The following is a 144179-nucleotide window of genomic DNA, read 5'->3' as shown; positions in this document are numbered from 1 at the left end:
TTCCCACGCCACAGATTTCATCTTGGCACGTAACATCTGGGTATTCATTGTCTCAATTCCCCACATTTGAAAATTCGCTATGAATATTATGGCTTTACCAAAACATTGAAAATTCAAGGCGGTTTCGGATAATACTCTACGAAGAAACTTAAAATCTTAATATTTGTCTAAATAATTCCTTATGCAACGTCAAGGGGCAAGGGGTAGGAAATTAAACTGTAAGAAGATGGGAACACGATTACGGAGGTATTCATTCACGTGACCAATCATTCAACAGATTTTTTTTTCTCACGGTTCTGTGGGTTGCCTGGGTGATTCCGCCGATCTCTCCCAGCATCGTTCACGGGGCTGTGCCCATATGGCGGATCGGCTGGGGCCTGGGCTCAGCGGAGGCTGTCGGCCACGGCACATTGATCTTCACCGCAGGTAGCCTCTCCACGTTGCTTACAGTATGGTGGGCTCAAGGCAACATTCTTGGAGGGAGGATTTCAGCTATAAAATCTTTTACATGAAACTCTAAGATTTATGTCACTTCTGTCACATTTTATGGGTCAAAGCAAGTCACGAAGCCAGCCCAGATTCAAGAGGAGAGAAAATAGGCACTACCTCTTGAGGAGAGAAGTGGCAGAGTCACACTGTGAAAAGCTCGTGGGATGGGGAATATTGATGCTGTCATTCTGGGAAACCATCTACTATACATCACCTCCTAATAGTTCACGTTCCAGCCACATGCAAAACACACTAGTTGCCACTTTTCTCCATGGCTCATTCCTCAGCCATAAAAAAGAGGGAAATAATGCCATTTGCAGCCAACACGGCTGGACCTAGAGATTATCACACTAAGTGAAGTCAGAGAAAGACAAATAGCGTATGATATCACTTACAGGTGTAATCTAAAAAATGATACAAATGAACTTATTTACAAAACTGAAACAGAGTCACAGACATAGAAAACAAATTTATGGTTACCAAAGGGCGGGAGGGATAAATTAGGAGAGGAAAGGGAGGGGTGCTGCAGAGGGGGGTAAGGAGCCCCCTGGCCTGGGTCTCCCAGGGCTGCATGCCCGGTGGCCTCAGACGTCCCCACCGCCTGACTTGGGCTTGGGTGAGCAGGGCCTGGATGGCTCCACAGTAGGACACCACTAAGACCTGGGGCTCTAGAGCAGCCCAGGGGCACCACTGTCTTTTTAGGAAATCACAGAGAAGCAGAAAGGGAAAAAAATCTCCCACAGTCTACCCCATGAGCCATAATCACTTTATATTTGGCATATATACTTTTCAGATTTTCTCTATGCATAAGTATGCTTATTTACAAACTTTTAAAAAATGGATTATACTATTCATACTGTCTTATAATGTGCACTTTTCATTTAATATATTGTGCGTGACAAAAAAAAAAGCAGATATACACTACTATATATAAATGCAGTCAATGGCGTCTCATTTCCTTGTAGAGAACAGTTCTTGTGTTTTAGTTTACCTTTGGTTTATTTGTAAATCAATTGCAATTGAAAACATAAATATATCAACTGCTGAGTCATCACCTAATTGTAAACTGAATAAGCACAATAGCCTCTCAAAGATTTGAAAATCAGGGCCACTGCAATACTTCAGAGATTCCTTGATGCCCTCAAGGGGAATTGTTCTTGCCTCCTAGAGTAATTCGCGTGGAAGTAGACCTAAAAAGCATTTGTGCAGTGTTTCATTTTGATTTAGAACCACCCTTTTTAAAAATAACAAAAATAACGGGTTTCACTGTGAAGTCCATTTTCATATTTATCTAGTTGCAAGGTTATATAACTCTTTGGCGTGGGGTAGGCAGGAACACAGATGGTACGGTAACTATAGCAACACCACTTAGGCGTGTTTTCTGCCTGTCAGCTTTTTTCAGCATCATATTCCTTCTAAAGCAGAGGCTCTCTCACACATACTCTTCCTACTCTTCCCCCTTTTGCCCCTTTTCTCCTCTCCCCTGCACTCTCCCTCTCTGCCCCTACTCTCTCAGCAGCCTAAAAAAGAATGAAGACATTTCATATAACTTCCTCTTGGTTTTTCGGTCTCTAAATTATTCAAACTTTAAATACGAATCTGAATTATAATGTTTCCATCGTAAAACTGCATTTCTTATCTCTCTTTTACTTAAGGAGGAGATAGGGGAAGGAAAGCAATTATAAAGCAAGAAGCTACCAAAATGAAACCATTTTTCTTAACCCTTGAGTTCAGGCAAAATCACCTAAGTCTAAGTAAGCGAACATGTACCCTTAGGACTCTTGCAAACAGATTCTGCTCCTTCTTTAGGTAAATCTAACTTCCAGCCATCCTCACATTAAAAGTTTCCCTTGACTCTCAATCCCGTATTTAGGAATATTAATGAAAAATTAGGTATATTAATTAAAATATATTTAGGTATATTAATTTAAAATATTTAAGTATATTAATATTACAAATATATTTAGGTATATCTTTAGGTATATTAATTTAAAATATTTAGGTATGGGGACTTCCCTGGTGGTCCAGTCATTAAGAATCCACCTTCCAGTGCAGGGGACCTGGGTTCTATCCCTGGTCGGGGAACTAAGATCCCACGTGCTGCAGGGCAACTAAGCCCGTGCGCTCTGGACCCCGCATGCCACAACTAGAGAGAAGCCTGCTTGCCACAACGAAGATCCCGCGTGCCGCAGCTAAGACCTGATGCAGCCAAATAAATAAATATTTAAAAAAATAAAAATAAAAAGGTATGTTAATTAAAAATCTAGAGCCTGCCTTCCAATGTGCCTAAGCAGGATATATCCGACAATCACACTCTGAGTTTCTGCCCCTCAAAAATCCTATCTTCTGTAAGAGTACTTTAGGGCCTTTCCTCTATGCAGAAATGACATTTTTCTTCTTACTTTTTACAAAAAATTTTATTGAAGTATAGTTGATCTACAACGTTGTATTTAATTTCTGCTGCACAACAAAGTGACTCAGTTATAAATATATATATTCTTTTTCATGTTCTTTTCCATTACGGTTTATCACAGGATATTGAATATATAGTTCCTTGTGCTATACAGTAGGACCTTGTTATTTATCCATCCTATATATAACAGTTTACATCTGCTAATCCCAAACTCCCAATCCTTCCCTCCCCTACGCCCCTTCCCCCTTGGCAACCACAAGTCTGTTCTTACTTGTTTTTTAAATGTCACCCCTTCAGGGAGGACTTCCTGACTGAACCTTGGCTATTCTCAGTTCCCCGTACATGTTTTCAATTGTGATTTATTTTTATTTATTTGATTACTTGTTTATTGTCTGTGTCTCCCAATAGACTCTAAATTCTATGAGAGAAGAGACCATTTTGAAATGTTTAAAATTGTATTCCCATTATCTTCTGCAGGATTTGACTTATTGTAAGTATTAAATAAATACTTTTCAAATAAGTTAATGAATGTTTCCTTTTGGATAAACTTCCTTTAGATTTGGTTGTAAAACGAAACCAAACCGGTCTTTCTAATTCAAGTGTTGGTATGGTTTCTGTTTCCGTTTTTACTTTAGCTGCTAGAAAGCTCAAGTTGGTGCTCAATCAGTGTAGCTGTATTTGCTTCCTTTTGTGTATATTTGTTTCCTTTCTTTTGCATGGCTTTTAATTTCTTTTACTATTGTAGTTGCATTATTTTTATGTTTTATGTTTTAAGCCACCTCAGAAATCTTCTTGAAAGCAAGTACCATATAATAAATAAATAAATAAATAAATAAATAAATGTATATATGTGTGTGTATATATATATATATATAGGGTCCTTCATAGTAAAATGATTTTTCAGGAATCTCACAGAGAGAATGATGTGTAGTATGAATGGTTAGCTCTAAATACTGATGTGAACAGTGACCAAAGAAACTTTGAATGTATTTGTAGAAAATTGAAAAGGTCTTTTTACAGGCCTGTGACATAACTGTCACAGAGAATTGAGTGAGAATAAGTAAATATTTCATCAACAATGGATGACATTTATCTGTGAAATAGTTGAATTTTTAAAGACTTGCTGAAGCATGACTTTACTACAAGACATATATATATATATACACACACACACATACATATAATTTTTTTTCTTGCAGACCCACTTAAAACTCCTTCTCTCTGTGGCTTATTGGGTTCCCTGCCACCTTTTTTTAAGCAAGAAAAACCTGCCTAAAAGTCACAATTCATGGGTTTTACCACCTTAGGTGAACAGTGTTGCCAGATGATCCAAGTCTGCAGATTCAGGGCGTGAAAACCTTCAACTGACACTGAGATCTGTTTACATCTGGTGGAGGGGAGGCGTGGGTCCTTTGGACTCCTGAGATGCTTTCAGAGGAAGTTGTGATGATGGAGCAAATCAGTGACACCCGTGTCACCTGGGAAGATGGTGGGACAAGTTGAGGATCTATTAATAGAAAGGACAACTGGGAAGATATCACACTTAGAAAACAAATGATTAGTGGCAAGAGAAGCTGGGAACCCACTTCAGGTGAAAGAAAGAAGTACTTTTCTCAGCGGTAAGAAGACAGACAGCATCTACTTCTGTGCCAGAGGAGATAGGAATGGGCCAGTGTGGTTTTCTCCCTCGCCTGGGGGTGGGGGGGGGTGGTTAATGTAGGTAATGCAGGTTTTGAACCAGCTCAAGAGTGGAAGGACCAGTGGCTTCCTCTGTTCCTGTTCCTGATTCTCCAGGACAGGGCAGTGTAGCCAGAGGACAAGTAGAGAGAGAGCTGCCTTCTGCCTGCTTTTTCTTCTTCTCTATGCATAGCAAGAGAGAGAGGGGCCTTCACCCCACAGAGTCCCATCTTGAACCTTTGAAAACAGTCAACAAAGCCCCCATTTTATCTACCCTCATTAATTCTTTCTATGATTCTGGGCTCATGCTGCGCTAATAATAGGGTGCATTGCTTTTTAGGAGTTTGAGGGAGTTAGGTAATCATACCCATATTACCTGTGGGTTCTGAACCAATTGAAGAAAAGACACCGTGGTGTGTAGAGGGTATTTGTTTCATGGTGGTGGTGATGGCTGCTTTTGGCCATTCTCCTTTCCTAATAGCACCCAATTTCCATTTACAGAATGTCCCCTCTACTACTGTGGGCAGTTCCCATGGGACGATTGGTAAGGTGTCTGCCTTGTCCCAGCCAATTGAATCCATTCCCTAGTGGGTGTACATTTGGGTTGTAGCAGTCATTTGCTGTTGTGGTAGAAGCTGCTATAAACATTATTACATAGGTCTCCTGGTGTTTATATGCAAAAGAGGGGATTTGCTAGGTCATAGGATATGTAACAAGTTACTGCCGAAGTTTTTTCCGAAGTGGTGCTTCTAATTTGCATCCCATAAGCCGTGGATGAGAGTCTCATTGTTCTGTGATTGTGCTAACACTTGGCACTTTCCAATATTTGAATTTTCCCCACTTGTTTGCAATAAAATATCATTGTGGTTTTAATTTGCATCTATCTGATATTGAATGAGGTTGAGCACTTTTAAATTTTTTATAACTACTTCCTTGGGATGTAATTCACACAACTTACAATTCACTCATGTAAAGTGTACAATTCAATACTTTCTGATTTGTTCACAGAGTTATGCAACCATTACCACAAGCAATTTTAGAATATTTTCATCACCCCTAAAAGAAACCCTGTACCCCTTAGCAGTCATTTTTCATTTCCTCCCAAGACCCTAAACCCTGGTAACTTTGTGTTTCTATAGATTTGCCTACACTGGACAGTTCCTATAAATGGAATCATATAAACCGGCTTCTTCCACTAGTGTAATGTTTTTAAGGTTCATCCATATTGTAGCATGTATCAGTATCAGCACTTCATTCCTTTTTATTGTCAAATAATATTCCATTATATGGATATACAACATTTTATTTATCCATTCATCAGTTAATGTTATATAGAAATACACTATATGGGTTGTTTATACTTTTAAATATTCATGTACAAATTTTTGTGTGGATACATATTTCCATTTTTCTTGGGTATACACTTAGGAGTGGAGTTACTGGGTCATATGGTCACTCTATGTTTAGCCTTTTGTGGAACCGCCAGACTGTTTTACCATGGGGGCTGCCATTACCATTTTACATTCTCACCAGTTTGTCCATATCTTCATCAATTTATTACCTGTCTTTTGATTATATTCATCCTACTGGATGTGAAGTGGTATCTCGGTTTGATTTGATTTGCATTTCCTGATAGCTAGTGACGTTGAGCATCTTTTCATGTGGTTATAGGACATTTGTATTATACATGCAATATATATATATCTTCTTTAGAGAAATGTCTATTCAGAGGCTTTGCCTATTTTTAAAATGGGTTAACTCTCTTTTTATTATTGAGTAGTAAGAGTTTGTTATGTATTCTACATACAAGTCTCTTATCAAATATAGAATTAGCAAAAATTTTCTACCATTTAGTGGGCTGTCTTTCCACTGTCTTGCGGTGTCCTTTGAAGCACAAAGTTTTAAATTTTGATGATGTCCAATTTATCATTTTTTTTCTATTGTTGCTTGAGCTTTTAATATCATAGCTAAGAAACTATTGACTTGTTCAAGGTCATAAAGATTTATGTTTATGCTTTCTTCTAAAAGTTTTATAGTTTTAGCACTCACATTTAGATTGATCCATTTTGAATTAAATTTTGTGTATGGCATAAGGTAGGGCTCCAAATTCATTTTTTTGCTTGTGGATACCCAGTTGTCCCAGCACTGTTTCTTGAAAAGACTGCTCTTTCCCCATTGAATTGTCTTGGCACCTTGTTGACAATCAATTGACCCTGACTATGACAGTTTATTTCTGACTCTCAATTCTATTCCAGTGACCTGTATTCGAGTGCCACATGTCTTGCTTACTACAGGACTGTAGTAAGTTTTATAATTGGGAAGTGTGAGCCCTCCAACTCTGCTCTTTTTCAACATTGCTTTGGCTATTCTGGGTTCCCTGCATTTCCATATGAATTTTAGGTTCAGCTTGTCAATTTCTGCAGAGAAACCAACCATGATTCTAATAGGGATTGCATTGAATCTGTAGACCAATTTGGAGAGTACTTCCCATCATTACAATATTAAGCCTTCCAATCTGTGAGCACATAATGTCTTTCCATTTATTTTAGGTCTTCTTTAATTTCTTCCAACAACGATTTTTAATTTTCAGAGTATATTTTTTGTACCTCTGTTAAATTTGTTCTTAAATATATTATGCTTTTTGATGCTACTGTAAAATGAATTGTTTTCTTAATTTCATTTATGGTTTGTTCATTGCTACTATCTAGAAATACAATTGATTTTTGTAGTATGTAAATCTTGTGTCCTGCAACCTAGCTGAATTCATTTATTAGTTCTAATAGTTTTTTAATAGAATCCTTAGGATTTTCTGTATACAAGAAAGATCATATCATCTGCAAATAGAGATAATTTTTCTTCTTTCCAATTGGGAGACCTTTTATTGTTTTTCTTGCCTAACTGCCCTGGCTAAAACAGCTGGTACAATGTTGAATAGAAGTGGCAAGAGCAGACATTCTTTTCTTGTTCCTGATCTTAAGGAGAAAGCATCTAAGTGTTTCATCATTAAGTCTGATGGAAGCTTTTCATAGATACCCTTAATCAAATTGAGGAATTTCCTTCTATTTCTAGTTTATTGAGTGTTTTTATCATGAAGGATAAAATTTTGTCAAGTGCTTTTTCTGCATCTACTGAGATGATCATGTGGTTTTTGTCCTATATTGTTTGATGTATTACATTGATTTCAGATGTTAAGTTTGAGTATTTAAAATATGTTTACAGGCCATTTGTGTTCTATTTTTTTTTTTAATTAACTGATTTATTTATTTATTTATTTATTTATTTATTTTTGGCTGTGTTGGGTCTTCGTTTCTGTGCGAGGGATTTCTCCAGTTGCGGCGAGCGGGGGCCACTCTTCATCGCGGTGCGTGGGCCTCTCACCGTCGCGGCCTCTCTTGTTGCGGAGCACAGGCTCCAGACGCGCAGGCTCAGTAGTTGTGGCTCACGGGCTTCGTTGCTCCGCGGCATGCGGGATCTTCCCAGACCAGGGCTCGAACCCGTGTCCCCTGCATTGGCAGGCAGATTCCCAACCACTGAGCCACCAAGGAAGCCCTGTGTTCTTCTATTAAATACTATTCATAGCATCTGCCTTTTTTCTACTGGGTTGTTTGTCCTTTTCTTACTGATTTTAATACTTTTTTTATATAGCCTAAATATCTTTATCAGTTATAAGTGTAGCAAAAATTTTCACCACATTTGTCATTTGTCTTTTCTGTCTTTTTATGAAGTCTTTTGATGAACAGGAGATTCTTAACCATAAATGTTATACAATTTTAAAATCTCTATGGTTTGTACTTTTGGAGACCTGTTAAAGAAATCTGTCTCTTCAGGAAATAAGTGTACTTTCCTGAATTGTCTTCTATTGATAGTTCGATCTTGACTCCACCTAGAATTGTTTTTTTTTTTTTAGGTGTGAGGTAGGATCAGATGTCATATTTTCCCATGTGGACGTCCAATTGTTTTGGGCCAATACATGGAGCTCCTCAGATTCACTCAGCCTCGCCCTGCCCAGGGTCCTCCACTGATGGTGCTTGGGGAGCTCCTTGGCTGCTGTTGCTAATGCCTCATCTACCAGCACTGCAGCTGTCTTGACCTTACCCGTGGAGAGTGGCAGCTCCAGCATTGCCCCCATCATGTCTGTTGCTGTGGGAACATCAGTAGATCTGGAACCCGGGCTGTGTGGTCAGGCCACTCAAGATGGCTGTTCTCTTGCTCTCTGTACATCCCCTGCTGGACCAGTCCCTGCTTCACCCATACCCTGCTCACATGACTGACCTTCCCTCTTAATACATTGCCCCTGGCCCAGCTAGTGATTGTTCTGATCAAAGATCAGAACATCTCCACCACGATAGCTTATCAAAGGGATGGCGAAGGGCAAGCACCTCAGCTGGTTTCCTTGGTAATAGATGAGCCAACCTGATGTCAATTCCCCCTGTACACACCCCCGCCCCCCCACCCCATAGCAAAGACTACTGCCATGTCCTGCCTGCCGTCTGCTGCACACGGTGGGGTGTTGCTCCAGGACCTTGCTTTAGACAGGTAAGATCTCCCATCCATTAAATCATTAATGTCTGTGTTGCTGACTCTGGGCTCTTTCTTCGGTCTTGAGGCTGGGCAAGTACAGGGCTTGCAGGCCTGCAGGGTGCAGCCCAACATGGGCCCAAACCAAATGGACCCATGGGGTCTCTGGCTCCTCCTGCCTCTGCCCATTCTGGACAAAATCCAACACTACAAGGTATGAGATCTTGGAGTGAGTGTTCTAGAGGTGGCCCAAGGAGATCAAGTGATACTGCCTGGAATTGTGCTGGGGTTCATGGTTTCAGAGACAAACTTTTGACCAGTGAGGAGTAGAAGACAAGAGAGAACCAGCAGATCAATTCTCTCCCCAGTCTTCCCACTGATAGGCTACTGTGAACCATCCATGATGATCTGAACAACCTGTCTTAAAATGTCCAGCATGACTGAGAAATGAGCAAACAACCATGTCTTTATGTGAAGCTGTGGATAGCTCAGAAATATATTCGTTTCCCCTCCTTCACAGCCTCACTGCTTCCCCCCTCATCCCCCGCCAGCTTTTTTTTTTTAATCACTTTTTGCTGCCCTAGGATTAGATCTCCCAGTAAAGTAAAAGCCCTTAAGCTTTTCCCTAGGCTCTGGTTTCCAAGCATCCAGGCTAAGATAATTATCTTAGACTCTCTTTTACTCACTTACCTGCAATGCCTGTTATACCATAAATCAAGTTTCTCTAAATGTGTGTGTTTCAAATGTGTATATTTTGTTCCACTGATCTATTTATGTAGCTTTACCAATACCACTCATTTTAAATTTTATCATATAGCCCCCAAACTTAATCATCTTCAGGTGATTTGGGGTCATAATATATTATAAATCTAATACTCACCTAGTTTCAGTTCATCAATACTTTGCCAGATTTTACAGCTATGTTCATGAGCAGAAGAGTTTGTGTAAAGTTGGAATCATATGATAGAATTCACCTGTAAATTTTATGGGGCTTGGCATTTTTTTCTGGGAAAAATTTTAAATTACCATTTCAGTTTCCTTAATGTTTAGAGATTATTTCTTATACGGTTATATATGAGTCAGTTTTAGTAAATTATACTTTTCAGTTTCATGAGCTGTAGAGTATGTGTGTGTGAATATAAATATCTATAAACCAGTACCAAAAAATCAAATAGCAGCGGATATGAACAAGCACTTCACAAAATAGGAAACACAAGAAAAATACTCAGTCTCCCTAGTAGTAAAGGAAATGTAAATTTAAATAAAAATGGATGCTATCTTATACCCATAAAATTGTTAACAATGTAGGCTGAAGATACCAAACGTTAGAAAGAATTTGGAGCAGTGGGAACTTTCACTTATTTGTGAGATATATGTTGGTGTAACTGCTTTGAAGAATACATGTTACATGTATGTGCACAAGGACATCATACATGTACACAAAGATATCATCAGGTGTATTAATAAAAAAATGGAAACAACTTAATCGTCTATAAATATAAGAATGGAGAAGTAAATTTTAGTATAATCATACAGTACAAAAAGAAGAGTGAATACTACATGCAATATGGTATCTCAGATTAGAATCTGGAACAGAAAAAGGATATTAGTGGAAAAACTGATCATATCTAAATAAAGTCTGTAGTTTAGTTATTTGTAATGTATGAATGCTAATTTCTTCATTTGGACAGAGTACCGTTGTTGTGTGAGATGTTCACTGGGAAAAGTTGAGGAGGTGATGTATGGGTGGTCTCTTTACCCTCTAACTCTTCTGTAAGTCTAAAATTATTTCAAAATAAAATGTTTATTTTTTTGAAAAAGAGAATGAATAGAGCTACTTATATCATTATGAATAAATCTCACAAACGTAATGCTGAGAAAATAGCAAATTGAAGACACATGCAATATGTACCAAGTATATAAATGTAAAAGCATTCAGCATATTATGTCTTATTTAATGATACGTACATATGTAGTATAATTTTAAACATATGTATGTGAATAATAAACACCAAATTCTGAATATTACTTCTTTTTTTTTTTATAAAGTCATTTACCTTTATTTATTTATTTATTTATTTATTATTTTTTTTGTGTGTTGGGTCTTCGTTTCTGTGCGAGGGCTTTTCTCTAGTTGTGGCAAGCGGGGGCCACTCTTCATCGCGGTGCGCGGGCCTCTCACTGTCGCGGTCTCTCTTGTTGCGGAGCACAGGCTCCAGACGCGCAGGCTCAGTAGTTGTGGCTCACGGGCTTCGTTGCTCCACGGCATGTGGGATCTTCCCAGACCAGGGCTCGAACCCGTGTCCCCTGCATTGGCAGGCAGACTCTCAACCACTTCGCCGCCAGGGAAGCCCATTAATTACTTCTTGAAGGTGAGGGAGTGGCATATGATTAGAAAGGTTAATGACAGAATTTAAACTTTATTTTCAATGTTTAATTTCTTAAGTTGGATGGTGCGTACACCTACAGATTTCGTTATGAAATTCTCCCTTTAAATTATTTAGAATATTTGATAATTTTTTAAAAGCCAGTTTCTCTAAAAGGAAGGAAACAAGGAAGGGAAGGATGGAGGGAGAGAGAAAAGTGGAAAGGAAGGGAAGCAGTACTAAATACAGAAAGTTTTAAAAATACTCTTTTCTAAATGGTTTGGAAGTCTTAACGACCTCTCGTAGTAACCTTTAAGGATTGGAGTTTGAGGCACATTTAGGACAACAGCCATCTGATTTAGAAACTCAAGAAAGCTCACATAAAAGTTTGCTTCTAGGCCCAAGACCCCAAGAGATTTGAGTTCAAGTAAGACCTAGGAACTTGGACTTTTAACATACTAAGTGTTCTTATACCATTTAGAGTATGTCTACGTAATTAAACTGATTTGGTTAATTTTAGCATGAATGATTTCAAAAAACTTCTTATTTATCTATCTCTATCTCTCTCTATATATAATCTCTCTCTCTTTATCTATCTATCTGTATACTTTATGTGAGGATGAATGTATGCATATGTGAGTTATAGGTTACCTGAATTAATGAGTAGTCCCAGCTGAGAGATAACTTGACCAAGAGATTATTAGCCAGCTAGGTAGCTATCCTATATGGGGTTTTAAACTTTCTTGTACTTTGCATCCTTTGACAGTCTGGTAAAGTTGTGGATCCCTTTTCAGAATAGCGCATTTAAATGAATAAAATAATTACATAAGATTATAAAAGAAAACAATTATATTAAAATATAGTTATAAATTATTTAAAAAATTTTGTAGTATATTAATGTGTGCTTATTAAGGCATTGAATAACAAGATATACTGCAGATATAGCTATCATAATTTGAAAGTAGTGATGAACATAAATGATATTTGGTGATATTTGCAACAATCATAATGTCACATGAAGTCATCTATAATTTCTACTGGCCTCAAAGTCACAGATAATACTTATACTCTTATAGTTTGTTGCCTAAGTTTATAGTTAAAGAAAATGCTAAAAAAAAAAGAATAGAAAAAGGAAATGCTAAGTTTCAATTAGAAGTTTGTGAAAATAATAATTGTCTGTAGGTCAGGTCCAGGACCAGGATAAGGTGAGTAAAGCCAACACCTCAACTGCAAAATTTAAGAAGCACCAAAAAACTCGGTTATCAAGATATTTTTAAGAATTTTAATATACTTAATAAATCAAAATTTTACAAAAATATTTACAATATTTTAAAGTATTTTAAAAAATTAAGGCAAAACAAATCATGATGAGCAAAATATCAAGATTTTTAAATAAAGAGAGGATCAGTATGTATGTCCTGAATTCCAACTGCAGACCCAAAGAATTCTACCCAGAATGCAGAAATCCTTCATATAGGCAGGCATTCTCACTTTACCACTTTTCCACCACTTATTTGTCATTGGCTGGCAAAATCGTCCAAATCTCACTTTTGCATGAATAATTTCTACATGTGATAACAAATACAAATACGTTTTTCTGTCTAAGTGCTATATAGATTCCTCAGAGTAAAATAAGGTTTCAAAATCAAATAAGTCTGTCTGGGTTCTTTGGCGATGGTGACAAAGATTAAAAAAAAAATACAGAAAAAGGTAATTTTGACGTCTTGCGGTTTACGTTTGTAACCTATTAAAGTCATTAAAAATAATTCTGATTATTTCTCTTATAATGTGAGATTTTTTACTCTCAAAATAAGTTAGTGGTGGTGTCCCTCTAAGGAGCAAGGAGAAATGGTGAGGAGAGCAGGCTAAGAGGTTAGGGACAGTCCCTCCCGCCCAAACACTGCCTCGTAGAAACCCCTTCAGAGACAGAATACCCACAGCGGCATTAATGTGCTTGTTTTTGTTTTTGTTTTTTTAAATTGAAGTATAGTTTATTTACAGTGTTGTGTTAATTTCTACTGTACAGCAAAGTGATTCAGTTACACATACATACACTCTTTTTCATATTCTTTTCCATTACGGTTTATCACCAGATATTGAATATAGCTCCCTGTGCTCTACAGTAGGACCTTGTTTATCCATCCTATATATGATAGCTTACATCTGCTAACCCCAGAATACTGTGCTTTCATTCTTTATCAGGGAACACACTATTTTGAGAGTTATTCTTAAGCGAGACATATATTTTTCTATATTCATCTTTTTCCTATACTGGAAGCACAATATCAGCAACACACAAGTCTGGGGATAAAATGCTGTCATTCTTTGTGGCATTTTTAGAGGACTTTGATGTATGTTCTTTTTCATTTGCTCTTGCATTTGTGGCCACCAGTACCGAGGCTCCACCTAGGGCCCTTTTCTGTAATTACATTCATATTCGTGAAAGCTAATCTTTGGGACGGCAATAGGGAAAACAGTTATGCAAATTAGAGAGAGTGGTTGAATCTTTGTTTTCTTCTGTGCATCCAGCACAGACAAATTAGGTTTGGTCCCTCCTGACGCCAGGAACAGAAAGCTAAGGCTCTGATGGTCATGGGGGGTGCTGACCAGGCGAGGATGTGTACCATCGTTCCTGTGGCCTTGGGACAGTGCCCTCCAGGAATGCAGCAGTCTAACCTCTCTAACAGGTGGTCCCAGCCCAGGCGGGGCAGTGAAGCGGAGAAACAATAATCTCTTTGTGCCTCACAGGGGACACCAGCCAGGAAGGTGGGAGAGGCTTAAATCAGATGAAGGCAGAGAAAGATCAAAGGGCAGGACTGAAGAATTTGGTAAGAAGTTACAACACGTAAAACCTTGGCTGTCTCCTCTACCTTTTGTATTTGTGTCTATTGGTTGGATTTTTAGCACGTTACTCCTCGTCCACTGGGCGATGGTTTTTTGCTTCTCTCTTTCTCCAGCAGTGAGTAATGCAGAATGCTTTGAGCTAGCACCCCAGAGTGTTTTGACTCACACCTGCCATCTGTCTGCTTAGTCACCGTGGAACCATCCTTCCCCGAAGTGATGGTTCTTATTTGCTATGAGAGCTGGCAGGCGGCAGTGGTTGTGTGAGGAGATTGCTGGATTCCCAGCTTTCTTTATTCTTGTGATCATAGCAGCAGGGCGCATTAATGTTTCAGATATTCACTTGGCTTTTTCTGGCAACTACCATATGTTCCTGAAGATACGGAGTGTGGGGAGAGTTGTAAAAAAGAAGGGGATTATTTTTGAAAATGTTATTTTGAAATTGTAGGCATGTAGACCATTACCACTCAGCATAGAGCAAAGTGGACATCTCCCAAATTATTGAAATACAGAATGAATAGAAATAATCCCAGTCCCCAGTTTCATCACAACCACCCCGACTTTCTGCTTGTTCCCATGGATAGTCTTACTCTGTAGAGTTTGGATGTGAATTCTCGAGGAAGTAAGACAGAGCGAGTCCTCTTTACGTTCAGTTATTGGAACCATGCACACAAAGCAGAAATTGTGCTTAACGTGACCGCTGCAGGTACATAGCCAGACAATTTAGGCAAACAAACTCACTTTAGAATCAGGATGTAAAACAGGAGCATAGTTAGTTAGCTAAACGCCTATTACATATGGTAACAAGAAATTCATTTAATTATTTCATATATGTAAAGAATATATAATATACATAGGCACAGTATAAATAAGAAAAAGAAAATAAACACACCTCTACCCGCCACGCGGTTTAAGAATGAAAACCGTAACATATTTTTGATCCTAGCATTACCAAACATCACCAGCCTTCCAACTTACTCCACTCCTGGCTCCCTGGGTAACCATTATCTGGAATTATGGGTTGTTATTTCTTTATTTTTCTTTGTAGTTCCAAAAAACTTATGTATCACTAAATAATATGTTTGTGGGGTTTTGTATGTGTTTCTATGTCCATTTTTTATACATGGAACTGCAGTCTATGCATTCTTCTGTCACTTTCTTTTTCATCAGCCTTGTTTCATTCATCTGGCTGCATGAATCTCTAGTCCATTTGTTTTCACTGCTATAAATTAAGTATTCCACCTCATGTATCTACCACAACTTATTTATCCAGTCTCCTGTCAACGATCTTTTGAGTTGGTTCCAGTTTTCACTATTAAAACCAGTACTGCAATGAATATTTTTGTCCCTGTGTACTGTTGCATATGTATGAGAGTTTTTCTAGTCTAGGGTATTTATCTAGAGTTGGAATTGCTGGCTATTAGGTGGGTACATCTTCACCTTTACTAGATAATGTCAAATTGTTCTCAGAGGAGGTTGGACGCATTTACTCTCTCATGAGCAGTATTTAAGAATTTCTGTTTCACCAGCACATTGGTCTGTCACGCTTTAAAACTGTGGCCAATATTTTGGGTGCAAAATGATACTTCAGGCTTTTCCTGATTACAAGTGAAGTTGGACATCGTTTTGTATGTTTACTTAATATTGGCTTCTCCGCTTCTATGAAATGGGTACCCATGTTTTTTGTCCATTTTTCTATTAGTTTGCATGGCTTTTTTTTTTTTTACTGACGTTTTATAGATGTATATGATTCTAACACTTTGTTCTAACTAAAATGTGTTGGAAATATATTACCCTGGTTTATATCTTGTCTTTTTACATTTTAAAATTGGTGTCTTCCAATAAACAGAAGTTCTTATTTTAAGAGACTTGTATTTGTCTCTTTTACTTTATGGATGGTGCCTTTTTTGGTCTTAAGAAGTCCCTTTTGTGACACAAGTTTGCAAAGATAATCTATATTTTCTTCAGAAAGTTTAGAAATTTATGTGTATTTAATCATCAGGAATTTATTTTTTGGTTATGACGCGGGTCCATATAGAGAGCAAACTCTCCATGCATTATTTATTAAGTCGTCCATTCCTTCCACATTGCTCTAAAATTGCAGCTCTGACTTATTTCACATACATATGTGAAGGTCTGTCTCTGAGGTTTGGTTCCTATTTTTGTTGCATTGGTATATTTGTGTATCTCTGCACCACTAACACACTTGTGAAACTTTAAATAAGCTTCGAAATCTAGTAGGTAAATTCTCTTCATCCATGTGTGCACATTTTTTCTTCAGTAGTGTATTGGCTATTCTTTTTTCTCCTTGGCTATTCTCATTCTTTTGCTCTTTTGTGTAAAATTTCAATTCACTTATCACATTTCACAAAAGCAATTTAATAAACTTTTTCTGCAGGTGTACTTTCATTAATTATAATTTTTCTATAACATAGGATGAAAATAAGTGTTAAATACTTAAATAAGTGTTAAACACTGCACAAATAAGTGTTAAATCATTTTAAAGGAGTGCTGAGAGATTAAGGAATGAGTTAACTCAGTAACATCCATCCTAAAAAATTTAATTAGCAAGACTTTATTTTGTTTAAAAACATGAAACATCACAGCCTATAGGAAACCAGCCAAGATCAATGAATGGAGATTTTATATGTTCTATACCAGCTAGCTCATTTTGGGGAGAATCTAAGCTTTCAATAAAAATTGTGAACAAGTATTTATTCATAATCAATTGTAATGTACCTAGCCCTGTTCCAGATAATATAAAAATATGTAAATGGAGTAAAATATGATTTATGTCTTCCAAGGATTTATAATTTATTGTGAAAACAATTGATTATTAATAAAATTCCGAGCTTTGTACTTCTGACTATGAGCTATTGTGGAATAAGAGTTCAGAGAAAAGAGTTATGTAGATTAAAGTAATCAGGATAAATTTCATATTAAATAAGTAGGATTTTTTTTTTAATAAGGAAAGGAAGAGCAAGGTCTGGTACATAATAGGCGTCCAATAAATATTTGTAAAATGAGTGACATCAAGGAATAGTTGACCAAGTAGGTACAGAGCTGTATATGGTCCGATGGAAAATTCACTTGATAAGGTAGAGGGCAGAATAAATCAAGGAGAAACTGAGTCACAAGGTAGTTGATTAATCCAGTTCAAGGCAATAAAGTTCTGAAAAAAAGTGTCATGGCAATGTGGAAAGAATGTAATTGGAGAATTAAGAAAATATTAATAAAGGAGGGGACTTCCCTGGTGGCACAGTGGTTAAGAATCTGCCTGCCAATGCAGGGGACATGGGTTCGAGCCCTGGTCTGGGAAGATCCCACATGCCACGGAGCAACTAAGCCCGTGCGCCACAACTACTGAGCCCATGTGCCACAACTACTGAAGCCTGCGCACCTAGAGCCCGTGCTCCGCAACAAGAGAAGCCACCCATTGAGAAGCCCACACACTGCAACAAAGAGTAGCCCCTGCTCTCAGCAACTAGAGAAAGCCCACGCGCAGCAACGAAGACCCAATGCAGCCAAAAATAAATAAATTAATTAAAAAAAATTTTTTTTAATTTATAAAGGGATTATTGAAATTAGTGACATATTAGGTCACTAAAAAGGAATTACTAACATATAATAATTAGTATCTAATAAAAATAAGAAAGGGAAGAGTCAAAGATTACCTCAAAGTTTTTCATGAAGTATGATTATACTACTGATTCCTCTCCCCTCCTCCACAAATTTAAGAAGTTGGAAAGACTTTCTAGCAGGTTGACGGGAAAGATAATACTTCTGTTCTGGACATATTGAGTTTGGGAAAACAAAAATATAAGCACTTGGAAGCATAAGATGAGCACACAGTTAAGATTTCAACTAAGTTTTTAAAAGCTAAAATTATAGAGGAGTGTCTCAGTCTGGAAATTTAAATAGGGCTCTGTTTGGATGGGACACTTTTAGTATATCTAGAGGTCTAGCAGAGGCTGCTGCTTAATTCAGGAACTTTAATAAGTGAATTCAAGATAAATCCAAGCTCTAAATATTTGACACTGGCAATAAGCCAGGTATTGTTCCTCAAAACTCCCTGCTCTCATGGAATCCAGAATCCGGTAGGGGCTGAGATGCTCTTGGGAAGTAACTCATTCTAAGGCAGGAGAGTGTTACATACAGGTTCTGGGATGCAAGGCTAGAGCTCTCAGCTCCAACCTCCTCCCCCTGACACTTACCAAAGCATACCGTTCATCTCACTTAATACTAGGTCGACTGAAAAATAATGCACAACGTAAAAGTTGAGAGTTATGTTTTATTCGGTGGACACTCTGAGGACTTCAAGCCCGGGACACAGCATCTCAGATAACGCTGAGAAACTGCTCTGAAGAGGCAAGGGGGAGCCAGGATACATCAGAGTTTTTGCAACAAAAGACCAGGTAGTTGGAACGTTAAAAGCTTACTATTAATAAAAGAAAACCAGACATCTCAAGTTAAGGAATTTAGCACTTTTCTATGTATGGGAAGATACAAGAGTCTGGGCTCACTGAAATCATTCCTTTGATATGCACCTCAGCTATCTGGGGCCAGTATCCTGTTCTTTCTCATCCTGAGTCTCCTCAGGGTGCACCGTCGGGGTGGCTGCAGCAGCTGACTGCTAGATGGGGGGGCATCCTGCCTCCACCATGAGTTCCCTCAGGGCTCACCATCAGGGCGGATGTAATGTGATGGCTTGATGGCTGCAACATCCTTTGTTTACTGATATGGCAGGCGATATTTTAGTTCACAACTAACTGTCAGAATGTGGAGGAAACAGGCAGGTTCTGAGAAGCCAGTGGTACCAGTGTGTATCTGGAAAGAGCTGTCGCAGGAAAAAGCACCAGCAATGATGAGATGGACATCACTGCAGAAAGTTGAAGCAGGAGGAAAGAAGTTAGCTGCTGCCGTGTAGGAGAGGACAGGTCTATTCCATGAGCACAAGTGAGATGCCCCCTAGGGACTCCTATAATTCATTGGGAGAGATGTAGAGAGGAAAAAGAGAGAGTTTGGGATGTCTCAAATCTGCACTGTATCAATGAATCTCCTCAGGGACAATACGACACCTCCAAAGGGTAATTGTAAATGTGTGTGGGCATTTTTGCTTATCGCAGTGACTCTGGGGTCCTGTAGCCATTTAGAGTGTTGGGACCAGACGTGATAAACTAATGCAATGCTCAGAACAATCTCACACAGGGAATTATCTTTCTGGCCAAAATGCTACTAAATAGTGCCTCTAGTGAGAAACTGTGCATTATAACGATACCAAATAATATGATAAACTATGAGTTGTGCTCTAATTCTCTTTCTTCTACAATATTTAAGATATTTGATACATGACAAAAACAACTGCATTTGATGAGCATTAATTTTGAAATCAAACATCATGGCAAAAGTAGTAAAAGACATAATTTGCAAACTCAAGGAAAGTACAAACTAACGTTGAATTATAAAATTCTAAAAATTAAATAAAATACAGTGCAGTTTTATATTCTTGAAGTGTCTTCTGCCACACATAAAGGTCATTGTAGGAGGCTTAATTATTATTGTATTCATGTTTTTAAAAGATGGAGAATTTTCTCATTTCCAAATCCCAGGAGAACGGAGATTATGAGCAAATTCAAAGAATAAAAGACTTAAAGAAATTTATTATATGTTGCCTGATTCCAGGGAAAATAACACATAAATTGTTCCAAGAATAGAGTTCTCTGTGTGGAGGGAAAAAAAAAGGGAACAATCATCTTAACTGAATGTATTCCTCCCTTTCCAAGTAGGTTTAATATTATATTCTTCTGTTGTTGAACATCCATTTCTTCCTTGTTCTCCTGCCAGGGAAAATTCCATTTCATTAATCTAAATGGGAATTTTCCAAATTAAAAAAAAACAGAGAAAAAGCTTATCCAGAAAAAGAGGAAGAAGGTAAGCCAGAAACAGCAGGAGATATACCAGGGGAGCATTACGGGTCAGATATCAAAGAGAGTCCACCTTCAACAGCACAAGCTATCAGGGCACCGTAGTAATTTCCGCTCTATTATAATTAAAAAAGCATATTCCAGTCCTTCATACATAATGTATCATTCTATCACCCATCTTGAATATTAAAAAGATTCAGTTCTGTGAAACTCTTGTGTATTTTTTGAGAATCACTATAAATGAAAAAAATAGGATACATTTTATTTTAAGTTAAATAACTCATAAATTGGAAGGCTCTCTTGATTGATAGAATTAGGGAAACAGGGAAGAAGGAAAGAGTACTAATTTTGAATCCAGATAGCTGGAGATCAAATCCTGGCTTTGCTACGTGCTGTGTAATTGGGTAAATAGCTTTCATGACCTCGTCCGTAACCTCAGAGATTCGCTTTTTCTAATAAAGCATCATGGCAGAATTAGTAAAAGAATTTGCAAACTCATGGGAAGTACAAATTAATATTGAATAAAAAATTTTTAAATTGAATAAAATATAATGCACTTTTACTTTCTTAAAGTTTCTCCTGCTGGGCATGAAGGTCATTGTCTTCTAAATTCTATTTACAAACTGAGCAGTTCCTTCTTTAGCTCATCTCTCTCTTAACAGTAGTTTTTTTTAAAATTAATTTTATATTGGAGTATATACGTTGGATTTACAATGTTGTGTTAGTTTCTGCTGTACAGCAAAGTGAATCAGCCATACATATACATATATCCACTCTCTTCCAGACTTACAGTACCTTCTAATAGACAGCTAGCAGAAACCAGTTGGCACTGCCTGGAAATCTCCATAAAAGCTCCACAAGTTTATTAGGTATATTTGCTATCTTCCAAAGTACCACAGGTGACAGCTGTGAATTGTTGGACTACTATACTAATGGGTCACTATTTCTTCAGCCTGCTGCAGCAGTTTACTTATTCTTGTTCCAGTCTTCACTAATAGTTGGTTCAGCATTCTTTCCAGCCTTTGCTAATGGCTTTCTTGCTACTATTCCAGTCTTTGCTAACAGCCTTGGTCCACAGCTTTTCCAGCTTCCACTGGCTGCCTACCCCTAAAGCCGCTGTCACACATTTTAGATATTTGTTATAGCAACACCTCACTTATAGGAACAAATTTTTCTATCAGCTCATTTTTGCTTATTATGAATCACTCCAAAACATAGTCCCTGAAAAGGATCATCGGTTACTAGCTCACAAATCTGTAGACCAGCGATTTTGGCTGGACGTATCTGGATGGTCTCACCTGGACTCACTCATGTGATTACGTTCAGCTGGTGTGTCACTGGGGTCTGGTTGTTTGTGAATGGCCTCACTCACGTGTGTGGTGGATGGCAGGAGCCACAGGGACAATTGGGTTACATGTCTCCAACATGTAGCAGGGAAGCCGAGGCTTCTTGACATCGTTGCTGTGTACCGAAAAGAGCAAGAGAAAGTAAGTTTCAATTCACAACCCTTTTCAAGTCTTTGCTTGTGTCACATTTGTTATTCTCATTGGCCAAGCAAGTTACTTGGCCAAGCCAAAAGTCAGTGTGGGAGGTGATCATCAGGTGTAAGGAGAGAAATTTTGTAAACGACCTGTGACAGATGGGGATGCCTGAGCTTGGTTTTGGATGCACAGGATTTTACAGATAGAGAGGTAGGAGGGAAATTCATTGCAAAAAGAGGGAGCATTATATTGAAAGCCATGGAGGAGTAAACATCATAACCTACTCTGAAAATACGTGATGTTGCCTTTTCTTCATATTGCCACCATTCAACCTTGCATGTGTCAAGCTTTGAAATAGAACTTAGATTATATTTTTAAATGTCAAATTTGAATTCCAACCCATTTGCCTATGCTGATAGAAGTCTTAAAAATCATGAAGAGAACAGTAAGAAAATGCAATTTTTAGAGTTGACACACCTTGCCTTGCAGACTTCTATTGTCATCACTTTCTAAATATGATAAAATTTCAACTCACAGGCAAATAATAAGTGAATGATTAATATTATTTCCATTCAAGACAAGTCAGATTGGGAGTGGCAATGGTGGTGGGCAGTATATGAAACCAGTAAAGCATACCAGTGGAAACCCTTGAAAAAATGGACTCTGTGGCCTATGATGGATTTTACACAGCTGAGTAGAACGGGAACCAATGACTAAGTAAAGTTTATTGGTGATGGTCGGTTTTATGCAGAAAATGGTTTAGCCAGTGATAGTAGTTGACCTGTTTTGTTATGTACCCTGTTCTATGCTTAAGTGACATTATGTAACTCTCCGTATTCTGATGTTCTGAAATTGAAAGAAACATCTGTGTTTAGATGCATTTCACATTTAACTGCAGGGGCTAGAAGATTTTGCTACTAGATCTGTTTTATGCCACTGCCAAGGTGTCTGTTTTTCAGCATTTTACCTCTGTGATCTAGATGATGAAAATTGCTCAGAGCAGTTGTAACCCAGCTTTATATCTTGGCTCCCTCGTGACCTATCTGATATGACAGTTTTCAGAAGAAGAATGTCATACATTTGAAAATCAGTGAGTTACTAAGCTGTTACATATAGAGTCTTGCAAAATTATTAATATATTTTTGTGGCAAAGGTGTGGGGAGATTAATCTTAGTGTATTAGAGGTGAATTAGAGACTGGAAATATGGTTCACCCTTTCATTTTAGCACTGTCCAGAGAGCTGAAGGAACTTATCCAAAGCTATGAAGCCGGTTAATTGCAGAGTTGAGATCCTAACACAGACCACCCATCTGGACTAGTGCTGTCTACCACATCATGCTGCCTCTGGTCAAAATAAAGTTTGTGGTACAAATCAATCACCATTTCATAGCTATTTCAAAGAGTTAATTAAATATTTGATATCAGCCCAAGTTCTAGGTGCCTACGATAGGACAGTGAACAAAAGATAGTACTTGCCTTCATATAGTACCAGCTTAGTTAAAATACCACATAACTAATGGTTTTGACATTTTATAACTGTTTTCCCCTACATTCATTTGTTCAGGAAATAGTTCGTAAGCACTGAATATACGTCATTACTTTTATAGGCACTGGGAAAAAGTCAGTGAATGAATCAAAAAAAAAAAAAAAAAATCCCTGCTCTCAAGGAGCTTGTATTGAGAGTATAGTATTCATTTTTAAATGTGTTTTTTTAATAAATAAATATAATAGTGTAAATATAAACTATATAAACATAAAACATAAAATAAAATATTAACTAAATAAAATAAATATCAATATTATAAATATAAACATACACACATAAATAATATGGCATAGTGCAAAGGCAACTTTCTTGTAATCAGGAGATGTGGATTTTAATTTTGATTTTTGCCTCTGAACAACTTTATGACTTTTAAAAAGTTACATAACTTCCCTGGGTGCACATTTACTAGTCTGTGAAACAAGGGGAATAGACTACACCTATATGATTCAGTATGAAAGCATGCCAGCCCTGGAATCCATCATTCCTCTTAGAAGCCCTGGTTCCTTCCTTTCTGTAGGGAATGACATGAGAGAACAAGGTCTTGGCACTCACTATACTTGTTGTTTTGCTTCCAGGGCCCTTTCACTTGACAGAACTCTTCCTGTTTCTTTTCCTTAAAAGTGTCCATCTTCTCCCATTTATCTGAGTCATCCCTACCTACTTCTGATTCTTTCATCCTGTTTGCTTCCTTTTTGCACTTGCAGTACTCCGTTACTGTACCAATCCCAACCCTCATTCCTGATTTGCCCTTCTTCTACAGATCCAAAACAGGTTCTCTGTTATTCTTAGGAAAGTTGGTACATGTTGACTTATTTCTTTTCTTCTTTCCTTCTGGGCCCTGGAAAGTGGATCAGCCTACTTTTCTTTTTTTTTTTTTTGGTGGGTATATGGTTGGATTGTGATTTACTCTATTTCACACTTTCATCTCTCCAATTCTTAATATCAAATCGGTCTGCTAGAGTGCAATATTCTTCCAGTAGTGGTTTAGCCCTTTTTTCCTGTTACAATTTTCTGAACTAAATCCTTTTATTTTTTAATTTTTTAATTTTTTTTTGCCACACCGCATGGCTTGAGGGATCTTAGTTCCCCAACCAGGGATTGAACCCAGGCCCACAGCTGTGAAAGCTCAAAGTCCTAACCACTGGCCTGCCAGGGAATTTCCCTTTTACTTCCTTTTAGTTTAAAATTTGTTCATGAAGTCACTCATTTATAAATGTGTCATGACTATGCTTGGTATTCCAGATAATAAGGTGAAAGAGACACACCCTGCAGTGGTAATTCTAATCAAAGTCCATGCCACCAAAATATTGATCATTGTTTTCACTTGGTGATAGATACATGGAGACTCATTATACTAGTCTCTCTATTTTTCCGTATGTTTGAACATTTTCATAATAAAAAGTTAAATTAAAAAAACACCCCGGGCTTCCCTGGTGGCGCAGTGGTTGAGAATCTGCCTGCTGATGCAGGGGACCCAGGTTCGAGCCCTGGTCTGGGAAGATCCCACATGCCGCGGAGCGGCTGAGCCCATGAGCCACAACTACTGAGCCTGCGCGTCTGGAGCCTGTGCTCCGCAACAAGAGAGGCCGCGACAGTGAGAGGCCCGCGCACCGCGATGAAGAGTGGCCCCCGCTTGCCGCAACTGGAGAAAGCCCTCGCACAGAAACGAAGACCCAACACAGCCAAAAAAATAAATAAATAATAATTAAAAGGTGCTAATAATTAAAGAAAAAAAACAACAAAAACAAACAAAAAAAACACCCCAAGTGCCAAGAATGCATCTTATAAAGTCACCTCAGTTTGTTATCAGAATAGTTTGCTGAGCAATAGCCATCTCACCATTGGTCAGAAGGTCAATTAGGGATGTTTCTTATTTCACAGAGAACGTATGTAGAGTTTTAATTTTTTAATTTTTTATTTTTATTGAAATATAGTTGGTTTACAATGTTGTGTTAGTTCTGGGTGTACAGCAAAGTTATTCAGTTATGCATATATATAATCTCTATTTTTTATTTTTATTTATTTATTTTTTTAAAATCGATATTAATTTATTCCACGTCTTTATTTATTTATTTGTTTGTTTATTTATTTGGCTGTGTTGGGTCTTTGTTGCTGTGCGCAGGCTTTCTCTAGTTGTGGTGAGTGGGGGCTACTCTTCGTTGCAGTGCACGGGCTTCCCATTGTGGTGGCTTCTCTTGTTGCGGAGCATGGGCTCTAGGCTCGCGGGCTCCAGTAGTTGCAGCATGTGGGCACAGTAGTTGCGTCATGTGGGCCCTGGGGCGCGCAGGCTGCGGTAGTTGTGGTGCATGGGCTCAGTAGCTGCGGCATGTGAGCTCTAGGGCACCCGGGCTTCAGTAGTTGTGGTGTGCAGGCTTAGTTGCTCCATGGCATGTGGGATCTTCCCAGACCAGGGACTGAACCCATGTCCGCTGCATTGGCAGGCAGATTCCTAACCACTGTGCCACCAGGGAAGTCCTGATATCTCAATTCTTTTTTAGCTTCTTTTCCATTATAGGTTATTACAAGGTATTAAATATAGTTCCCTGTGCAATACAATAACACCTTGTTGTTTATCTATTTTATATATGGTAGTGTGTATCTGTTAATCCCAAACTCCTAATTTATCCTCCCCCCCCACCCTTTCCCCTTTGGTAACCATAAGTGTGTTTTCTATGTCTGTGAGCCATTTCTGTTTTGTAAATAAGTTCATTTGTATCATTTTTTTAGATTCCACATATAAGTGATATCATGTGATATTTGTCTTTCTCTGTCTGACTTACTTCACTTAGTATGATAATCTCTAGGTCCATCCATGTTGCTGCAAATGGCATTATTTCATTCTTTTTTATGGCTAATATTCCATTGTGTATATATACCACATTCAATCGTCGATGAACATTTAGGTTGCTTAGGTTGTCTTGGCTATTGTAAATAGTGCTGCTATGAACATTGGGGTGCATGTATCTTTTTTTTTTTTTTAATTTATTTATTTATTTATTTATGTCTGTGTTGGGTCTTCGTTTCTGTGCGAGGGCTTTCTCTAGTTGTGGCAAGCGGGGGCCACTCTTCATCGCGGTGCGCGGGCCTCTCACTATCGCGGCCTCTCTTGTTGCAGAGCACAGGCTCTAGACGCGCAGGCTCAGTAATTGTGGCTCACGGGCCCAGTTGCTCTGCGGCATGTGGGATCTTCCCAGACCAGGGCTCGAACCCGTGTCCCCTGCATTGGCAGGCAGATTCTCAACCACTGCGCCACCAGGGAAGCCCATGTATCTTTTTGAATTAAAGTTTTCTTCGGATATATGCCCAGAAGTAGGATTGCTGGATCTATGGTAACTCTGTTTTTAGTTTTTTTAAGGAACCTCCCTCCATACTGTTCTCCATAGTGGCTGCATCGATATACATTCTCACCAACAGTGTAGGAGAGTTCCTTTTTCATTTTTTAAAGTGAATATATGACTATATGTAGTTAACAGATTCTGTGATGTAAGTACCCTCAAATAAATTGCTTCCTCCCGTCAAAAAGGGTTCTAAAATTCACATTTATGTTATGCATTTATGCAACCATGGAAGGCTGGTCTTGACACCAGGATATAGTGCTATCCTTATATTTGCAACACCCTCAACCATTGCCTATTTGACAGTGGTGGACCCCTCTGTGTGTAGATGACCCGTGTTCAAACCACGCTGATTCTCCAGTCCACCCATGTCCAGAGCTGAGCTGTCTGCAGGAGTTAAAGCAGCAGACTCCACACACATCCTCTCATCTGCTGTTCATTCCTCAGGGCTATGCTGTCTCCTTCCTCCCAGGTGTGGCTCATTTGAGTGAAACTCATTTGACCCTCATAGCAAGTCAATGCGCTGGTGTTTAAAATTAGTTTTCTTGTTTAGGAGATTCTCATCTATGATACTCATTTGCCTTGTAAACATTTTCTCCCTTGATGGTTCCAAGGAAAACAAGAGCCCAGTCAGACTTGAATGATCATGTCTTAAATCAGTGAAGTTCAAAATAATAAACTGTAATATACATAATCGTTTGTCCATTCCAGCCTGATTAATTCCAAACTCCCCACAATCAGGGTAACTTTTCTCCTGGAAGCATTCTGGAAAAAGTTTTGCATGCCAAATGGGACACATAAATGAATAATTGTCTTGTAAAATATTAAAATTGACTTAAAAAATGTATTCTCTGGATATCTAATGTTTGCTGGCTGAAGCAAGTTGTGTCTTAGCAAGCTTATCCACTACTAATTACAATGCATTTTCCTCCAGTGCTCATTTAGTCCAAATGTAAATATTCCAAACATAATTACCCTCAGAAGGTTACTGCCTGGTAATGTTTGCTACAATCTGGGAACATTCCCAGTGGAATAGCTCCAGTTCTCTCATTTCTCTGTTAAATAGCTCCCCACATTTTTTTTTTCCATTTTACAGATGTTTTTGAAAATCTTTGCTGGATGCTTTTTGTTGCTCAATAAGAATTTTAAACCTTTTATATTTTAATAATAATTTGGAAAACTCAACATCTTCTCCATAGTCATCAATTTTAACTTTTCGTGTCACGAACCACTAAAATGATCATGAACTAAAAAGGAAAAAAATTAAATAGGTATCAGTTTTAATAAAAATTAAAATGTGACTCACATTATAATTCTGTGTATCTTCTTTTCCCAATCATCTTATTTATCATGATTTAATTTTGAAGTTATCTATAAAATATTATAAATATAAATTGCAGGTACTCTTTTATATCTGCTGATTAAAACAAACAAATCATGTTTTTTAATCAAAGTTTATTGCAATGTATATAATAGCATTCTACTTGGACACCTAGGAGTCTATAATTATGCATGTGGTCCGGGAAGAAATATAAATTGGCAATTGTTATTTTATATATTTCTCACATAGGCAGAAAAGCATGAAATGTTATAAAAACAAATATGTTACTTTCTGAGATTTCAAAAGTACTTTATCTTTTTATAATCATAAAAGTTAAACATGTTCATAATAGACAAATCAGAACATATATTTTAAAAACAAATACCAAAAATTCCAGTAGTTCCATCATCCAAAAACAGAGTTAATATTTTTGCACATTTATTATGCTTTTGTATTGAAGTTTGTTTCTTTTAAAAAATTATCATATTATTTCCTCTCCTCATTGTAAATTTTACATTTTAAATGCTTCCAAAGTTTAATCATATACCATGATATTTAATCACATTACTATTTATGGTATCTTCAATTTTCTTTTTTATATACTTTTGTGATTATTGTACATTTGCACATTATAAGTTTTGTATATAGGAATTTCTTCAAGGAGAGTAATTCTAAAAGTGGAATTATTGGGTTGAGAGATACAGTCATTTTAAGATTTTTGATGTACTACTAACAAACTGGTTTAAACCAGTTTATACTACCAGAGAGTCTGAGAGTGCCTGTTTTAATACCTCCTTACCAGCATTCAGTATTTTTATTCTTGAAATAAGAAATAAGTGGAGAGATGAAAATGGAATCTACTTGGATTTAATCATTTCATTCTGAAAAAATTTTAAAGCCTTCTAATGACGTTAGACTTTTCTATATTTCTAACATGCATTAATTTCTCTTTGGGCAACTGTCTATTCATATCTTTTGTTTATATGTTTATTGGAGACTTCTTTCACTATTTTTAATTTTAGAAAGCTTCCTCCTTGCAGAAATCTGATATTTCATTTTATGCTTGCTTTTTGTATTTTGAATTTTACATTTAATTCGTAAATTCATTTGGTATGCATTTAATGAAATAGTGTAAGGTATGGGTTATAAATAATGATCTCTAAGCCCGTGACTTTCCCTAGAGTCATTTAATGAATAACTCTTTCTTTTTTTTTGATTTGAGAAGTTTTCCTTATCATATATTTTAATTTGTGTTAGTACTGTTATAAAAATTGTGGTAGCACTCTAACATTTTAATGTTTGAACATGTTATGTTTCTCCTCATAATTATTGTTTTTCATTTTTAAACTTACTTTGCATGTTTATTCATCTAAATATGTTTTAAGGTCCTTTTGAAAAAAATTTTTAAATGGTTTTGGACTATCAGTGAGCCTATAAATCAATTTGGGATGATTTGACACCTTTAAATTATTCAGTTTTCCTTTCCAGGGACATGGTATATTTTTAGCTTTTTCTTTATGTAGGTCATGAAATGTAACTATTGTGAATGAACTATCTTGTCTTTTACATTATCTAGCCAGATATTGGTAGATATCTGATAACAATATCTGTAATAACAATATGTATCTCTATAATAATATCTATCTCTTTCATTGTCCAACTAGATATTGCCAGGTACCTAATAATAATATAATACCTATGTTCACTGAGGTTTACTTGGGGTTTACTAAACAATTATGTTATTTAATTTTCAAAAAAGTCTGAGGAAGTGGACATTTTGGTTTGCATTTTACAAGTAAGGAAGCTAAAACTTAGAGCATTTGAGTAACTTGCCCCAGTTTGCAGCTTCTGAGTGACAGAGCCAAGTCTCTCTGACCTCTGACCTCAAAGTCTGTGCTATTAACCACACCACTCTGCAGTAGGAAAGTTATTCCATTTTATATTTTTGACTTATACTCTGATGGACTGAATTTTAGGATTGAGAGGAAAGTACATTTGACTTACAGATTTCAAGTCAGCATTCTTTATTCCCTGTTGCAGACTCCTCAATAAATCCTCTATTGAATTTCAAAGAATACTCCAGAAACAAGAATTCTCAAATGACTGCCAGTAGAACTTGTCAAAAGAAGATTAGAAAGGCTCTATTAATATTTTTGCACATATTATGTCCTTAGCACAAACTTTGTGATTTAAAAATTTTGTCTCTCTCCCACCCCTGGAATTTCTTATATACAAAAAGCTTCTAGACACTTCCAGAAACTCCTATTTAATCTTTTGTTATACATTAGACAGCTATCATAATGACATAGTATTAATATACCTACTGTGGTCACAACAGGAAAAATAAGAGGGAAAGACAGGTCATTTGCCTCTTCAAAGGCCATTGAAAATTATACTCATGAGCTCAACACAGCTCAATTGACCACATAATTTAAAATGACCATTAAGAAATGGATGAGGGAGTTCCCTGGTGGTGCAGTGGTTAAGAATCTGCCTGCCAAAGCAGGGGACATGGGTTCGAGCCCTGGTCTGGGAAGATACCACATGCAGTGGAGCGACTAAGCCCACGAGCCACAACTAGTGAAGCCCGTGTGCCTAGAGCCTGTGCTCTACAACAAGAGAAGCCACCACAATGAGAAGCCTGCACACTGCAACGAAGAGTAGCCCCCGCTCGCTGCAACTAGAGAAAGCCTGCACGTGCAGCAACGAAGACCTAACGCAGCCAAAAATAAAATAAATAAATAAATCCATTTTAAAAAAAAAAAAAGAAATGGATGGTACATAATAGCTTCTGAACAATAACTGTAGCATTTCTTCAGAATGAAGAAGAGTCCTTAAAAAATGGGACCAGACCTTATAATTTTCTCAGAAACCTGTTCATTATCAAAGATACTTAATGGAAGAGGAAGGAAAATGGCTCAGTGTTACAAGATTAAGTCATCCAGGATCTTTGGAATTCTGATGGTTTCCGTCCATCATGGCTGCAAAAGTCACCCTTCTTGTTTTGATATATCATGTTTGCATGCTTGTCCACGTGGTTAAAAAAAAAAAAAAAAAAGAAACCAAACAAACCAAAACATACACTGAATTTTTGGGTCCCTTCTTTTCACTGGGCCACAAGTATGGATTATCTTTATTTAGATGGTAACCTTTTTCTTTTGCACTCAGTTCTTCTGAACATGTGTGTATCTTGTCTAAAACTGAGGTTTTGTTGTGATTTTGAAGAGATTCATTGGAATCCAGTCTTGCAAAATATTTCCACGTGTAAGAAAACATGCAAACACCATCTTCCTCAACATTCTGTAATTTTGATCAGAGTGACATTGGGACAGGCAGGTATGAACTCAGAGGCCATGGCAGATTAGATGGTAAAACTAGAACTTTGTTGCTTGACTTGCATCAGCTATGAACTCCATCTTTTCTTTCTTCACTCGGTTGTGTAGACTCTATAAATGCTTCTCAAAGGAAAATTCCAGCAGTGACTGCGAAGTGGCTTCCATACCCAAACTGAATACTCTTTGGGAGATGGGAGTCTCTCTGGTCTAGTGCAACACAATTAAAAGAGTCTGAATCACCAAGGCAATGAGGGGTTGATTGCAAACCTTTTGGCATAGCATCTCATGCTTAGAGTAACTGCCATCTGAAATACTGCAATCATTGTGAGAATCATGTAACCTATTTTAAATATCAGATAACCATTAGAGCATGCTCAGAAGTTAGTTGTAAAATTCATAGATGTAGATCCTCTGTTTTGACAGCTGAGAACATTCCCAAAGCAGCCTTGGATTCTCCTAAACCAGTACTTTTCAAACTTTACTGTGTGTACAAATCACCTGGATGAAGGTTTTTATTCTGTAGGTCTGGGGTGGGGCCTGAGATTCTAAGTGATGTGCAGAGATACTGACACTGCTTGTTTGTGAACTCCACTTTGAGAAGCAAGATCTTGGCCAAAAGAATCCCAGCTGACATTTAGATAAACCACTGAGAAGGTAGCCATGACTCCCTTAATATTTCAATAGCTTCTGCTGCTCCATTATATAGCAAAGAATTTGAGGGGTGAGGCTTGGTAACTCCTAAGAACTTGCACGTAATTCGAAATCTCTTTATAGCCTGCAGTGAAAGAAGCACACCAGAGGATCAGTAAAAAAGTCCTTCAAAAAAGTAACAGTCCCCATTATTTTATAAACTATAAATGGAGTAAAACCTTTAAAAATTGTGAATCACTATGTTGTACACCTGAAACCTATATAATGTTGTACATCAACTATACCTTAATAAAAAAATTAAAAATAAATAAAGTCTTGGCAATGGGGGAAAAACGTAACAGTCCTTCAAATTTTGAAACATTGCAAAAATATTCTCAATTGGCCTTCATCAGGGTGCCTTGAAATGATAGATATTTCTAAAGGGCCTCTTTCTCTGTAGTAGGCTGGCATGCTTCCCTTTTGATGTTCAATTAACACTGCATCTTTGACTACTGACTTTTGTAGAAAATCTTTGCTGGATATTGCCTGAAAGAATATGCTCTTCTGGGACACTGGCAGAAAAAGTATTAAAAGAAAGGCTCAGAGATAGACGCCACGGTCATGACATTGAAGTCCCAGTAAGACAGGTTTGCTGGAGGCACTGATAGTTGTGCCAGCATGGAGACTGCTAGAAAAGGCACCCACTATGGTAATCAGTTACTTTCTGATAATATTCTGCACTAACCGCACCATATGTGGTGACCATCCCATGGAAGACCTTAGCCTGCATGGTCTTGACTTGACCGCTTGTGGGAACAGCCGTCAGGTGGTCGTGGAGCTAACTCTGTAAGATCATGTCCGGTTTGTGTGAGACAGGACCACCAGTGCAAAAGCAGGACGCAGCAGCTCCAGGAAGAGTATGTCCTAATGGGGAGGGTCTCATTGGTGGTCTCTGCAGCGGTCAGGTTTTTCTCTTGGTTGTTTTAAATAAGGGAGGAAAATGGATATGCATATCTCATCCTACAGAAAAATCTAGAGAAGCAGAGGATCTCAGTGGGGGAAAATCCAGGAGTGGCTCAGTAAACCCATGGCTGGTCAAACCCTCCATTTTTACATGCAGAAATCATTTTACATCCTCCGATTACGTGCAGAAATCATTCCTTTCTGAAACCAGTGCCAGCCTCCTCTCCTCAGGTCCAGTGTTTGCCTCTTCCTGTTACCAGTAGTTGCAAAGTCCAGCCTTCCCTCTTGGCCTCCTCCCTTCAGATACATGTTATTTTAAATTCTTTATCTGCATGTATAATACTTTGCAGCAAACCCATGGTCATTACTTTGTGTGTTTTGAGAGCCTATTTTTTTCTTTAAAAATTTTTTAAAATTTATTTTTAATTAAAATTTTTATTTAAAAAGCTTTTTTAATTTTAATTTTATTTTTTATTGAAGTATAGTTGATTTACAGTGTTGTATTAGTTTCAGGTGTGCAACAAAGTGATTCAGTTATACGTATATATAGCTCTATTCTTTTTCAGATTCTTTTTCCTTGTAGGTTATTATAAAATATTGAGTATACTTCCCTGTGCTATATGGTAGGCATGACATTTTCCTAATAATGATTCTTTTTCTATGACAGAAGAAATAGAGATAGGAAGCTTGGAGAATGTAGAATTGTAGAAAATCCAAAATTGTCCATAATTCTTATCATTCAAAAACAACCACTATTAACATTTTTTCTGTTTTCCTCTTACTAAGCATTTAAACATTTGTTTTTATTAAAGCAATATAAAAACTTAGAAAACCTTTTAAATTATACAAACTTCTCTGAGACTCCTTGCCACTCCCCCCACCTCCTATGCCAAGTGTCACTTCCCGGGGATAATCATTTTCATCAGTAGTCCACTCAGTGTTTGTAAGGGATTTTTGTTTGTTTGTGGTGGTTACTCCTTAAACTCAAATAATACATTTCACTTCTATTTCTTTTATTTAAAATTTTTTTTTTAATTCTTAATTTTTTTAAATTGAAGTATAGTTGATTTACAATGTTGTGTTAGTTCCAGGTGTACAGCATCACTTGTATTTCTTGACTTATTAATTTTAGGTAGTATTCATCAACTTGTCATGAAAGATGAGGAAATTAGAACACCTACAGATACTCTGCCTTTGTCCTTCCTGAGTTTTGTTAAATTTTTTAAATTGTTGACATTTATAATGTTGATATTGTCTCGTGGCTTTAAGGAGATCTTCCATGCTGTGTTTATAGGTTGAGTTTGGAAATATAAACCCAGGGGAAAGAGAGGGAAAAGGGAGTGGGGAGGACCCAACAGTCTCAGTACTTCTTATTTATTTATTTATTTTTATTTTTGGCTGCATTGGGTCTTCGTTGCTGCGTGCGGGCTTTCTCTAGTTGCAGTGAGCGGGGGCTACTCTTCGTTGCGGTGCATGGGCTTCTCATTGCAGTGGCTTCTCTTGCGGCAGAGCACGGGCTCTAGGGGTTCAGTAGTTGTGGTTCACGAGCTCTAGAGTGCAGGCTCAGTAGTTGTGGCGCACGGGCTTAGTTGCTCCACGGCATGTGGGATCTTCCCGGACCAGGGATCGAACCCATGTCCCCTGCATTGGCAGGCGGATTCTTAACCACTGCGCCACCAGGGAAGTCCTCTCAGTACTTCTTTAATTAGTTACACTGATAATATCCCCATCCATCCTGAACTGACTTTTGCCAGTGTTGCCTCTGAACTTGGAATTTCTCTGGGCCTCCTTTAGAAAGGACTCCTCTTACCTATGAACTTCTGGACTGTAGTTTTTCACTCCTCTCTTTGCCCCTTCAGTCTGATCCTAATTAGTTGCTGTCTTCTAGGACTTTTGCAAACTTCTGGTCAGCTGCTAGCTATCTCCATCCCATGGAGATACATTATGTTTTTAATCTTCAAAAATGTTTTAAAAAAAAAATCTATGTGATGGGTCTTCTGTTATTTCCCTGGGACTTTAGGGAGCAGGGGGTTCGATATGTATGTTCAGTCCACTACTTGGCAACACTAGGAATAACTTCCCCTGTATGGCATTGGGTGGTTTCAGCCATATTATGATAAGCCTAATATCTTACTAATTGAATTAACTTAATTTAGCTCTTAATACAAACAAGATCACATCACGTAGGATCATGTCAATATTTATTCAGATGCCAGGACCCAAAGCTCCCTCTTCCCCTTCGTCTCTGTCTTCTGCTAGTGGCTCTGCCTCCTCCCATTTTCTTCTCTTAGATCCATTCTTATCCTAACTACCTCCTGTGTGGTTCCCATAAATGCACCCTGCAAAAACTGAAGGGAAATTGAGGAGTAATTATGTCCCATTCCTACTTAAAACTACATTAATTTATTTTTAAGTACTTATTTAGCGCCCTGTACTTAAGTACTTATTGGGCCCTGTTCAAGGTACCAGGCATACGACAGAGGATGAAACAGTGACAGACACCCACCCTTGTGGTGCTTATATTCTAAAAGGCAGAGACATGTTATATCCTGTAGGACTGCAGCCATCAGCTCCACACAATTGGCAAACACTAGAAGGATAAAACGTGTAATGCTGCCAGCTTAGTAAACACATCATCGAAACTCCTGGCTGGCTTACTGATACCCCAAACTGTTCTAATGAATTACTAGGTAATCAGTGGATATTTAATAATGATAAAAATAATCACATTAAAAGAACAAATAAATATTATAATTCAATTCTTCAAATTTGAAAGCAACATCTATGTCCTGCAACAGAGTAATGGTTAAAAACTTGTGACATATCTGTAAAATGGAAATATGCAGCTATTATAAATAATATTTATAAAGTTTTTTTGAGCATGTGAAGATTTTTTTAAGATGATGAGAAAATTGTTATAAGTGAAAAAAATCACATATAAAATTGTGTACAGAGTTAGATTCTGTATGTTAATTAAGCTGTCTCAATATTCAAAAATACAACAGTATCACTGCTTTCAACTGTGCTCTCTTCAATTCCGGATTAACATCTTGGACAGATTCCATAACACTGTGGTTACTTGCAGGTTTTGAAGTATAGTCTAGTTTTAAACCTTCAGTCTCATTTCTGATTCAATTTCTTTTCCTTCCCTCGTACAGTGGAAGCTGGAACTCTGAACACAACAGAAGTAGGGGAGGCCGTACGGCTGGCTCTGGACAATGGAGGCGGTCAGCACCCACCTCCTTTTGTGAGTGGCCCACGGGTTACAGGTGGGGAGGCATCACTTGTCTCTCTCCGGTTCGTCGTGTTCATGTCCGATGCCAATGCCTCAGAGGATGAGACGGTCTCCAGACAGGTGAAGTGTGGGTCCCTTGGGGCAATGCTCAGCTTTCCCCAGGTCCCCTCTGTTGCTGTGGGGAAGAGAAGGGCAAACTAGACTTCCTTCGGGTCGCCCAGCTGTTTGCCCTCCCAGCTTCTCTGGGTTGTGCATCTACCACACATCTGCCTCCGGGGCAGCCCCATGCTCTTCTGCTTCTCCTCTAACTCTCCACTCCTTCACTGGAATAATGAGACTTCGAGTGTCCCTGCCATGTCCTTTAAAATCATGGCCAACTGATTGGGGGCAGGAGCCTTCACCTTCTAGGCATACTGTATCTTCAAGCCTTATTGGGAGTGGTTTTTCTACTCTCAGCTTCAGACATTTCTAGACTAGAAATGGACATTAGTCTCTATGCATGCCCCATAAACAATGGAAGACACTCCCAAAGCCATCTCAAATGCCTTATTCCAATGGCAGCACAAAGTTACAAAGGGGCTGCAACTTAGCAGGCATCAGTCAGGGAGCGAGATGCTAGTCTCCTCTTCTTCAAGTTACCCGTGAATTGTTCTCCTGGATTTGTTCCCCTCACCCCTTTGGTGAGGCCCAAAGGCCCAAAGGCCTTTCCTTTGGTGAGATGAAGGCAAAGAAAGGAGTTTCCTAGGGTGGTGGTTGGTAGTGGTTAAGATTGCTTCTATACTTTTTAATAAGCCCTGGTAAAAGGTTTTGAGTCCTAATTATTTACGGCTCTTTAGAGAATGATCTCAGCTTTGGGCAGTAGCCACAATTCTGGACTAACAGGAAAAAATCCCATGCAACATTTCACTAAGCAGGAAGTGGGTAAGGGGAAGACTAGAGACACTTTCAAGTTTAATAACTTTTATCCCACTTATTTGTATTATTTAATTTGTATTATCTGAAAAAAAAGTCTTCTCAATTCATCCAGCTCTTGCAGTTTTCTTAAATGTCTTAGGTATTGTCCTAGTGTCAGAGTCTGCCTGGCATCTGTTCCCAGTTATTAATGTTGGTGTTATAGACTGGACCAAAGCTTATGAAATGGCTACCCTGTTCTCCCTAACCTTCTACCTGGTCCAGATACCATGACCTTAACCCCACTCTTGTCCTGTCACTAGGAGCAGGCAACTGGCCACTATATGCCTTTGACAAGAAGAAGTAGAGTTCAAGGATGCCAAACAGGACAAGTGGGATCTTTCTCCCTGCTGTCTGATTTCTCACCTGAGCTTTCACAGCCAGGTCCCTCGTTCTTATCTCGGGATCCAGTATGGTGAATTGCATTGTTACTGCTGCTCATCCACAGCCTGGACTTGCCCTGGGTGTCCTGCTTTGCCTCTGAATTTTCAGGAAGGGCATCCTGTGCACGTCAGCTTCCCTAAACTCTAATGCTAGATCGTGACCTATCACTAGCTTCTGCCCATGCCGGTTCACTAAAACTTCTTTCACCAAGGATAAGAACAGCCATGAATTGCAATTATTTTTTAAAATTGTAGCAAAATACACATACATATATATAAACTTTACCATTTTAAGTGTACAGTTCAGTGGCACTAAGTAAATTCAAATGTATAACCATCACCATTGTCTATTTCCAGAAGGTTTTCATCATCTTAAACAAAAATTCTGTATCCATTAGACAGTAACTCCCATTCCCTCCCTGCCCTTTTGCTGCTGGCTACCTCGGTTCCACTATCTGTCTCTCTGAGCTTGCCTATTCTGGATATTTCATATGATATTAATGTTTTTCCCAAGGCTTACTCACCTCTGGTTACACTGATCATTGAGTGCCAGATTTTTGTGGTTTTTTTTTTTGTTTTCTGTTCTTTTTTTCTTTTTTTTTAATTGAAGTATAGTTGGTGTACAGTATTATATGTTACAGGTATACAATATAGTGACTTACGATTTTTAAAGGTTATACTCCATTTATAGTTGTTATAAAATATTGGCTATATTCCTTGTGTTGTACAATATATCCCTATAGCTTATTTTATACGTAATAGTTTGTACCTCTTAATCCCCTACCCCTATCTTGCCCCACCCCCTTCCCTCTCCCAACTGGAAACCACTAGTTTGTTCCCTATATCTGTGAGTCTGTTTCCTTTTTCTTATATTCACTAGTTTATATTTTTAGATTCCACATATAAGTGATATCATATAGTTTTTGTCTTTCTCTGTCTGACATTTCTCTTAACATAATGCCCTCCAAGTCCATCCATGTTGCTGCAAATGGCAAACTTTCATTCTTTTTTATGGGTGAGGGGAATTCCATTGTACATACATACCATATCTTCTTTATCCATTCATTTGTTGATGGACACTTAGGTTGCTTCCTTATCTTGGCAATTGCAAATAATGCTGCTATGAACATTGGGGTGCATGTATCTTTTCAAATTAGTGTTTTTGTTTTCTTTGGATATATACCCAGGAGTGGAATTGCTGGCTCATAAGGTAGTTCTGTTTTTAGTTTTTTGAGAAACCTCCATACTGTTTTCCACAGTGGCTGCACCAATTTACATTCCTACCAACATTGTACGAGGGTTCCCTTTTCTCCACATCCTCGCCAACGTTTGCTGTTTTTTAAAAAATGATCAGCAAGTATTAGCAAAGTGCTAAAAACTGCCACCAGGCTGAGATTTTCTGTTTCCTTAATTCAGAAAGATTGGAAGCCAGTTATGTAAGACTATACCTGTAGACCACTGAAGTGATTTCATGTGCCACTAGTACTAAGAGGCCAACATTTTGGGCAGTACTACTTTGTAAATGTTTTACAGTTTGCTCATGTTTTCCCTAGTGTTATGTAGGCTCTCCAAACTTTACTTAGCCTAATATAAGTTCCTTATATACATGTAGTGAGAAGAAACTTTAAGTATCTTTTATAATTCCTTTTCCTTTGGAATCATATTTTTGAAATTATTTTCCTATTGATTTAATTATCAAGAAAAAATTGCAGTTGCTGAGATCAAAAAGATTATTCGAATTTACCGAGGCAAAAAAGGTTAAAAAAAAAAAAAAAAAAGGAAAGAAAGAAAAGAGAAAGCATGTTAGTTCTTCTTTAATAATTCAAGATATCAGTGGTCCAAAAGTATTGGAGGAAAAAAATCACCTGAGTAATAAAGCATGCATCATTTGAACGGATTAAAGTTCAAATCACTGCAAAGCAGCTTATTTTTCTTCCATCACCATGGATACAAAAGGACAGCTCAAGTGCAGGCATCTGACATCACAAGCATGTCCAAACAGGCCAGGGAGGAGAGCGGAGCCACAAAGGACTGAAAGAAAAGCCACGAAGGGAGGGGAGGAAGAGGCAGAGGGAAAGGGTTATTGTTAAAATGATAAATCAGAAGTTTGGTTGGGAGGATTAAATAGGTGGAGGCACGAGGCCAGCTGAGAAGCTTGGAGACCAGCCGTTGTTTACACTGACCTTTAAATACCTTCTTAGCCAGAAATAGAACCAGAGGGAGACTGAGAGGAGGTATATCAGATCATTCGCTACTCAAACGGCGATTTCGATAGTTTCATTTGTTCTCCTTATTTTATTTTTAGCCTTTAATTTCAACTAATGTTCTAAAGCTTTCACTTGCCTGGCCAGTGGTTAAGACTCCGCAGAGGCTCCGGTATGATCCCTGGTCCGGGAAGTAAGATCCCGTATGCCGCGCGGCTCTGTCAAAACAAACAAAAAACAAAAAAACCTCAATCCCCAAAGTAGCTGAAATCTCCAAATAACAGCTGAAAAGACTCAATGGGACCAGTACCCACAGGACAATAGAAAGTGGTAAATATTGAGACGCATTGCTAGGTATTAAGTTCTTCTTCATGAACAGACACAATTTTTACTATTTTAAATTTTTTATTAACTTAAAATTTTGTTTCCTATAAAGCGACAATGAGTGCGTTTTATTCTCAGGTTGCTGCCTAGCGTATAAAGACCTGGACTTGGAAACTCTGGGTGGGGAGGTGTGCTGGTCAAGGTATAACAACCGGTTCTCTGGGGAAAGCCCTGATTTGTAGCGTTTGCTGATTTCTGTGGTTTAAATATTTTCTCTATGCCTGATTTCCAGCTACTGTCGTGATGTCAGCTGGCTTAGAAACTTTCTGAAAATGTTAACAGGTGGCTCTTGGGAGCCAGTACCAGCGAGCTCTCGCAGGTCATTGATTGGTTTCTGTGGCAGCTCTGACACCAGCTTGCCCTGGGACTCCAAGCACCTCACAAGACCTCAGTTTCCTCATGGGATGAAGGGGTTGGAACTGGACTTAAACTTTGGTTGTTAAAATTCTGTGTTGGTTTGCCCTGGTGATTTGAGAGAGGATTCTTGGGGGCCTGCTTCTGGGAGGGGTTTGGGAGATCCTCACATGCACATCCCCTTTGCACGGCTATCCTGACTCTACCATAGAGTATATATATATATATTTTTTTTTTCCTTTATTTAAAATTGAAGTATAGTTGATTTACCATGTCATGTTAATTTCAGGTATACAGCACGCTGATTCAGTTATACATATATATGTTCTTTTTCAGATTCTTTCCCCTTATAGATTATTACATAACATTGAGTAGAGTTCCCTGTGCTATACAGTAGGTCCTTGTTGATTATCTATTATATGTATAGTAGTGTATATATGTAAATCCCATCCTCCTAATTTATCCACCCCCCCCTTCCCTTTTGGTAACCATAAGTTTATTTTCTATGTTTGTGGGTCTCTTTCTGTTTTGTAAATAAGCTCATTTGTTTTTTTTTTTTTTTAGATTCCACATATAAATGGTATCATATGATATTTGTCTTTGTCTGGCTTACTTCATTTAGTATGATAATCTCTAGGTCCATCCATGTTGCTGCAAATGGCATTATTTCATTCTCTTTTATGGCTGAGCACATTGTATATATGTACCACATCTTCTTTAATCATTCGTCTGTCAATGGACACTTGGGTTGTTTCCATGTCTTGGCTATTGTAAATAGTACTGCCATGAACATTGGGGTGCATGTATCTTTTCAAATTATAGTCTTCTCTGGATATATGCCCAGGAGTGGGATTGCTGGATCATATGATAACTCTATTTTTAGTTTTATAAGGAACCTCCATACTGTTTTCCATAGTGGCTATACCAATTTACATTCCCGTCAACAGCGTAGAAGGGTTCCTTTTTGTCATAGAGTATATTTTAGATTTCTGTGTAACCTACTGTTTGAAAAGAAGCCTCTATTATTACGGGAAAAAAATCAGAAAGCCACTTGAATAATTGATCTTAAAGACCCCCTTCCATTTATGAAAATTGATGATTCTGTGAAACTAAAAATGTGAGTCAAACACAAATATAATGATGTCTGTGGATTGAACTGTACTCACAATAGTACTTTCTTTTTCTTGGTTAAATCTCAAACTAAACAGTGGCTGAAAGAGTCAACCATACCTGAGTGGAGTTGTACCCATGGAATCATAGACTTAAAAATGAGAAGAACTTAGAGGTGATTTCCTCCAAGGGTTTCCAGTATGCCCAAGGGGTTCATCCAAGTCCCCTCAGAAGATGCTCTGTGTGTGTGTGCATGTGTATGCACAAACACGTGTGTATGCTAAACAGGTTGTGAGCCACTTGTACCCCTCCCTCCCCATTGGCATTCCTCCTTCAACAGAGAAGCACATCTTATGTTTTAAATATTGGCCTTCCATTCAAGATTTCCCTTGAGGAAAGGGTTCCGATGTGTGTATGGGGGAAAGAGGAAGACTGGGAACGAAGTAAAGACAAATGATTAATGCCATTTGCTTTGTTTTAAAGAAGACGAATTCCTTGTCCTCTATCCCACAACCAGTAAGAGGCTGAGTCATGTCTAAAATTCAGGTCTTTAAGTTTTCAGACTATTATTTCCCTTTTCAGAAGCTGACTACCTTCCTATTACATGCCTGTGGGTAAATAGTCTAACCCTATATTGCCCAATAGGGTAGCCACAACCCACTGTTGAGTACTTGAAGTGTGGCTGGTCTGAGATGTGTTGTAACTGTAAAATAGACACTTAAGTGCCAAAGTCTTAGTAGAAAAAAAATGTGAAATATCTCATTATTTTAAAATATTGATTGCATGTTGAAAATGGTTAATACTTTGTATATATTATGTTAAATGAGATATATTGTAAAAATTAATTCCATTTTCTAAAACTTATTTTAGCATGAGTACTAGACAGTTTAAAATTAAACACGTGGCTCACATTATGGGTCTATTAGACAAATCTGACTTAACCCTTGGGGTCAGTTTCCTCATTTATTGAAAGTGGAAAGTATCTGCCCTTTCTGTTTCTCAGGACTGTTTTAAAATCAAATGAGGTAATCTTTGTGAAAGTGCTATGCAAAATGCCACACAAATCTAAGGTCCTACTCCAAGGCATTTTAATGCTTGTTGGGTCACCCATTGTGTTAGTTGCTCCTTGGAAAGTTTTGTGGAGTGTTTTCTTTGTTATTGTTTCTATGTTTTTGGAGGGTGGGGCAGGGGGAGGTAAAGTAATAGTGTAGGCTACAAACATAATAATGAGCACATTCACTCAGTCTTCTCATTTATATTCTGTGTGTGCACTGAGTCTGTTAACTCAGCCTCAGTACTGAGCCGTATAAATAGTAGATGCTATACTTCCATGCTGTGAGGATCTCAGCTTGAGCCACAGACCTCAGAATCCTCCTGGGAAAGAACTTTTCCAAGGGGAAAAGGATAAAGTACAGCTACCTTGATCAAGAGCTGTCAGAGAAGGTAGTGTCTGACTACAGCACTCAAATCCATGCCAGTCCACACAGTCCCTACCGTGTTTGTATGATAAGGCAAGAGAAATGAAAGCCCTGTTTCACTAAATTATGTAAAACATCTGGGCATAATGAGTGTCTTAGTCAGTGTGGGCTGCTATAACAAAAATACTGTACCATAGACTGGGTGGCTTAAGCAACATTAATTTATCTCTCACAGTTCTGGAAGCTAAGAAGTCAAGATCAAGATGGCAGCAGATCTGGTGTCTGGTGAGAACCCACTTCCTGGTTTGCAGGTAGCTGTCTCGTTGTATCCTCACATGGCAGAGTCCTAGCTTTCTGGCCTCTTCTTATAAGAGCACTAATCCCATTTGTGAGGGCTCCACCCTCATGACCTGATCACCTCCTAAAGGCGCCATTTCCTAATACCACCACATCGGGGATTAGATTTCAACATATGAATTTTCAGGGATTCACAAACATTCAGTCTATAACAGCAAGAAACACTTAACTGGGATCCATGTCACAGAGAGTGACACATAAGGAAGGGGACATGTCACTTTCACCTCCAAAGCTTGGCTCTAGAACACTAGGTCAGGATGCTGTTGGGAAAATAGAAACTGCACTAGGTTTAAATAGAGGGTATTTGGGAATTCCCTGGCAGTCCAGTGGTTAGGACTTCACGTTCTCACTGCCGAGGGTGTGGGTTCAGTCCCTGGTCGGGGAACTAAGATCCCTCAAGCCGTGCTGTGCGTCAATAAATAAATAAATATAAGTAAGTGAGAGTATTTAATACAGGGAACTGGTACGCACGTGTTGAAAGGCTGAAAGATCACAAAGGGATCACCAAGATAACCCAGATATTTGTAACTGCAAAAAGCAATTAACCTGTATGGATTAAAGGAATAAACAAAGAGAGGTGGGGTCACTAGAACCTAGGGACTCAGAGAAAAGGCCCCACAGGTCTGGTATCTACACCCAGAGGAGAGAGCTCTAGGTATCTAGTCCTAGGAGCAGCAAAAGACATGTCAGACTAGAGCCAACCGCTTCTGCTGCTGGAGCAATACTGATAGGAACAGGGACATGAAGAAGGAACGTCTCTCTCCTCACCACCCGCCTTCTAAACTTTCCCCAATGCCTTCTGCTACCAGAACCTGCCAGTGAGCCAACTCACAAGGGAGTCTGGGAAATGCAGTTAGCCAAGTCCTAGTCCCAGCATCACATAGTAGAATACAGAAAGGCAGGCTAGGAACTGAGAAGCAATAGGCATATAACGGGCACTATTCCAGTTCAACTTTGGCACTGACATAGTGGTGGTACTTAGTGAATCAGTAACAGCCACCAGTGGAAACTGCCAGGTTCTGGAGAGAAAGGGGATAGACTAACCATGATAGGGCAGTGGTCCTATTGTCTTTCCTAAGAAGGATTACCATTGAAGGTAATGGTGTTTGTAAGTAGGAGACACTCTCTGGGAAGTCCCATGAATTACTGGTGGGGAAGTCTTTTGACAGTGGAGGGTCAGCTATAAATCAGAAGGGGTCAAAGGACAACAAAATTTGGCTGATCTGATCTGTATTTACAGACTGGGGAACTTAGAATTACATGTGCTTTTCTAAGAAGAACTTTAAAAAACACCAGACCATCTGAACCTATTTGAATAAAATTATTATCACTTTTGGGGACATCTATTGGTTTTGTCCCGTATTCCTTCTTCTAGTAACGGCATTCCAGTTTTCCTTTGGAGAAGCACCTCTCTCAGCTCTTCTGGGTGAACATAAAAATACAGGTGACTTGATCATACCCTTTCCACCTCCCCACCCCAAGGAGCCACTTGGCCACAGTAATTAGTTCATGTTCAGGTACGAGCAGAGTTAATACCAGGATTTCTGCTGGACCAATCAGAAAAGAGGTGTTATTTTTCCTATGGGGTCTTAGATGAATAGAATGTAAGTTTGGCGCTTTGGTGGTCAAACTTGGCAGGGAAAGCCTGCCTGACATAAAACCTACACATAAAAAAGTACATGCAAGAGACAAAGAGAAAACAAAATTTTAATATCAATACCACTGAGCACTTGGATCCAACCATATTTGGAGCTGGGTTTACTTCTAGATTTTTCTATCACATAAAACAATCTATTCGTCTTTGTTTTTTACTAAGCCATTTTTAAAAATTGAGGTAAAGTTCACATACAGTGAAAAACACCTATCTTAATTATAAATTTTGATGAGTTTTGGTAAAGGAAACACTCTTTTAACTACCTCCTCAGTCAAGATATAGTATATTCACATCACTCTTTCACTCCTTTCCAGTCCGTCCCTACCCCACCCCCATAGTCTACTGTTCTGATTTTCACCAGTTAAGATGAACTTTGCCTGTTTTTTAACTGATTATTAATGGAAATATACAGAATATATGCTTTTGTGTCTGACTTCTGCTCAACATCATGCCTTTGAAATTCATCCGTGCTGACCAGTAGTTAATTCTGTTGATGACCAGCATTACATTGTAAGGATAATACTGGATTTAAAAATTTTATTCTCATGTTAATGGATATTTGGGTTGTTTCCTGTTTTGCCTAATATGAATAAAGCTGCTATAAACACTATTGATTAAGTATTTTTTGAGTTTTCTTTTTTTATATCTCTAGTGTAAATACCTTGGCATGAAATTACTGGGTCATGTTATAAATGTATGTTTAACTTCCTAAGAAATGCTGTCTGCATTTTCACCTGGATGTCCCAAAGATATCTCAAACATGGTCCCCAAACCACTTATTACTGTCCTTTATCTCACACTTGCCCTTCTGTACTCACCGTCTTTGGTGAAGGGTACCAGGCGTCTTCTCCAGGAATCTGGGGTCAACCTGGGATTCTTCTTCCCCATCACCCTCCCACATACAATCAGTCACCCAAACTTATAACATAGGTAGTACACACCCATTTTCTTTCTCTCCCTACTACAACTGCAGTATAACATAGTACAGTCATTTTCAAACTTTCTTTCTTTTTACTTTGAGCCATAGTAATACCACATTATAGATATATAAAAATCACTGAAACAGAAGTTTCATAAAATTATACTTATCCTTCCTGTACACAATATACTCTGGTATTTTCTGTTCTCCTCTATATCCATTAAAAAAAATGTGGTTATAAACCGTAAACTGATTTGATGATTCATTAATAAACCACAAAAACAGGTGGTTGAAAGCCCGGGTCCTAGAGTCAGACAGGGATTTAAACCCCTACTCCGCTACTTCCTAACTGTAACCCTGGGCAAAGCACTTAGCCTTTTTCAGCCCCAGGCTTCATTTGTAACAAACAAACAACAAAAATAATACTATATCAGAGTCGTAGTAAGGATTAAATTGGGTTGCAGCAAGGGTTAAAGTGAGTATGTAAAACTGTATGCCCAGGGCCAGGAATAGAAGATGCTCACTTGATACTGGTCAATATTGCTCCCTTGATCAATATTAGTTGATTCAGGCCCTCCTCATTTCTTGCCTATGTTACTAGCCCCTTCCTGAAGTTTTAAAGGTCTTAGCTGACCTTTCTGCTTCTAGTCTCACCCTGCACGATGCCACTGGGATAATCTTTCTAAAGTGCAGATCAAACCATATCAGTCCAGAAATTCATCAGTCACTACCTATGGTGTTTGGGATTAAGTACAAGCTTAAAAAAGCATTTATACATCTCTAGCCTTTGCCTCCTATCCATCCATACAATGGAGAGAGAAGGGGCTACTCCCTCTCTAAGTGTATGCTCTACCTTTCCCCATGTCCTCCCCCATGATGTTTACTAAACGATTTGCCCTGCCTCTGGGCATACACTGCCCTGCCTGGGTATATACTGATTTATTTCTACCTTATTTATCTTCCCATTTCTGGTTAGCTTTATGTGACATAAGCTCTAATTCAAGAGTTATTTCCTCTGGGAATCATATCTGGGCCACCAGGCTGAGTTAAGAGTCCCTTCTTCAAGTCCCCTTAGCACCTTAGGTATATCTTTATAATTGCCCTTATTACATAGATGACCTGCAATCAGAAAAACTTATCTTTCTTGTTCATTAGACAGCAGGCAGCTGGAAGACAAGGACTTCATTTTTCATCTCTGTATTCCCCAAGTACTCAGTATGTATTTAATGAATGAACGAAGGTTTCTACCTCAGAAATTTCCCATTGCAGTTCTGCTATGCCATTTTCCTGTTTTCACTGGAGAAATAGCTAGAACGCCAAAGTAGTAAAAACACTTTTTTCTTTACCTAGGATATTTATCGTCAATTAAAGAGACAGTCACTGATTATAATAGAATCTCCTGTGGATTATTTTCAGTTGAGAACAGGCAATTATCTACTAAGAAAACTATACTAACATTCTCCCTTTCAAATCTAACAATGTGAATACAAATAGAATTACATTTTCCTTCAATGTTAGTCCTGCTGCATTGGAGATAGCATTTGATCTGTAGGTCAATTTACTTAAAGATGTAATTGTGGAGTAACAAAATATGAAAACATGTATTAAAAACTAGCTTAAACCAGCTTTTGATTTAGTTGTTTCTATGCAAAACAAAAGCAGAAGCCCCCCAAATTCAAATAAACTCTTAAGAAATTGAGAAACTATTAATGATTTACTCACCAATTATGAAAGAAAAATACTAGTAAACCTCTCAATAGCTTTATTTTTCTCCACTAACAAAATAATTAACTTGTAAATTTCATCAAGTGATCAAATAAGATTTATCCTTTAAAGAAAGTAATAGTCAAAGAGTATCAGCTTTCTGTACTGCAAAGGCAAATAATAACAAAAATCAAGTAGACTAAATTTGTTTTTATAAGAGCAGACTACTTTGTGTCCCCAGTTTTACTGTTCTTTATACACTACTCAAGTTTTCTTAAGCCATTCCATTTTTTTAAACATCTGGTGTATTAGATAATGTTTAAAAGTTAATATTATGTGTTGACAACCCACTATTTACCTGGAATTTATAAATAAATTTAAAATTTTCTAGCAATATGGACACCAAAAAGTTAGATTTAGAATTTTTGAATTTTGTATTACTTATCACAAAAGGTAAAATATATAAGAACATATATAACTTTATATATATATATTCTTTTTTTTAAAGAATTGTATTAAATGGACAACTGAACTTTAGCTAAGAATAATTATATGCTGGTGTACTTTCTAAGTTGTGATTATTTCTAGTATGCCCATTTTAAATTATAGTCATTGTAATTTCTAGATTGTCTACAGTTGGAAAGTCTACTTACTAGTCCATTAATTTTATGAAGCTTCTAACAAATTGTTCAAACACTTTAGTTTCCCCATATGCAAAATGGGAATAAGTCTACTGGTAAGCATTTCTAGGAAGATTTTAATTGATATCACCTGTATCATTGCCACATAGTATTAAACAAAGCAATCAGAGTCCTGCAAAAAGTTAACATTCAGTTAAATCTGGAGATATTGCAATAACAATATAAGCCCAAAAATATTAAAAATAAAACTCCAAAGTGCTTAATAATTATTAACATAAATTTTTTCATAAACATAATCTTTAAAAATAAGTCTGGTTCCTGTTGCTTATAATTTCAAGTGGCGGAAATGTAAAGATGTAATTTTGTTGGCTTTGTTTCCCTTTTCTTTTTTTTTGAAAAGCAGAATTCTATGTAGTATATAGTGAAATGAAATGGCAAATGGTATAATCTTAGGAAATTCCAGCCCTATCAAAATCATGTAAAATCACATAAAAACATTTGAAATTATCTATTTAGGGATAACCTTTAAAAAAATTAGTTCAATAAACTGATTCTTAACTTCTGAAGGTTTATAAATTCTTCTGGTCTTTTTCCTAGGTCCCATAAATTGATAGTCACTGTTATTCCAAATATGATAGAGTGAATAAAACTGTACATTGTAAAGATCTTGAAAATGTGTTACATACAATTAGACAATTTTGTGGAGACTCCTGAACTTTTAAATTCTTGCTTGCTTGCCAGCAACTCTATTAACCGGTAGGTGAAACACATTAAAGGCCTTAAATTTGAAACCTGGAATTTAGCTGACCTTGGCTTGAATCCTGACCCCACCACTTACTACTTTAGTATCTAGTGGTAGATCCTTTAACCTTTCAGAATCTGTTTCCTCAGGTAGAATGATGAATAACAATACCAGTCTAGAACCTGAATGAAGCCAGAATATTACACTGACTAGCACATTGTTAGTGCTGAATAAAGATTGTTTCAGTCTCAGCTCTCCTTGAGTGCTAGCAAACCCCAGTTTGACTATTTGGGGAGAGACTCTTCTTGTTTTTGTTTTTTAATCTAGTCACAGGATGTTTTTTGACTCTTTATAGCAACTTCCTTTAAAAGTAATCCATCAGGGGCTTCCCTGGTGGCGCAGTGGTTGAGAATCTGCCTGCTAATGCAGGGGACACGGGTTCGAGCCCTGGTCTGGGAGGATCCCACATGCCACGGAGCGGCTGGGCCCGTGAGCCACAACTACTGAGCCTGCGCGTCTGGAGCCTGTGCCCCGCAACGGGAGGGGCCGCGATAGTGAAAGGCCCGCGCACCGCGATGAAGAGCGGTCCCCGCACCGCGATGAAGAGTGGCCCTCGCTTGCCGCAACTGGAGAAAGCCCTCGCACGAACCGAAGACCCAACACAGCCAAAAATAAATAAATAAATAAATAAATAAATAAATAAATAAAAGAATGGGAGGTTGGGGGAAGAGGGTTGAATTTGACTTTCTAAAAAAAAAAAAAAAAAAGTAATCCATCAGTGCATTTACTGAGCTACATAGTATTAACTTTAACGGAGTAATAACCAGTGAACTAGTTTAACGAAGAGTATTAGCATATTTAAACAAATTAATGAAAAGCTATTACCGTGCAGTTTCTGGTATTACTCATCTTAATTTTTTTACTAACAGATGATTACTGTCTTCTACCGATTATTGCGCATAGAGACGATTGCATTTAATTATGGTATTGTTTAGGTGGGTTAATCTTTAACTTGAAGTAAAATATATTGACAGGGTAAAATGAAAGGTTTGAAACAGTGCAAGTCGAAAACAAGGTCAAGCAAGAAACGGAATTACCGTAATTCATGGTCAGAAGATTGATTAGAACGCCTTTGCCTTCAAGAATTAGATTCTCTGCAGAATGAAGGTGCTAGAGAAATTAACAAAGGCGAGAACAGCGGAGTATGGTGTTAAAACATCTTGATAATCAGAAGGCTCAGAAAGGCTTGAAAGAAACTTCATCGCAGAGAGGATTTTCTTTTTACCTTCCCTGCCTCCCAAAATTAATGCCGTTTAATACACTGTAAATTATTTTTGAAGGGAAAATATGCCTTAAAGCAGCTCTCAGTAGGTTACTGACGTGCGCCACAAATGTCATTCCGCCTCAAACCCCTTCCAAAACCTAACAATCACTTTTAAGCCTAATTCGGGGCGCTTTCGTGCTTCACTAAAGCCAGGTCTTCGAGGCAGGAGCATCAGTACACTGCCTCCACATCCTCCTGAAAATCAGCAATTTCAGTGCTGAGACAGAGAAGCGACTAGTTATTTGTTTCTAATTTCTAATTTAAAACCAAGCGATTTCCAAAAACGATTCGAGACAATTTTCAATGTTTTCAATTACGCAGTCGCTCATTTCTACAATTCACTTCAGGTAAACCCTTTCCTCTCCGCCCTCACCCTTCACCTCCCACCACCCAGGGCCCCAGACCCTCTACTGCCGCCACTGGCTTCGCGCAGCTTAAAGGGCCGGGCGCGCTTCTCCGAGCTTCGGCGTGCACGACTTCGCCACTCTCCGTAGCCTCTACAGCCAGAGCGGTCAACCAATGGCCGCTTACTCTCGTACTAATCGTTCCGCCTTCCGGTTCCACTGAAGCCAATAGAAAGAGCCCTCTAACAACAGAAGCCAATGGGAGGTCGGGGGCGGGCCTATCATTGGCTGCGGGCGTCCCGCAGTGCAGTCTGGGCCTCCCCCTCCGTTACCCTGGAGCCGAGGTCGCCGCGCAGCTGCAACCCGGGAGCTGACGTCCCCGCCCCTATTTTAGCCCCGTCTTCAAACTCTCCGCACTCCGGCCCCCTGAGCTCCCACCCCGCAGCCGAGTCTGGCACCCCCTCTTTGGCGGCCAGACGCCGAGGCCCTGCGGACAGAAGGTAAGGAGGCGGGCGCCGCGTCGGCGTTGAGGAGGGGCGGGAGCGGTTTGGAGGTGGGCTTTGGGGTGGGCGTGGAGGTAGGGGGGACTTGAGGGTGCGAGGTGAGGCCGGGCTGTGCGGGACCCGGCGAGCAGATGGGGGCGTGCGAGTGGAGTTGTTAAAGGATTAGGGATGGAGGAGGACTGGGGGACTCGGGGAGAAGAAAAGTCCTAGGAAAACAAATCTGGAGCCCGGCGGCTGGGAGGGGGTTGGGAGGAGGGGAGGTTGACCGAAAGTTGGGGGATTGGCAAGTTAGGATGAGAACGAGTTCGGGAGGGGTTGCTTTGGGGGATCAGGAAGAGAAGGAAGGGAGCGCCTTGCAGGAGGATCTAGAGAAGGGGTTCGGAGTTATTAGAAAGCCCTAGAGGCCTGTAGACACTGAAGATGGGAAAGGAGGGACGGGGCAAGAAGGGGAAGGAGGCTGTGAGGCTCTTGGTAGCCATGGAATTAATAGGAAGTTAAGACTGTGATTAGAGTGGAAAGGCTCTTTGGTGCAGGCTGTGAAATTTTTACACATCCTTCAGAGATGGGATGAGAGGAGGGGAGAGTTGGCAAAAAAAAAAAAAAAAAGTGCCGCTTTGGCATCGGTGAATCGGAGTGGGTGCTCAGATACTTGGTGTTTTAAGTCGGCAGGACCACGGGGCAGTGTTTAACAGTGGTGAAGAGCGCGGGTCCAGTTCACCTGAGCTTAATCTCCTCTCACTGACTTCCACCTGAGCCTGACTCCCTCATTGACTTCCACCTGAGCTTAATCCCCTCTCACTGACTTCCACCTGAGCTTAACCCCCTCTCACTGACTTCCACCTGAGCTTAAACCCCTCTCATTCACTTTGTGGCCTCGGACAAACTACGAATATCAATTAGTAAAAAATTGGGTATTAAGCAGGAGAGTAATGCTGTCTGATCTCTGTGTCAAGTTTCAACAGCTTTCTCTAACTGGGGCAACAAAAATGAAAGCAGGATATCAGTTAGGAGGCTGTTGTAGAAGTTCAAGTGAGAAAAGATGGTGGCTTGGACCAGGGCAGTAGCAGTGGGGATGGTAAGAAATCATCAAATTTGGAATATATTTTGGAGATAAAACAGCCTGGTTTTACAGATGATTTGGTTGTGGGATGTGAGAGTAAGAAGGAATCCGGGATGATCCTTAGAGTTGTGAAATGGATAATTTAGTAGATGGAAATGCCATTTAATGTGACCAGAAAAATAGGAGAGAGTGGGTAGGAGTAGAAAGGGGATAGATCATGATTTTGTACTGGCATGTAAGGTTGAAATGATGTTTAGATACCCAGCTGGAGTTGTCAAATAGGAAGATGAATATATGAATCCGAAAGGCAGGGTAAATGAAGTCTAGGTGAGATCACCTAAGGAGAGAGTATAGATAAAAGAAAAGAGGGCCAACTATGCGGTGCCTTGTGTACTCCAACCTTTAGAGGTCAGGAAGAGGAGGCAGATTCGACAAAGAAGACTGGGAAGAGACAGCCAATGAGGTAATGAGAAAACCAGAAAGGCAGGTGGCTATGGAAGTTAAGTTAAAAAAAGAGAGTGTTGTAGTCAGGAGGGACTGGTCAGTCTTGTCCAATGCTGCTGTGGGGTCAGGGATGAAGAGGACAGAAAATTGGTTCTTGGATTTCACCAGGTTGAATGTCATTGTCTCTTTTGATAAAAGCTATTTCAGTGGAACAGTCGGGATGAAAACCTGACTAGTGTGGATTCAGAAAAACATTGTTGGAAAGGAAGTAGAGATGACATTCTAGATTATAAATTACTCTTTGAAAACTTTTACTGGAAAATTGGAGTGGAGAAATTGGGTTGTAGATGCAGTAGGACATGGAGTCAAGCAACAGCTTTACTAGAACCTCTTTGCTGATCGGAATGATCCTGTAGAGAGGGCAGAATTGCAGGAGCACAGTCCTTGAGATGGAGAGGAGTGGGAAAGAAGACAGGTGAACAGTTTAGCTCTAAAAAGGAGCAGAAATGCTGCTTCAGTTTTAGTAGGGGGAGCGCCACACTATGGAATAGATGCACGTGGAGGTGGCTTTAAAGATGAGGTAGTTCTCATCGATGGTTGGTGTTGAAATATTGAATAGGTCCCTGAACCAAGAGTCAGAAAATGTGTAGTCCATTTCCAGTTTTACTAACTTAGGTCTGTGACCTTAGATAAATTGTGATCTTGGGTAAGTCACTTTGTTTTTCTGGGTCTTAGTTTCCTTAATCTATGCAAAGAAAGGAGTGATTTCCCAGGGTTCCTTCCAGTGCTAAATTGTTATGTAACTTTATTAAACTATAGTAGTTCATTTGTTTTTGTTTGTACTTCATAAAAAAATTTATTAGTTATTATTCTAATAACTGTCTTACCTCATCTTTATCCATTTCTTCCTTTCATATTTTGGTCTAATATTTCATGCATTTTCTTTTTTCTTTAACTTTTTAACTTTTGTTTTCCTGTTTGCTTGTTTGAACTGTTTTTCTGGCAGCCACTGACAGCCAGGCAACAGTGTTCTTACAAGGACTAAGGACTAATTTTATAAAAGAAAATTTTCACAAGTGTCTAAATTTCCATTTTCTAGGAAGGCTTAGATATTTGGGTTGCTTTATTTTCTAAGGAATGTTTGTTTGTTGTCATGAAGCTTTGTAACATAACATGGGATACATAGTTTAGAAATACCTACCTTATTTCAGCATAGATCCTAAGTAATGAGAAGTTTGGCAAAGGTAACAAAATATTCTCTAGCGTTCCTGGGGCTATTCTTCTTTTTTTTTAATTTAATTTTTTATCTTACATTGGAGTATAGTTGATTTACAATGTAGTGTTAGTTTCAGGTGTACAGCAAAGTGATTCAGTCATACATATATCCATTCTTTTTCAGGTTCTTTTCCCACATAGGTTATTACAGAATATTGAGTAGAGTTCCCTGTGCTGTACACTAGGTCCTTGTTGATTATCTGTTTTATATATAGTAGTGTGTATGTGTTAATCCCAAACTCCTAATTTATCCTTCCCCCACACAGCGTTTCCCCTTTGGTAACCGTAAGTTTATTTTCGAAGCCTATGAGTCTGTTTCTGTTTTGTAAATAAGTTCATTTGTATCATTTTTTTTTTAGATTCCACATATAAGTGATATCATATGATACTTGTCTTTGTCTGACTTATTTCACTTAGTATGATAATCTCTAGGTCCATCCATGTTGCTGCAAATGGCATTGTTTCCTTCTTTTTATGGCTGAGTAATATTCCATTGTATATATGTACCACATCTTCTTTATCCATTGCTCTATTGATGGACATTTAGGTTGCTTCCATGTCCTGGCTGTTGTAAATAGTGCTGCAGTGAACATTGGGGTGCCTGTATCTTTTTGAATTATGGTTTTCTCCACATATATGTCCTGGGGGGCTGTTCTTGAATTTATCACTTTTAAAGTGTTCTCATGTAATTAGCATGTAATATTTTCAGGGAATATATAAAGGATACATACATAATTTATTGTGACTGTTTTTTCTTAATCGTCTCTCTTTGATGGAAGAGCCAGACGCTTCCCTAGAAGAACTCATAGTGTATTTTTGCTCGTCTTAGTTTCCTCATTGTCTAAAATGGCATCTATATCATCAGTAATTTTTGTTGACTGAATAAGTGTATGAATTGAATAGTAGTTTCATGAACTTTGGAAAAGTGATTGCTTATATCAAGTTGTCTTGAAAGGTCGAGAATAATTGTTATAAGTAGTTAGCCTAAAGATGACTTATATTTGCTGTTAAAGATGTAGATCTGACCATATGTATTTGTCTCTTCTTCTACTTGGAGACAACATTAAAATCATATTAAAGAAAAAAAGAATAAACCTATAACATTGTAAGAATGATAGAATACTCTCAGTAGACGAGAGATTACAACACATGTCTGAAACATGAAAGAAATGATGGATGGAACAGATTAGAACAGAGAGAACTATGTCCCAGTATATTCAAGAGGGAACGGCAGCAAAGAAGTATTCTGATATATCCAACAGAGTCTCAGAGTATCTTGGGATTTAAAAAGTCAGAAAGGAAAATTGAAAATGGGGAGGAAGAATAATTAAAAAACGATAAATGGAATAGTTGTGCCTCCTTTCCCACCCAAGCTCATGCACAGCGACCGTCAGTGTAATACTCTCTGCCCTTCACCCCTCACTCCCTTTCCCATCAAAAAACACAGAAGTAATTTCTTCTGGAAATAAAAACAAAGATGACACTAAAGAAGAAGTAGAGTTGCCATGGTGGACATTTGTGTTTGGAGATAATCCCTCCTTATTGCTAACTTTTAGGGAGTCCCCAGCATAATGGCTGATTCTTTGCTGTTCACCCTAAAGCAACGTGTGCCTGTCAGGAGGCCCTGCTCACATGCACATGGTTTCCATTCATTCTTTCTTTTTCTTCTTTCCTGAATATCAGTGGGTGACCAAAAATTATCTTCAAAGAAATAAAATCAGCAGTGTATAAAAAAACCTAAGATGAAGAAACTGAAAAACTGTAACTACGTGAAACAAAGATAATTTCTGGATCAGAAGAGACCTTAAAACAAACAAGATGTCTATTTAGTGTTCTCAGGGAAAAGAGAATGTATTGCCTCATTAAAGCAAGAACAGAATAATTATTTCAAAAAATCAGAACAAGAAAGAGTTCTTGGAAATTAAGATGTTTGCACAAATTAAAAAAAAAAAAAATCCTGGATGATTTAGAAGGTAAATTGAGTTAAATGTCTTTGAAAATAGTCCAAAAAGACCAAGAGAGCAAGTCTGTTATTTAACCAGTAGAAGCTTCAGAAAGAGTAAAGGAAGAGTCAATTATCAAAAAAGAAACCTAAGAACATTTCTCGTGCTTAAAGACACAAGTTTCCAGATTAAAAGGAAGAGGGGAAGAAAAGGGCAACACAGTGAAAAAAGACCCACACCTACGTACTTCATTGTGACGTGTCAGTATAGCAAGAGGGAAAATCCTAAAAGTTCCTAGGGAGTTAAAAAAACAAAAAAAAAGATTACCTATAAAGAGTGAGGATCAGATGAACATAACTAGAGTGTGAACGCCATAAGGGCAGGGATTTTTCGTTGTTGTTTTTTTCATTACTGTTGCATAGAGCTCAAGAAAAGTATATGTTGAGTAAAAGGATGACTGTCACATCTCATAAGCAGCTCTGAGGGTTTAGAAGACAGTGGAGTTGTGTCTCCAAAGTTCTGAGAGAGAGTGACTTAGAATGTGGAACCTATGAAAACTATCAAGTAAGAGGCAAAATAAAGACATTCTCAGGCATGCAAAGACTCAGAACTTTGACCTCAGACAACCGTTTCTGAAGAAGTTACTTGAGGATATGGAGCAGTAAAATACAATGAAAACTAATAAAGACGATGACATGGGCCACTAGAAATGGTAGATTAACTCAGAAGTACAGTAAAAGTAATTCCAGAATGACAGTGGTGCAGCGGGTAGAAAGTAATTGGTTTACGTTAGAATAGGAAATTACTGGTCTCCAAGAAGAATGTCTTTAAGAGGAAGAGTAATGGATTTCAGGCTATAGATAGAATGGCCAAGAAACTGATAGATATCAGCGATGTGATAAGAGAGATGTTTTTCTTCCTCTCAAGAAAAAAGGACAATTAGGAATTCTGGAGAAAAAAACTCTGCATAACCAACATGTAGTTGCATGTTGCAGCCATTTAAAATGAGGTGTGAGTTAAATCCTCATCTTTCATAGTCTAAAATTGCTAATTCAAGAAATAGTATAAGCACAGTACTATATATAAAATAGATTAGCAACAAGGACCTACTGTATAGCACAGGAAACCATACTCAATTTTTGTAATAACCTATAAGGGAAAAGAATCTGAAAAGGAATGTATATATATATAGATAGATAGATAGATACACACACATAATTGAATCACCGTGCTGTACATCTGAAACTAACACAATATTATAAATCAACTATACTTCAATAAAAAAAATAGTATAAGCAAAAAAGTATAAGACATTAAAATAGTTGTCCCAGGAAACAGGATTTGGATAATGGGGCAGTGGATATTTCCTTTTTTTTTTTTTTTGTAAATATGTATATATTTGGGGCAGAGGTTGGGGAGAGGGCTAGTGTTGGTGTATATGAGATGAATGGCAGGTAATGTTTTTGTGGATTCTTACCCTTTGCAAGAAAAAGTTAGGTGGGACCCCTGACTTAACATGGGGTAGGTCACAGGGAGCTACTGCTGCTATGTGCATATAAACAGAAATAATCTTCATCCATATCATATAGTCAACTTTTAATTATACTGTTAAAACTGAAAGTCTTTGACAAAGAGTATTAATCAGAATTTACTGAGCATCTTGTATGTTTGAATTGTAATATATAATTATTGATATTTACCAAGTGCTTATTGTGTGATAGTTATTGAATTATCCAATTTAATTGTCACAACAATTCTTTAAGGTAGTTACCATTATTGTTTCCACTTTACAGATGAGAAAATTGAGATTTAGACTTAAATTGAGAAGTTAGGTGGCTTCTCCAGGTTTGCACAGCTAATAAGTGATGGAGCCACTTAATTGCTTTAGTCCATCATCCTTTTTTCCTAGACAGTTTTTTAAATGTGTAAACATTTTCTGTCACGATTGCAAAGTGAAAGATTCAGACTGATTTATATATTTTTTAATATTAGTACTTGTTGCTGATTTCAGATCAGATAGCTAGTTGTAACAGAGACTGAGATTGCCAGGCACTAATAATCTACCAGGAAGTAAAACAAAGTTCTAAGTTTGTTTGCTTGATTTTTAAAAAATCTTTTTTGTTAAGGAAAATTTGAGACAATATGAAAGAAGAGGTAGAATAGTGAAGCTGCAAGTCTCCACAGTTTTTACATAGTTTTATTAACTCATGGCCAGTCTTATTTAATCTCTACTTTTACCTCCTTCCCCCTGGATTATTTTGAAGCAAACCCCAGACATTATTTAATTTTACCTATAAATATCTCAACATCTATCTCTGAAATATAAGGACTCTTTAAAAAAAAGTAACCACAATATCATGATCTCACCTAAAGCAATAGCAATTCCTTAATGTCATTAAATATCCAGTCAGTGTTTAAATTTTCTCAGTTATCTTATAATTTTCTTTTATATAATTTGTTTGAATCAAGATTGAAACAAGGCTCGTAGATTGCAATTGTTTGTTTTCCTTAAGACTTTAAAAAAAATATAGAAACCCTCTCGCCGTCTCTTCTTTTCCTGCTTGCAATTTATGCCTTAAAGAAGCCAGTTCGTCCTGTAGGATTTGCCACCGTGTGGATTTTGGTAATTGCTTCCTTGTATCTCTGTCCCCTGTATTTTCTATAAATTGTCATGTCAGTTTAGAAGTTTGACCAGAATCAGATTTTATTTTTCTTGTAGGAGGAGCAGATTACTTCAGAGGTATCCTTGTATCCTATCTGGAAGGCGCACAGTGTCTGATTATTTCTTTTCTGTAGTGTTAGCAGCCATTAGTGAGCACTGTCTACTTTCATTATTTCATTAGTAGCTACCAAGTGGCAATATTCGAATTCTGTCATTCTGATATTCCCTTTTTAATTTATTAGCTAGAATAGTTCTGTAAAGAAACAAACTTTCTGGCCAACCCAATACTTCCCCTTATCTACTGTTTTGTTATTTTAAGATACAGCTCGTAACAGTATAGGCAGGATACCTGTTTGATTTTTTTCTCTTTATGTATCAATTTCAGGTGAATGAGTTGGTTGCCTAGTGTCTTTCAGAGGTGACTAATTAGTTTTTTTTAAATAACATATGACCTCATGAATTTAAACATATTTGATGTGTCTTAGTCCTTTGCTGATATAATTCCTATTGGTAATGCAATTGTCCCATTGTTGGCTAGTCGGAGCTTCTTGGCGTGCGCTCCCGAGCCCTTCTGATACTCCATCAGGATTGCCTCACAGCTCTCTTGCTCTCTAGTATGACCAAATTTCTAGATTCTTAGGTTCATCTTGTATGTTTCCTCTCTTAGATGTGGAATAAGACGTTTTACAAGGAGTTCTACTAGTTTCTTTTAAGGGAAATGGTATTTAGACACTACATTTGAGTGCTGGGAATGTTTGTTGCTATTAGTTTGTTTCTTGCTTCTAGGGTTTTTCAGTGGACAGAGCTAGGAAACGCTGTTTTTTTTTTTTTAAAAAAAAAATGTAAAATCCATTATAAGTTCATACGGATACTCCAAATTCACATTTTGGGCTCCAGAATTTTAAAACTCGTATTGGCTTATACTTATTTGTTTTAGAAAATTCTAATACCTAACCGAACCAATGTAATTACTTGTTTGCTTTATCTCACAGTGCACATGTAAGTAGCCTGAGAATAACAATGCCAACAATGCGATTATTGAAAGCAGTTTTTAGAAAAATTTTGTGCCTTTTTTGTCAGTAGGATATATCTCACTAGGGATTGTGTTTTAAAGTCATTAGAACTGGTTAATCTGTGTGGTTTTGCCACCAACTGTATATATAGTTACATTTATTTGTTTCATTTTCTTTTGATTCATAGGAAATGCTTTTTAAAAATCTAATTTCCAAAAATTATTATTTCCAAAGTTGAGTCTACAAAAGTTATAGATAAAGAAGTCTAACTCGTATCCCTGTCCCTGAACTCTGCTTCCCACTTTCCTCTACAGCTATACTGTCCAGTCAGCTAACCACCAGTGCATGTGGCTTTTAACATTTAAGTGAATTAAAATTCAGCATAATTAAAAATTAGTTCTTCATTCACACTTGCCACATTGCAGGTGTTCAGTAGCTACATGTGGGTAGCTATCATACTGAACAGATTTTAGAACATTTCCATTCTAGCTGAATGTTCTGTTGGACAGCCCTGCTCTAGAGAACCCATTGTTTTTTCATTAAGTATTTAATTTATTCTTCTACTTTTTAAAAATATAAAAAGTTGTGTATATAAATTTATAACCCTCGTTCTTCGTTAAATGGTAGCGTACTAGACATGCTTTTCTCCCTCTTCCTTTTCTTAATATATTCTGGAGATCACTTCAGACTGCAGAGAATATACAGAGGTAATCCGCGTTCCTTTAATAGCTTCGTGGTACTGTACTTCATTGTGTGGAGGTTTACAGTGTATGCAGCCAGTTCCCTATTGATGGTCATTTTGATTGTTTTAGTGCTTTGCCACTACAAAAGTGCTGCATGAATAGTAGTAGGGCTGCCTTGTGCATGTGTCATTTTCATTTATTACTAGTATATACTTTTAACACTAATTTCATCCATGGGCTTTTCATTTCTTGTGAATATTAAGAACAATTATAAAAGTAATCCAATTTCAGACATTATTTTGGTATATTATGTATACCTTGGTTTGCAGTTTTTTTTCAGTTCCTGAGTTCAGTTAAAAAGAATACTCAGTGTTTTCAGTATTTTTCAATGACTGTGTGTAGTTGAGATCATATTGTATACACCAGTTTGAATTTTTCTTTTTACTGTAGTAGTATAAGCATCTTCCTTGTTAACACAAACTTTCTGTAAACATTTCTAACAGTTGCATGATACTATGCTATATTGATTTTTTCAATACTTTTCTTAATTTTGTTAGTTATTTTGCAGTGGTTAGATTAGGTTGCTTCCTTTTTTGGTTTTGTTTTTCGTTTTTTTAATTGTACTGCATTAAACATTTGTGCATAATCTTTCCCCCTATTTTTAGGGTAATTTTCTTGGTATCCGGGAATGGAATTATCAGATCAAAGGTTAAAAGCATAATTAAAGTTTTGATATATTTTGCCAACTTTTTTCCCAGTATTTTCTTGACGGTCATTCTGGAAGCATTGAGTGTTGAGAAATCTGTGATAATTTGATAGGTTTAAAAATGGTATCTGAGGTTGAATGTTATTATGTGCCTATGGTTTGTATTGCTTGCTGTGGGTCTTAACATGTATTTGCCCATTTATCTTTGGACTTCATATTTTTCTTATGGCATGATATGAGGTATTTATTGTTAAGGGTGGTAACCATTTTTCTGTCATGTTGCAAATGTTTTTTCATCAAGTGCTTTAATTTGATTAATTTTTTTACATACTTCAGTTTTACATTTTTATGCAATTTTAGATATTTTTCTTTGGTTTTGTTAGTCTTGTCCTTTACCGCCATCCCCCCACACCCCACCCAAAAAAAAATTAAAAAAAGAAAAAGAAATTGGTGATTTGATCATTATTCACCTATTAAAAATCAGCACTGGTGTTTATTTTAAATCTTAAGATTCAAGGGAGTCAAATGCAGTTAACATTTATTCGGAAGCAAGTATAGGTCAGGTACTTTACATGTTCTCTATCTAGGCTAGGACAGTTTGTCTTTTCTCCAAATACTGTAAATAACGGTGTGAAAATATAGATGAATTAAATTACAGCCTCTTTTAAAAATTATAAGCAGTATAATATTTTGCTTTTAGTATGTTTCACTGTAATTAACTGTAGAAATCTATTTCATGAAATATGATGAGTTTCCTTCCCCCTTCCTTAATTGTAGGGGAAAAAGTGTATTTTCTGGTCCCTCCTGTGAATTGTGGACTACAGATACAGAGAGAAAACAAATTGCACATACATGAATATTATCCCTGGGATCTGAAGACTCTAAAAAATGCTCTTCAGGCTTGCCATGGATTTTTCTGAAGAAAAGAATCTGTGAAATTATGTGAATAGAGGCCATTTTTCAAAGCCATGGGGGAAAGAGAAAGAAGTCCAGATACTGGTAAAGAAAGTAAGGCAGGCAGACACTGTTACTCTTACTGTTCATCTGATTTTGGAGCTACACCACAGTCTTCTGGCCGGTCATCGCTGGTCCATCCCTCCTCACCTGCAAGTATTAAGGGAAAAAATCCTAAAAAACAAATTTCAGACAGCCAAGTGCATCATCAAGGTAAGCATCCTTTAAAAAAGTCCAGTAGATCTAGAATATTCATTGTGAATGCTTAAGGAAAACATGTATGAATGAAACTCTTCTATTAATATGTATATGGATATGTGCATGGAAATGGGATGATTTACATTTAGAATAGGATATATTTTTATAACTGTTGCTTATGGTACTGTGTATTATCCTTTGTTATATTTAAAGTCATACGGTATACCAAAGAAAGAACCGTAACTGAGGCTTCTCATTTTGTTTTCTCTTGTTCCTAAATAAATGATTATCTTGGAGTTTGTGAGGTACTGTAAAGGCAAAAAAAAAAAAAAAAAAAAATCACAAAACATGTGGACCTTCCTTTATCTTCAATTTCAAAAAGTAGTGAAAAGCATTGATATAAAGTGGTTAAGGGGCATTTTTCTAGATTGAGTAAAATTACTTTCCCTACTTACTACAAAAGTTCAAATTCAGCCTAGAATTGGAATTTGGGACTTGGGTCCACCAGTCTGTTTTCTGTTAAGCTGTGTTATAATGGAAACAACATAAATCATTAGAAATAATTTTTCTTATTAAAATGTTACTAGTCTGGAACTAGTTATTAATATATATTTGACTAGATAATGTTCTAGAAATCGCTTCTTCATCTTAATAAATCCCTGGTCAAGAAAACCCTGATGTACTTAGTAACAAAATATGTAAGGACTATATCATAGAAAAGTAAGCTAAGGTAAATGAGGTTTTATAATATACGTTACTAAATACAGCACAATATAACAGCAGTAGCTTAGAATGGTAAGACTGCAAGGCAGGGAGTGGTAAGTTTGGGAGATGAAAAGGAAAACAGGGGCAAAGCAATGAAACACCTGGCATCTTGTGTTAAGATACTGACTGTTTCTGTACAGGAGAATAGTTAGCTATTGAAAAGTTTTAATCAGGAGTTTGATTAAATTTGCCTTTACAGATTTTTACTTTGAAAAGTAACATTTGCTTTTTTAAAATCTGCAAAGAATGTATGTTCCTTTTGAAAGCAGCCCTTTCATGGATCACTGATCTAGCTTCCCAGGGATGTTGATACTTTTAACAATTTGGGTGCATTTTCTTCTTCTGTTTGTTTGTTTTTCCTGCAAGTACAGTGCTGCAGGTTTCTTAGTCTCTTCCTCCAAATCTGTCTCAATGCAGTTTTCTTGTTTTGATTTTGTGGTTGAGAGCATGATCTGATATTAAACTTTTGCTATATAATTAAGAACAAACAGACCTTAGAAAATGACTATTTATTCCCAAGAAATCATTTACATACCTCGGGAATTACTGGCAAGAATACTTTAATTTTTCACTCATTACCCAGAAGCAGTTTAGGAGGCTACCCAATTAAGGAGTCAGAACTTCTTACTACGCCTTATCTTATTTAAGAAGATAATTGAGAAAAAGCTATGAGAAACAGTTCTAATATCACCCAGAAAAATTTCAGTTATTGTCTTCAATCTGACTTGTACTGTTTTCTGCTTTGCATTATCTTTTGAATTAAAATCTGTGGTAATTTGTCTACCTTAGATCAAACAACATAACCAAACTGATAACTTTCCTTAAACACTAACTTAATTCCTTTTGGTTTAAGTCACAATCATCAGTGTAGACTAAATTAAGGAAAGAACAAATGTGATTAAAAAAGCATCTTGAACACTTGAATTTGTGGAATTTCATGTTTGGTAACATATTCTTCCTTCCTCCTTTTAAATTTTCAGCATGTTTTATTTTAAAAGTAAAATTTGTGCTCTATCAGAAGTTATATGATAATAAAATTTAATAATTAGGTTATACATCTTTGTGTATTACATATTACATACTTATTCTATTTCTTGTTTTATCAGTAATATAAACACTGAGTTTTTGGTAGATGCACAGTTTATCTTTGTTACTTTTTTTTTTTTAAATTTATTTCTTTTGGCTGCGTTGGGTCTTCGTTGCTGTGCACGGGCTTTCTCTAGTCGCGGCGAGCAGGGGCTACTCTTCGTTGTGGTGCGCGGGCTTCTCATTGTGGTGGCTTCTCTTGTTGTGGAGTACGGGCTCTAGGCGTGCGGGCTTCAGTAGTTGTGGCATGCAGGCTCAGTAGTGTGGCTCGCGGGCCCTTGAGCACAGGCTCAGTAGTTGTGGCGCACAGGCTTAGTTGCTCCACGGCATGTGGGATCTTCCTGGGCCAGGGCTCAAACCCATGTCCCCCGCATTGGCAGGCAGATTCTTAACCAGTGTGCCACCAGGGAAGTCCCTGTTACATGTTTTTTAAATGAGTCATACCGTAATTTTAACACCTGACGGAAGGAAAACAGTTATTTGCCCACCCTCTCTTTGGTGGTGACTTAACAAGGGGGAGATGATGAATGATATACACAACAATAAGTCATCTTGGTTCTGACTCTTATTAGCCCTGTATTTCATCTTGATAGTTTTAAAAATGAAAGAGGTAGATGAATGCTGAGAAATATTTTTTGAGTTCTGGTTAAGTGTACTTTGTAGATGTGCTAATAGAATATGCTAAAAATCAATGTTCAGGTTTTTAGGATGTCCAAAGTTGGTTGTGGAAGCCCTTTCTGTCTGGCTAAATTGTTGAATAAAATATCAGTGGAAACTTTTTATCCTGATTCATATAATATCTAGGCTTTAACTTTTCAAATTAAGTTTCCATTTGTATGAAGTCTTGTTTGCTGAACAATATAATTTTATACATAAAAATCAGAGATTTGGAATGATTAACATTCATCCTTATGTACAGTCATTTTTCTGTATAAAGTTTCTGTCACTCCAAGAGCTGAGGACATATTCTATAATAGCATACAGATACTAAAACTCTGTTAATTCAGTGTGTTGGGAAAGAAGGAGAATTGAAATGATGGGTGCTCCCAATTTAAAACGGGAGCAATCTCTCCCATGGAAATATAATGCAAGCCACGCATGCAATTTTTTACTGCCACATTTAAAAAGAAAAGCAGGTGGGATTAATTTTAATAATATATTTTAGTTAACCCAACATATCCAAAGTATTATCATTTCTAAATACAGTTAATGTAAGACATAGTGTGTGGAATATTCTGCATTCCTTTGTTTTTTAAACTAAGTGTTTGAAATCTGGTATGTATTTCACACTTACGGGGTATCTCAGTTTGGCCCACGCACACTTCAAGTTTCTCAGTAGGCACATGTGGCTAGTGACCACTATACTGGATAGCATAGTTTCAAAGTTACAAGTAGGTTTTCCCTCATTTCTTTTTCTTACCACTTCCTTTCATATATTCAAGCATTTATAGAGCTGGAATCCCAAATCAGTTACACATTCAAAATACCTTCTATAAAACTTCCATCTCTTTAATGAAATTTTGTAGTGTTAAATTGTAAATATTACTCTTACCCTTTACTTGTTTACATAATGAAATCAGGGTGTCCATGGCTGGTAAAATGGGTAGGGAAACATTGGATTTTCTAGTTTTTCTTCATTTTTGTTTTTGCCCTCTGGAATGCATTTCCTTCTTGAAAAAATGCAGTCACCTTGGAGCTTAAAGTTCGTTATTCTCAACTGTGGCAGACTTCCAGATGCCTCTTTTAAAGGGCAGGTGCTCTGTATATTGAGGCTTATTTCACGTGCTTGTATTTTTTAGGGTGGAGTTTTTTATCTTGTTCTTAAATTATGCCAGATGTTTTTGATTCGAACATCACACAAAAGAAGGCCTCTGAGAAAGCATTTAGAATCACATCTGTACTGCTCAAGTGTGTTCTGTTTCCAGTCACTGGTACCTGGGATTAAGTTTTTGTCACTGACAGAGAATGTTTGTGGAGAACCTTTCTGTTTGACATGCAAACTTCAGTTAATCCTCACAGCAACAAATGAGTTGGTATCCTCATTCTGCGGGTAGGGAAAATAGACCTGGAAAAGGTTTAAGTTGAATTGCTCAAGGATTTATTAGGTGGTAAATCTGAGTACCAAATCTTCTTGCTGTCATGTTGTCATCCTCTTTCCCCAAATAAAGATTTCTAACTAATTAAAAAAACAACAACCATACATTTCCACATTTTAAATAATGATCCCAAATATCTTGGCACAAATGACTTGGATATCACAATATTTTGTCCAGTGTTTATTAGGCACCATGCTGGTGCTGATGGTGCCTATGTTTGAATGCTGGCTGGCTATCTTATCTGTAAAGTTAAAAATGGTAAAATCATCCCCTATAAACTCTGGGGATATTATTTTGCTGGATCAGAATATAATTCTTGAACTTTCTTAAAAGACTTCAAACCTTTCTTAATAAAACCATTATATTAAGAGCTCTAAGTAAAACCTGATATTTAATTAAATTTTGTAAAATCATTTTTTAAGGAAACAGAATAACTAAAGAACATTGTGGATCCACTTGTGTTAGGATGAGTAAATAATACTACATCTGGTACGGCTTTCACTTTACATCATTACTGTTTCTTTTTCAGTCCCTAGGAAACCAAGCCCTAAGGGTCCACCAAACAGAAGGGGAGTCCGAGTGGGATTTCGCTCCCAGAGCCTCAATAGGGAGCCACTTCGGAAAGATACTGATCTTGTTACAAAACGGGTTCTTTCTGCAAGACTGCTAAAAATCAATGAATTGCAGAATGAAGTAACTGAACTCCAGGTCAAGTTAGCTGAGCTGCTAAAAGAAAATAAGGCTTTGAAAAGGCTTCAGTATAGGCAGGAGAAAGCCCTGAATAAGTTTGAAGATACAGAAAATGAAATCTCACAACTTATTGCTCGTCATAACAATGAGATTACAGCACTCAAAGAACGCTTAAGAAAATCTCAAGAGAAAGAACGGGCAACTGAGAAAAGGGTGAAAGATACAGAAGGTGAACTATTTAGGACAAAATTTTCCTTACAGAAACTGAAAAAGATCTCTGAAGCTAGACACCTACCTGAACGGGATGATTTAGCAAAGAAACTCGTTTCAGCAGAGTTAAAATTAGATGACACCGAGAGAAGAATTAAGGTAAAATTTCTGCAGTTTCTAAGTGTGCTGTTTTGTGTTAGTCTTCATTGGGCGTTTAATGTCCTCTTTTAAGACTGCTTACTGCAGTTCCGCATTGCTTGGAAATGAAAACTATTTTTTTGGTATTATCTTTCTGAGTAAGAGATTAGGAAAAACTTAAGATTTTATCTTTAAGAGCAAGATGTAAAAGATTGTATATATTAATGGGCCACATGTTAATGGATATTTAATTCCATGGATCTTAGTTAGCCATTTGGGGGAAATACACTATTTGATTATGTGATTGTTTCTTTAAAATTGAAAATGATACTATAAGAGCTATAGTGTATAAAACTGACATTTTGGGGCCATTGTGTAAGAAATGCCCCATGAATAATACTTTCTGTTTTTATTTCTTTGAACATTTATGAAAGATATATTTTGGGACAGGGTGTGCCTCTCCTCCTCCAAATAAAAACTGATGTGAGAGGTGGGTGGAATGATGTTGAGTTAATAGTCTGAGAATACAGCAGGTCTTATAAAAATATTTTTTTCTTATAATTAGAGAGGAAAAACGTACTACCCCATGATTGTTATATGGAGAACTTGTATTAGATGCTATCTGTGAGATATACACACACACACACACACACACACACACACACACCCCTCAAATCAAATAGTATATTTTCCCCAAGTGACTAAGATCCACGGAATTAAACATCCACTTAAATGTCGTGCTCTCTCTCTCTCTGTGTGTGTGTGTGTGTGTGTGTGTGTGTGTGTGTGTATAAAACAGAAGCCCTGAGTCAGGGCTTAGAATTACTTAGAATTGACAAAGTAGTTTGGAAAGCAAAGGTAGGGAAAAAGTGTGAGAATAATGCCTGCTGTGAGAGCTCTCTGAGCAAGGGCAAGTCAGAACTATAAATAAACTAGCTTTCTGCAGTGTATTAATTAGATGTTTTTAGTACATGGTATGATAATAGTACTTCTTAGTCTGTATAATATGCCAGGCTCAATCTACCAATGCCATGCCCAGAGACAGTGGCTTATTAAATAGAGTGTATATCAGTGACCAGAAAAAGTGCCTAGCTTATTCTCCAAAATCAGCAATCACTAACTTCTGTTTCAGTGCACAGAAGATATCTTATTGTATAGGTTCCACCAGTGATCAACTCAAACTGCAGAGCAACATGACTTTTTTTTAAGGACCATTTACTTATGTAGTGGGGTGGGGGTAGGGATGGAAGCAACTATGGTCATAAACAAATAGCTGACATTTTAATTATTTTTAAAGGGAAGTATAAAATGTGCCACATAATGGATTTTAAAATTAGGAACCAAGAGCACAGAATGCTAATTAATAAGCATGGTTGAAAACAACCCACACCTCTGTGCGTGTTTGTATAAAACTAGAGAGAACACGGAGTTGCAGTACGCACGCGCGCGCGCACACACAAATACACACGTACTGCAGTTCTCTCTTATAGCCAGTTATGAAGGGGGCTGATGGAGTGGTAGAGGAGGGAAGAGAAAGAAGGAAGAGAGGAAAAATGGAATAAGTCTGTGGATTCTGAGTTGTAGATGGAGTTGAATTACGTGGTTACCCACTTGAGAGCATGAAAATCAGTCATCTGTGGTGATAAGTCTTTGAAATACTTGTTAACTGTATAGTGTCCTCAATTCTTTTTTTTCTTACTGGAGTTAAGAAATTTAAAAAAACTTTTTATTTTCGGTTAATTTTAGGTTGACATGAAGTTCTAACAACATTATGTAGAGAGATCGCATATACCCTTCATCCAGTTTCCCCAGTGGTAACATATAGCATGACTAGAATATAATATTGCAATTAGGAAATTGGTAGTAAGTAATACATTGATACAACTCATCAACCTTATTCAGATTTCACCAGTTTTACCTGGACTTTGTGTGTGTGTGTGTGTGTGTGTGTGTGTGTGTGTGTATTTAGTTCTATGCAATTTTGTCACGTGTGTGGATTCGTGTGACCATCACCGTGGTCAAGATGCAGAACAGTTCCATCACAGGGAACTTGTGTTACCAACTTACAGGCACAGTTACCTTCCTGCCTTCCCCAGCTCTCTGATCTGTGGCATCCACTGATCTGTTCACCACTTCTATAATTTCATCATTTTAAGAATGTAATATAAATACTGGAATCATACAGTATTTAACCTCTTGTGGTTGGCAGATATCATTTTTTCCCTTGAGCTCCATCCAAGTTGTTGCATATATCAATAGCTTGTTCCTTTTTTATTCCCAAGTAGTATTCCATGGCATGGATATACAACAGAGTGTTATGGTATATCCCGTTGAAGGGCATTGGGATTGTTTCCAGTTTTTAGCTGTTACCTAATAAAGCTGTTATGACCATTCATGTGCAGATTTTTGTGTGAACATAAATTTTCATTTCTCTGGGATATAGGCATGAAAGTATACTTGATGGATTGTACGATAAGCACATGTTTTGTAAGAAACCGCCATTCTCTTTTGTAGAGCAGCAGTACCATTTTACATTTTTACCAGCAATGTATAAGTGATCCACTTTCTCCACATCCTTGCCAGCATTTGGTGTTATCACTTTTTAAAATTTTAGCCATTCTTACAGGTTTTTAGCACTATATCTTGGTTTTAACTTGCATTAGTCCTAATGGCTAACGATGTTGAACATCTTTTTATATGCTTATTTGCCATCAGAAGATCCTATTCATTTTGTTTGTTTTTTGCCTGTATTCCTAATTGGATTGTTTGTGCTTTTACTGTTGATTTTTGATAGTTCTTTATATATATATATACTAAATACAGGTTCTTTGTCAGGTACGTGGTTTGCAAATATTTTCTCCCAGTTTGTAGCTTGTCTTTTCATCCTCTTCACAGGGTCTTTCGGAAGAAAGGTTTTAAATTTTGATGTGGTCCAGTTTATCAGATTTTTCTTTCGTGGATTGTGCTTTTTAGTGTCAAGTTAAGAATTCCTTGCTATCCCTGACACCCTTTGTCTGTAGCTCCAAAGATTTTCTACTATATTTTTATCCAAAAGCTGTATGGTTTTATGTTTTATTTTAAAGTCCATGATTCATTTTGAGTTAATTTTTGTGTAAGTTGTGAGGTTTAGGTCGAGGTTCATTTTTTTTTTTTCCCACCTTTTAGTGCCCAGTTGCTCTAGTACCATTTGTTGAAAAGGCTATTCTTCCTCCACTGAATCTGGCACCTTTGTCAAAAATCAGTTGGGCATATTTTTGTGGGTCTATTTCTGGATTCTTTATTCTACTGATGTATGTGTCTATCCCTCTGCCGATACCACACTCTCCTCATTACAGGTTACATAGTAAACCGTATATATATGATTATGGTAGAGGGATTCATCTCATGTTATGCTTTGTTTTTAAAATTTTACCTATTTTAGCTACTCTAGGTCCTCTGCCTTCCCAAATGAACTTTAGAATAAACTTGTCTCTGTCTACCAACACCTTCCTGAGATTTTGATAAGAACTGCATTAAACATGGATCAATTTGTGGAGAATTGACATCTGTATTATGTTGAATCTTCCTATTCTTGAACACAGTATATTTCTCCATTTACTCAGGTCATCTTTGATTTCTTTCATCATCATTTTTTAATTTTCGGGATTCAGATCTAAACAGGTTTTGTTAGATTTATACCTAAATATTTCATTTTGTTTGGAGCAACCGTAAATAGTCTCAGTTCTTTCTGGATGAGAAAATTACTCTTGAACTTTTATTCTCAAATTTCAAAGCTCATTTTTATTGCAAAAATCATTTTCACAAGGGGTTATGACTATTTGACGCACATAAAGGAATGGCTTAGCTTTACAAGTTTACTCTCAAGTTTCAGGAATGTTGGGTTTATTAGCTCCAAGCCTCAAAGTTTGTTTGGGAGATCTAAACTGCTTCATTTCTGTTGTGATTGCAATTTTATTGGAATCAACATTTAATATGTTATTATGAACCTACTTTCAAATCAATCTCAAGTCAGCTGTCATATCAAACTAGCTCTCTTCTGAATGGAGGAGCCTCTGTAACCCACCTGAGGGTAATTATTCTCTACTTTTTAGCTTACCTTTTCATACTTCCTAAAGTTTTCATACTTCCTAAAGTTTTCATACTTCCTAAAGTTTTCATACTTCCTAAAGTTTTCATACTTCCTAAAGTTTTCTTTTTGAAAGAAAATTATCTTTCATAATCTCAGTAATCAATCCAGAATTCGAAATATTTACTATTGAGTGTCTTAATTTAGTGTGAAATTTAGCTTTTGTTTTCATGCCTCATTCAGTTTTTCAAATTTTATTTAACACTAAGTTAATCTTTTTTCTTCAAACTCAGTACCACCGACTTTAAGGGTAAGGGAGGAATCTAGGAGCTCAATTGTGGTGTTTCATTTTGCAAATTAACTAAAACCTGAGAAAGTCCCGAGTGTCCCTTGAAATTGCAGTAAAATCCTAGTAGTGCTGTCTTTAGGTTTTGTGCTATTCTTTACTAAGGATGACTATCTGTATGGTGTTTTTTGTTTTTGCGTGGTGTAGCTTTTTATCTTAAGAATATGTCCTGAAGCTGGAGTTTGTGACAGGCCACTTTGTTTATTTGTTTATAGATTGCCTTATCCCAGAAAGGATTTCAGGCCACAGTTCTTATTACCCTTGTGTTACATTTTCTTCCTACTGGAGGGAAAAAAAAAGCATTCTTCAAGGTTACCTCTAAATGGTTGAGCTGTGAAAAACTTCCCTCTGCACTCTCTGTAAGTTGGATACAAGTTTATTTTGTTAGTTGATGGAAGTGACAGAATGCATAGTCTGAGTAATTTAAGAGTACAGTGGTTTAGAAGCGGACACATGGTTAGACAAACAAACATGGTTAGACAAACCTTTTAAAATATGAGTAGGGACAATCACCCATGGCAGTTGTTTTTCACCAGCCTTGTGCCACGTGGTCTGCCGGATACTGGGCCATATACCAGGAACGAAGAGATGCTCGATAGGGTTAAATTTGTTGAGCTCTGTACAAAGGTACAGACAGCTAAATCAGACTACATGTTTATTTCTTTATTTAGCGTTGGCTTTATACCTTCATTTTGGCTTTTACTTCAATAAGGTTTATTGAGTAGGGTCCTATCAAAGTAGCAGCCCCAGTTAAATATGTTTATTTTAATATTAATAGCTATATATATTAATATTTAAATAAAACTGCAACAAATTGTAAAAAAGCTGCAAAAAAACTGTTAAAGTGCTAACATTTGCAGCAGTAAAATATTGTTAGTTATATAATGCAGCAATTCTCAAATTTTTTGGTCTGAAGACCCTTTTATACTCTTAAAAATTATTGCAGATCGCCCCCCACCATTACCACAGGAGCTTTTGTTTCTGTGGCTATACCTATTGATATTTACCATATTAGAAATTAAAATTGAGAACATTCAAAAATATTTCTTAATTTATTTAAAATAAATAATAAACAACTCACTAAATGGTATCGTGAAATCTTTTAATGAAAAATATCTATTTTCTAAATCCAAAATTGGGACAAGAGTGGCATCATTTTATTGGTATATATTTGCAGATTTCTTCAGTGTCATACTTAATAGAGGACAGCTGGGTCCTCATAGCTGCTTCTGCATTCAATCTGTTGCAATATGTTGTTACGGTTGATAAATGAAAGAAAATTCAGCCTCACACAGATGTCTACAGGAGTTAGAAAATGGAGGAATATTTAAAAGCTTTTCAGATAACTGGATATTCTCTGATACTACATCAAAACTTAGTAAGTGGTGTTCTCAAAGGTTTGTTGCAATGTGGAATCTAAAACCATATCAAAGAACTTTTTGTACTCTGTCGCCTTAAAATCCGTTGGTCTTCTCCTTTGAATGAATGTTTTACCCATGAATGATTTTGTAATATCATGGAGTAGTCATCTGGAAAATGTTCGTTATTTGGAAAATGTTCGTTCATTGCATTAGGCACACTTTCCAAATATTGACATGTTTCGTTATATAATATCATATGTTATATATATAGCCTTTGGAAAGCTCCATTGTACACTCATGACAGTGAGTGAAAATAGCAAATAATATTGTATTATAAAGTAGTTCTGACCTTCCAAACTCCCGAAAGTGTCTCAGAGACCTTTAGGGGTCCCTGCACCACTCTTCGAGAATCACTGATTGAATATCAGTGGTTCTTTGTTAGCAACTTCATTAGCGATTCCCCCAGTTTGCAGTATCTATTAATGACTGCCAAACTGCACCATTGTTTACTGGGCCTGGAACTGTCCTCCAATAGGGGCTGAAGGTAAAGGCACCAAAAGGCACCAATTCTGTCCTGTCCGTCATAAGAAAGCCTTACAGCTGGGGTTGCATTCCTGATCTCAGGATGCAGTAGCAGATTAGTCAGAGATATGATCAACAGTGTGTCATAAAGTAAATATCATGAATTGCTAACTATCGTAAGAATCCTTAATTACTAAATGGGAAGTTATCTGCTAAGTTTTATGAAAAGATCATAAATGTAATAGCATGCACACAATTATTAAAATACTCCAGTAAGCCGTAGGGCACACATTTAATACATTAGAAAATCCAACTCTATTTTAACATTAAATTGGCACAGAGTGAATTACCTTGTCAGAAAAGTATAATGAAACTGTTAGCAAGGCTTTCTCTCCCTTTTTAGAAATTTCTGAAGATTTTGGGGAGTGATTTGGGTAGCCTGAATATCATAGAGCTCTAAAAGGAAGTTTGAATAGACTTCTTTTTCTTTTGATAGTTTTTCTTGTAAGAGATTGGCATTCAAATTCCCTTGGCCCTAGAGCTGCCCTCAAGTAGGTATTTGTTTCTTGTCGATAAAAAAATAATATTGTCCTCCACTGTAAATCATTTTCAAAAGTAAGAATTGATTCAGCTTTGTCTTCCCTTACCCTTCCTAGTTTATTCAGAGTGAGAATTGAGCTGTGTAGTGTTGGCCAGGTAGATTCCTTTTCCTGAATCTTTCCCTGCCATACCTTACTCTAGTGGCTAGGTCTCTGCTCTAAATGTTTTTCTGCCCTTTCACCCTCCAGAAACCCAAATCCAGAAGGCCTGCCTTTGCCTCACCTACCTGCTTTATCTCTTAAAAAAAAAAAAAAATGCTAATTAGGACAGAGTAATGGAGGTCAAACCAGGAGCTCAGCTCGGTTTTTGCCCTATTCTGACATTGTGTAAGCCCTCTTAATGCCCAGATTTTTGTTGCTTTGTTTGCAGAATTAAATGATTCTGAGGACCCTCTGAGCTCTGAAATCTGAATCAGAGTCTAAATCATGTTTTTAAACCTTTCATGTGTCAAAAGTATTTTTAGCATGGTAAACCATATTTATTAAAAAAATTAAGTCCTTATTAGGTTTATTATTGAAGTTAGAGAAATGAAAGATTTCTAATGTTGAAAAAAGGAACTGATTGTGGAATAAAATAGCATTCACTGAGATCCTTAATTGGCTAGATTTTATTATTTACAAAATTTTTATCATTTTTGGTGGAAGAAGATTTACAATGAAATTATGAGATCTATGATTGAAGGGTAAAGTTTAAAACCATTGCAGAGAATAAATTTGGTAGGGTCCTTAGAAACTACCCATTTAGATAGAACAATTATTACAGCAATTTTGTGTTCATATTTAAACTAAAAACCTTCTATCGAAAAAGTAATAGAAGTACTAAAAAAAAAAAAGGGCCTAAAAATTCAAATAATACAGAGAGGTATACAGTGAAACATCAGTATCCCTCTATGCTATCCTTTGTAGGCCTCTTCCCAAGAAGTAATCACTGTTAAGAAATCGTCTTTACATGCACAAGTTCATACATGTATATGTATGTCCCTTTTTTTACTCTCTAACTACAAATGAAAGTGTACCATACACATTGCTTAATATGTGTTTTTTTCACTGAAAGTATATTTTGGTGCTCTTTACATATCATTGTGGATGTATATGTAATATATAATATATGTGTGTACACTCACATACACATATATTAAATCTGCCTCATTCTTTTTATTTTTTATTTTTCAGGTTTTATTGAGATATAATTGACATATTACTGTATACGTTTAATGTGTACAGCAAAATAGTTTGACTTACGTATGTTGTGAAATGATTACTGCAACAAGTTTAGTTAGCCTCCATCATCTCATAGATACAATAAAAAGCAAAAAAAGGGTTTTTGTTTGTTTGTTTTGTTTTTGGTAATGAGTACCCTTTGGATTTTCTCTCTTAAACAACTTTCATGTATGTTCTACAGCAGTGTTACCTATGGTCATCATCCTATACGTGCATCATATGCCTAGTACTTACTTACTTTTTAACTGGAAGTTTGTGCCTTTTGACTGCCTTCATCCAATTCCGCCACTGCCCCCCGCCCCACCTCCACTTCTGGTAACCACCAATCCGATCTCTTTTTCTATGAGTTTTTTTTTTTTTTTTTTTTTTAAAGGTGATTTATACACACACCCCCCACAACTTCTTTATCCATTGGTGAATAATGGACATCAGTGGATGCTTAGGTTGTCCTCATGTCTTGGGTATTGTAAATATATGCCGCTATGAACATGGGTTGCAGATATCTTTTTGAGTTAGTGTTTTCATTTCCTTAGGATATATTCCTAGAAATAGAATTGCTGTATCATATAGTAGCTCTATTTTTTTAAAAAATTATTTATTTATTTTTGGCTGTGTTGGGTCTTCGTTTCTGTGCGAGGGCTTTCTCTTGTTGTGGCTCACGGGCCTAGTTGGTCCGCGGCATGTGGGATCTTCCCAGACCAGGGCTCGAACCCGTGTCCCCTGCATTGGCAGGCAGATTCTCAACCACTGCACCACCAGGGAAGCCCCCAGTAGCTCTATTTTTAATTTTTTGAGGATCCTCCATACTGTTTCCCATAGCGGCTGTACCAGTTTACAGTCCTACTAACAGTGCACAGGGGTTCCCTTTTCTCCACATCCTCACTAACATTTGTTGTCTCAATTTTTGATGATGGTCATTCTAACAGGTGTGAGGTGGTAACTCGTTGTGGTTTTGATTTGCGTTTCTCTAATGACTAGTGATGTTGAGCATCTTTTCATGTACCTGTTTGCCTTTCATATATCTTCTTTGGAAAAAAGTGTATTAATGTCTTTTGCCTATTTTTTTAATTGGATTACTTGTGTTTTTTGCTATTGAGTTGAATGAGTTCTTTATATATTTTGGATATTATTCTCATTGCACATATTTTTTTTCCCATTCCGTAGGTTGTCTTTTCACTTGGTTGTTTCCTTTGCTGTGCAGAAGCTTCTTAGTTTGATGTAGTGTCACTTGTTTATTTTTTACTTTGTTGCCGTGCTTTAGGTGTCATATCCAAAGAATTATTGCCAAGACCCATATTAAGGAGCTTATTTTCAGTGTTTTCTTCTAGGGGTTTCATGGTTTCGGGTCTTACATTTAAGTCTTTAATCCATTTCAAGTTAATTTTTGTGAGTGGTGTAATATAGGGGTCTTGTTTCTTTCTTTTATATGTGAATATCCAATTATCTCAGCACCATTTGTTGGAGAGACTGTCTTTTCTCCACTGAGTATTCTTGACTCCCTTGTCAAATAATTAGTTTTGACTGTGTATGCTTGGGTTTACTTCTGGGCTGTCAATACTGTTCCATTGATCTCTTTGTTTTTATGTCACTACTGTACTGTTTTAATTACTATAGCTTTGTAGTATTAGCGGGAAGTCAGGATGTGTGTGATGCCTCCTGCTTTTTCTTCTTCTTCTTGAGGATTGCTTTGGCTATTTGGGGTCTTTTGCCATTCATTATAAATTTTAGGATTTTTTTTCTGCTTCTGTAAAAAAAAAAAAAAAAAAAAAAATGCCACTGGAATCTTGATAGGCATTGCATTGAATCAGTAGATGGCTTTGGGTAAGTGTGGATAATTTTAACATATTAATTCATCCAATCCATGAACACTGGATACCTTTCCATTTACTTATATCTTCTTTGATTTCTTTATCAGTATCTTGTAGCTTTCAGAGAAGAGATGTTTCACTTCTTTGGTTAAGTTTATTCCTAAGTATTTTATTGTTTTGATGCTCTTGTAAATGGGATTACTTTCTTTCTTTTTCAGCTAATTTGTTAGTGTATAGAAATGCTACTGATTTTTTGTATGTTAACTTTGTATCCTGTAACTTTGCTAAATTCAATGATTAGATCTAACAGTTTTTTGGCTGAAGTCTTTAGGATTTTCTGTATATAAAATCATGTCATCAGCGAATAGAGACAGTTTTTCTTCTTCCTTTCTAATTTGGATGCCTTTTATTTTTTTCTTGCCTGATTGCTCTGGCGAGGACTTCCAGTACTGTATGGAATAGGAGTGGCGAGAGTGGGCATCCTTGTCTTATTCCTGATCTTAGAGAAAAAGTTTCAAGCTTTCACCATTGAGTATCATGTTAGTTAGTGTGCCTGTCATATATGGCCTTTATTATGTTGAGGAATAATTCTTCTAATTTGTTAAGAGTTTTTATCAAGAACAAATGTTGAATTTTCTCAACTTCTTTTTTTAGCATCTATTGAGATGTGAACATATGATTTTTTTCTTTCCTTCTATTAATGTGGTATATCACATTTATTGATATGCATGTATTGAACCATCTTTGCATCCCAGCTATAAATCTCACCTAATCATGGTGAATGTTCCTTTTAATATGGGGCTGATTTTGGTCTGCTAGTATTTTATTGAGAATTTTTGCATCTGTGTTCACCAGGGATATTGATCTGTAGTTTTATTTTCTGGTACTGTTCTTTTCTGTCTTTAGTATTAGGGTGACGCTGGCCTTGTAAAATGAGCTTGGGAGTGTTCCCTCTGCTTTGATTTTTTGAAAGAGTTTGATGTTTGGCAAACTTCACTGGTGAAGCCATCTGGGTCATGTGCTTTTCTTCATTGGAAGTGTGGTTACTGATTCAATCTCCTTACTAGTAATCGGTCTATTCAGACTTGTTTCTTCTTGAATCAGTCTTGGTAGTTTGTTTTTGTTTTTGTTTTTGATAATTGAAGTATAGTTGCTGTACAGTATAAGTTACAGGTGTACAATATAGTGATTCAAAATTTTTAAAGGTTCTTCTCCATTTATAGTTATTATAAAATATTGGCTATATTACCCATGTAGTACAATATATCCTTGTAGCTTATTTTATTCCTAATAGGTTGTATCTCTTAATCCCCTACCCTCATAATGCCCCTCTCCCTTCCCTCTCCCCACTGGTAACCACTAGTTTGTTCTCTATATCTGTGAATCTGCTTTTTTTTTGTTGTTATATTCACTAGTTTGTTGTATTTTTTAGATCCCACATATAAGTGATACCATACAGTATTTGTCTTTGTCTGACTTACTTCACTTATCATAATGCCCTCAAAGTCTATCCATGTTGCTTCAAATGGCAAAATTTCATTCTTTTTTATGACTGAGTAGTATTCCATTGTGTGTGTGTGTGTGTGTGTGTGTGTGTGTGTGTGTGTGTGTGTGAAGAAGATGTGGTATATATATATATATTCATCTCTTGATGGACACTTAGGTTGCTTCCACATCTTGGCAGTTGTAAATACTGCTATGAACATTGGGGTGCATGTATCTTTTTGACTTAGTGTTTTTGTTTTTTTCGGATATATACCCAGGAGTGGAATTGCTGGGTCATATGGTAGTCATATGGTAGTTTAGACTTGACTGTACTACAAAGCTACAGTAATCAAAACAGTATGGTACTGGCATGAAAACAGACACATAGATCAATGGGACAGAATAGAGAGCCCAGAAATAAACCTACAAACTACGGTCAATTAATCTGTGAAAAAGGAGGCAAAATATACAATGGAGAAAAGACAGTCTCTTCAGTAAGTGGTGCTTGGAAAACTGAACAGCTACATGTAAAAGTATGAAATTAGAACATTCTCTAACACTATATATTGATTTAAAAAACTCAAAATGGATTAAAGACCTAAATGTAAGACTGGATACTATAAAACTCCTAGAGGAAAACACAGGCAGAACATTCTTTGACATAACTCATAGCAGTATTTTTTTTGGATCTGTCTCCTAAAGCAAAGGAAATGAAAGCAAAAATAAACAAATGGGACCTAAATAAATTTAAAGCTTTTGCACAGCAAAGGAAACCATCTACGAAATGAAAAGACAGCATACTGAATGGGAGAAACTTTTTGCAAATGGTATGACCAATAAGGGGTTAGTTAGTATCCAATCTATGGAAACAGCTCACAGAACTCAACATGAAAAAAACCAAACAACCTGATTAAAAAATGAGCAGAAGAACTGAATAGACATTTTTCCAAAGAAAAAATGCAGATGGCCAACAGGCACATGAAAAGATGCTCACATCACTAATCATTAGAGAAATGCAAATTGAAACCACAGTGAGATATCACCTCACACCTGTCAGAATGGCTGTCGTCAAAAATAACACAAATAACAAATGTTGGCAAGGATGTGGAGAAAAGGGAATACTCATACACTGTTGGTGGGAGTGTAAATTGGGGCAGCCACTGTGGAAAACAGTATGGAGGTTTCTCTAAACTAGCAGGCTTGTTAGTTTGTATGTTTCTAAGAATTGGTACATTTTCTAGGTTGTCCAGTTTGTTGGTATGTAATTGTTCATAGTAGCCTCTTAGGAGTCTTTGTCTGTGATATCAGTTGTAATGTCTCCTTTTTTCATACAGTTTTGTTGATTTGGATCCTCTTTTCCTTGGTTAGTCTAGCTAAAGGTTTATCAATTTTATCTTTTCAAAGAACCAACTCTTAGTTTGGTTAATCTTTTCTATTCTCCTGTTCTCTACTTCATTTATTTCTGCTCTAATCTTTATTATTTCCTTTTTTCTGCTAACTTTGGGCTCAGTTTGTTCTTCTTCTAGTTATTTTAGCCATGGAGTTATGTTGTTTATTGAGGTCTTCCTTGCTTCTCAATGTCAGCATTTATTGCTCTGAACTTCTATTTTAGAACTGGTTTTGGGGCATCCCATAAGTTTTGGTATGGTGTGTTTCCATTTTTGTTTGTCTTGATACTTTTAAATTTCCTCTTTAGTTTTTCTTTGATCCATTAGTTGTTCAGGAGAATGTTATTTAATTTTCATGTTTTGTGAATTTCCCAGTTTTCTTCTTGTTACTGATTTCTGATTTCATACCATCGTCAGAGAAGATACTTGGTATGATTTCAGTCTTCCTGAATTTGCTAAGACTTGTTTTGTGGCCTAGCATGTGGTCTGCCCTAGCCTGTGGTCTTCCATGTGTGCTTGAGGAGAATGTGTATTCTGCTGTTGTCAGATAGAATGTTCTGTGTATGTCTGTTAGGTCCATTTGGTCTATAGTACTGTTCAAATCTGTGGTCTTCTTACTGATTTTCTGTCTGGATGATCCATCTGTTGTTGAGAGTGCGTTATTAAAGTCCCTAACTATTATTATATTGATGTTTATTTCTCCTTTTGCTTAGGTGCTCTGATGTTGGGTGCATAAATATTTACAACTGATATATCTTTTTGGTGTATTGACCCTTTTTCATTATATTACAACCTTCTTTGTCTTTTTTTTTTTTTTTTTAACAATGATAATGACCTTGAATTTATTTTTTAAAAACTACAGTAAGCTACAAGTATCAAAGAAGTGAAGTTATCTGGAGTAGTCTATATAGGAGCTCTTTGGACTTTCTTCTATTATGCTAAAATAGTGGTGTTTTTAGGATTTACATTATTGTACTCTCCAATACAAAGTATGGGGCGTGTTAAAGTATACAGTACACCATTTTCATACATGTACAGCATTGGTGGATGAAAAATGTCTCTCAGCAGTAACACTGGATTGTAGCCTCTGGTTTTACCAGCTGCATACTCTAGGACTATTATGTAAGTAAAAATCTCTCTTGTTATACCAGAAAGTGATTAGAATGTGCAAACTGATGTAGTGTTTTTTTGGGGTTTTTTTTTTTTTTACCATTTTTAGTTTAAAGACTATTTTGTCTGATGTAAGTATAGCTCTCCCTGCTTTGTTTTTGACTACCGTTTGCTTGAAATATTTTTTTCCATCCCTTTACTCTCAGTCTATGTGTGTCTTTTAAGGCTAATGGCCTCCTGTAGGTGGCATATTGTTGAATCTTGTTTTTTAACTTTTCAGCCATTCTGTGTCTTTTGATTGGAGAATTTAATTTGTTTATGTTTAAAGAAATTATTGATAAGTTAGGGCTTACTATTGCCATTTTGCTGACTGTTTTCTGGTTGTTTTGTAGATCCACTGTTCCTTGTTTCTTATCCTGCTGTCTTTTTTTGTGTGTGTTTTGATGTCTTGAGGTATCATTATGCTTTGACTTTATCTTGTTCTCTGAGGTAATAACTGTAGAGTTTTCTCTTGTGGTTACCACTAGGCTTACATAAAATTTCTTAAAGTTATAACATTGTAGTTTAAACTAGTAACAACTTGACTTCAGTAAAATTCCTAAACTTTACACTTTCACTTCTCCCTTACCTCCCATTTTATGTTATTGATGTTACAGTTTACATGTTTTTTATAGTGTGTAACTAATAACAGATTATTGTAGTAATGGTTATTTTTACTGAGTTTGTTTCCTTAACTTTAAACTAGAATTGTAAGTGAATTATGCACCACAATTACCATATTACAGAATCCAAATTTGACTATATATTTACCATTACCAGTGAGTTTTACAATACTACCTTCTGTTTTTATGACATTAATTAGCATCTTTTTACTTCTACTCAAAGAACTTCAGTAGTCATTTCTTGTAAGGCAAGTCTACTGGTGATGAATTTCCTCAGTTTTTTTTTTTTTTTTAATTTACTTTATTGAAGTATAATTGTTTAACAATGTTGGGTTAATTTCTGCTGTACAGCAAAGTGATTCAGGTATACGTATATTCCCTCAGCTTTCAGTTGTTTGGGGATGTGTTTTTCCCTCCATTTCTGAAGGATAACTTTGCCAGGTATAGTATCCTTGGTTGGGATTTTTTTCTTTTAATATTTCGAATATGTCATTCCATTCTCTTTCAGCCTGAATAGTTTCTGTTAAGAGATCTGCCAACAGTCTTAGTGGGGGTTTCCCTTGTATGTAACGTCTCTCTTTTTTTGTTGTTGTTGAGTTTATAAAATTCTTTGTTTTTGACTTTTGACAATATAATTATAATGTGTCTCAGTCTAGCCTTATTAGGGTTCAGCCTATCTGGGGTCTTTGGGGCCTCTTAGATGTAGAGGTCTGTTTCTCACCACAAGCTTGGGCAGTTTTCAGCCATTATTGCTTTAAATATACTTTCTGTCCCTTTCTCATTCTCTTCTCTTTCTGGAATTTCCATAATTTGAATATTGTTTCTTTTCATTTTGTCCCATAAGTCCCATAGGCTTTCTTCACTGTTTTCATTCCCTTTTCTTTTGACTCCTCTGACTGGATAATTTCAAATGTCCTAATTCCAGGTTACTAATTTCTTCTTCTGCATGGTCGACTCTGCTTTTGAAGTTCTCTATTGAATTCTTCAGTTCAGTTATTGTATTGTTCAGCTCTAGAATTTCAGTCTGTTCATTTGTTTTTTATGGTTTCTGTTTCTTTGATGAACTTCTTGTCTTGTTCATGCATTGATTTCCTAATATTTTTAGTTGTCTGTGTGTTCTTGTAGTTCACTAAACTTCTTTAAGAAGATTATTCTGAATTCTTAGTCTGACAGTTCATAGATCTCCATTTCCTTAGGGTCAGTTATTAGAGCTTTAATAGTTTCCTTCAGTGGTGTCATATTTACCTGATATCTTTTTTTTTTTTTTTTTTTTTTTGTGATCCTTGATTCCTTGCATTGGTTATCTGTGCATTTGAGCCAGTGGTGCCTTCTTCCAGACTTTGCAGGTTTGCTTTGGCAGAGACAGTTCTTCAGGAGTCGGCTCAATTTGGGTTTCTGGATGTTTCTGCTGGTCACATCCTTGAACAGGCAGGGCCTGCTTTTAGGGTCTACTTTGGGCTGAGGCAACTACTTGAGTTCTGAGGTCAGGAGTGGTGGGGGTGTGCCACTGGTGGAGAGCAGCTGGATAGGACTGCTGGCTTGGTTCCCTGACCAAGTGAGGCTGTAGGATGGCCTCACTATTGCCTGGGTTCTCTGGATAGGCTTACTAGACAGTACAGACTGGGAGATATGCTCATCAGTGGATGGGAGTGTGAATTAGCATCCCTGCCCTGGTGGGGGTAACAGGATGCCTGGGTGCCGCATTGTTTGGGGACCCAAATCAGGCAAGAGTGTGCGCTGAATATCCTAATCAGGTGAGGCCATCAGCTTTGCTCTGCAGACAGGGAGAGCCACGGGCCGTGCTCTCTGCTCACGTGCCACTGTCAGCAGGGCTGTTGGGTGGGCTCTGCAGCCCCCCTGTGTGCTCTGGTGAGGTTCCCTGGTCAGGCGGGCTGAAGTCTGTCTTCAGCAATAAGTGGGGCTGTGAGTTAGTTTCCCAACCCAGGCTCATCAGGTAAGTACCCCCAAAGCCACTAATGCTCTTTGTCATCTTGACACAAGCCAGCCTGTGCCCCAGTTTCACTGGCCGAACAGTGCTACTGACTTTGCTCTGGGGGCCACCGGTTCTGCCCACTCACCTGCTGGGTTGTGCAGCTTCTGGGTGTTCTTGTCAGCCCTTCCTCCAGATGGGGCTGGGGGCCACACTCTCTGGTGGGTGGGGCTGTGACCCAGACTTCTGCCTGGGTGGGACTGGGAGAGCCCACTTCAGGCAACTCCCCAATTCTTCTGAACAGGATTTCTGGTAGGGAGGCTGGGGGAGGAGCTAAGACTCAGCTCTTCTGCTGGGCGTGGGCAGACCAGGCTCCGGGGCTGGCAGATCTCCTCATTGGAAGACCCGAATTGGGCAGACTTGCGCCCCACCAAGTTCCCTCGTCAGACTGTGCCAGCAAATTGGGCTGCAGAAGAGCAAAGCTGCTGGTTGGGTTTTCTCTATGGGCTCTGCAGGCAGGAACTCGGTCTGCAAGATCCGAGCGCTGCTTGTTGGAAGCCCCGCCTCCCTTTCTCCATCACAATCAGGTTCCCAGTGGTTGAGCCCACAGATGCTCCTGTGATCCCCCTGGGGTGAAACCAGAGTAGGGGTTCCCATGAAGTGACCCCCGGTGCCGGCGGTGCTGGATGTCACCGCTGTGTTCTCTTTTGCCACTGGAGGAGCTGTAGGCACGGGGCTGTGCTGGCCCGGGGAAAGGGCCATGCGGTCAGCGTGTAGCTGTTCCTCCCCCCTTGAATTCAGCCTGTCTTGGTCTGTGTGGTGCAGGAGGTGCTTCAGCCTCACTCCCGTGTTCTGAGATTCTCTTGAGTGATGTCTTATTCTTGCATAGTTGTTAGTTGTTTTTCTTGTAAAGCAGAGCCAAGTCAGGAACAACTTACGTCATCATCTTGGTTATGTCATTCTCGCCTTCTCATCCTTTTTAAAGGTTTTGTATTATTCCATTGTGTATATATATTATAATATGTTGACCCTTTCCCTTATTAATGTGTATATTAGTTTCTTGTTCTGGGGGTAGTCTAAATATACATGGCAGTGAACATAAGTCTTTGCATGCATATATAAGTATACTAATGCAAAGTTTCTGCAAGTTAAAGTCTCTTGATCAGTAAGTCATTTAAAAATCATTTTTACTACTTGTTAATATAAGGTCCTAAAGAATGTTGCTGGATAATTGTTTTTCTTGGAGTAATAAAGTAAATTATTTTATTTTTTTAAGGATCAAATTGGCCTTCCTTGTGATTAATATCACCTAAGATTTTAAAACTTATGCATTTTTATGTAAGCATCTTTAATATGGAAACTGTTGAATTTTGTAACTTAGTTGTTAGAAATTATGGCCTTAGCATTCAAGGCCACATAACAATTATTTATCTTTTAATTATTCTGTTAATTAATACCTACCTCTTAAGCTGTTAAATCCTAATGAAACTTGGAAGTTTATGGCCATACATTATATAAACCAGGTTCCAAGTCTTGTTCTATACCGGGTTAGCTTTATGATGTTCTTTACCACTTAGATTATCTGAACCTCTGTTTTCAGTCTGTAAAGCCTTTCAGGTGGTGATGAACGATGTTAGAGATAAAATTCATAAAGAGTCTGGCTCAGTGCCTGGTATTTATCAGGCAACTAATATATGAATTGAAAAAAAAATACACTGAAGGAAAAGTACACTGTTTAAAAATAAGTACGTTACAGTTAGTATCCTACAATTCGAAAGGACTGTAGAAATGGTTTAGTGCATTGGTTTCCAAATTGAGCTCAGTGGACTTTAAGCATTCTATTTCTTTTTTTTTTTTTTTTTTTTTTAAGTTTACAACTACTGATGTGGTCCATCAGTTTTTCAGATTTTAGCAGTTCTTCATAGAAAACCAGACAAAGGGTGAACTTGCACTATTCTGTGTGGTGATTGGTGAGTTAGGCTGCAAAGAGAGCTTTAGAAAGTCACTTGCCCAGCAATCTGAGGCAGCCCATGAAACTCCTTCATGGGGCACTCTCTAGTCTAGTCCAACTCAACCATTTTACAGTTGAGGAGGTTATGACAGAGAGATGTTATTTACCATGTTCTAGGTCACATAGAGTCACACAGGTCATTAGGACCACATGTCTGGAACTAGAACTGCAGTCTTTTGTCTCCCATTCTGTTGCTCTATTATTTTGTTATCATTTTAGTAAAAGCTTTAGGATTTTATCATGTATCTAAAAGCTGAATACTATGTTCCTCTTATAGTGCATTTGTGTTTTTTCCATAATTTTTAACGATAGCATGAATTAAGATACTAAAATTAACTTTGGCTATTTTATCAGGATCCACATGCTGTTAAAGAAACAAATCATTTTTTCAGAATCTCTCATATCATATTAATTTTCTATATGCAGTTTGTTGAGTAGGTAGCACTTTGGAAATCTGTTTTATTTTTGGCGCTAACTGCGGTGAATACTGTGGAGTAAAATCTAACAATGTTGGAAGACAAAAACTCAGAGTAAGCAAAGGCTTGCAAACATTTGAAAAGAAAACAGTATAAGTTTCATTAGAGTAATTATACCAAAACTCAACACTTGAAATGCTCAAAGGAAACATAACTTTTGGATTCTCTGTTTTGCTTCTTTTCCTTCTCAAGGCAGATGAAGAAATAATAAGTGATGGGTAACTCATTTAAAAATCTCAGTCTCCTGATTTTAGATGAATTATACCTCAGAGGACTGAAGAACCCTGTGAATGTGATTTCAGAATCTTTGTCAGTATTCTTTGTGGAGTTAGGAAGAGTAAGAAAGGAAAGAAAAGTAACAAAAAACAAGTGTTTTTACCAGTGTTTTCAAAGATAGGTGGAAGTAGATGTTAGAAATTATCAATCAGTATACTTAATGCCAATCTCTACCAAATTTTTGAGTATGTTTTGGAAAATATTTCTCACTTAGAAGTATCCTCACTTTTTTCCCCATGAGATTGTTAGATTGGTACATTGAAGTATACTTTATTATATTCTACTATTTACATATAGTATATGTATACATCCATATTCTAAACTATTTGCTATACTCTATACTATACAATATATACTACAGATTATACTATACCACTTATATAGTATATATATTACATACATCTATATTCTGTAGGTATATACTATGTCTACTGGATTCTAATAGATATGTCTTGATATATAGTAGATAGAATATATCTTGATACACAGTAGATACAGTAAATCTTTCATGTTTGTGATTTAGTGGAGAAATGTGGACTGGTTGAAAATAATGTTAGAAAGCATTACAATTGGATCAGTAACTGAACCCGAAGAGTGCAAATAAATATACAGCTTTCAGCTTGGAGAGAACATTTCTAGGTGGGTGTTTGGGGTGCCATATTAGGCCCTGTCCCTTTCAGCATGTTTATCAGTGTATTTGAGTGGGCACCTTAAGGACAAGAGCGAGTCTCATTTGATTTTGTATTTGCAACATTTGATACACTATCTGGCTAGAATTAGTGTGTCTTAAAGGAATGAATGGATGGATAGATCAGTAAAATAAAGTGGCATTCGTGGACAGGTTCACAAACAGAAGGGACAGCTAATTTGATGGATGAGAAGACTGAGATTGAATTGATCTCCTTAGGTACAAAATCTGGCAGAAAACAAGCAAGATAAAATTTAATCGAGTTAACTGTTAAGTCCTCAATTTTTTTCCATCCATTTTATGGATACCATATGGGGAGACCTGGCTTGAAAGTTATTCAGGTTTTTAAAAAGTCTAAGGTTTCAGTTGAGGAGGCTATAATCATATAACTGTTTAAAAAGATAACTGAAAGAAAAAAGTTAATTGAGTATGGTGGTGCCCAGGCTCTCAAGGTAATAATAACTTATTTTACTGGCCGGATCACATCTGATAACAGGTACCCAATTTTAGGTAACAAACTGACCTGTAGAGAGCAAGCAGAAGAAACAAGGGGTCAAAGAACTGGCATATAAGGAACAGTGGAAGAAGCATGGAATTATGGATAAGATTCAAATTAAGGGAAAATGTAACTTACTTCAGTATTTAAAGAGCTGTTGTGTGAAAGAGGGGAAACAGGTATGCTTTTGGATGTTCCTGAAGGCAATAGGAACCTAATGGATATTTCTGGGAAGCAGGTTTCCACTCATTTATAAACAAGAGCTTCCTAATAGTTGGAATTGTCCAATGACAATGAAATCAGTACCCTTTGTATTATTGAGCTTTTCTGCCACCACAGGTATTTGTACAGAGGCTGCATGACCACCTACTAGGAGTGTAAAAACTGTTCCTGTATGGCAGGGGTTCCCCCCCACCCCCCCGTTAGAAACCGGGCTGCACAGCAGGAGGTGAATGGCAGGCGAGCAAGTGAGCGAAGCTTCATCTGCCACTCGCCATTGCTCTCCATCGCTCACGTCACCGCCTGAGCCGTCCCCACCCAGTCCATGGAAAAACTGTCTTCCACGAAACCGGTCCCTGGTACCAAAAAGGTTGGGGACCACAGCTATAGGTTCCTTGCTTATACAAGGGTCTAAGCCTTCAGAATTGAGTTACAGTAACACTGAGCAATGAATAAAACAACTGACATTTATAGACCTGTTTTAACAAATGGAGTATTGTTATTTAAGTATATATTGCTCTATTAATTAATAAAAAATAAGTGAAGGTAAGGTCAGTTATCCTTTGGGTTTGCTTGCAAAAATTAAATTATGTAAACCTTTATTACTCTCTTTTAAGGAGTTAGAATTCTGTGCTCTTTCCTTTTGGAAAAAAATCAGTTATTTAACTTTTTTTTTTGTATTATAAAAATGTTTGTTAAAGACATTCTTAGACTTACAGTGAAGTAGGGGAAAAACACCCATAGTCCTTCCAGCCAAAGATTTTTCTTCTCTTTCTATTCCATATCTTTAATTTCTTAAAGCGCTTTTAATTTTTTTCTTATGAAATATTTTGAACATATAAAAAAGAGAATAATATTTAAAACATTCATCTACCTACTTGATATTTTGTTAATTTTGCTTTAGGTCATATTTTAAAAAATAAGATGTTACTTCGAAGTTCCCCCTGTATACTTTCTCCAAAACGTCTCTCTTCTACTCTCCCTCCTCAGAAGTAACTATTCTGAAGTTGATATATCTTCTTCCTATTTGACTTTTTACAGTTCAATGTATTTTTAGAAATTGTCCTTTTATTTTATATAAGTAGCACGTATACATTTTTAAAAACTTGAGAAAAATAAAAACATTCTTACACCCAGATATCATCAGTTTTAGCATTTTAGTGTATATCCTTCTTGATCTTTTCTGTGTATGTGTATAATATGTATTATAGATGAAGAATTACTAGCTTTTCTATTACTAGCTTGCTAAGATTTTTGTTTTAAATCACAGATAGTGGAGAATTTTGTCAAATGTTCGTATGCCTTTTTTTTTTACGTCTATTAAAGTGATCAAGTTTTTTTTTCTCATTTAATTAACATGGAAAATTACATTTATATATTTTTACTGTTACACTACTCTTACACTTTGCTTTTTTGAGAGAAGTGCTTCTTGTGATGTAATTTTTGTACATTGCTGAATTCCTTTTGCTAATATTTGGGATTTTTGCAGCAATATGCATATGTAAGAATGGTCTATGATGTATTTTTTTCAAGCTGTCCTTATCCAGTTTTGGCATCAAGATTATAAAAGTTCTCACAGGGAATGACTTGGAGAGTTTTTTCTTCTTTCTGTTCTCTTTCAGAGATTATAAAAGATAGGGAATATCTCTGTCTTAAAATTTGGTAGATTATCACTTCTGAAACCTGGATCTAGTGCTTGTTAGTTTGTTTTTTAAAATTTTTTCTACTTATTCACTTCATTTGTAGATTGATTCAGATCTTATATTTTTAGTTTTAATAATTTATATTTTTCTGGAAAATTATTCATTTTATCTCAGATTTTGTTGGCATTAGGTTTTTCATAGTATTTATGATGTTTAAATTTCTGTCACTTCTATAGTTACATACCCCATTTTTATTCCTAATGTAGTTAATGTGTACCTCTTCTTTTTCTTGATACAGCTTGCCAAAAAACGTAGCGTGTTTGGAAGCTGTGTTATTTATAGGTTCAGAATTGAAACTAAAACATGTTCAGGGTTGTTTTGCCTTTCTGGTGATTTTTTTTTTTTCAATGTTGAATAAAAATTACTCTCTCTCCCTAATAATGCTTTTTGTCTTAAAGCCTATTTAATCTACACTACTTTTTTTTTTTTTTTTTTTTGCCTTAATATATTTTTTCTTTTACTTTCATCTTTTTGTGTGTTAATGTTTTATCTCTGTGCTTGTACAATATTTGACTAAATTCATTTTTAAAAAGAATCCAACATAAGAATATCTCATTCCACAAAATTATTTATTTACGTTTGTTGGGATCACTGAGATAGTTAGATCTATGTGGGTTATCTTTAAAAACAAAATTATCATTTTTCTTTCTGCTGCTTTTTTTTTACTTCCTGCCTCTTAACCCTTTACCCTGACTTTCCATTGATTTCAGAATGACAGATTCTACTACTATTCTTTTAGAGTTTAGCCTTGAATTTTTAAGATATGTGTACTTGAATTAAGGAAATCTGAAGCAATTAATATCTATATTTTTTTCAAATTCTCTCAGGACAGTAGAACACTTTCTCCAGTCTCTTCTCATGTCATCTTCCACATTATTATTGTCTGTTTTAATTTACCTTATTTTGAAACTCCTCAACTTTTTAACCATGCTTATGAGATTTACCATTAGTTTCTTTGCTCACCATTGTTACTTGCATATCACCGTTGCTCATCACTGCACCTTTTCCTTCAGGGTTCATTGTCTTTCTTATCTTTTGGTCATTCTTTCAGTGAGGGATTCTGAGTGGTAAAATTTTCCAATCTTTGTACATAATTTATCTTCACTCTTGAATGATAATTTTACTGGGTCTTGGAGTCTAGGTTGACAGTTGTTATCACTTAGAACTTGAATTTTTTTTTTTTTTTAACTCCAGTAGCTTTTAACATTTTTTCTTTAAGTATAGCGGTTTCCTGTTTTGCCTCCAAATATCTAAGGGTACACTTATTTAAATAAACTTTTTATATGGGAATAATTTTAAGGTTACAGAGAGTTGCAAATATATATGTAGTTCTAACAACACTCTCATACTCTTTACGCAGATTCACCTTTTGTTAACATGTTACCCCATTTGTCTTATGTACACATGCTCTCTGTCATATGTGAACACGTACATGTACATATGTAAATTTTTAAAAAACTATTTGAGGGAAAGTTCCACACATCATGCTTTTTACCCCTAAATACGTTGGTTTTATTTCCTAAGAATAGGGGTGTGCCCTTGTATAAACACAGTATAATTATGATATAAATTTACGTTTGTAAAATAATTTTCTCGAATCTCTCCACAATATAGTTTTTTCAATTGACTTAATAATGTCTTTTATGCCACTTTACTCCTTTAGTACAAGGTCCAATCTAGAGTCAAGTAGTGTGTTGGTTGTCTAGATGTCTTCAGCCTTCATTAATCTGGAACATTTCCTCATACTTTTGTTGTCTTTTTTACGACATTCACACTTTTGAAGAATATGGTACCCCATCCCTTTTCATTTAATAGAATGTTCTTAATTTGCAGTTCTCTGATGTTTTATTGTTATTAGACTGAGGTTTTTGTATTCTTGGCTAGAATACTGAATAGGTGATGTAATTACCTTCTTAAGATATCATAGCTAGAGGTACATGATCTTCACCTGTCCTTTATTGCTGATGTTAATTTTGATCACCTTACCAATGATTGTACACCATATATACAATTACTGTTTTTCCCCTTCAGTGAAACCAATAAGCTGTCTGTGGTGAGCCACTTGGAATTCATATAGCTCATTCCGCATCAAAATTTAACATCCATTGATGATTCTTTCCTGATCCAGTCTTTATCGTGATGGTTTTTCTGGCTCTATCTCTCTTTTTATATCTTTTTATATCTTCTTTTTATATTTTTCTTTCTGGAAAATTCTTAGCCTTTTTGTTTCGTTTTTCAATATTGTTTTTTCCCCCATTGTGTCATTATCTTTTAAATTCCTATTACACTATATAAAAAGTTTATAAGGACTATGGATGGCCAATAAACATAAAAATTAACTTCAGTATTAATCCAAGAAATACAAATTAAAATATTAACATCCTTTTTGGCTAGTCCGATAGATTTAAAAATTTCAATATCCAGTTATTTCAAGAATATAGTAAAATAAAGGCTACTAGACTTTTGAAGAGAATGTAAACTGTTAAAATCTTTCCAGCAGGCATTTTGGTAATGCTTTTGAAAAGTGTTAAAATCGTATAAATGTCTATCAACCCAGAAACTTAATTTCTTAACATTTACCCTGAGGAAATGATAAAAAAATAAGCTTAAATTTATGTGTAATAGGATGTTCACCATAGGAAAAATTGGAAGTACTCAAATGTTGAGCAGCAGAATATGATTAAGTAAATTTTGATAATCTGTAAAACAGAATGTTATCTCATTAAAAATTTTTGTGGTATTAGTGTGTTTATTGACATAGAAAGGCATTTATGATATTATTTACTGAGAAAAATGTATAAAAGTCTCAAATTATACACACCAAAATGGTGGCAGTGATTATCACAGAGTGATAGACTGTCACTTTTTAAAATTTTCTGTTCTTTGTGATTTTATAATATTTTAAAGTAAACACTTATTACATTTGTAGTAAAATTTTATAATTATATCAATAAAAGGCATTTTTTCATCCAGATGTTAGAAATGGTATCTTGACAACTCAAGTTATTTAAAAGAAAATTTTTTAATTGAATAAATTTGACATGTAACATTGTATAATAAATTTAGATAAATTTAAGGTGTATAGTGTGTTACTTTGATACACTTAAATATTGTAATATGGCTGTCATTGTAGTGACGTTTATCAGTGTTACATAATTATAGTGCAGCATTATTGTCTACATTCATTATATGGTGTATTAGACCTCTATGGCTTATTTACTCCTCGTTACAAGTTTGTACCCTTAAACACCATCAGTTATCCCCCCAGCCCTCATCCCCTGGTAACCACCATTTTACACTCTCTTTTTACAGGTTTGACTTTTTTAGATTCCACATATAAGTGATATTGTGCAGTACTTGTCTTTCTCTGTCTCAGTTATCTTGCTTACTATATTGTGCTCAAGGTCCATCCATGTTGTCACAAATGGCAGGATATCCTCCTTTTTCATGGCTAAAAAAATTTTGTTATGTGTATATATATTCACATCTTTTTATCCATTCATTCACTGATGGACATTTGGGTTGTTTCCACATCTTGGTTGTTGTGAATTATGCTGTGATAAACATTGGAGTGCATGTATTTCATGAAAATCCTGTTTTTATTTCCTTTGGGTATATACCTAGAAGTGGAATTGTTGGGTTGTATGGTAGGTCTATTTTTAAATTTTTGAGGATCCTCCCTATCATTTTCCATAGTGGTTGGACCAGTTTACATTCCCACCAACAGTGTATAAGGGTTCTCTTTTCATCACATTCTTGCCAGCACCTGTTGTCTCTTGCCTTCTTGAGAGCCATTCTGACAGGTGTGAGGTGATATCTCACTGTGGTTTTGATTTGTATTTCCCTTATTGATCATCTTTCCATGTGCCTGTTGGCCATTTTGATGCCTTCTTTAGAAAAATGTCTATTTAGTTCTTCTGCCCATTTTAAAAATTGGATTGCTTGTATTTTTGTTAGTGAGTTGACTGAGTTTTTTATATATTTTGGATATTGGCCTCTTATCCGATACATGGTTTGCCAGAATTTTCTCTCATCCTGTATGTTGTCTATTCAATTTGTAAATTGTTCCCTTTGCTCTTCAGAAGCTTTTGAATTTAACATAGTTCTATTTGTTGATTTCTTGCTTTTGTTGTTTGCGCTTTTGATGTCATGTGCAAAAAAATCATTGCCAAGATTAATAACAGTGAGCTTCTTCTCTGCATTTTCTTCTAGGAGTTTTATGGTATCAGGTCTTATATTTAAGTCGTTAGTCCATTTCAGTTTAATTTTTGTGAGCAGTGTAAGATAAAGGTCCAGCTTCATTGTTCTGCACGTCTTTTTTCCAGTTTTCCCAGCACCATTTGTTCAAAACACTATCCTTTCCCCATTGTGTGTTCTTGGCTCTCTTGTCATATATTAGTTGACCGTATATGCTGGGACTTAATTCTGGGCTCTCTATTCTGTTCCATTGATCTTGGTATCTGTTTTTGTGCCAGTACCATACCATTTTTATTACTTTGGCTTTGTAGTATAGTTTGAAATCAGGAAGTGTGATATCTCTGGCTTTGTCCTTTTTCTCAGGATTGCTTTGCCTATTTGGATTCTTTTGTGGTTGTACATAAATTTTAGGATTGTTTCTTCTATTTCTGTGAAGAATGTCTTTGGTATTTTGATGGGGGTTGCATTGAATTTGTAGATGGCTTTGGGTAGTATAGCCATTTTAACAATATTAATTCTTCTAATCTATGAATATGTTATGTCTTTCCATTTGTTTGTGTGTTCTTTGGTTTATTTCAGCAAAATCTTGTAGTTTTCATTGTGCAGATCTTTCACATCCTTTGTTAAATTTATTCCTAAGTATTTTACTGTTTTTGATGCTATTATGAATGGAAGAGTTTTCTTTATTTCTTTTTCAGTTGCTTCATTTTTAGTGTAAAGGAACACAATTGACTTCTGTATATTGATTTTATATCCTACCATTTTACTGAAATCATTAATTAGATCCAACAGTTTTTTGATCGACTCTTCGGGGTCTTCTATATAAACGATTGTATTATCAGGAGATAGTGACAGTTTTGTTTCTTCCTTTTTGATTTGGAAGCCTTTTATTTCTTTGTCTTGCCTAATTGCTCTAGCTAGGACTTCCAGTACTGTATTGAATAGTAGGGGTGAGAGTGTACATCCTTGTCTCTTGTTCCTGATTTAAAGGAAATGCTTTCAGTTTTTCTCCACTGAGTATATTGTTAGCTGTGGGCTTGTTGTATATGTCTTTTACTATGCTGAGATGCATTCTCCCTATGCCCAATCTGCTAAGGGTTTTAATCATAAAAGGATATTGTATTTTGTCAAATACTTTATCTGCATCTTTTGAGATGATCACATGAATTTTAGTTTTCATTTTATTGATGTGATATATTTGCATCTTTGTATTTGCATCTTTGCATCGCAGGGATAAATCTCACTAAGCCATGGTGTGTGTAATCCTTTTAATGTGTTCTTGAATTCAGTTTGCTAATATTTCGTTGAGAATTTTTGCATCTATATTCATGAGGGATATTGGTCTATAGTTTTCTCTTTTTTTGTGTAGTATCCTTACCTGATTTTGGTATCAAGGTAATGCTGGCTTCTTAGAATTTCCGAGTTCAGAAGTGTTCTGTTCTCGTCGATATTTTGGAACAGTTTGAGGAGGATTGGTGTTAATTCTTTAAATGTTTGGTAGAATTCTCCAATGAAACTGTGTAGTCATGGAGTTTTCCGTGTTGGGAGGTTTTTTGGTTTGTTTTTTTTTTAATTTAAATTTTTAAAATTGAAATATGGTTGATTTACAATATTATATTAGTTCCAGGTGTACAGGATAGTAATTTAGTATTTTTACAGTTTACATTCCATTAAAAGGTGTTACAAGATAATGGCTATAATTCTCTATGCTATATAATATGTCCTTGTTGGTTGTCTATTTTACACATGCTAGGTTATATCTCTTAATCCTGTACCCCTAATTTGCCCCTCTCCCCTTCCATTTCCCCTTTGGTAACCACTAATTTGCTTTCTAGATCTGTGAGTTTGTTTCTGTTTTGCATATACATTCATTTGTGTTGTTTTTTAGATTCCACATATAAGTGGTATCATACAGTATTTGTCTTTCTTTGTCTGACTTCTTTCACTGAGCATAATATCCTCTAGGTCCATTCACGTGGCTGCAGTTGGAAGAATTTCATTCTTTTTTATGACAGGAATATTCCATTATGTGTGTGCATGTATACACACACACACACACACACACACACACACATACATACATACATACATACCACTTCTTCTTTATCCATTCATCTGTTGATGGACACTTGGGTTGTTTCCACGTCTTGACTATTGTAAAAAGTGTTGCTATGAACATTGGGTGCATGTATCTTTTTAAATTAGTGTTTTAGTTTTGTTTATGGACATATACCCAGGAGTGGAATTGCTGGATCATGTGGTAGTTCTGTTTTTAGTTTTTTGAGGAAACTCCATACTGGTTTCCGTAGTGGCTGCACCAAGTTACAGTCCCACCAAGGGTTCTCTTTTCTCCACATCCTTGCCAACATTTATTATTTGTATTCTTTTTGATGATAGTTATTCTGAGAAGTGTGAGGCAATATCTTATTTTGGTTTTGATTTGCATTTCTCCAGTAATTAATGATGTTGAGCATCTCTTCCTGTGCCTGTTGGCCATCTGTATGTCTTTTTTAGGAAAATGTCTGTTCAGGTATTCTTCCCATTTTTTGATCGGATTGTTTGTTTGGTTTTGGTTGTTTCATTTCTGTTGAAATGAAAAGACAACCTATGGAATGGGATTTAAGTTTGAAACTTTTAAGTTTAATTACGTCTCATTTGTTTACTCTTGCTTTTATTTCTTTTACCGTAGGAGACAGATCCAAAAAAATATTGCTAGGATTTATGTAAAAGAGGCTTCCACCTATGTTCTCTTCTAGGAGTTTTGTGGTTTCAGGTCTTACATTTAGATCTTTAATCCATTTGAGTTTATTTTTGTATATGTTGTAAGGAAGTGTTTTAATCTCATTATTTTACATGTAGCTTTCCAGTTTTCCCAGCACAACTTATTGAAGAGACCGTCTTTTCTCCTTATATTCTTGCCTCCTTTGTCATAGATTAATTGACCATAGGTGCATGGGTTTAGTTCTGGGCTCTCTATTCTGTTCCATTGATTTATGTGTCTGTTTCTGTGCCAGTACCATGCTGTTTTGATTACTGTAGCTTTGTAATATAATCTGAAATCTCGTAGGGTAATACCTCCAGCTTTGTTCTTTTTTCTCGAGATTACTTTGGCAATTTGGGGTCTTTCGTGGTGCCATATGAATTTTAGGATTACTTGTTCTAGTTCTGTGAAAAATGTCATGGATTGCATTAAATCTGTAGATTGCTTTGGGTAGTATGGCCATTTTAACAATATTAATTATTCCAATCCAAGAGTATGGGATATCTTTCCATTCCTTCTTTTATCTTCAATTCGTGTTTTATAGTTTTCAGAGTGTAGGTCTTTCACCTTTTTGGTTAAGTTCATTATTAGGTATTTTATTATTTTTGATGCAAGTTTAAGCAGGATTTTTTTTTTTTACTTTCTCTTTTTGATAGTTTATTATTAGTGTATAGAAACGCAACATATTTTTGTATACGGATATTGTATCCTACAACTTTGCTGAATTCATTTATTCTCATAGTTCTGGGGTGGAGACTTCAGGGTTTTCTATGTAATGTATCATGTCATCTGCAAATAGTGGCAGTTTTACTTCTTCTTTTCCAATTTGGATGCCTTTTATTTCTTTCTCTTGTCTGATTGCTGTGGCTAGAACTTCTAGTACTATGTTAAATAGAAGTGGTGTGAGTGGGCATCCTTGTCTTCTTCCTGAATTTAGTGGAAAGGCTTTCAGCTTTACACTATTGAGTATGCTGGCTCTGGGTTTGTCATAAATGGCCATTATTATGTTGAGAGTTATTATCATGAGTGCATGTAGAATTTTATCTAATGCTTTTCGAGTGTGTCTTTTGAGATGATTATATGATTTTTATCTCTCCTTTTGTTAATGTGGTGTTCACATTGATTGATTTCGAATATTGAACCATCCTTGTGACCCTGGAATAGATCCAACTTGATCATGGTGTATAATCCTTTTTACGTATTGCTGGATTCAGTTTGCGAGTACTTTGCCTGAGGATTTTTGCATCTATATTCATCAAAGATATTGGTCTGTAACTCTCTTTTATTGTAGTGTCTTGTTTTGGTTTTGGCATCAGGATAATGGTGGCCTTGTAGAATAAATATGGCAGTGTTATCTCCTCTTCAGTTTTTTGGAATGGTTTGAGAAGGATAGGTATAAGTTCTTTAAATGCTTGGTAGAATTTCCCCGTAAAGCCATCTGGTCCTGGACTTTTGTTTGCTGGGGTTTTTTTTTTTATTACAAAAAAACTGCTTGACTCAGTCTTGGCAGGCTGTATGTTTCTAGAAGTTTGTCCATTTCCTCTAGATTGTCCAGTTTGTTGGCATATAACTGTTCATAGTGTTCTCTTACGATTTTTTGTATCTCTGTGGTATTGGTTGTTATTTATCATCTTTCATTTCTTATTTTGTTCATTTGGGTCCTCTCCCTTTTCCTCTTGGTGAGCCTGGCTAAACATTTATCAATTTTGTTTATCTTTAAAAAAAAGCAGCTCTTGGTTTCATTGATCTTTTTCTACTTTTTAAAAATCTTTATTTCCTCTGATTTTTATTATTTCCTTCCTCCTGACTTTGGGCTTTGCTCTTTTTCTAATTCTTTAAGGTGGCAGGTTAGGTTGTTTGAGACTTTTCTCGCTCTTGAGGAAGTCCTGTATCGCTATGAACTTCCCTCTTAGAATTGCTTTTGCTGCATCTCATAGATTTTGGAAAGTTGTGTTTTCATTTTCATTTGTCTTGAGGTATTTTCTTATTTCCTCTTTGATTTCATCAGTGACCATAGTTTTTTTTAGTAATATGCTGTTTAATCTCCACGTTTGTTCTTTATCCACTTTTCTTTCTATAGTTGATTTTCTAGTTTTATATTGCTGTGGTTGGAAAAGATGCTTGAAATTATTTCTGTCCTCTTAAATTTGTTGAGGCTTGTTTTGTGACTTTGTATGTGATCTGTACTGGAGAACGTTCCATGTGTGCTTGATATGAATGTGTATTCTGCTTTTTTTGCATGTAGTCTCATGTAGATATCAATTAAGTCTAACTGGTCTGTTGTGTCATTTAAGGCCTCTGTGCCTTATTGATTTTCTGTCTTGATGATCTGTCCATTGATGTCAGTGGAGTGTTAACATCTCATACTATTGTTGTATTGTTGTCAATTTCTCCCTTTATGTCTGTATTTGCATTATATGTTTAGGTGCTCTTGTATTGGGTGTGTTTGTGTTAACAAGTGTAATACCCTCTTGTATTGATCCCCTTATCACTGTATAAGGCCTTCTTTGTCTTTCATTGTAGTCTTTATTTTAAAGTCTGATATGATTTTGTCTGAGTATTGCTACCCACACTTTGTCATTTTTGTTTGCATGAAACATCTTTTTCCATCCGCTCACACCGTGTGTGTCTTTACCCCTGAAGTGAGTCTCTTGTAGGCAGCATATTCAAGGGTCTTGTTTTTTTTTTTTTTTTTTAAATCCAGTCAGCCACCTTATGTCTTTTGATCTGAGCATTTAGTCCATTGACATTTAAAGTAATTATTCATAGGTACATACTTATTGCCATTTTATTACTTGTTTTCCAGTTGTGGTTACCATGGGGTTCATATATGTTGACTCATAATTATATCTGCTTGTTTTAAACTGGTAGTCATTTAAATTCAAACACATTCTAAAAGATCTGCATTTTTTACCTCCGTAACCCACATTTTGTGTATTTGTTATCATATTCTACATCTTCCTGCTTGTTCCTTAACTGTTTATTTTAGTTATAGTTGCTTTTATACTTTTTTTGTCTTTTAATCTACATACTGGCTTATTTAAGTGATCTTCAATCCTTACTGTGTATTTGACTTTCCTACTGGGATTTTTCCCTTTCCTACAGATTCTTACCTCTTTTCAGTTTAGAGAAGACCCTTCAACATTTCTTTTAGGGTAGGTTTAGTATGCTGAATTCTTTTAGTTTTTGCTTGTCTGAGAAGTTCTTTATCTCTCCTATTCTAAATGATAATCTTGCTGGGTAGAGTATCATAGGTTGCAGGTTTTTCCTTTTCAGGATTTTGAATATATCATGCCTCTCCCTTTTGGCCTGCAAAGTTTCTGCAGAGAAATCAGCTGATAGCCTTATGGGGATTCCTTTATATATGACACTTTGTTTTTCTCTTGCTGCCTTTAGAATTCTCTTTAACTTTTGCCATTTTAATTGTATGTCTTGGTGTGGGTCTGTTTGGGTTCATCTTGTTTGGAACCCTCTCTGCTTCCTGTATCTGGATATCTGTTTCCTCCTTCAGGTTTGGGAAGTTTTCAACCATAATTTCTTCAAATCTATTTTTGATCCCCTTCTCTCTCTCTCCTTCTGGAACCCCTATAAAGCAAATGTTGGAACACTTAATGTTATTGGAGAGATCTCTTAGATTGCTTTCACTTTATAAAACGTGTTTTTCTCTCTGCTGTTCTGATTTGGTGATCTCCATGATTATATCTTCCAGGTCAGTTATGCATTTTTCCATATTACTTAACCTGCTATTCATTCCTTTTAGTGTGTTTTTTTTATTTCAGCTGTTGAATTCTTCATTTCTGATTGGGTGTTTTTTTATTTTTTGTTTCTAATTCCTTGTTAAAATGTTCAGTGTTTAGATCAATTCTTTTACCTAATTCAGTTAAGCTTTTTATTACCAATGTTTTGAATTACTTATCTGTTAAGTTGTTTATTTCCATTTCATTATTTGTTCAGGGTTTTTTTTCTTGTTCTTTGAATTGAGAATAGTTCCTCTGCCTTTTAATTTTGCTTTTCTCTGCTTCTGTGAACTAAGGGGAAGCAGTGATCTTTTGTGGTCTTGAAGGGGTGTTCTTATTTGGGAGTGTCCCTATGCAGACTGCACATGCCCAGTGCCTTTGATGGGAGGGCTGGATTTGATGTGGATGCCAGTCACATCTTTCCTGATGTTGTGCTGGCAGCTCTTACCTTGGTAGTGGGGTGTGACTGGGGATGGAGGGGCTAGAGTTGGCTCCTGGTGTGAGACGGGACTTTCTCTCTGTTCAGTGGCTGTCACCTCTCTGTCAGGGGCGGGGTCTGATCCCAAGTTGCTGAAGCAGAAGCCCTTTGTGTCAGGCTCAAGCTGCCTCTGTTCCCTTTAAGTGTGTGTTTTTCTCTCTCCCAGCACCAAGACTTTTGCCCCAGAGTAGGGAGTGCTGAAGCAAGTGGGGCCTTTCACATACAGAGGTTCAACGCACTGCTTGTGTAGGTGTCTGTGGCTCCTTCAGGTGCAACCCATGGTAGAGTCTTTTCCCTGGTCGTGGCTGTCCCACATCCAGTGCCACACTGTGGCACAGACTGAGTAGAGCCAGAGCATTCACTTGGCTTTGGCTGGGGTGCACGGTGAGGTGGTTGTGGGAAACCCAGCAACCACCCAGACCTCTCCTCAGAGGCAAGACCCCTTTTCCCCTCACAGCTGATTGCTGTTCCCAGCCTCCACTGTGCTCCACAGGGGAGGGGAGCCTGAATGGTTTCTCTGTGTTTATGGGGTAGGGAGGTGTTGAGGTGTGGTACAGTGGGGCCCAGAGTGGCACGGTTGTGGGAAATCCGGCAGCTGCTAGAGCAGACCTCTCTTCACCCTGCGTCAGGGGCAGGCCAGTGCTCACGCCTCATGAGTAGAGTCCAGGCTTCTCCAGCCTTTCTGTCTGTCCAAGCAGTCCAGGAGGCTTGTCTCCTCCACATCGGACCCCAGGACTGGGACACCCAGTCTGTGGCTTGACCCACTCACTCCCCAGGGTGGGTATCCACTTTTGCAATTTCTTATTTCCTCTGAGTTCCTTCCCAGGAGCACAGGTCCCTACCCAATCGCTTTTCTTCCATTCCTGTGTGATTACCTGTGTATCTTCCTTACAGCCTTGGTTTGTACAGTCCTTTTTCCAGTTTCCAGTTAGTTTTCAGTGAGAATTGTTCCACCTGTAGGTGTATTTTTGATGTGTTCATGGGGGGAGGTGAGCTCCATGTCCCCGTACTCCACCATCTTGATCTTTTCTCCTCCATGTTGGGAGTTTTTTGATTAGTGATTCAATCTCATTACTCATTAGTCTGTTCAGATTTTCTGTTTCTTCCTGATTCAGTCTTGGTAGGTTGTATGTTTCTAAAAATGTATCCATTTCTTCTAGGTTACGTAGCTTTTTGGCATATAATCTTTCATACTAGTTGCTTATGATTCAGTGCATTTCTGTAGTTCAGCTGTAATGTCTCCTCTTTCACTTCCAATTCTCTCTTTTTTCCTTAGTGCAAGTAAAGGTTTGTCAGTTTTGTTTACCTTTTCAAAGAACCAGCTCTTAGTTTCATTGATCCTTTCTATTGTTTTTCTGGTCTCTACTTCATTTATTTCCACTCTGATCTTTATTATTTCCTTCCTTCTGCTAACTTTGGGCTTAACTTGTTCGAGTTCTTGAAGTGTAAAGTTAGGTTGTTTATTTGAGATCTTTCTAATTTCTTAATATATGCATTAAGGCTCTAAACTTTCAGCTTTTACTGCATCCCACAAGATGTGGTATGTTGTATTTCCATTTTTATTTGTTTTGAGATAATTTTTAAATTTCCCTTTTGATTTCTGTTTTGACCTAATGGTTGTTTAGAAGTGTGTTGTTTAATTTCCACATATTTATAAATCTTTTCACTTTCCTCTGGTTGTTGATTTCTATTTTCATCCCATTGTGGTCGGAAAAGATAGTTGGTATGATTTTATTCTTCTTAAATTTGCTAAGATTTGTTTTGTGGTCAGTATGATCAATCTTGGGGACTGTTCCATGTGCACTTGAGAAGAATGTGTATTCTGCTGCTGTTGGATGTAGTGTTCTATATATGTCTGTTAGTCCATTTGTTTTAAAGTGTGCTTCCAACATTTCCTTGCTGATTTTCTATCTGGACAGTCTTTCCATTGCTGATAGTGTGGTACTGAAGTCCCCTACTATTATTGTATTGTCAGTTTCTCCCTTAAGATCTATCAGTATTTGTTTTAATATGTTTTGGTGCTTGGGTGTTGGGAGTGTATGTGTTTTTTTTTTTTTAATATTTATTTATTATTTTTTCTGTGCTGGGTCTTAGTTGCAACATGTGCAATCTTTTACTTGTGGCATAAGGACTTCTTAGTTGTGGCATGCAGACTCTTGGTTGTGACATGTGGACTTCTTAGTTGCGGCATGCAGACTCTTAGCTGTGGCATGCATGTGGGATCTAGTTCCCTGACCAGGGATCGAACCAGGGCCCCCTGCATTGGGAGCGCAGAGTCTTACCCACTGGACCACCAGGGAAGGTCCCAGGAGTGTATGTGTTATGATTGTTGTCTTCTTTATGTGTTGACCACTTTATCATTAGATAATGACCTTCTTTGTCTTTTGTTACCCTTTCTGCCTTGAAGTCTATTTTATCTAAGTATGACTATGCCCACCTTCTTTTGGTTTCTGTTTGCTTAAAATAACATCTTCCATCCTTTCACTTTGATCCTATGTGTCTTTAGAGCTGACATAAGTAAAAACTGGGATGGTGATCTCTGCACCTTGAATAGTGCTGTGTAATTTTACACAGCTGCCTCAGTTTCTGTTTGCCCAAACAATGATTCCCAAACGCCGGTGCTTCTCATCACATCCTTTGGCTGTCTTTTGCTCCCAACTTAAATGACTATCCATGTACTCTTGATGCAACTGCCTAAGAATTTATCTGCAAATTGTTGTGGAAAACAAAGAGAGGAATAATAGGCTAATTATCTTACTAAATTGTTGGTACGTCTATGTTCCGTTTTATTGTATGTTTATGAACACTAAGCCCAACCTGATTTGTATGTCTTGTTTAGTACCACTAAAAATGTCATTTTGACACTAAGTGCAGTATTTTACTGTTGAATTATTTTTTAAGTACTATTTTTTAATGTATTTATACACATATCATAGGAACTATCAAGAAACCTTGAGCTAAGTACTAACAGTTTCCAGCGACAGTTGCTTGCTGAAAGGAAAAGGGCATATGAGGCTCATGATGAAAATAAGGTTCTTCAAAAGGAGCTACAACAACTATATCACAAATTAAATGTAAGCATTGGATTTTAAATGGCATCGTTTCTCCCTATGTTATATATTAGATGAAAACTCTATTTTAAAACACTGTTATCAGTTATATTCGGAACTTTGGTACAATATCATTTACAAAATTCTAATATTTTCTTTGGCACTTATAAAGAAAATATTTGTTAATATAATCTCTATAACCAAAAATGAGACATTAGGTACACTAATAGGAATGATATAACTGAAAAGTTATAAAATCCTGCAAGAAAGTTATGGGAACTAGTTTTTCTGTGTCGCATGGTTGAATAATTCAGTGTTCTTCCTCAGATAACCCGATGATTGATTATTTTTAAAGTTGTTCCATATAATGCCCTTCCTTTTCACAGTGTTTAGAGGAAGCATTAGAATTAATTAATTCTGTTAAAGTAGGTGTTCTTAATTCTATCCAGAGGTCATTGATGGGTTGAAATTTTGTGCAACATGAAGTGTTTATGCATTATCTTGCATAGAATTTTCACTTTGTTAATCAAATTCTCAGAGAAAGCCATAGCCGCAAAATGGTGAAGAACACTTGTGTTTTAAAAAATGGTCTAATTTTTAACTCGACATTAATTTGGAATCCACATTTGAGAGATGCTAATTAAATTCTTTGTGTGGCCAAGCCTGGAAGTCAGCTGAAGACATTACTGTTATCGTGTAGGAGTGGGTAGAAAATGAATCTTGCCTTATTCTGATTTTCGTGGCTGCTAGTGCATATTGGACCTTTAATGGAGAATCATTGCTCTACCGTAACCTAAATGTCCTAAAGACATTCCTTTCTGTAGTTGGTAGTTACAAAGGGAAGCTGAACTTAGGTATATTCCAATTTGGTGAGGAAAATACCAGTTGAAAAGATGAGGATTTTTGTTTTATTTTAAACTGAGACTCTACATTCTTAATTGTGTTGGGTTTGTTTTCAGGAAAAGGAGAGAGAACTGGACATAAAAAACATATATTCTAATCGTCTGCCAAAGTCTTCTCCAAAGAAAGAAAAAGAAATTACATCAAGAAAAAATGGTATAGTAGTTATTATTGTTGAAAACCATTGTAGTTATTAATAATAAAATAAATTAATTTTGAAGTAGAAGGAAGGTGAGGGGAAAGAACTTTATTGAAATAAATTTCCTTATAGGTACTTTCCAGAAATCCTTTCACTTTCTCAGTTTTTTCCCTTGAGGTCATTACAATTATGTTTTACATAATTAATTTTTTTTTTCTTATGATAACTTATTTTTCTAAACTTTTATGAAAAATCATAAGCATACTCTACACAGGAGATTATAGTATGATAAACCTTTATTCATGTATCACCACCTTTAACAGTTATACATTTTATTAATTTTATTTCACCTATTTTTTCTACTTTTTTTCTAGAGTATTTTAAAGCAAATCCCAACTGTCATTTCATTTCACTCATAAATATTTTGGTATTTTTATGCATATTCTTACTTTTTTAAAAAACAAAAGTGTAATTTCCTTCTTCTCTGGTTTGCAAAAAGTTGAAAACATAAACTTTGTAAAAGTTTAATAGATTCAGCCCTCAGAGTTGTCCTCAAATGACAAAATTGCCAGTAAATCCTAGAAATAAAAACAGTAATAGTGAGTAGTCATGGAGCTGAGAAACATGCATTTTCTCATTTAGAGGGTGAACATATACCAGTTGAAGTCCGTATATCTTAGCACTGTTCAATACGATTAGAAAAATTCTTTTATAATTTTCATGGTAGCTGCATGCCAGAGTGATTTTACAGACCAGTGTACAAAAGAAGTACAAACCAGTGAAGACTTCGAGCTGGAGGAATATCCTATAACACCACAAACAGTTATGTGTTATGAAAACAAATGGAAAGAACCTGAACGTCTTTCTTTGGTGAGTTTAGCAATATGATTAGGTACTAAATTCTAGGTTTGAAGTTATTCCTAAATGCACAATATCAAACATTTAAAAATTTCAGCAATGAAGCTAGTGCCATAGCTGTATAAATATGCAACTAGCCTTTTACAGGGAAAGAGATAACATATGTGCATTTTACTAAACTCCTTTGGATTGACTCTTAGTTAACACTGCATCTTTCAGATGCTTCAGAAATGTCAATTGTACTTTCTAGGTTAGAGGAAGAAGAAAAGAAAATTTTCTGAATTTCTTACATTTATGTCTCTTACCAGATAGTCTCTAAAAATCCTTCTGGCGTTTATGTTTAATAGCAAGTTATAGTAGCTTTCAAATGATTTGTTAGAATTTGACCACATTTAATTTTTTTGGCCTCCTGTGTAAGAGAATTTTATAGTTTAGCTGAATGTCGAGCAAAGTAATTGCAGTGGAATCTGACTTTATATCATTCAAATTAGAGTGGAATTCAGGAGGTCTGCGTTGCATCTTCATTTAAAAGGACTTATGTTGAGTATTGGAAGGTCCTTTTCTCTAATAGGGTTTTATCTTTAGTGTTTACAGTTGAAACTCTAAGGAAAACAATATACGAGGGATCCTGCATATTTCATATAATGCTATATTTTTGATACTACTTGTAAGTATCCCAGGGATCCTGAGATCTCTTCCTGTGTGTGGACTGAATTGATTCCTGTGTGTACTCTAGTTTTGTTTTGTTTTTTTTCCTTTATTTTGTTTTTGTTTTACAATTTAGATAAGTTAGCTGGATCTGCTAAGTGTGTTTCCTCCTATATTTACAAATCCTTGAGACTAGATCATGTTAATTTTTTTTTTCTTTTTGAAAAGGTGAAGTGTGGAATAGCAAAGTAATTCTTAATTTTAGAAGGGTAAAAAAATTTGCCCTTTATAAGATTCAGCAGAAGCAGCAGCAGCAACCTGATATAGTGAAAGAGGATATAGCCCTGGAGTTAGCACTGCGTTTTAATTAAATGACAGTTCTAACATTTTAGTGACTTGTGTGACTTATTGGAGCCTCAGTTTCCTAATCTATAAAACAAGGGTGGGTTACCCTTCAGGGTTGTGGTAATAACTAATCACGAAGTTTATAAAGCTCTTAAGACTAGACTAATCCTGTCACTTTAAGGGGTCCCAGCAAATGGGAGCTCTGTTAGTAAAAGTATATATAGGCTGTTGCTATTGGAAATAGACCCAGAATACAGTGGCTCAAGCAAGAGATAAGATTCTTTCTCTTGTAATAAACTGAAGGTCAGTGGGTAGTCTGGGATAGGTAGACACGTTTGTTCCATGGTAGCCATTCTCTGTCTTATTGTTTTTCCATCATAAAGTGTGTAACCGCATCTGTGTGGTTACAATTGTCTTATCATACCTGGGAGAAGGAGGAATGAGGAAGTGGAGGGCAAGCAGCTTTTGTTTTTATAAATGTGATCAGAAGTTGCATACATACTTCCACTCACATGCCCCTGGTCCTGTCTGGCTGCAGGGGAGGCTAGCAAATGTGGTCTCCAGCCAGGCAGCCCTGTGCTCTGCTGAAACTTAAGGAATTCTGTAACAAAAAGGAAGAAGGGGACAATGGATACTAGGGGACAGTTCTCTACAGATTCACTAGTAATAAATTTTACTTTTATTAAGAAAAATTACACGCACGCGTGAAAGGGACCATAAGAAACAATAAATTTTTAAGTTTACATTTTTATTTGATTTAAATATTACAAGATTTATTAATTGGAGACCTTGGGCATAGTATAAACTTGAAGGATTCTATGCCATTGTCACTGCCGGTGTAACAGCTCAACACCATATCACTTGGCCTTTAATAGTTGATGAATAGCCTTTATTGGTTAACTGAATTCATCAGATTTTGTTGTGAAATGTGCAAAGTAAGGATACCTCTTTTTTTTTTTTTTAATAAACATTTATTTTATTTATTTTTGGCTGTGTTGGGTCTTCGTTGCTGCGTGCGGGCTTTCTCTAGTTGTGGCTAGCGGGGGCTACTCTTTGTTGCGGTCGCAGGCTTCTCATTGCGGTGTCTTCTCTTGTTGCGGAGCACGGGCTCTAGGTGCGTGGGCTTCAGTAGTTGTGGCTCGTGGGCTCTAGAGCGCAGGCTCAGTAGCTGTGGTGCATGGGCCTAGTTGCTCCGTGGCATGTGAGATCCTCCCAGACCAGGGCTCAAACCCGTGTCCCCTGCATTGGCTGGTGGATTCTTAACCACTGTGCCACCAAGGAAGCCCAGTAATGATACTTCTGATACTTGTCTCTTCAGAATTTTATGTAGGGTATTGGCTTTGCTTCCATTATATTGGTTCTGATATGTTTTCCAAATGCCTCTTTAAAAATTTTAACTAAAGTAAGAAATAATCTTGTGTGCTTTTGAAAATCTTTCAAAGGTGGTAACTTGTAGCTTGCTGCTTTAGAAATGGAAAATTTGCTTTAATTTCTAACAGTTGGGATTGTGCTTAATGGGAGATAAATCTATGATATTTAAATTGTTTTTTCCCCCTTTTCCTGCATGTGAACTTGCATTTAAAAAAAAATGTATAATAGGATCTGGAATCTCAAGAGAGAAATGATCATGAAGAAGCAGGGATTCTAAACCCAATTGTGGAAAGAGAAGACAAATTGGTTAAAGATCAAGGACTCCATGCTGTGAAACAGGAGGCTGAGAAGCTGGAGGATGGTAAGAAAGAGTTTAAGCAAGTGATAAGTCAGCATCCCTTGGAAAAGAAAGGGTTAATATCCCCTAATATCTTCCAGCTGAACAGTGAATTGGTTACACAGGACAAGAAAAGGTTGATACAGTGGTGGGGGGAGTCCATCAAGTGTCACAAACATTTGAATGAAGTTACTAAGGAAAGAAAAAGAATGAAGACTGTAAGTCAGTTGCTATTTGGGATTAGGGGATAGAAACAAGTTACCTTCAGAAAATTCAGATGAAGTAGAATTCAGTTGAGAGGGGAAAAAAATTCTTTGTGTATTAACTAAAGCTTGATGAAGAGATAACTGAAAGACAACCCTGTTCATTGGCTTGACCTTGAGACTATCTAGTCTGTAGACCAGCCCAAACATTAAAATCAATGAATTGTGAGGCCTTGAATATATTCCTATAATTTTTCTTTGGTTTTAATATATAAAATAAATCTTTAACATAATCAGCCATTAATGTGGAAGTTTAGTGAACCAATTCACATAGTTTCAGATACTGGAAATGAAGTTCAGGAATAAATTCATTTCCGTTTGGATAAAATGTCTTAAAAGGTATAAGCGAGAAGGATCCCAGACTCTAATCCTTTGCATGTATTTTATTAATTATATATTAGTTGCTTACAGAGAAATACTGTTTTTCCCTTAAAGTTAACAAAAAATCATGACCTAATTGTTGCTTAGAGTATGTATATTTTTTTGTGTGTATTTAAAACAGTCTAACAGTTGAAATAGAAGCCACATTTATATCACTGTTGGCCAAACCACAAAGGAAGACGCTTGCACATGTTAAACTATAGAGTAGAAAATAGGTATTATGGTCAGTTCTGTCTAGGAACCAGGAAAAGGAATAAAGTAACAGAAGACTATCACTTCTCTTTGTCATTTTTGACTGATTTTTATTTTTTCCTGGAGTCTGTGTGGAATGATCTGATTATCAGTGAGAATGTGCCATTTACTAAGGTTACCAAATGCGTAGTGTTCTTACATGTTTTAATATTTTTAGTTTTTTCATTTAGAAATCCTTTCAGAATTATAGCAAAGTGGCAATAATAGCCAGAGAACCACTTAAGAGTAAGTTGTATACTTCATGCCCATATCCCGTATCCTAAAATACTTTCATATGTATTTCTCCAAAATAAGGACATTCTCTTTTCTCATTCCAGTATAGTTTAACTTCAGGAAATCTAACTTTGACACAACACATTTCTCCAATCTGCCGTCCACAGTACAGTTTTATCAGTTGACACAGGATTGTCCTTTATAGCATTTTCTTCCCTTTAGGATGTGATCATGAATTGCACTTAGTTCTCATATCTCTTCAGTCTCCTTTCATCTAAAACAGCTTCTCAGCCTTTTAAAAATATTTTGTGAGATTAAGATTTTTCATGAACACCGACCCATTTTTTTAGTAAAATGTTTCTTGTTTGGGGTTTATCTGACGTTTTCTGTTAATTAAATTCAGGTTATTGCATCTTCTGTCAGAACACTACATAAGTGATGTTGTGTCCTTCTCAGGGTATGACATCCAAAGGTTCAATTTATTTTTAAATTTAAAATAAAATTCTTTGCTCCACCCATCCCACCATCCTCCCCATTCAGTGTACAGCACACTATTAGGTATAAAAAATAGGCAGAGAGCCTTCTTTCTCACCCCTAACTTGAAGAACAAAATTTTTTCTATAATTGTGAATCTTAAATATATATTAAGTATATATTATTTTTTGAAACCCTAAATATCAAGTTATAAAAATGAAATTTATGGTGTCCACCCTCACTGTACTGATCATACAGAAATTAGATAAAGCTATTGTTTTGTAAAAAAATGAGAGTTGAGTTTTCTTATTTGAAAATACTACTACAAAATCCCATTTTTAAAATTTGACTTTCTACAGAGCGGGAAAGAGAAGAACTTGCTAAAAAGCAAAAGGAAAAGACATCTTTGTTGGAGAGAGAAGAAAAGCCAGTGTTGGAAACTGGAAGATACCAGATGGAAACGTACCAAATTCAAAATACTGATAAATTGGAAGAAGAGGAAGAAGAAAGGCTAAAGAGAGAAATGCTACTTGCTAAACTGAATGAAATCAGCAGAGAACTCCAAGGTTCTCGGAATCCAAAATATCCTTCTCTGCCATTGCTTCCTGATTTGGAATCAAAACTGCGCTCCCCAGAGAGAAACCCCAAAACACACACATTCTTTGAATCCTCAGAGAGATTATTTAATGGGCATCATTTGCAAGACATCAGTCTTTTCAGTACAAAAGGAGATGGTCAGAATCTGGGCAATGTTAGAAAACCAGCCTCTCCAGATGAGCTGGCATTTGGTAGCTATGTGCCTTCATTTGCGAAAACATTAGGGAAGTCAAATCCAGTTAGCCAAAAAAGTAGCCTTTTGGATTTCCAAAGAAACAATATAGAGAAATTTAGTAAAGACAGTGTAGATTTAGTTACAAGAAAAGAGAAGAAAGCTAATCTGATGGAACAGCTATTTGGTGCCAGTGGCGGCGGCAGCGTTTCCTCTAAAAGCAGTGACCCAAATTCTCTGGCTGCCACCAATGGAGACTTTGACCCTCTAAATTTTCTCCCTGGGGATAAAAGCAGCAGGGGTAGGGAATACGATGATGACGACGACTTTTTCTTCAGCGAAGGAAGAAGTTTTAATCCCAATAGACACCAATTAAAACATGCAAACAATAAACCGGCAGTAAAAGCAGTTGATTCTGTAGAAGATGAAATTGAAGAAGTAGCACTGAGATGACTGACTAGAGTATATATGTTTTCCAATTGTAAATATTAAAATGCTTTAATACAGTATTTATTATAAACATAGACTTTTTAATAAATATTAAGAAGTCCTTATTAAGCAGTAGTTTTTAAAGTATAAATACAGCGGAAATAAAAAGTAGATCATATCAATCACACCGCATAGCTAGTTTGCCAAGAATGAATGAAGCATGCTCTTTTGACTGAAACCAAAAATAGAGATGCATCTTTCTTACTTTCTTTTTACAAATAGGTTTTACCTCTGAATCAGCTCAGTGGGGAGTTTTACTCCATGGGTGTACGTATGCATTTTCTCTTTTATCCCTATTTATTTATTTATTTATTTTTGGCCCTCTCCTCTCTGAGCTAAGTACAGTCTTCCCGCTGATTGTCGAAGGGAAATGAAGAGTGAGGGGCTCTGTTGGGAAGTGTGGCAAGGCTGAGGTACTCTCTTAAGTGGAACCGTGACAACATGGGGACTTGCCATTCCTCTGGACGTAACCACAGTTAAATGCTACTCATTTCCCGATTACAGAGTCTCGTTAAATCACTTCCCTACAACTGTGCTAGTACATCAGGTTGAAGTGAGAAGAAGACGTTTGTCTGTTTGCGTGGACAGTTCCCTCTCATGGCTCCCAGAGGCTTGGGTGCAGTGTAATCAGTAATTCGTTTTCTCGATCTCCTACGCTTTTTATATCTCAGTGACTAGATGTGAGAGTTCATACCAAATACATGGAATAGAAGAAATTTCATCCCAAAATAGCAAGATTTTCAACTCAATTATGTTTCCAGAGTAACGTAACTAGGAAATTTTAATAGGTACTTTTAAGATTTGAACTTACTTTCAAACCAAAGAGACAACGATAGTGTGATACTATTGGACTTACAGGGCTAATTTTAAAGCAACCTTGGTTAAAGTTGCTTTAGAGATGGGGCTCCTGCCTTGCTGAGTAGGGTGGTTGATTTTCTGTTGAAAAGAAAAGTGTTTGGTCTTTTGCTGTTTGTAGCTCACTTCAGCTGCAAAGGAGTTGATGACCTTGGATTGTGCTGGGCATGATTGGTCTTTAAGCAGCAGTAATACACCACCAACCAAGGAGAAAACACAGTTCAGATGAAGAGTGGTGGAAATAGTGCATCAGAGGAAGAATAAATAAATGTTGATTGGCACTTTTTCTAAAGTGAACTGTTGTTTTCAAGCATTTACTACATATTTGTTCATAGTATTTCTCATGCCAAGCATACATACTGATGAGGGGACTAGAGCTACTGTTTTATCTTGAGTTCTTATAAATGCTTATTATTGAACATAATTTCATAATTATTTGACAAGACTGACCTGGTTAGGTCTCTAATTAAAAGATGTTACCACCTAGCGTCTTCTAAATTGTGTTCCTGTTATTTACTGGGAACTGAATCTCTCAAAAGTGCTAAACTATATTAAAAATTTTTTAATAAAGAGTTTTCTATGACTGATATAAACAAGCATTTAGTATATTGTAAATCATTCTAATATATGTAAACCACAATATTATTGTAATGCAGTTCTTGATAAAATATTATGTAATGTTAATTTTGTTCATAGCTGCTAATTTTTCAGCCAAAAGTATTCTAATTTTTAGGGTTTTTTTTTTTGTTCTAAAGGCTTTTGTAAAAAGTCCTTTAGTAAAGTTTTATATTCAGGTCATTTTAATTAGTCTCTTGCTTTTTTCTACCTGATGTTTTCTAGTCTTTTTAACCAGATGCAATAAAGCAGAATTATTAAATTAAACCTAAAATTAAGTTATAGACTTAGAAGCATTATGGTGTTAAGCATTAAAATGGGAGATTGTAGAGAACAAGTTTTTCTTTATGAACAAACCTTAGTGAATAACTGTTTTTTCTAAATGTCAAGTTAAAGTTATTTGCACTCAGAACTCTAATTAATAAACATTTAAAACACACTATGACTCTTTGTTTGAATGATACCTTCCTTAGGTCACTTGGGAAATATATAGTGGAAATAGGACCTGCAGGGTTTTTATTTCATTATTCACCTTTTTTATTTTCCTATTCAGTATTTTTAGTTGAAGTAGATGAATCTGCCCTAAGTCGGCTTAGACAGTATGCTTAGTCTTATCAGATAATTATAGTCTTAATGAATTCTTTCACCCTTAATAGCTGTCATAATGGCATATATTGCTTATAATATTAAAAGGTGGGGGTAAGGAAGACTAGATTGAATCATAAAATAAACACTTGAGGGCTGACTCACTGGTTTTCTGACCCTCATCCCCACCTCACTTTCAGACATACTAAACTTCTGTCCCTGGCTGGGTGTTAACTTGGGTAGAGCCTGCAAGTCGGCCTGGTGAAAAGGGGATGGGAAATTGGTATTACAGTGACAGTGTGGATTTTTTAGGATTAAAGAAGTTAACCATAAATTGTCAAGAAAGGATCCGCTTTTAAAGCTTTTTCCTCTCTACACAATAAATGCCCCTTTCACATTAAAGTCCCCTTTCGTATCGCTTGGAAGTGTTTTTTTGTTTTGTTTTTTGAGCAAAGAAGAGCATGTCATACATTCATTCATTGACTGTTTGTTGAGTGCTCCCTGGGGGGGGGGGGGGGGGCGCGTGGCAGTGTGTGAGGTGCCAGGAGAGTAAGACCCTGCCTCTCCCTCAGTGTGGACCCAGAGCACAGCAACCTCGGCTGCATCCCTGCCCTTCCATCCACTCCCTGGGTGTCCTTGGGCTACTTAGCAATTACTGGTCTTCTATAATGCTTCCTAGGGTGGCTATGAGGAGTAAATTAAATACTTAGGTTAACGTTTGGCAGAGTGCGATACATTATAAGCACTCGGTAAACATCACCTGTTGTTATCACAGTTGTTATGAGTCTCCTTTAGGGACTACTTGGAAAAAATAGAGCATAGCTATGTATACAAAATACATTGACATAATACTTCTTTGAGTAAGATACAAACAAAAAGAGCTTCTAAACCTCCAAATTAACATAAAATACTGTACTCAATATATTGTGCCTCTTAGGTCTGCACTTAGAACGTCCCTTTATTCGGCACTAACTGTGTATGATTCATGAGCTGGTTTCCTAATCTACAGAAGAGTAAGTAGAACAGCTAAGTTTTGGAAAGCTTTTCTGAAGACAGTTTTAGTGACATAAGGAGAGGTAGAGAGCCTCATAGCAAAAAGACAATGAAATCCAGAAAACACCGGACTTCGGTTGCATCATGTGACAATCCGTAGCCCAGCTCCCCCTCCATGTCTGTGTGTGTCCTTGGATATGTTCAAAGCCTCTCTGTACCGCCCGTCCCCTCTAGGAGGTGGGGCTAATGATAGTACCTACCTCGTGGTAGTTGCATACAGTAAATGAGTTCATACATGAAAAAACTTAGAACCATTTGATGCTCAAATTGTTGATGTTTTGGAAAAGTAATGGAGAAAAGGGGGAATGAGGTGGTATTGTTGAATTCTATACGTGGCGGTTGGTGTTTTTATGTATGTGCTTTTTTTCACTTAATCCTCACAAAGCTTCTTCTAAAGAAGGCGCTTACTATTACTCCCATTTTACAGTTGAGACTAACGGGTTGTCATATATGATAGATTACACAGGTAACAGGCTGCATTCAACAGTCTCAAGAAGTCCAAAGGAATAAAATAATATTTTAGGAAGAGTTTTGCAGCAGTACTCTTTAAGTGACAGAAACCCAAATAAGGCTAGCTTAAGCAGAACAAGGAAATTAATCTCGGCTTGAATCTGGAAAGCTCAAGAAAATGTGGTTTGCTCTGGCGGTTAAGACAGTAGTGCTTACTACTCTGTCCACCTCTTACCGTATCATTTGCTGGGTATCATTTCCAGATAACTTCTACATTTGCTGACAGTATTGCAATGGGCAACCCCAAGCCCTGGCATCCCTTCAGCTGGCACCCACCTCAAAAAGAGCAAATCTTTCCTGTAGTTCTGGTAAAGGTCCGCTTGGCTAGTTTACGTTGCGTGCTCGCCTGTAGGGCTGGTGGCATGTGTGTGGGAGGCGTGGACTCCCTACTCTTAGCCCTCTTCATGGAATGATTGGTATTTCTCTGGAATGGGGGAGGCGTTTTTCCCTGATGAAGACACTTTGGGCATAAAAAAGAAAATCATTATTTACTGTATTTCCCAATTAATTAAAAAAATTAATGGCTCTTACGGAAAAAAACATTGCAAGGCTCTTAATGGAATAAGCATTAGCTATTTACTCCATATGCCTTATTCCTAGGAACAGGCCATGTCTGTGATAAGATAGGATTTCACCATGGGCTTGTGTTATGAAGTTCGTTTTGTTGTTAAAGGTGAGCAATTTCAGCGGTAGGTGAGTCTGCAAGACATTTAAGCCGCTTTAGAGTTCATAGAAAAGGCTTAGAGATCCAGATACATATTTTCCCATACTAAATGCTACATTCGTGAAATCTATATCTGTATATAAATGAAGACACTCTGTCTCAATCCAGCACAAAACAAAAATTAGAAATAGGTAGCCAGGGTAAGGTAGAAAGAACACAGGCTTTGGGGTTGGGGGTTTGTCACTTGCTAATTACAACCTTGGTCAAATAATTTCAGGTTCCTCGGATGGGGAGTAGGGCAGATCATATCTTAACAGGGGTTATCGTGAGGGTTAATAAAAGGATGTATTCTTGAGAGAAGAGAATAAGTAAAAGAGTGTGGCATGTCAGCAGAGGGAGAGCATCACCTCGTCAGTGTTTTACTTCCGTATCAACGCCCCAAACTTTTGTTGAACGACAGATGCTTGTTAATATGGAATTGAAAAAACTAAACGTGCTATTTTACCCTGTAATCTGCCATCTTTGAAGTGGCTCTTGTCTTTACAGAGCCATGCGGAGGTTACAGTCTTCCACAGAAGGCACTTTGCTGCTTCTGGGAACAAGCAGCCTGTGGGAGAAGCAGTTTTACACACATAGTTTTGCTTCACTAGCCGTTTCCATGGAGGAGGAATGGATGGAAATCCGGAGCCCACACTGTGTTCTGAAGGCAGGGCATTGAAATTCAGGGTGAAACCTCCCTGCCATAGAGCGAGAATCGCCCTGAATAGCATGGCCGAAAGCAGCTGCCTTGCCTCTCTCTCTGTAACTGACCTAAATATCAAATTTCAGAATTCCTGTCCCAGTGGATATTGATCCTGGCTAGGCATACTTTTCATACAATCTATATATATAACAGGACATCATAGATTTCAGATCTTTTTTTTTTTTTAATCCTGATAAAAAGAACCCAAGAGTTACCCTACCTAGGCAATCGTGGATACTGAAAATTTCTGGGTACACCTGGGAACAAAGGTTTATTGAAGTCCTTTTGTTCTCCTATAAGAACTTCCCCCCAAATCTTAAATTTCGCTTCAATATTGGCTTCTAATTTCAATGATATCTGTAACTATTTACTCTCCTAAGCACTTACAGAGGAGCTCCTTGACTTAATCAGCACATATCTGTTCTCTACTTAAAATATTTTCAGTAAAAACTAGAATCAGTAGAACCAAAGAACAGAGGCCAGGAAAATCTGTCATGTTATCACCTCAAACATTATCACCGGGGTCCAGAATCAATGGCACGCATCACTCCGAAGTCGAGCTTTATCATAAATGCGCACTCCTTGGTTCCAAGCAGGAGATAATGGCATTTCTCTGAACAATAACCACAGTTTTTCTCTTGAAGAACAGATATAGCATCATTTAAATAGACACATTTGCTTTACACTTGAGGCAGTAGTTCTCAAAGTGTGTCCCCACACCCGCCCAGAGCTGCAGCAGTGTCCCCTGAGGAACTTGTTAGAAATGCTAGTTCTCGGGCTCCACTCCAGACCTCTGGAATTAGAAAGTCCAGGGGTGGGTCAGCCTGTATTTGAAGAGGCCCTCCAGGGGATCGCACTGCAGCTGAAGTTTGAGAACTACTGCTCTAAGCTAACCATAGGAGGTGGTGGTGAGGGGAAACGCTCCTACACAGACAGAAGTGGCTGCCTGCAACTTTTTTTGCAAATTCGAATCTTAGCACTGAGGGCTTGGGGTTCCAGTGTGCAGGTGCTGCATCTGGACTCACCTTTGCCCCTCGCACTGCGTGCCACCTAGACTAGAAATACGCCACTTCTTTACGGCTATAACCAGGTATGGTCTAACTGTTAGCTCTCTGTGGCTAATATATCAGAAGATCTGAACTAGTCAGGAAAGAGAAAACGCCTTTCTAACAACCAGCACCAAAAAGACTGGGTAGTTCATATGTCATTCCTCCATCACAGCCTATCACCCCCAAGCTTCCAGAGAAACTTTCCAAACATCCTCCAGCACTCCCTGAAGGAAAACTAATCAATGTGGTTTAAATTTGACATTACATCTAAAAGTTCAGCTTTCTCAAAGTTTGAGATGTGTGTGTGTGTGTGTGTGTGTGTGTGTGTGTGTGTGTATGTTTGTATGTGTGTGTACGTAATGATCCAGCCAAGTAGCTTTCTGTGCCTGAGGTTTAAGAAATATTAAAATTATCTAAAAGAAAGTAGCCTATATACAGGGAATATGTTAAATAAAAGAAAAATTAGAACTAAGTATTCAGATTTCTCATGTCCACTCCTTAGCACTGCTGAAGACATGTATATAAACAAGAATGCCTATATACATCCAGGGGAAGTTTTTATTTCTAGACAAAGTAGGCCATGTTTTCACAAGTTTGGATTTTGTTTGCTGTACAAAGTCTCCATCTGTCTTTCTCTGGCTTCCTTGATTTATGCATCTATTACCCAAAAAAAAACCCTACCTCATCTCAGACAGACCTGTTTCTGTGTAATCTGTTATAAACATATATACATATAAAGAGATAAAGATGGGGCCGAATATCAGGCCATGTAAAATGACGGTGGTGATTATGGGGAGTTTGGACTGGTGGTTGAAGGGATGTAGCGGTGATGAAATTAGCTCTGTTTCCAAATGTGTGCTCAAGAGAAACATGTTTCTCCAGGGCTTAGTTCCCTTAAAATGCATCACCACTAGAAAGTGTACATTTAGAGAGTGCCTTGAAATGTAGTGGGGTTTCAAGTTTGAGAATATCTATAAAGCTATGATTATTCCAATGTAATTTTGACCCTGGAACTAGCGATCTCTTAGAGTAATAATATATTGGTTCTGACACCCCTACTGCAATCATAACTTTACAATTTCATTGCTACTCTGCTTCTTGATAAACATGTTCCAGAGTAAAAAGTTCTCTTTATAATCAAGAAGATTCTTCCCTTATGCCCTTTTACCAATAGTTCTCATTTTCAGCTGTGGCTTAATTTCTGTTTCTGTTTTTAAGTATCTTTTTGATTAACTGCGAAGTTTGATGGAGACCAGCAGAGTAATTAAATCTGTGTATATTGTCAGCTGGGTCTTTCCTTAGCTGCTGAGAGGTTGCTAGGATACTCTCTTAAAGGTACAATTCTCTTGATTAACTGCAAAACCCAGATTGCCCAAGTAAAATTTTTATTAATTCATAAAAATACAGGTCAGGATTACATTTAAATTTACAGCAAGATGAGTGCTATATATCTCTGGACGCTTTTAGCTTTACAGAAATGTGTGCAGGTACACTCATAAAGAATGTGTTTTTAAACAATTTAGTGGATGAGAATTAGTCACGTTTTTTGAGGGAGAGTGTTCCTTTGTGTTGCACAACATACATGGATTTGGAGCTGAAAGAATTCTGAATTTTAAATCACCACTAGGAAATACATCTCCATTGTGTCTATAGTACTGCAGAAATCCTATTGTGATTATTATGATTATTACTTACTGGCCTTTTCAATTCCAAAATTTCATAAAGTTGCCATCATTGTCTCCGGTTGATGTAATGAAATAAAATCAAGAAACTTACAAAGAAAAATAACTTCATCTGTAATAGTTTGATGTGATATGGACAGTTGTTTCAGAGGTTAAGTTCTAGCAAATGGGTTTAACTGGCTGGCATTTCTTCTAACAATTGTTTTATGGCTAATAAGTCTGAAAATAACTGTGCCTAATTCTACTCACTGCCTATCATTCGGTTGTCCACTTCTTCGTTCATTTAACAAGAGTTTATGGAGAGTCTATTATATAAAATGGAACTTAATAGAAGTCAAAAGAGGATTTTTGATGACATAAGAGTTTCGTTGTGGAGCAATAACTTCTATACTAATGTGGAAAATGGATTAAACTGTTTAGGAATTGCAGATCAGAAATAATGACAGAATGACATCACCAAGATGGTGACATAGGTCAGTCCTGATTTGACTCCCTTTCACAAGAAGAACAACTAACAACTATGCAAGAATAAGACATCACTCAGAGAATCTCAGAACACGGGAGTGAGGCTGAAGCACCTCCTGCACCACACAGACCAAGACAGACTGAATTCAAGGGGGAGAGGAACAGCTGCACGCTGACCGCATGGCCCTTTCCCCGGGCCAGCACAGCCCCGTGCCTACAGCTCCTCCAGTGGCAAAAGAGAACACAGCGGTGACATCCAGCACCGCCGGCACCGGGGGTCACTTCATGGGAACCCCTACTCTGGTTTCACCCCATGGGGATCACAGGAGCATCCGTGGGCTCAACCACTGGGAATCTGATTGCGATGGAGAAAGGGAGGCGGGGCTTCCAACAAGCAGCGCTCGGATCTTGGCGGACTGAGTTCCTGCCTGCAGAGCCCAAAGACTAAACCCGACCAGCAGCTTTGCTCTTCTGCAGCCCAATTTGCTGGCACAGTCTGACGAGGGAACTTGGTGGGGCGCAAGTCTGCCTAATTCGGGTCTTCCAACGAGGAGATCTGCCAGCCCTGGGAGCTTGGTCTGCCCATGCCCAGCAGAAGAGCTGAGTCTTAGCTCCTTCCCTGGAGCCTGGTCTGCCCACGCCCAGCAGAAGAGCTGAGTCTTAGCTCCTCCCTCAGCCTCCCTACCAGAAATCCTATTCAGAAAAAACTGGAGAGTTGCCTGAAGTGGGCTCTCCCAGTCCCACCCAGGCAGAAGTCTGAGTCACAGCCCCGCCCACCGTAGAGTGTGGTCTTTACCTACTCCTATCTTACGGGAAGGGCTGACAAGAACATCTGGAAGCTGCACAGCCCAGCAACTCTTGAGCTGACAGGCAGGTGAGTGGGCAGAACTGGTGGCCCCCAGAGCAAAGTCAGTAGCACCTGTTCAGCCAGTGAAACTGGGGTGCAGGCTGACTTGAGTCAAGACCACAAAGAGCATTAGTGGCCTTAGAGGTACTTAGCTGATGAGCCTGGGTAGGCAAGCTAATTCCAGCAGGAGAAGAGAATGAGAAAGGGACAGAAAGTATATCTAAAGCAATAATGGCTGAAAACTTCCCAAGCTTGTGGTGAGAAATAGACCTCTGCATCCAAGAGCCCCAAAGGATCCAAATAGGTTGAACCCTAATAGGCTATACCGAGACACATTATGGCTAAATTGTCAAAAGTCAAAGACAGAGAATTTTAAAAGCAGCAGAAGTGAGAAGTTACATACAAGGGAAACCCCATAAGACAATGAGCAGATTTCTTAACAGATCAACAGAGTGAAAAGACAACCTATGGAAAGGGAAAAAATATTTGCAAACCATATATCTGATAAGAGGTTAATATCTAAAATATATAAAGAACTCATACAACTCAATAGCAAAATTCAAATAAAGCAATTTAAAAATAGGCAAAAGACTTGAATAGACATTTTTCCAGAGAAGATATACGTAAGGCCAACAGGTACATGAAGATGCTCAACATCATTAGTCATTAGGGAAATACAAATCAACAGTACTTCAGTAAGAGATCACCTCACACCTGTTAGAATGGCCACCATCAAAGAGACAAGAGACGACAAATGCTGGCGAAGGTGTGGAGAAAAGGGAACCCTTGTGAACTGCTGGTGGGATTGCAAACTGGTACAGCCACTATAGAAAACAGTATGGAAGGTCCTCAAAAAATTGAAAATAGAACTACCATATGACCTGGTAATTCCACTTCTGGGACTACATCCCAAGGAAATGAGAACAGACTCAAAAAGATATCTGTACCCCCATGTAATAGCAGCATTATTTACAATAGCCAAGACATGGAAACAACCTAAGTGTCCATTGATGGATGAATGGATAAAGAAGTTGTGAGATATAACTATAGATGTTTCTATATTTATATAGATATATCTATAGCTGTATCTGTAGATATACAGATATAATAAAACAGCCATAAAAAACAAGGAAATCCTGCCATTTGCAACAACATGGATGGACCTCAAGGGCATTGTGCTAGGTGAAATTAAGTGAAATAAGTCAGTGAAAGACAAATACTATATGATCTCATTTATATATAGACTCTAATAACGAACAAACAAACTCATAGAAAAAGATGATGTATGCGGTTACCGAAGAAGGCAGGGTGGAGCGGGGGGGGGATTGGAGGAAGGTGGTCAAAAACACAGACTTCCAGTTATAAGCAACGTAAGTAGGAGGGATATAACGTACAACGTGATGACTGCAGCTATCACTGCTGTACGTTATATACGACAGTTCTTAGAAGATTAAATCCTAACCGTTCTCATCACAAGGAAAAAAAAATTTCCTTTTTTTGTTTTTTCTTCTTATTGAACTAAATCAGATGATGGATGGTAACGAAACCTATTGTGGTCATCATGTCACAATGCATGTAAGTCAATCCATCATGCTGTACACCTTAAACTTATACAGTGTTGTATATCAATTATATCTCAATAAAACTGGAAAAATAGACATAACAAGAGACAGAGTCAATAGGACTACACTATGGATGAATTGTAGAGTTATTTTTAAGAGAGAATTGACAGCACTTGGTAATCCATTAGATACAGGAGGGGGGGGGAGAGAGAAGAGGCCCCAAGTCACTGAGGAGGTGATAGTGACACAGACTGAAATGGGGGCTGAAAAGAGCAGGTTTGTGAGGTAGGAGGTGGGGTGGGTGACTGCAGTGTAAGTATGTTGAGTTTGTTGTCCCTATGGACATGTCCGGCAAACTGAAGGAAGAGCCACACCAGAAATACTGATCTGGGACTCAATCACACACGTCTGAATTTGTAGCCATGGGTCTGCACAAGGTTACGAAGTATGTAAAAGATGCAAATGCAAACGTTGGTAATAGCAGAGATGATCGTGTCAGTTTCCCTAAAGATCAGTTCTCAGTTTTAATTCTGAGTTTCATAAATACATGAACTGTACAGATAGTGAAGTTGCTGGACCTTTCTCCTTTCTTTCACCCTTCAAACCCTTCAAGGTAAGAAATGTATCTTTAAAAAAAAAATAGGAGAGGCTATCAGTTTTTAAACATTTTTGTGAAGATGAATTCTCTGATTCTGAAAAGGCTTTGATCCATCATCCTTTGTCTCTGCTAAACTTTCCGAGAGGGATTAAGGACATTTAATTGTTTTTCTAGCGCCACAGAAGAAACAAGTTCACTGAGGAAGTAAAAAATACGGATAGGAAAAAAAATTAAACGGGGTGTGTGTGTGTGTCTATTTTTGGACTTTGTATCTTGTTCTAATGATCTGCCTTTTCTTACATCAGTACCACAGATCTCACTGTTGCATCTTCTTTTTTTAAGTTAAACATTTTGCCTAGGTAATGCATTCCATGGTCCAAAAATTAAAATCATATGAAAAGGTTTATAGTAAATTCTTGTTCCTTTCCTTGTCCCTAATCTAATAACCAGTTACACATGCACACAGATAACCACGAGAATCCTTCCAGAACTTATGCAAATACAAGCAATATGAATTCTTATTCTTACCCTTTTGTAAGTAAAACGTAGCATATTTTACATACTACCGTGTATCTTGCATTATTTTTCGCTTAATATATTTCTTGGTGATTGTGATGGTTAATTTTATGTGTCAGCTTGGCTAGCTGTAGTCCCCAGTTGTTCAATCAAACACTAATCTAGAGGACAACACCACAAGAGGATGGAGGCAGATACTAAAGTGATGGCTACAAGTCAAGGAACACCAAGGACTGCCTGCAACCAGTAGAAGCTAGGAGAAAGACATAGAGCAGATCCTTCCTAGGGTCTTCAGAGGGAATGTGGCCCTGCCAATACCTTGATTTCAGACTTCTTATGTCCAGAACAGTAAGAGGATAAATTTCTGTTGTTTTAAAACGACCCGGTTTGTGGCGATTTGTTACAGCAACCCTGAGAAACTGATACAATGATCTTTGTACATTATTACATAGAAAGCATCCTTACTTTTAAAAAATAGCTTCACGGTACTCCATTGAGATGAATAACCGGAGTTAATTTACTGGTCCTCTATTGATGGGCATTTGTACTGTTCCAGTCTTTGCTATTACAAACAATGCTTCATTGAATGACTCTGTACATCAGTTTTATGCATATCTAAGTATATCTTCATTTGGACAAAGTCCCAGAAGTGGAATTGATGGGCCAGAAGAAATATAATTTGTTTTTTTGACGGATACTACAGTATTACCCTCCATGGTTTTAACCAATTTACACACTCAGCAATGTAAGTGCCTGTTTTGCCTTTCTGAAGGTCTCTCAATACGGTTTTCATTTGCATTTCCCTTAGTACGTGTGGGATTGTGTTTAAGAGCCATTTACATTTCTGAACTGACTGTTCATAATCTTTCCATTTTTCTCTTAGGTTATTACTCTTTATTTCTAGGATTTATTTACATATTAGGGAGATTAGCTCTTTACCCGTGATATGACTTGGAAACTTTTCCCCCCAAGTTATCCCTTGTCTTTTGATTTGCTTATGTGTTTTTTTCTTTTCACCATGCATGATTCATTTTTATGTAAAATTTATCAGTCATTTGTTTTGAATCACGGAGTTATAACAGAGTCCTCTATTTTCAACTAACAATTTTTTAGTCTCATTTTCGATAGAATTTATATCAATACTTGTATATACTGTGAGACAGGGTTTCAACGTAATTTTTTTTCAAAATGGCTATCCAATTGTCTTGACACTGTTAAAAGTTCGTCTTTGAACTTTGATTTGAAATTCTACCTTTATCATATACTAAATTATTTTATGTATTTGAATGTATTTCTGGTATTTCTATTCTGTTCCTTTGGTTGTCTGTCTATTCATTTGCCAATATTACATTGTTTTAACTTTTGAAACTATAAAATGTATTTTAATATCTAGTGGTACTAGACCCTCCACCCCATTACTCACCTCATGCTTTTCAGAGTTTTGCTTGATATATATTGCTTTTTGCCTTAAAAACTTTAGAATCATTTTTGTCTAGTTTTTTTTAACTTTTTGGTATTTTTATTAAAACTGTGTTAAATTGATGCTTTTAATAGTTGGCTGACTTATCTAAGAATATAGTATGTGTTTCCATTTGTTCAATTTTTTTGTATCTTTCAGTATGTTTTAAAGTTTTGTTGTTATTGTTCTTGTAAATGTCTCACACATTTCTTGTTAAGTTCATTCCTAGGTTTTTAATCTTTTTGCTGCTATTGTAAATAGCAACTTTACTTTCATATCATATATGTTATCTGATTACTATTTGTATATGTCAAAGCTACTCTTTGAGTTTTCCAGGTTTGTGATCATTTTGATAACAGTAGTTTTATCTGTTTTTATTCCACATGTGTCTCATTTCTTTTCCTTGGTTGATTGCATTGGCTCCTTCCTCCAGCACAGTTTTATATAATAGTCAGGACAGTGGTCATACTCGTTTTGCACATAATTTTTGGTAGGAATGCTTCTATTGTTTTCCCTTTAAGCATGATGCTGACTTCTGGGCTGAAATAGATTTATCATGTTAAGCAAATAATCATATTTTCCCATTTTACTTGAGTATTTGTAATCAAGAATGATTGTTCAGTTGTTTTCCAAATGCTTTTTTGGCAACAATAGATAGGATTATATGATTGGTCTAATAATGTGGTGAACGATATTAGTAGACTGTGTTTCTAAATCTCCTTGTAGGTTCTGCAATTTTTGCTTTATAAAATTTGCAGCAGCATTATGTGGGGCTTGAAAGATTCTTAAGTATACACTCACTGTGGATTGTGCCCATTAGGTTTAAAAAAGTCCTTTTTTGTGTGTATTGTTTACTGCTTTTTGGTATGAATTCCACCTTTTTTGATATTAAGATCCTGACCCTATTTTTATTTTGGGAAGTGTTTGCTTAGTATTTATTTTGAACCTTTCTAGATTGTTTTGTTTTAGATATGCCTCTTATATAAAGCATAGAGTTGGGGATTATTTTGTGATCTAATCTGAAAATCTTTCTTTCAATATATAAATTAAATTTACATTTATTGATATTCAGATGATCTTTGTTCCACTGTATTATTTTATGTACTCTATTTTAGCAGTTTTTAAAATGTCTTTCATTATGTGGCTTGTTTTCTTTGTACATGCATATGCCTCTGTGTGTGTGTGTTTTCTTTTTCTGATATTAAGAAAGGTTTGTGAGTTTTTTTCCCTACTACCTAATACCCTTACTTAGTCTTCTACTACTTTGGACAATATCTATTAATTTCCTACCCTGCAGTGTCCCCTTTTCTCTAACAACAAATTTTAGCTGATAATATCTTCTTTTTGTATTGTTAAATATTATTATATTTCTGATTCTTGGGTCATCAGCTTTAAATGATATCTTTTAACTCTAAACTATTACAGATGAAGAAATTAATGTTCTTACAATAGCTCCTATTTCTTTCTCCTTTCCTTTCCCAAGTTTAATAATTTCCGTACTATCAGGACATAAAACATTTACACTCTGTTCTGATACCCTATTCCGCATTTGCTTTAGTCTTAATTCTATAGATAAATATACTCAGTGCTCATAGGCAGCAATCCTTTCGTGGTGATATTCTCAGTCCTCTTGCAGTTACCTGAAGTTCATTTCACCACAGTGGGGTTCTTATTGCCATCTGCCTGGTGAATTGGGTTCCAGATGCCATCCCAAGGGTGAGCTTTCTAGGACCATGCTTGACCTACCTTGTGTTCTTGGGAAAGGGAAAATCAAGCCTGAGACAAGAGCTTGTGTACAAGTAGTTTATTTGGGAAGTGATACCAGGAGCAGAAGTGAGAGACCAGGGAGAGTGAAACAGGGAAAAGAGGGACGTTTAACGTGTGTATGTGTTATTGAGTTGATGATCATGTGAAAGTGGTCCTTGATCCCATAGGGACATTCTGAGGACTGTACTGAACGTGTCGTAGAATTGTCTCCCCAAAGGACAAAAGGAAGAACTATTTCTCCACTGACTCCCATCCCCATTGGTTGAGGCCTTAACTTCCCCACACGTCCTGGTTGAGAATCCATGAGTACCGAGTATGACCCACCCTTGAGGGGCACGGTTATCTGCACAAAACAGGCTGAAACCTGCGTGGAAATATTTGTCTCAGATACAGATGGAATCAGAGGTGAAACCAAGAAGGATGTAAGGTACACAGGCGGCATCTGATGTAATTTATTTCAACTTTCTGAAACTGTGATTTGAATTGTCTCTTTGACCAGATGGTTAGGATTTCTCAATATTTTTAATTCATTTAAAATTTTATTTTACTGTTGCTTGTATTGTTAACCTTCAGTTTTATTTTTATAGTCAGAGAATATTGCAGGAAGAACTGTCACTTTTTGAATTTTGTTGAGTTTCTATCTGGGGCTAGTATATGATCAAATTTTGTAAATTTTTCCATAAATATATGAGAAGAATGCATATCCTCTCTGTTCGTAGAGCACAAATTTTGATGTATTCATATTCTTATTATTTGTTCAAATTCTCTATCTCCTGTCATAGTCTTTGTCCTTTTGTTCAGTTAAGGATTGAAACAGAGTGTTTTAAGTATCCCTTCTAGAATGTGGTTTTGTCAATTTCTTCTTATATATTGCTTTAATATATTTTCATTAAAGTTAATGGCCCCCATTTTGGAGGTTTGGAGGGTGTAATTACCCACAGCTCTCTCCTTTCTAGTTTATAAACTAATTGGTAAAGATACTCAGAAATCAGATTGGGATAAAATATTAGCTTCATTGCATACTAAACTGAATTGGAGGATTTAGCTTGGATTTCTAGCCAAAATAGACCTTCCTCTACTCACTGAATTCATTTAGTCATTAACGGAGTAGCCAGGACAGAAAAGGCAGTAGCCCCAGAATTTCTATGTAGTTGGGGTGATTCTATATAGTGAGGTTGGCAGAGCATGGCAGGGAGCAGATCCTGAAGCCGTGTCTGCAGAGCAAGCACACTGTTTCACTCTTCATTCTAGTGGCTTCGGTGAGGAGGGGCTGGATTTCTCCAAAGCCACTCGCCAATGGAATCATTCTATGTTCCAGGGAGATTTCCATGTGGAACTCATTGTGCTTTTAGGTAGGTGGCTCTAAGAAAGTGTGCCAAGAGTGGAGTCCATGAGTACACATGATCCTTTTCTGATTTCATTGATCAAAGAAGCCATCCCTTGGAAGGGACATAAGAGAGCAAAGGGGAAAGCACTTCTGAAGGCTTGGGCCTTAACACTTCTGAGAGTTGGGGAGCTCCTATTTCAGAGAGGGAGACAATGGCATCTTTCCCCTTTGTCATCACTGTGTAACTTTTAGCAACATTAAAATCTCCTTTTTTTCTCCAGTTAATTTTTTTTACCTTGAGTTTTATTTGGGTGTTGATACCAAGACCCCGTACTTCTTTTTGGTTTGCGTTTCTCGTGATATCTTTGTCTATCCCTTGATTTATTTTATCCTTTCTGTATGATTTTGGTTTTGATAGATTGCTTATAAAGAACATATAGTTGGATTTCTTTAAAAGCCAGTGTAAGTGTTTTTGCTTTTTACACTTACAGGTGTCACTACTGGGTTTTATTTTATGTTTGTCATCTAATGCTAGAATTTCTTGATATTTTTTCTCTATTAGGTTTTCTTTCTTTCTCTCTCTTTATTTAAAAGCTATTAATCCAAATACTTTTCTGTTACTTAAGCATTAAATATGTATGTATATATGTATTTCCTAAATTTTCCTATCAGCATCAAGAACAAATCCAAATCTGTTGACCCCCCTCTCAGTGTAGAATATAAAAATTAACATACTTCCTTCATTCCTCCTTTCCTACTTCTTAGTTTTTTGTTCAAATATTAGAGGATTTTAAATTTATAGTTATTATTAGCATTTTACTTTATCTTTCCTTTCAAGACTTTTGCTTAATATGCATTTTAAGTTTAGTAACCACATTAACAATTAGTTCAACATTCACTATTTTATTGGTTTTACTGCTTGCTGACTTTTCTTCTATATCCTGTCTTTACTTTTCAAATCATGATTTTTTTGTGTGTGTGTCTCAAGTATTTCCTTAGTAAGTTACTACAAAGTACTAAGCTACTTTAAGAATAGTTATTAAGACTATGTTTTTTACCTCAAATTGAAGTAAACTAGCATTTCCCAAATAATGACTGTCATTCTGAATGACTTTGGGAAATACAAGGGTAAACAAAATTAAGCATGCTTCTTTATTGCAAGCTTCTCCGAGTCTGTACCAGGCAATTACATATTATGAATCTTTAAGTGGAGCGTGCATCATTTCCTAAATTTGATACCACTCCAATTCTCTTGCTATTTAGTATTATAGAGAACTATTACTCTAATTCAAATCTCCTCCCCTTAGTAACTTCTTTGTTTGCCTAGATTTTCCTTCCTTATTACTGAAATAAAAATGTCAACGGGCCATGTTTACTGAAGGCCTCTCCTATTTTTCCTGGTACTCTGTGTATCAGAACAAGTTTAGCATAAGACAGAAACCACTCGAGAGATCCTGAACAGAAAGGATTTAACACTGGGAATGAAGTGCTTATGAAAACAGAAGAACTGGAGGATTGGGCTCTAGACTGGGCTCCTACAACTGACTTCCAGAACCCTGCCTGACTCATCCCCCAGGGCACCCCTTCCTCGCCACAGGCAGGGCCCCCCGACTTCAAGAACGCGTTATCCCTGCTGCAATTCAGGGAATTAATGCCGTTATTGGAAAGCAACATCACCACAATTGCTGGACACTGGAGCCTGGAGTCTAGTTCCTGCTGGCCCTACAGCATCTAGAGGGTGTATTTAAGGGTCTCCACAGTCTTGGCTGCCAGCAGAAAAAAAAAGTGCCCCAAACTGAAAGAAGATAGCCTTCACCTCATTGCATCCAGAACCCTAGGTACGTACAAGTCTGGCAAATGTGATTTTTCGCTTTCCAGTTTTTGGAGGTCAGGAAAATGATGGTTTCCTGATTGGTAGAATCTTAGACTCCTGGGATGAGCCAGTCTAATGGAGGCCAGTGCCTCCAGGGATTGACCCTGTCGTGGGTAAGCCTTCAGAAATAGTCCTCAGGATTTATTTCCTTTCTCTTTATCAGCAGACTCAGAAAGCAATTCTGTTGGCCATGCGTATTCTGAACCACGGCTCATTTAGGTAAAGGGCCCATTGACTCCTGCCTGCTCTTCTTACCTCACATCCTATCTCACTGCACTTCACAACCGTCCCCCAAACTATTCCTGCTCTTCCAGTTGCCAAAGCAATGCTCGAATCCAGTAAAATAGAAATAAAATGTGCGATAATCGCCCCATTATCCACAAGAAACATCCTGAATGACTCTATGATTGAACAACTACAGTGTTCCGGCAGAAGGTTTCCATACATACAGGTCACAATCCTCTGTCTAACCGATGTAGCGCCCATGCCCTGTCACCTAGTCCCCCTGGCCCAACACAGGGCAGAATCCTAGTATCTGGGCCAGTTTTCTTGAACAGCCGAAAGACCCGTGGTGTGTTCCTGAACATCCTATACAAGAAAATTAAAGGTGCACCTTTACTCATTGCTTTCCATCGTCCCTAAAAGCCACAAGAAAATGCTGTCCTTTCCAGCCTCAAATGCTTACCAAGACAGTGAACACTTAAAGATACCGTCTCCAGAAAGATCTTACAGAAGAGAGACCAAGGGGGAACCACTTTTGATCTCATCCTATCGGTGTTAGTTCTTTTATCACATTGCCTCACGGCCACGTGGCACAGGAGGGAAGGAGGGTGGGTAAATGATACAAAGCAAAGAGCACTGCTTACAGGGTGGGGCCAAGTGTCCTCAGCCAGCAGCGTGTCCTCAGGCCCAATCATTTCATTTCACCCTTGGTTTCCTAGCAGCGAGGTGGGGATAATAATCCTTGCCCTCCTAACTTCTGGACTTGCTATCCATGCCATGTCCAAGTATGACAGCCACACAGAGCAGCATGATAATAATAATTCACAGGACAAGGAGGAACTGGTCTGTGACAGTGAGAAGACCCAGTAGTTACGGAGTCAGTACGAACTTAACAGCACCCGTCTCAGAGCCACGGGCTCTGACCTCGTACAGAGTTTAGTGCATAAAATAGAAAGTACTGTTTCTGTTCAGTGGCCAAGGCACTGAAGGCAGACAGCTTCTGACCCTCGGTTGTACCTAGGCTGTTTCTGTGTTTCCCAGGCTAGAAGCTTTCTCGCTCACCCCGCCAGAGACCCCCGTGAGCAGAAACTCCATCAAGAGCCATTTTTCCCAAAGTGGGGCCTTGGTTCCAGAAAAGAATTCCAAACATGCTGGGAGAAGGCTGCCCACTTCCCACTCCACACTGAGACGGGCAGTCAGACCCAGGGAGCTCTGTGATCCTGGCCCCACCGGCCACTGTGCCGGGCTGTGGTGGTGATAAACCCTTAGAAGTACATCTTTGGCCCCTACTTTAAAATAGCCTCTTAGCTAAAAAGTCATAGGATAAGTCATAGGAGGAGGGATTTTGTGTAACCTCCTGCCCTGGAGATTTAAAGAAATCTATAGTTTCCAGGATTTGTCTTTTCCAAGAGCCATTTGGAAGGGAAACCTAAATGAACACTTAAAGCCCCTTTTAACTTCTAGCCTGTGAAGTTCAAATGCATCCTAGGAGGCTTGTGAGTAGACGTAGTGCTATAAGTGAGCCAGCATGTCCTGTCAGCTCTCGCACACCTGCTGCTCTTACGATGCACCTTTTAGCTTGGCTCGTAGTTTGAGGAACCTGCTAAGAATGACTCTAATTGCCATAATTCTCAGATTCCTTTAGACGGATGGGTCACGTCTAATTAAGATGGTACCCACTCTACTAACCACAGCCATCTCTGTGGAAATGTGTCCCTTCACCTGGACTGTCCCAAAAGGTGGCGGAAAGCTTTGCTGTGGCTGATGGATCATCTTAGCGCAGATTTTTAACTTCCCTTCATCTTTAACCTAATCTATCTTCAGGTGTTTTAATATTCTAATCAATAAGTAGAAAAAAGGATCTTGGGAAATTAAATGCTCATGAGATTTCTTTCCATCTCTGCCATTATAATAGTTGACCTGGGACTTCCCCGGTGGCGCAGTGGTTAAGAATCCGCCTGCCAATGCAGGGGACACGGGTTCGAGCCCTGGTCCGGGAAGATCCCACATGCCGCGGAGCAACTAAGCCCGTGTGCCACAGCTACTGAGCCCGTGTGCCGCAACTACTGAAGCCCATGTGCCTAGAGCCCGTGCTCCGCAACAAGAGAAGCCACCGCAATGAGAAGCCCACGCACCGCAACGAAGAGTAGCCCCCGCTCGCCTCAACTAGAGAAAGCCCGCGCGCAGCAATGAAGACACAATACAGCCAAAAATAAATAAATAACTAATTAAAAATAAATAGTTGACCTGCCGACCTTACAAGGTCAATGTGAGGCTCAGGTGAAGTCTTATATTTGGAGGTGCCAGGTAAGCTGTCTCACCTGTTACAGGTGTATGTGCCGAGTGCCAACCTTACCGTGATATTTATTGTCTGACAAAACTGGACCTGAATGCTGAAGGAAAATTTTAAAAATATAAACAATTCTCTGTACGTGTAGTTTTGGCAACAGAAGAAAGGAAATATTTTAAACTTCATTCTCAGCCATCTCATCATGACAATAATAACCTGCTTCAGCAATTTATATTTGGGATTAACATCCTCTGTACTTATTGACTTTTTATGCCTCTAAGGCAGATATTAATCTCCAAGGCTTCTCCCGCTCCTAATCAGCAGTAACAATATAACATTTTGCCCAATATGTCTTGTAACATTATCAAGTCATTTGTGACTATTTCTCTGTGTATCATGCAAGATGGATAGAAGAAAAAATGTAAGATTAAACCACAAAATTAGATGGACAGACACATATCCATAAATGTTTCATATCACTTCTTTTAATTTCCATGTGTTTCAGCCAGACCACACTGTCTGTCCTCTTGGAATTCAGCTGATTTGGCTGTCTTCCCGATATTCGGGTTTTCTGAGTTGGCCCAGGGCAAAAAGCTGACAAGACTTCCTTGAAACTCTATCCTACACATTTTTCCTTACACGTGACACACTTTCCCAAGACACGTACCTGGATTCCCTTTAGAAACCATCACCTTTTCCCTTTCCAGGAACTTTCCACCAGGGTGGTGACAACAGTTCTCAGCACGAAGAAGCAACTAGGGCTGAAGAATGGTCTTTCTGTTCCAACAGCCCCGAAGTGGGGTGGGCAGCTACCTAGGGTACTTATGATGAGGGCTGGCCTGCATTCTTTTTATAATTTTGAATCCATTTTTGGTTTTACGGTTGAGTAACATTTTGGCAGATTAACTGCTGAATTAAACCTGGATATGGGACGTACCTCACATGGATTTCCTTTAGAGGGCACTATTGATTCTCTGGAACCATGGAAACCTTCATGTTTCCTTGGTAAAGTTGGCCAATTTTGAAATCATATTGGGTTTCAAATCTACTCACATAGGAGAATATTAGTATGATACTCATTACCAAATATATACTTTCAAGAGATTGTCCATGTACAGAATAATTCAGAAGCTAAAGCAGAAAGCTGGTTGTTAGGAGATGTCATCACATATACACATATAGTACACATATAGTTCTATATTTGGAAACTTCAACTGGTTTATTTGTTTTTGAAAATCCTCCAAATGGGAATTTCCTTTTATAAGGTGATGCAAAACTTAAAACAATTCAATCTTTTATTTAGAGAGACAAATTAGCACCTCTTTAGAAACTAATGTCTCATTCTAGAAATGGATAATTATTAACATATTTTTGGAAGAAACCATATTTATGGTATTTTCATTCAGACATTTATTAAAGTCTGGAGATATTCTACTCAGATTTGTTCTTCAAATTTCTCATGTTTCATAGCCTTTGCCAATTCATAGAATTTTGATAAAGCCCACAGGAGAGAAATTTTATTTTTCTTCATTCTACGAAGTTAGCAGAAATGGAAGTTTGGAAGCTAGCTCACTGCTAGCTTCCAAATTAGTCTTTATCTAATTTCGAAATAATGGGAAACCCAAAATATTTCAAAGCTCAGAAACATAATTTTTCAGATACAAATACATTCATGCCACCGTCTACCAGAGTTCATTTAACTTTCATATCATAAGATACTTTTTCAACACATGGGTCTTGTATAGCAATTTTTTACTAAATTACCAATATTCTGGGATAGTAGTGGGTAGTAATTCCGCAAGTGTTCTATAAATAAACAAATTAACAAATGAAAAGGTCATGTATCTAATAAAAATAAGAGAAAAAACGATGGATTTTCATAATTTAAATATAAATTCATCAGACCAGCCTTTATGCTTCTTTACAGGATGGTACTAGTCTGTTTTCCTAGCCTCAGCTTCCTCTAACAGTAACCGAAGCTCCCAGAAAATGGAACTACCCACTATCACCTGGACATTCATGCCTTCCCATATTCCTTCCTTTACTCATCCAGTGTCTTCCCCTTGGAATGCATTTTCCTCCCCAGCTGCCACCCCAGACCCAATAAAAGTCCAATCCATTCTTTGAGTGGCATTTTGAATACCCCTAATTCAACTGAGCCCCCTTCAGAAGTGATCTACCCATCTTGTGAATTTCCCTGGCTAGTCAGGTAGAATTTCCATGTGGCATGTTATCAATTTTTTGTATTTAAGTGGTTTAGGTGGTCATTTCATCACTTTTTCTAAATTGCAAATTTTTTAGAGTTCCTTTCAGGATCTGTAACAAGCCAAGCGTCCAGCATGTAGTAAGGGCTCACTACATACTGTTTCAAATGAATTGGATTAAACTGAGACACTATTACCATTTGTCTGAGGGATGCTGAAGGCAGAACTTTGGTCCAGTGTTGGAATAGAGGATGAGGATAAGCGCAAAAGACATTAAGGTGAAAGGTCTTACCAACTTATTGAATGTCGCAAGCAAGCACTCTGTCACCCTTACCCTCTTGCACTTATCTAATACGATATGTATTCCCTTACTAGAATGAAGCTCTATATGGGCAGGAACTTTGTTTAGGTCATCACTATATCTACAGCACTTAGAAGAGTTCAAGAGATATCGTAGGCGCTCAATAATATTTGATGAGTGAATGAATGAACTAATAAGGATGCAAAGGTGACAGTAAATTGTCTAGCTAAAAGGAGAGCAGCAGCATTAACAGACTAAGAAACAGGGGAGAAGGAATATGTTTGGAGAAAAGGCGATGATTTCAGTTGAGTTAGAATGCAGAGATGGACATCCAAGCAAAAGACACTGAGGAAGCACTGAAAATTGACATTGGAATTTGAGAAACAATTCGGACTCAGATGAGTAGAACTGGAGCTGAGGACATAGATGTGATTGTCGAAGCCATAAGATTAGATGGTGTTGTGAAGGGAAGAATGCAGGAGATCTGCTCTGGCTTTTTCACTGGGAAGCACCCCTGCTCAGGGGCAGGGCTAAGAACCCAAGCACGAGTGAGAACTGGTCATAGAAGTAACGAGGAAACCAAGAACATTCTATGTTCTTTTCTTGACTAACCTCTCTACTATATTTGACATTATTGAATTTCTCTCCCCACTTGGTTTCACCATTTTTTACTGGTCCTACCTTCCTAGACCATACACTATGCTGTATGTTTTTATTTCCTCAATATCTTTTGAATTTGTTCTACCTCCTTAACACCCCCCACCATAGTTGTAGTTCAGAAACATCATCTTTATCCAAATTCTTTAGCATCCTCCTTACTGGTCCTCCAGCTTCTGGGCCTGCCTATTTTGTCCTTCACTGGAATGATCTTTGTAAAATATGAATTGGATCATGCCATTAAATGGCTCAGAATTCTTCAGCAGCTGCCCACGATCTATGTCACATTGTCCAAACCCTTGACCGACCTGGCTTCTACCTTCCTGAACAACTTTATCTCCCTCCCGCCCCACAGTCTCTGCCATCCTCCACACCATACCAAGCCACCTGTAGTTTCCTGATTGCACCATGTTTCTCCCTGTGCCTTTGACATTTTCCAATCAACAGACCCCTAGCTTTTTAAAAACAGTCCAAGAATTGCCTTTTTAGAAGCTTCTCCTATTCCTAGTAGATTTAGATGTTTCCTCCACTCTGGCTCTCACCTGTTGTCTCATTGGCTGTCCTTCCACTGCCTTTATAGCCTCTTTGAGGACAAGGACCGGATTCTTTTAATGTTTGCATTCTCAGCATCTACCCCAGTGTCTGGCACGTGGCAGGTGAACAATAAATATTGATCAAAGAAATGGATAGAAAGGAGGAGAGAGTTTCAAGGAGGAGGATGTGGTGATCAGAGAAGTTGGAACTGGCCTGACGTTTGGATTAGTGTACAGAGAAATGATTCTGAGAGAGCAGATTCAGTGGAGAGGTTGAGGCAGAAGCAAGATTATTGACCCGGGGCAATGAATACAGACTGTGCTTTCAGCAACTGTGATAGGAAAGCTAAGGTAGCTTGGTGGAGTAGCAGGTTTGGGGAAGCTTTGATTTTTTAATTTTAACTTAATTTAATTTTAATTTTTGTTTGGTTTCGGATGAAGAAGAATCAGCATAAGCGAGTGACCCAATAAAAAGGGAGCTGATGCCAATTCAAGAAAAAGGATAAATTAACAGGGGAACGTTCCGTAGGAAAAGGAGGAAGAGATGGACTCAAAGGCACATGGTGGAGTGACCTTTGTGATGAGCTATCCAATATCTAGTACCTCTGCGGTAACTTCCTTGAACTTCAAGTACAGGAAGTCCCCTACATACGAACGAGTTCCATTCCAAGAGTGCGTTTGTAAGTCCAATTTATTCTTAAGTCCAACAAAGTTAGCCTAGGTACCCAACTAACACAATCGACTATATAGTACTATACTGTAATAGGTGTATAATACTTTTCACACAAATAATACATAAAAAGCAAACACAAAAATAAAGAAACATTTTTAATCTTACAGTACAGTACAACAGCTGGCATACAGGGGCTGGCATCGAGTGAACAGGCAAGAAGAGTTACTGACTGGAGGAGGGAGATGAGGTGGGAGATGGTAGAGCTGAAGTATTATCAGCAATAGGAGACGGAGGGCAGGCTGCAATTTCACTCACGCCTGACGTTGATGGCACAGGTTCTGGTTCCTTGCTGGATTCAATTCTATCTACTCCCTTGAAAAAATGATCCAGGGATGTCTGGGTAGTAGCTCTTTTTTTCCTCTTCACAGATGACACGGTAGCACTGGATTGCATTCTGAATGGCTGCTGCATTCTTCATGTACCGTTCTACGTTCGGGTCCTGTGCCTCAAAAACTAACAGTGCCTCCTCAAATACAGAAAATCTCTTTGCCATTTCCTGCATCGTGAATCTCTTCAGTTCTTCAGTTACTTCTTCTTCCTCTTGTCTCTTTTCGTCCTTTCTCTGTGCCTCCAATTCCATCAGGTCTTCATTAGTAAGCTCCTCGTGTTGCACAGCAAGGAGTTCAATGAAGTCATCCTCTTGCAGATCGATACAAAAGCATAACCACTTGTAGAGGATGCACGCACATGACAATATACACCAGACATGTGAACTAACTTACGTGATTGGACATGTGAATGCATGTTCACATCTTTGGAAGTTCACAGTTTGAAGGGTTGTATGTAGGGGACTTACTGTACCTCTTTCCAAGTCCAATGCTTCCAGCTGAGTAACTCCACAGAGCACTATTCCCATTGCATTTTATGTGGATAGCATAGAACACAGTTTCAGAAGAGAAATCCATAGGGATCAGGCCTCCTGAAACTGTATAATTGGACAATGCTGCCTGGGTACCCCAAACCCTATATGCGATGGGGAAATTTGACTCCACCCTGCTTCTAGAAATAGAGTATGGGGTTCAAGCCTAAAATAGCATGAACTTATCACCCGACTGATTTAGGGAAGGCATTTCATCTCATTTAGACCACTGAGATATGAGAGGAGTTTTCTTTAGACTTCTGAAAAAGAATCTGCTTTGCTCTTCTGAGTGAAGTTCTGGAAGCAACTCTCTTTCTCTGGTGAAAGTGAAAAACGATGAGGTGCTGGAACTTCTGCAGCCATCTCATCACCCCGAGGGGCCCTCACCTTAACCTGAAGTTGCTGTCAGTATTCTGTCCTCTCTCTGGACCTCCACTTACATAAACCTGTAATTCCTCTTTATTGTTTTAAGCCAGTAATCAATACAAATGGAACTGTGATAACCTCAGAAAAAGAATATGTATCCTACTTGCTCTCAGACCAGATAGGGTGAAGATGCAGAGAAATGTGAAGTTTTTTTTGTTTTTTTTTGCGTACATCTATGTGTGTGTTTTCTATGTGCCAGACAATATATTTAACAGTTTACACTCTTTCTTTGACATAGCCTCACCATGGTCCTGGGAGAATTATCATCTCCATTTTATATAAGTAAACTGAGGCTGTAAGAAATTTAGTGGTGGGCTGGGCCCCTTGGCAGAAAGGAGCAGAATTCACAGCTGAGGGGCGTGCAGTCCAGGCCTGAGAGGTTCAGGCCGGAGAGGCTGCCGCAGCTGCCCTTAGCCATCAGGCTAGACCTCCGCGATTTTCTCAGGAAAGAGGGAGCATGCAGGGGAGGAAAGCGGTGCCTGAGGGGCGTGGAAAAAGCAGGGAGCCTATTTGAGATATGTGAAAGAACTGCTGAGCAAGAGAGAGGCTCTGGATATGTGTGTATAACTGAATCACTTTGCTGTACAGCAGAAATTAACACATTGTAAATCAACTCTACTTCAATAAAATAATATTTTTTTAAAAAAGAGAGAAGCTCTGGAAATATCAAATCTGTGTTCCAAAGATAACCTTGAACAGCATAATGAGGAAAAACTGGAAATTGCCCCTGGACTGTGCATCAAACTTATCTTCATATCAAAAGTATTGAACGGAGAAGACGTGAAGGTCACCAGGTCACATTCAACTCCCTCACATTGGACGTGTGGAACCAGAGCAACATGGGGACGCTGCAGAATCAGGGTAAAGACAAAAGTCTGTGAAACTCACAGCTGACTAATTCTCCCAGGAACTTGGTTCCCCCATCCAAGATTTTTCTGGAGACCACATTTCAAATAAATGGGCCAGACATGGGTGGCATTTACAGGGGAAACTAGGCAGGGGTCCAACCCGTTACTCTGTTTATAGGGTCTTAGCTTGTCAGTGGCATGGAGGCGCTGATTGATACCAGGGACTCCGTTCTTTTACTACGTGTCCTTTCTTTCGGGAAAATACCCTCTCTTTAGTTTTGTCTCCACTTTTTGCTTTCATATTCTTTTTCCTAAAAGCACAAGACGTTTTTACTGTGCCCAGTGGTAGGAAATTCAGGGCTGCGTTCCTCCCCAGCTGCCGCCTATGCCATCTCGTCGGGGGTGCTTGCTGGCTCACCCCAGAGTTGTAGGACGTGAATAGAGGGGGACGTCCAATGAAATACTGTACCATCAAGTCCTGTGTGAAAAGCAGGTTTGGGATTTCAGAGACTTCTAGTCTTTGCCCTTAAAAATGATTTTCAGAGATGACTAAAGATAGAGATGGTTTACTTATCAATATAGGAAGTACAAAAAACTGAAAAAGAGGTACCACATTGCTGGACAGAATCAAGATTTGAAATGAGTTTGATAGACTTGGATATAGAATAAAACAAATAAGATACGGCTTAGTAAGGATTAATAGAAAGGCTGGAAGCTGAATTGCAGCTTGTTATAGTTGTATATAGATCCTGCTTTGGAGTCAAAGAATTAATAGAATGAATTCAAATTGGGGAACATGGCCCTTAACAGTCGCTCATATAGAAAATCTCTGGAAAAGTTTTCGTTGACTTCAAGTTGATACAAACCGTGGCCTTTACTGGTTAGAGATCAAAGGAGCAAACAAGGTCCACTGGATTTGGGCTGGCTTGAGCGCACTTGAACATGGGGGTCTGTTCTGGATGACCCATCTTACGAGGGATTCCAACAATTCCATGACCTCCAGAAAAATGAATCAGGGCCATAGGAGGAGTCGGGAAATCACAAAGAATGATTGAATAAATTAGGGATGTTACACTGAAGAAAAGAAGATTTAGGAAGAAGGAGGAGTAGTCTTTCAATAGCTGAAGAGCAGTGATGTAGAAGGAATTGGATTTATCCCACACGTCTCCCGAGGGCAGAGAGGGCACCAGCTAGTGGAACCTACAGGGAGGCAGGTAGGAATTCCATTTAAGAGAGAACTCCCGAATATTTGGATCAGTCTGTAAATGGAATGAGTTATCTGGTGAATTAATGAGTAACTGAATTAAATGATCTCCAAGTCTAAGATTTAGGGATTTATGATCTTTCAAATCATGTCAAGTTCATGCAGAGAGACCACTACTAACCTGGTGTAAATAGACTTTCAGGGTTTTCCATGCATATTTACACATATTATTTATTCATATTCTGCATATTTCTTCTTAATAAAATGAGGACTCTTCTGTGTATACTGATTATGATCTGATTATTTCTCATATTTTTTCTCTGATTTTTTTAACATATAGTAAACATGTGTTATTACATGGTGTGGATGCTACCTAAGCATGCAACCAGCCCCCTATTTTGGGACACTTACACTGTATCCAATTTTTAAATGATTACAAATAATCATGTAATAAACCTTTACACTACCTCCTCTTCAGCAAAAAGGGACTCATCTTTAAGGAGAAAAGGTTTCATGACTATATCAAACAAACCAAAAATCAAACCAAATAAAAGAGCTAACTCTTGACATTTTGAAAGCATCTAATTTTCCTTATAATTTTACTTAGCCTGGAAACATTTTGAGGCAGGAATTCTGGCTCTTAAATGTTCTGTGCAGCAGGGAACACACCAATCATTTTGTAAGGTTTTACTTTTTTCCATTTGTAAAATTGTCCCCTTCATGTTAGAATTGCCTCAGGGTTCAAGTACACAATATAAAACATTTAATTAAGATATATAAAGCAGAACACTAGAATGGTAGCATAATCAATGTTAATGACAATATGAAAATATAATAGTGACTTTTGAAAATGTCGGAGAAAACCCTAGGTTAGTTTTAAAATATAGGATATGAAGTATTTCAAATTACAGTTCCACATAATAAGTTAGAGTACCACACATGACCGCATTAGATACAAATTGCATTATTTTAAAATAATGCTGTTTGCTTTCCCTATTTATTTCATATCACAATTCTGAGATAAGTGCACCCTAAGCAAAACACTTAAATCAAGAGGGTTTTTGGCCCCAAGATCAAAAAGCAGATGTGGGTAGGTATGAGCACATTTGAAAGAGTTTCCCTTGGCAAATAATGATCGTTTTTGTCGATTCAAGTCCTCTTATTTTTGTTCTCTGTGATTTGGTTAGACAAGTGCTTGTGGAAAACATTTTATTTGCAAATAAAGCCCTTTAGCACATATAATGCAGCCCTAAGCCCAAAGCTGAGACAAACCTGCTTTTTCCAAATAATTTTTAAAAAATGTTTAAGGCAGGCAACCCTCATAGAAATCTCTACAGATGATTAAGCAAGCCTGAAGATGAGCTATGATTCAAGATGGCAACATCTCCAGGAAGAAAAAGCTCCCCATTATCTGAGAAGGCTTTCTCTGGGCTAAGCATTCTATGAAGGAAACAAGTTGACCAAGAAAGTAATCGTAAGTAAAACAAAAAGCCACCTGGGAGAGCTCTAAAGGGAACTGTCCTAAGGCTTTGAGGCAGCCTGATCTGGATCACATAGTCACTTTCTTTGGGGTCATTATTTTTTTAAAAGAAATCTCATTGTTTGAGAATATATGGCCCCAGAATAAGTCTTCTGGGGTCATATATTCTCCATCCCTAGCAGAGAGGGGTGATCTCTATGTTACCATGGAAATCAGACTTTTAGTCCTTGGCCTCGGAGGTAATTTCTATTTGTTGTAATTTCCCAAGTTAGTAGAAGTCATCCTTGCAGATAACATTCTCCAGGGACCTGGCACCACGAGATCTGCCCAGTGCCCTCCGTGGAGTTTGTCAAGCTGAGGATGAAGACACGCCACTGACTCTGCTCTCATTTCCTGCAGCCCAGGCACTATGACTGTAGCCTGACTTGACAGCAGCTGAGAAGACGTCGTTCGGGACACTGATTGTTTTGAACGTTAAAAGATTTAGGGAGGGTTATTTGTATGGAAATATGTTAATATAAATGTTTCAGACATTACATGAAATTTCTAAAAATCTTATATGTTTTGGTATAATGTTATAAGTCATAATTCTAGTTATTACTTTAAAATGTATATCTCAGAAAAAAAAAAAAAAGATTTAGGGAAAGGAAGAAGGAAGGGACAGAAATGTGAGGAAGAAGAAAAAAGGAGCAAAAGTGTGTTACCTCAGTGTGCAGTAAAGAATTAACCACACCCGAAAGGGAGGTCTGGCTTTTCCCCTTGGTCCCTGGGAGGTGACCTCTGAACCCTTGGAATGTCATGTCTGATCAGAGTGTCTGAGGGCCATGGGCCACACCAGTACTCCAACAATGTGATTAAGGGTGGAGGCTTTGGGTCACGTGGCACCAGCTAGACCTCCAGAGGGGCTGGAGACTGAGGTCAGCAATGTGGGTGGCCATTCAGGTCTATGTAACTGAGCTCCCATCAAAACTCTGGACACCAAGGCTTAGGTGAGCTTTGCTGGTTGGCAATACTTTGTGCTCATTGTCTCACGTTGTTCCTGGAAATGTTAACGCTTTCCACACTCCAGTTGCAAGTTCTTGAGTTTAGAACTCTCCTGGACTCTTCCCCATGCATCTCTTCCCTTGGCTCACTTTCATTTGTATTGTTTTACTGTAATGCGTCGTAACCATGGTTTAACACGTATAACAACTTTCAGTAAGTCTTGTGAGTCTTGCTAGCAAAATATTGAAACTGAAGTTGGTCTTGGGGCCCCCCAAACTTGAAGTCACTGTCTGCATGAGGGTGGTCTTGTGGACTGTTCCCTAGCTCTGCACTCAGCAGACACCCAGTTGCCCCCGTTGTTCCTCATAATGACCCACCTATGAGTTGTCATATTCTCCTCTGCCACATCCCCTCTTCGGCCCCCCACCTCACTGCTCTATAACCCAGCATGCCCATTGCTATATAAGATCGCCCACCAAAATATTTCTCCTTAACCTTCAACTATTCCCCCTCCAGGAGGAATCATCTGTCCCAGCCTGGCAGCTCCCTCTCTGGTTTCCCTCCTTCCTGAATATACTGTCTTTACTCAGGCTGCTTCCCTTGCCCTGAGTGGCCCTTTCCCCTCATCTCATCCAAATCCTACTTGTATGAACATTTAAAAAGAGAGGAGGAAAAACTACAATGTCTTGGAAAACTCATTGGAAATCAAGGTTAATCATAAACTGGTAGGATCTAAGGAGAGATAATATTCTATAGCAGAAGGTAATGGAATATAAACAACAATGGGTATTGCCAGAATCCAAGCTACAAAAGTCTCAGGTCTATTTCTCAGAGTGAGCATAATTTGCTGATATTTTATTCTACCAAGGATCCTCATTATCCCAATGATGAGTGTTGTGATTAGTCTTCTGTGCTCACACCAGTGTTTTCCTCACACCTGGACAAACCGGATGGTCGTAGTAGAACGTTTGGGACTTCACCTGCTCCAGGTTAATGATATTTCTAGATTTGAGGTCTCTTTGTGGATTTGATTGAAACATTATTTGTGTCGCTCCCAATTTTCTGAATGTATTCCTTTCTTTTCTTTGTACAGATAAAAGGAATAAAATAAAAATACAGAGTTACACAGTTGTAACCCAATAACACCAAAACATAGAGACATACAAACTACTTAGAACCATCACAGCTTTTGAGTGTCTGACAAGACCATCATGATATTTCTTTGATCACCTACATAACATGCACAGCCGTATCTCTAGGGGCTCAGGTGGGACAGGGTGACAACAGAGATTGGTCATTTATAGTCCAGAGGATACACCCTCGCTCAAAGCTGCACACTACTGCAAACTATCCAATAATGGTTTTACTGTATGATTTACATTATAAATACAAGAGTAGAGTTACTGAATGGATAATCATTCAAAGGTCCTTTTGAAACAATTCCATGTCAGGATTGCTTTCAGTTATGTAATAAATGATCTTGTACCATTTCTGTACTTGTTTGTTCACGAACAAAGCATCTTTATCATATTCTTAAAAAATCCTTTTCACCTCTGTGGGGAAATAAAGTTAAAATATCATGTCCTGACTTTAGTGGGATGTTCACAGATTTTTCTTGCTGCCCTTTCATCTCAATATAGACAGAGGGGTGAGACACCTAAAAAGAGCAAATTACTTGGCCTTGGACCTACTGGGAGTTCTGATGGGTAGCCCTGCCCTTGTGTCTAGGAAAACCCCAGTTCTTCAGCTCTACGGAGGAAGCTTTAACACAGCGTACAGTTTTCCCACCTCTTTTCATTTCAGAGCTGCTCCAAACTTCACGTGTCCTTAGGCAACTGTCAGGTTTCTCAGATAATGTATGAACAGCTGTCAGGTTTTTGCTAAGCTCACCACTGCCTCAAACACAGTTCAACTCGTCCTCTCTCTCAAGGGGGCTCTTTCTAGCATATTTCTTTCTTCCTCCGCCAGCATCAGCTGCCCTCTTCATTCCCCTGCCCCTGCCTAGCCTCTTCCACACCTCTGACCCCCAGAATAACGCTTTTCCCTGCCTTGCAGTCCTTCAAAGCAAGCCCCAAGAACCTCCTCCATCAGGAAGGCCCCTCTGCGAAAACGCCTTCTAATTTTAGTTTCTCACCTCTCTGACCTCCAAAGGAACTCATATTCATACACTCATAAAATGTTTAGTTGTAAGGAACTTGGGAGGCTTTTCAATTCAGCCTCCCTCCAAATGCAGGAATTCATCCTGGCCTGT

General features: G+C 37.5%; 1 protein-coding gene across 1 annotated transcript; it reads left to right on the top strand.

The window, feature by feature from the left end:
• Nucleotides 1-50905: 50905 nt before the first annotated feature.
• On the top strand, nucleotides 50906-112448 carry LCA5 (lebercilin LCA5). Its single transcript, XM_068551658.1, has 8 exons — nucleotides 50906-51063; nucleotides 61630-62019; nucleotides 66481-67010; nucleotides 103466-103603; nucleotides 104539-104635; nucleotides 105346-105488; nucleotides 108069-108201; nucleotides 110120-112448. Exons 2-8 carry the CDS (start codon nucleotides 61821-61823, stop codon nucleotides 110980-110982), a joined length of 2103 nt encoding a protein of 700 aa, XP_068407759.1. The 5' UTR covers nucleotides 50906-51063; nucleotides 61630-61820; the 3' UTR covers nucleotides 110983-112448.
• The last annotated feature ends 31731 nt before the right edge of the window (nucleotides 112449-144179 follow it).

Source organism: Eschrichtius robustus, chromosome 9, assembly GCF_028021215.1.
Source record: "Eschrichtius robustus isolate mEscRob2 chromosome 9, mEscRob2.pri, whole genome shotgun sequence".
In the NCBI taxonomy this organism is placed as follows: Eukaryota; Metazoa; Chordata; class Mammalia; order Artiodactyla; family Eschrichtiidae; genus Eschrichtius; species Eschrichtius robustus.
The sequence above is the reverse complement of the archived record's forward strand: the minus strand, read 5'-3'. Positions and strand labels throughout refer to the sequence as shown.

Excerpts from the sequence above, each read along its gene's own strand:
- LCA5 (XM_068551658.1), top strand. The coding sequence starts at position 61,821 with ATGGGGGAAAGAGAAAGAAGTCCAGATACTGGTAAAGAAAGTAAGGCA. Across the intron at positions 62,020-66,480 it reads CAGCCAAGTGCATCATCAAG|TCCCTAGGAAACCAAGCCCT; the intron begins GTAAGCATCCTT and ends TTTCTTTTTCAG. Across the intron at positions 67,011-103,465 it reads ACACCGAGAGAAGAATTAAG|GAACTATCAAGAAACCTTGA; the intron begins GTAAAATTTCTG and ends CACATATCATAG.